Below are 114,323 nucleotides of genomic sequence, written 5' to 3'. Positions count from 1 at the left end.
ACAGCTATGGCACCGCCGCATCCTCCCTCCCTCCTTCTGGCTTCTCCCCACCCTGCCTAGAGGAGGAAGGGGGCTAGGCTTTGTTGGTGCCAGCAGCAGCAGCAGAACTCAAGCGACCGCCATTTTAAGCAGCCCCTCTCCAGAGCTCTTTTGGCATTGCCAGCCCCTGCCGCTCATAAGACACAGGTAAGCAGCCACTGGGGTTTGTGGTGCTCTTGCATCATTTCCCCCCAAAATATAGTCCAGCCCCCCACAAGTTCTGAGGGACAGTGTACCGACCTGCTGAAAAAGTTTGCTGACCCCTGGCCTACACAGTTTTAGCCCTGAAGAGGCCTCCCATCATATGTGGTCTTCTAAATGTTCCACAAATCACCAACAGAAAACACACTTGTTTAAAGATCTAAGAGAATGGATACACAGCCAGAATGTGTACACAGTCACACCAGTCAAGATCTCAAGGACAATGATAGTTGGGAATGAATTTAAAGAGCCTTTCTCCTATGTAGCAATGAGTATCATGTTTTGAATGAAAATTAAAAGAGCCTAGATGTCAATATCAACAACTGCATCAACAACCGACTGGAACACATTGTTTTCAAAACGGACAAATTTGTTGCTGGAAAGGGCACCTGTTTTGTACAGTTGCCTGACCTTTCGGGTGTGTAGGCTTCCTTCCAGAGTACAGACATGTGGTGTGGCTGGAAAGGTTCATGTTGGCTTTTGTAGGTTTTGATTGGAGGCATGTGAAAACATTCACTTCTCCATAACTCTGATTCCTGTGAACCCAATAAATCTGCTTTGAAAACTTCCTGAGACTCAGGGATTGCTAGATTCCCAAAATACCAACCCAGACATAATTACATTTATTAGTAATGTTACAGGTGATACAGTTTCTTATTTAAAAGCTTTTATTTTAAAAGGAGAAGCAAATGAATTTAATAAATCTGTGCACTCAGCTAAGGTGTATGGACGTTGCCTTAAGCCAGAGTTTAAATTAGCCTTCATTCAGTTGCCAAACTGGAAGCCGCGCCTTGGTTCCCGAACATTTTGGAAGTCAAAGGACTTCTGGAATGGATTCCATTCTACTTCCAAGGTACATCTGTACAGCTATTGAAGTTCTGGCTCCGGTTGTTAGGAGAAGCCTGTTGCAAGGCTTCCCCACACAGCAAGAACTCTTTCCAAACCCCCAGGATATGGTGCACCGGGCCATTTATCAACAAGGTGCCACTTCTCAAAGGCCTACTAGAGCAGAAATCATAACCCCCCCAAAAAAAAACCATCTGAAATTAAAGTGGGTGGCATCTCTGTAGAAGGAGATGCATATTTGGAATTCAAAAACGGGATCTGCTCAAGTGACTCGTGTGTGGCAGGGAGGAGGGTTTTCATACAGGAGGAGACATTGTCTTAAGGCAGGGGTGAACAGAACAGTGCAAATAATTTTTGATCTTGAAATAGCTCTCTCTTGCTATTCAAAGCTGTAAACTTCAAAATCCAGATGCACCCCATAACACATGCAACTGCAAAATGCCTGGATGCTTTCTTGCATATTTGCAACTGTGATGGCCTGCGACTCGGGCTCAGGCTCGGAACCAGAGGAGTCCGCACCAGATCCTTTGCCGCAGGCGGCAGCTGAACCTAGTCTGGGGTCTGATTCTGAAAAGCCCCAGTCTGCACAGGTTCCCCTGCAACAAGCACCAGCTGGGCCGAGTCAGGGGCTCCAGATGCGGGGATTACCTCGTTGCCTCCAGCTGGGCAATCACTTACAGCTGCTCCACTACCAGTTGGGTCAGGAGAGGCTGAGGCGGCCTCTGGGTTTGGTAACCCACCGACAACTCCCGAGCTGTAGCAACTAAGGTCTGAGAGAAGGAGAGACCTGAGTACTCGCAGGAGGAGTGCTCACCTTTGGGTGAGACAGGGAGGTGAGTCACCGGGGGATCAGGACCAGCCGTTACCCTGATAAAGATAAAAGGCTGTTGGACCCCACCCCAGGTAGCAGGAGCAACATTGCTGTTTGCCAGAACTTGCCTGAGACCCTGTGCCTAACCTTGCCTGGTTTCCTGCCTCGTGTCCTGCCTTGGCCCTGTCGGACTAACTCCTTGCATTGCTCAGGTTACCCCGGCACAGCAATGAATCTATTAAGGCGTTTCTCCCTCCACTTGGAGCAAATCTTCTTGCAGAGGAAAGAGCTGAAATGGCATTCTTTGCCATTCCCTCTCATCTGCCATTTCCTCTCATCTGCTTTCCACTGAAGAGCTGATGGGTGGAGACACAGAGTGAGTGGCCCTTGGACCAGAAGCTTACTCTCTTAAGATGAGCTGGGCCAAGGCTACATAAGTACTTTAAAGGTTTAAACCTGCACTTTGAAAATAGAGCATAGACATACTCTGGATGCTTGCTGACTGCAACAGGTTTCTGTTATAAATCCAGGAAGTAAAATGCACCTGAGGAGCACAGACTAGCTTTGGGGGCAAAGGACAGGCTGTGTGACACACATAGCTCTGCCTAGTTTCTGCCCCATAGTCTTTGCCACCTGAGGCAACTACCTCTCTCTGCCTGATGATATGGGGTGGCACTTGTCTTGATTTGTATTCATTTGCTGTTCTTGATAGCTCTGGTGTTTTGCTGAGTTGCTGTTATTTCTTTTTTAAGACTAATTATTCCAATCTTCCCCCTTGAAGACAGGAACCACTGTGGGATGTTCAATATTGCTTTAAGCTGTTTTATAATGCTACATGAAGGGCTGCATCTAGGAATGAGTCAACATAATAAAGTCCATTTTGAGGCATTTCTATTTAAATATGTTTTTGTTTCAAATTACATTGATTTTACATGTTGAAGTTTGGCTTCACATGTTGAAATGCAAGATAGAAATAAGAAATAAAAATTAACAAGTACAGGCAAAACAATCACAACAAGTAGAAAAGCTATCATAACACACACACACACACACACACACACACACACACACACACACACAATTCTTGGAGACATTTGATGAGCCAATCTGTTTCCCACACACAACTGAGGCATTCCCAGAAAAAAAAAATAATGCTGAGCATTCATCACTTTATCACCTGCCATTCTGTGGAAGCTCTTCCTTCCTTTTTCCTTCAGCGGTGAAATTAGCTTAGAGAAGCAAAGTCTGAACGGTGAATTCCTGTTATTTCACAATGCCCTGTGTGGCAGGGCATTTCCTTATCATTAGGCAACCAGAATGCACTCCCTCAACTATAAGTTCTCAGAAATGAACACGGCTTTCCTCCTTGCTGGCTTCAACAAGATCTGCTACAAAAGGGAAACCTTGTATGGCGCATTCTGGCGGAAGGGAAGACAGTAGTAAACTTGCGTAAAATGCCTGTTTCTTTGTTTCTGGTTTTCCTTTCCTTACAACATTGCGTTTTTTCGCTAGTAGGTAAGTTCCAATCAGTTCTTTGCCAAGAATGGGGCTTTGCCAAAAAATGGGGCAAGAATGGGGCTTGCAAATCTGATTTCTATTTTGGATCATTAAAACAAGTATACAAATACTGTATATATTTAGTATAGTGACTGGAACTGCATGCTGAGTGTTACGAGAGAGTTGTAATCTGGTTCGGCATGTGCAAACAGCCCAACTGGGTTTTTCCTGCTGCTTGGTGTTTTGACTTTCCAAATTAGGTTTATTGAGGCTAACTGCAGCTGTCAGTTTTGATGTGCAAGTTTCGTACCTGAATTAACAATTGCAAGGTTGAAATAGTCAGTTGTTGTTGCTGCTGTGAGTGCAGAATATATTGAATGCTTCTCCATGTTGCATAATATTCAGATGCAAAGTTGAAAATAAAATTAGCTCATGGTTTTACCTAATTGTTGTAAATCAATACTCATAAAAATGCAATAAATAAATTAGCACTGAGGATGTAATTTTGGGCACCTGGCAATGTACTGGTTTTACATACAAGTCTGTCTCTTTGCGGGGGGGGGGGGGGTTAGCTTTGAAGGCAAGAATAGTTCATTTTTCATGTGACTAGCTGCTTAGTACATCAGATGCCCTGGCCTATTCACACATTTAGTTGCATGCAGCACACTAACGTGCAGCAGGAGCTGTGGGCTATACTTCTGACCCTTATACTATTTTTTTGCGTTGATCATGAATTCCTGAAAAGAGAATCTCTGCATTGATTGAGTGATTATTTAATTTCTGTACAGCTTAATATATTAAAAATACCTATGAGCAGTGTACAGAAAACTGAAGCAACAGACAACTTTTTTAAAAAAACAACTACAAAAATACACAGATACATATTAAAATGTTACATTAATAGCATGTTACTAATATATAAAAATCAGTATCAGTTCATTTTCCTTCTGGCACACCCTCCGGGTTCTCACCCAGGATCCAAACAAACTCTCAGCTCATCCACAAAAGCCTTACAAAGAGTAGGGTTCCTGGAAAGAGCAAGCATCTTCCTAGCCTTTCACCCTAGGCTTGCTTTTTATGGGCAGGCCCAAAGTGGATGGTACTTCCTCAGGCTGTCCATTCAGCTGTAGTCTCCACACCCAGTTTCAGGTACAGCAGGTTTGTTGAGTTTCCCAGGGGGTCCAAATGAGGGAAAAAGGACACCCTCCACTCACAGCTCTCAGACCCTCCAAGTGTCCCTATTTTCCAGGGACATCCTTGATTTAGTGAAGCCACCCCAGTTTCTGATTTGATTGAATGTCCCACTTTTCCTTAGGATGTCCCTATTTTCATTAGAAAAATGTTGGAAGGTATGGAGTTATCCGACCCCTGAGCCGTCTGAAGGCAATCCTGTATAGCAGTGATGGCCAAACTTGGCCCTCCAGCCATTTTGGGACTACAGTTCCCATCAACCCTGACCACTGGTCCTGTTATCTAGGGATGATGGGAGTTGTAGTTCAAAAACAGCTGGAGGGCCAAGTTTGGCCATCACTGCTGTATGGGGAAGTTTTTAAAATGTTTAATTTTTAAAATGTTTTTATATATGTTGGAAGCTGCCCAGAGTGGCTGGGGCAACCCAATAAGATGTGTGGGGTTTAAATAGTAAAATTATCATTATGGAATGGGGCGTCCCTATTTTCATCGAAGAAATGTTGGAGGGTATGAGCTCTTTCTTCACCCTCCAGCCAGTATGGTGTAGTGGTTAAGAGCGGTAGACTCGTAATCTGGTGAATTGGGTTCGCGTCCCCGCTCCTCCACATCCAGCTGCTGGGTGACCTTGGGCTAGTCACGCTTCTTTGAAGTCTCTCAGCCCCAGAGTGTTTGTTGTGGGGGAGGAAGGGAGAATGTTAGCCACTTTGAGACTCCTTAGGATAGTGATAAAGCAGGATATCAAATCCAAACTACTCCTCCTCCTCCTCCTCCTCCTCCTCCTCCTGCTCTTCCTCCTCCTTCTCCAACTGCTCCAGATAGAACCCAAAGGATGAGAAAAGTTGCATGGGCAGCCACTCTATGCAAGCAGGACACCTGGCCAACCAAGTGTTTTACTTGTATGGAGCCCCTAGGCGTGAGCAGATCCTTGCAAGAAGGATCCCTTCCTTGGAGCTCCATGCTCAACACAGGAAGCCCCATGCGCAACAGGGGTGCCATATCAGGGATGGAGCTTGAGCTTGTGACTCTATTCTGGCTGCTATACTACCCTACCTGCCTTAAATTTGTAGGGTTTTCAAACTATGGCTCAGTCCTGCTGCTGTGTTGGGATTGGTAGTTTGCTGTTTTGTATCCTTTAGAATGGGCTCTCCAGATGTTGTTGGACTCCAACGCCCATCACCCCCAGCCAGCATGGCTAAGGAACTGGAATTATAGGAGCTGTAGTTCAGAAACATTGGTAGGCCTGCCAGTTCCCCATCCCTGCTTTATATGCTACTGCTCATTCCTGTCCAGAGTTGTTTCCTTTCTCTGGGCTTCTCATTATTTCTGTTTTCCAGCTTGTGATTCTTTTTTACAAGAAGTCTTCATGAAAGTCCAACATTTTAGTGCTTATTTCCTCTAATAACTTGTCTGTGCAGTTTTGTCTAGTGTACATATTTTAGCAAAGCATATTTCCCTAACATTTATATTTTTCCCAATATAACACATTTTTAATGTTGCTTTCACTAATACTTGCATTTTATGCAGTTTACATACATTTTCGTAAACATTAGATGGCCAAAGAACTGCATTGCAACATTCAGAGAGATTTGTGAATTTCAAAGCATGGCTGTTTCAATTCACATATTATTTATTTCATAAAATTTGACTGTAAAATATATCTGAAAGAGCATCTCCACCCCCATCGTCCAACTCGGACACTGAGGTCTAGCTCTGAGGGCCTCCTGATGGTTCCCTCACTGTGAGAAGTGAAGCTACAGGAAACCAGGCAGAGGGCCTTCTCGGTAATGGTGCCCACCCTGTGGAACAGCCCCCCATTAGATGTTGAGGAGATAAACAGCTACGTGATTTTTAAAAAGCAAGCATCTGAAGGCAGCCTTGTTCAGCATTTGGTGTTTAGTGTTTGATGTTGTATTGCGCTTTTACTATTTTTTGTTGGGAGCTGCCCAGAGTGGCAACCCAGTCAGATGGGCGGCATACAAATAATAAATTATCATCATAATCATTTTTACAAAATAATAAAAAGTGATTTACAAAGATTATTTCAAAAATATTTCAAGAATTAGGTAGATTCACCTTTAAATGTGAACTGAATTGAATTCCCCATTCAATTTGCTTCTTATTTTTCCTCACATCTCTAGTTCCAGTTCCTTCAACAGATGAAGCACAGAGTTAAGCAAAATAAAGGGACAGAACAGAGATGGGGAAGTTATGACTCCCCCCAAAGTGTTGAATTCCAACTCCCGTCAGCCCTAGTCAGCATGGCCAATGGACAGGGATTGTGGGAGCTGTCATTCAACAACAGCAGGAGGGCCACAGGTCCTTCTACCCCTGGAATATGGCATGCAGCAGGCAGAGCAGGGAAAGGAACCTGTTGCCCCTGCCCCTGTTGTTGGATTATAGCTCCCATCAGAAAAAAAGAGAAGCCTATGCTCACTGGGACAATCTTAAACATAGCTTGTTTTGTTGAGGAATACAAATGATCCTTCTTTGGAAGCTATAAACAATGGACAACATAAACACATTAAAAAATGGCATTAGTTACATTCATACTTCAATGCACATGCATGATAAGTCCAAAAATCTCAAAACCACCTTTGAATCTTATGCTTAAAAATTTCTTCACATATTTGTGTTGTGACCATAGGAAACGTCTAATATCTGTTTCAACAATATAAAAAAAATACAACTGCAGGTATGCAGTCTAGATACAAATGTATAAATATGTTTTTTTAAGCACGTGGTTCAAATATTCTGTCTTAGTTCCAGCAACTGTGGAAAGGTTTTACCCCCCCCCTTTTTTTTAAAAAAAGACAATGTTTCAATTAGTAGTAGCCTTTTCTTTTTTTCCACTTTGTGCTTGACTTCCCCTAAAAGTATTTAGGAAGAATTTGCAAGCATTGCACATACTAGTTTACAAAAACGCAGAGCAATTGTTAGCACAACAATATAGTAAAAGACTTTATCACCGTTGGTGATAATTGTACATTTCCTTGTATTGTCTGTAAGGAAAACTGACTGATAAACTGCAAGGGTTTGTGTCTCCAGTACTCATCAACTTTATGCTGCTTCCTAATGGGTTGGAAGCCAAGGAGGACAAGAGGAAGAAACCAGCTTCTAGATAAGTGTAGGTCAGCTTTTTCACTGAAACAAAAAAAAAACATTCATTTCCAGTTTGCAGAAGAGCTAGCCATTGCATCTTAAAACAATCGTGGAGCCATCTATTTGGCATGTGTGTGTGTGTGTGTGTATGTGTATATGTGTGTGTGTGTGTGTGTGTGTGTGTGTGTGTGTAACAAATTTATTTATTTGATTTTACATATTAAAGTTTACAATCATACCACAACACCTTCCATAAATACAAGATTCCCACGAATCTCTGGACTTCCCTCCTCCCCTCTGTGGGTCCCGTTATTAAACATTTCCTGCTGCATCTTTATAGAAATCCAGATCTTTTCATATCTCCATTGTATCAACAGTTCTCATTACATTACAAGTGTTATTGCAGTCCCGCTAACGATTTTATTTGTTTACAGTGGTCTCCAAGGTAAATTATAAATTTACCCCATTCCTTATTAAAATCTTGGTCTCCCTGATTTCTCCAGTCATTTTTGCCATTTTGCCATAGTCCAGCAACTTGACCTGTCATTCTTCTCTGGTAGGGACTTCGTCTTCTTTCCACCTCTGGGCTAGCAGCATCTGCACAGCTGCTGTTGCATACATAAATAATCTCTTCTGTTCCCTTAAGATTTCCCTAGAATTCCTAATAGAAAAGCTTCTGGGTTTTTTGTAAAAGTTATTTTGAACTTTCCCCCCAGTTCATTATATATCATTTCCCAGAATGCTCTCTCTCTCCTTTAAACACTTTCATAGAGCTTTGACATCTGTTGGAGAGATCACACTGAGCCCTAATAGCTGTGTTTTGTATTCACTCCATATTAATGTGCAAATCTGGTTCAAGGGCTTCTTGAACCAGATTTCTGCTTGTGATACACATGACTAGTTGGTTATCTGTGCCATAGAACTTACATTTTTTGTTTTTGGTTACAGATACCAGCAAATTTTTAATATATAACGAAAACCACAACCTTTGTGTTCATGTACAGTCTGCAAGCTATGTCACTACCAGTACTTGCAACCATGAAAGCAATGAACAAAAATTTAGATGGATTTCCAGCCACCAGCTGATGAGCGTGTCTTTGAAGTTATGTTTTGGAGTATCTTCAAAGGTTGACTGGACACCAGTTACTCTGTACCCATGTGACTCAACAAGCGATCTCCAGCGATGGGAATGCAAAAATGACACACTTTTCGCCATCCAAGGAGCAGATCTGCATTTCAACTATGGCAACAGAAATGAAAAAAGAATTATGCTGTACCGGGGATCTGGCGAATGGAGTCGGTGGAAGGTCTATGGAACCAGCGACGATTTGTGCTCCCGGGGCTATGAAGGTAAATTTTCCTGGTTGTTGTTTCATTTTCCTTCTGAGTTGGCTACTTGAATCTTTAGTCATGTTGTTATATAAGCCAACAACCCAGCCAGATGGCTGGGGTATAAATAATAAATTATTATTATAATGCACAGAACTAAGAGGCCATACAAATAAAGAGCCCATACAAATAACTTGCCCCTTTAGAGGTTTGTCATCCTAGGACAGGGCTGCTATACATCAAGTCAATCAAAAAGTGGCTTCCTTAAAAAAGCTCAACAACTAGGATAGCATAATTATCCGAATTGTCCCAATAGGCAAGGTGAATTTAGCCACACATCGAATGCCTAAGTATAATGAAATGCCAAGCTGTAAGATCATTTCTGTCAGAATAGGCAACAAATGGTCACAGCAAGGGTAGCCAACATGGTGACCTCCAAATATCGCTAGACTACAACTCCCATCTGCCACAGTCAACCCAATTGGTTGATGGCCAGTGGCCAGCTAGGATGAGAGTTGGGGTCGAGCAACACCTGAAGTGTGGGTACCCCTGAGTTAGAGCATGACTCAATTGCCGTGTCCATTTATATGAACAATAGATAACTTCTAGGGTAAGGCAGAACCAACGTGCAAATATCCAGTTGTGGAGATGTTCAAAATGTTATTAATTCCCTTTTTAAAAAGACAAGCAAAGCACAGATGGATAGCTGTCTGTCATGGATGCTTTAGCTGAGGTCCCTGCTTTGGACTAGATGACCCTTGGGATCCCTTCCCCTCCACAATTCTATGAAACCTCTACCCAATTTAACCTCTACCCAGGTTTGCAGTTGGATGTGTCATTGAGGGGAAGTGCTCAGACAGTTCCTCTACTTTGTGACATCTCGGTGTCAACCTCAGGTTTATGAACCAGGGCATCCCAGCCAGTAACCATGACAACACGGAGACAGGAAGAGCATCCAAGCCATATTCAGTCATCCTCTCTCTTCCCTGCCTCGCCACACCCTCTTCATGTGATTATGAACTGTAGCCTAGCTCCCTCCCACACATCCCCGTCAATAATAATAATAATAATAATAATAATAATAATAATAATAATTTATTTATACCCCGCCCATCTGGCTGGGCTTCCCCAGCCACTTTGGGTGGCTTCCAACAAAATATTAAAATACAGTAATCCATCAAACATTAAAAGCTTCCTTAAACAGGGCTGCCTTCAGATGTCTTCTAAAAGTCCAGCCCTAGGGGAGAAGATTATTTCCCTCTCAGATTATTCACTTCTATACCTTTTTCCAGAATGTGGAATAAAGTGAAGGGATATAAGCATAAATAAAGAGCAAGCAAGCAAACAAACAAACAAGCAAGCAAGCAAGCAAGCAAACAAACAAACGAAATGAAATGTCTCCCTCTAGCCTGCCTGTCTCTGGTTTTGAACTAGGGCAAGGAGGCATGTTTGAAATAATAAAAAACCTCTAAAAATAAAAGAAATAAGAATATTGAACACAGATAGGATATTCAGGCCTATAACGGTATGATTGTTTGCTAGCTGGGTTGCATAGGCATCTGTAGACTGCCTTCCTACATATGAGCTTTGCACACTTTGTTCTAAACCATTTCTGGCACTATCCCATTTTTGTGGAATAGCTTTTTACATTTGCCAAAGTGCTTTAGTCTTTTTATCCCTGTGAAAATGCTGTAAAGTAGACCGCGATACAATGTGAGCCAAACAACAAAGAGAGCAGTGCTTGTATCAAAGACTAAGTAAGGTATTAAAGATGAACAAATTTATTATGGCATTAGTGGGGGGTTTTAGGTTAAAGTCTTCTTCATCAGGTGCAGCATTTTGATAATCCACCAAAGCTTATGGAATAATGCACCTGCTAGCTTCTAAAGTATTACACAATTATTGTTCCGTGTCTGCTGTAAGCCATGGCTAGTTGGCTAACACTTTGTCTTAAAGTATCGCAGAGTAATGGTATACTTGATTACTTTATTACTGGTTCTTTTATTGCTTTTACACTTTTCTCTTCCTCTTTCTTTCCAGACACGTTCACTCTGAACGGCAATGCCAATGGAGCACCATGTGTATTCCCTTTCCAGTTTGATGGTAACTGGTATGCAGAGTGTACAAATGCTGGCAGGTCCGATGGCTGGCTGTGGTGTTCAACTACTAGAAACTATGATACAGACAGGAAATATGGCTTTTGCCCACAGAAATGTAAGTTCTGTAGTTGTTTCTTAAGCCTGGATCATGAAATGTCACTATCTAAGGCCGTTTACACACCATATATTTAAAGTACAGTTGCACCTTGGTTGTCAAACGGAAGTCGCTTCAGCTTCCGAAAAGGTTCAACAACCAAGGCGCGGCTTCAAATTGGCTTCAGGAGCTTCCTGCACTCAAGAGGAAGCCACAGAAGTCGTGCCAGACATTCGGCTTCCAAAGAACGTTTGCAAACCAGAACAATTATTTCCAGGTTTGCTGCGTTCGGGAGCCAAAACATTCGAGTCGCCAAGTCGTTTGGGATCCAAGGTACGACTGTACATTGCTTCTCCCAAAGAACCTTGAGAACTGCGATTCCCAGCGCCGTTAACAAACTCTAGTTCCATGATTCCTTGGTGGAAGTTTTGTGCCTTAAATATATGGCTAAATGTGGATGGCTAAAACCACTATTTTAATTGATCATTTAGTCAATAAAACATACATAAATGTGCATATTATTGAACTGTGAAGATAGGCAACTTTTCTGAAAAGGGCAGGATGTAATGATTTAACAAACCTTTTTTTGAGTTTTATTTATTAACATTCTTATGTTACATAGGTAAACATTATCATATTACATCACAAGGCTTATTATAATATAATTTTCAGCATGTATACAAAGCTTATATACAAAATTTATATACCTAAAGAAAAGAAACAAGGACAAAAAACTATTCCAAAATCATATATGTGCCAACACTTTGGACTTCCTGTCTATCCCATTGTATATTCCTTTTTTACAAATGAATATGATTTAACAAATATTAACTGCTTGTTCCTGCCAGGGTCCTGACTGGAGCTAGGATGTCCTTGTGCCTGTTATCTGCAATTGGAGAAAAGCTTCCATTGTGGATAGCAAGGGTGGGGGGAATGTGACAATTTCTATCAGGACCATGGTGTGGGCAAAGGGTTAAAAGTCAATGCCTTTAACAAAAAGAAAAGAAACACATAAAGGGAAAATCAAAGAAGATCACATGTCTGTCCCAATGTCAAAACTCTGTATTTTTCTACAGAGCCATAGAACAACTCAGGAGGAATTTTCCTATGAATTTTAGCACTATATTATTACAGTCCCACCGCTTGGAGTCGCATTGTAGCTTGTCATTGCATTTAAATATATATATATCTTTATTGATGTTTAAAGCAGAAAGATAACAGCTAAAACTAACAGGAATGGCCAAACCTATAGATCCGGCCAGCTCAGAAAGCAGTCTGTGTCACTGAGTAGAAGTGGTTCACAAACTGTCTGGCTCAGTAGACACCACAGGAGGTGAAGATTTGACAGAACCATCCAGACAGAAACAGGAAAATATTATTATATACTTTAGATATCCATTGTTTGAGAGGGCATGTCCAAGCTACCTTAGAAAAAACAAAGCAGAAGTCACCTACCACAAATGGGGTGTTTCTGAAGTCCCTTAGTTCAGTTCTGAAAATAGTTATAAGTCTATGTTAATTTCAGGGCTATGGATTCAGACTTTATAAGTAAATAATGCTTCTTTCATTTTGTCGTAATGAAGATTGGAAGCCTGTCTTTATTTCCCCCTATAGCTGACGGAATGGACAAGCTGTGGAATACAGACCATTTGACCAATGTTCAGTACCAGATAAACTCAAACGCTGCTCTAACATGGTACCAAGCGAGTAAAAGTTGTCAGCAACAAGGTGCACGTTTGTTGGGAATTACTGAGTTACATGAACAAATGTACCTAACAGGTAAGTTATCCATGTGCATGGATATTTTGTAGCATGTCATATATTATATCCCAAATAAATTAAAGTGAAAGACTTGAAAGCTGCACAACAGAACTTGCATTATCCCCATTCCTGATCTCTCTGCATTAACAGGTGCATAGATCTTATGCTTCTACTATGCCTGTCCGTTTGTCTTTACGACTGAGAACTCTGAAAAAGCAGGATTCCCAATCGCACAGAAAGAAGTGTAGCTATATAGTTCGGCTGGTTAGTGTGTGGTGCTGATAACGCCAAGGTTGCCGGTTTGATCCCCATATGGGACAGCTGCCTATTCCTGCATTGCAGGGGGTTGGACTAGATGATCCTCAGGGTCCCTTCCAACCAGGGGCGCCGACTTATAAAAAATATTGGGGGGGCCCATACCGGGGTCCTGCCCCGGGAAGTTTTCTAAGAGCCGCTCCCGGCCCGTTGCTGCTGCTGCCGCCCGCCTCGTGGCCCCCTCGCCAGCTGAGGGAGGGAGAGAGACCGAGAAGGAGAGAGATGCGTGGTGGGCAAGGCAAGTGCCCGCCGTGCCTCGCCTCCCACCGCCCCTCGTGTCGGCCGCCCCCTCCCCTCCCTTCCCCGCGCGTGCGCGCTCGCTCGCCCTCCTCACCCCAGCTCTTGGCCGTTCGCCCCAGGAACTCGCCGCTGTTGGGGTTGTAGATGAACCTCCGCCACTCGGCCATAGACTGGCTGAAGGGCTTCTCCTCCTCCTTGGCCATAGCGAGAGAGAGAGAGAGAGAGAGAGAGAGAGAGAGAGAGAGAGAGAGGCTGGAAAGAGAGAGGGAGCTCGGCGGTTCGCGGGCGGCGGTTTTTCCCCTGCCGAAACAACAGCGGCTCCTCAGAACCGCTAAGTAACTCTCCCTCAGGCACCTGGCGGGAGAGCAGAAGAGAGGAAAAGGAAAGGGGGACTGGGCCAGTCGCACGCACCAAGCAAAACTACTCGCGCCGCCTCTTTTACTACCATAATAATTATTTGTTTTAACTCATTACTGAATGTATTTTAAAAGGTAACTATCATCAAACAAGGAAAATAAAAAATACCAACATAATTTAGTGATTTTACAAAGCATAATATAACCAATAATTTTCTTAAATTATTGGGGGGGAGGACCCCCCCAAATGAATTTTTGAGGGGCTCGGGCCCCCTCAGGCCCCATGGAGTCGGTGCCTATGCTTCCAACTCTGCAATTCTATGATTCTATATAATATCTAGACATGAACACAATAAGCTGAATGTGTGAAGGCTGAGAGTGGCGATGGCACTCCTAAGTTTTCTGCCTCCTCTGTGTGCAAGGTAACATTTGAAAAGTGATCTTGTAGCTTTGCTTCATAAATGTCAAAAGCAAGCTCTCCTGCTTAAGAATCCTACTTTTGCACTGCCTTATCACAGCAATGAAGAAATTTAAACTCATGCACCCAAACTGTAGAGTCTTGTTTGTTGCTTTCCCCCCCCAAAAATTATAACACAAATAAACACAAACAGAAAAACAAACAACACAAACAAATTCTTGTCTTATTCTTATTTTTTCTAAACCTTGTTAGGTGGGCTTGTTTGTTGCTTGACTGTCTTGCACATACTGAGCAACCGATTTGCATTCACAAGGAACTATTTGCTCAAGCGTCTTTTCACATTTTCAATTTCAATGTGAAACGATCAGATTTATTGCTTAATCTGTGAAAACAGATGCCCCAGGCAAACTGCCAATGTTTCATACTCTCTGCTGTGGGAGTCACACTTCCTGACACCAGATATGTAGGAACAGGTTGTGGAGATTTAGTGGTGAGCCAAAAGTACTTTGCACATTTTAAATTTTACTTCATGTATTTGATCACCACGATCCAGGAGAGTGGGTGCATGAGACTGATCGCAAATGCTTATTTTCTGCAAGAACTTGGCTCCATCTTGTCTGGTTCTTCTTGTCGTAACCATGAAAGGCAGGTCTAGAAGCAGACTTACCAAATTCAGTAAGGTGTTGTTGTGCCCACAAAGTAAACTTTTGGCAGATGGTGCTTCTCCCTTCTTAATGCTGCAGTGGTAAAATAAGTTTTCGATTGCTGAAATTCTCCTTCGCTCTGCAACTTTGATGCTCATCCTTACCCACTTACCAGTACCTGCAATTACTACTGCCTGTTGTGCAGTCCGCATTCCTGAGACTGATGCCTTGCTGTGTTTTGCATGCTCATTTAGGGTTAACTTCCACTTTGACTACTGAACTCTGGTTTGGTCTTAACAGTTTGGACTCCAACCGTGGATGGCAATGGAGTGGTGGCCATCCTTTCAGATACCTAAACTGGGCACCAGGTAATCACTGTTGTTTGGGTGTTTATATATTCTAAATGCACTTGTCTTTTCAATTTTCCTCATATCTGTTAGTTTCCCCTCTTTTTTTGCAGTAGAGAACAACATCAACAGCAAAAAACCACACAATTTCAAATGTCCCTTCCCCACTAAGAGTGCAATTCATGACGCCCCATTTCATCTTCTCATCCTGAAATTTTTGTTTAGATATCCAAAACATGTGTTCTTGGGTCCAATATGCTATGGCCTTCCAGATATGTTTAGCTATACGTACCATCATCCATGATGACTTGTGAGGAATCATTCATATATTCATTACAAATATAGGTTGAAGGCCTGAAATCTTGAGGCGAAACACTGAACCGAGCACTTTTGCCGTGAGCAAAATTGCAGCCTGGATCAATTAAATGTGCTGATCTGATTACTGAGCTGACTTCGTGTAGTAAATGCCTCTTACATGCCCGTTGGCTACAATGGAATTTTGTAACGAAGACCTTGAACTCTGTAAAGTGAATATCCTTCTTATTTGTGCCCATTTCTTAAAGGGAGTCCTTCTCCAGAGCCTGGAAAAACCTGTGGAACATTTAATCCCAGTAAAAATGGCAAATGGGAAACTCTAGAATGCAGTCAGAAACTTGGTTACATTTGTAAAAAAGAGAATTCCAGTCTGAACTCCATCACTATTTCTTCAGGTAGGTTGATGAATAGAAGTTGGCAGTAGGCTGATGAAAAAAGGGAAAGGTTCAGATGTATTTTGGAGCTCTTTCAAAAAGCTCTGTGAAGAGGAGTCTTCAAAACTCCCAGTTCTTGAAGAGGATAGTATTGTTTTCTGTTGTTTCAAAAGGGTCTATTGGCTGCGTAACACAGGCGTCTACACAGTCAGGATCCCTAGTATGTGCAAGCATCTCAGCTATAGCTTTGACAGCTCCTGAAGCCATCCATGAGGAACCTTCTTCTGCCCTTTCAGCAGTAGCAGCTGCTTCCACTTTCAATAATCCATCCTCTTCCTTCAGTAGTGCCTCCATCTCTGTGCTGGCAGCCAAGGGCTTCTGCATGATCAAAGTCTTCCTTATAAACTGGCCCATGGCTTCAGGTTTATTTATTGCTGTATTCTCCAAAGAGAACATGAGAGGAAACAGAATGCAAAGTATTTTTTTTTAAAGGAGTCTGCGGTTGACGAGACAATTCTGGGTCCCTTTATGGTAGAGCCCACCTGAAATGTAAGAACGTGTATGTCCTCGGCATCAGAAGTTTGAATTTAAAACATTGTATTTACATTTCAGTGTGAGAAGGAAGCATCCAGATTCTAGACAGCTATGGCAGCAAATTCCATTATCTGTAACAGAGACGCTGACAGTGAGAGACAGGAAAACACCACTTTGCTCTTAAAAGCACATTCTGATAAATATCCCTGTGTGCTACGCCAAAGCGTTGTCACAGTTTCCTTCCACTCCCTTTCAGCATTCTACGCAAACATGCCCAGGTGTTTCCTAAATGCATTTCTACGTTATTTAAAAGATTTCCCCGCTCCTTTTAGCGACACAATCATTATATTTATGAATTAAAGTGGGGAGCTTGTTTAGCAGAGTTTCCCTGCTGATGCACCTGTTTATCAATAGTGTGAGAAACAGACTTAATTTACGATGGTTTGCAAACTTGTGAAGGAGGCTTAGATCGCCAATATCGTGTGTGTGCTGGATTGGGAACTAAAAGGAAATCTTTGAAGGAAGATGGGGCTTAAGTGATGAGGAAAAGGTGTGTGTATGTAAGGTAAAAGAAGGTAAATGACTCCTGGATGGTTAAGTTCAATCAAAGGCAACTATGGGGTGCGGTGCTCATCTCACTTTAGGCCAAGGAAGACAGCATTTGTCCACAGACAGCTTTCTGGGTCATATGGCCAGCATGACTAAACTACCTCTTATGCAACGGAACACTGTGATGGAACACACAGAGACGCCATTTGTCTTCCCGCCACGGTGGTACCTATTTATCTACTTGCACTGGCGTGCTTTCAAACTGCTAGGTTGGCAGAAGCTGGGACAGAGCAATGGGAGCTCACCCTGTCACGGGGATTCGAACTGCTGACCTTCTGATGTGCATGCCCCTAACATTATGTGGAATCTATACAGCATTGTGTGCATAGGTGCCTACTTGATCATTGTTTGTGGCTGTTGTTTTCCCAGAAACAAATGTGAATATTAAGTGTCCTGAGGGATGGATATCATATGCAGGCCACTGTTACAAGATTCACAGAACACCGGCCTTGTGGAATGATGCCTTAGCATCATGCAGAAAGGAAGGTGGAGATCTGGCGAGTATACACAACGTTGAAGAGTACAGCTTTACAATTTCCCAGCTTGGGTACAGTGAGTATTTGTACATGGTATCTTAACAATTAGCATGTTTTGTGTAGCAACAGTAGTTTACATAACTGGCACCTGCTTTCATCCCATCTAGGATTAATAAATATTACAATGGTATCAAGAATTTTAGTGGCTATTTCGCAGCATTTTTCAACTCGGTAAAGCTTTCTTCTCTAGTGTGCCTCCTTTTGTCTTTGATTTCATATGTGTCAGCCTAGCAATTTCTCAGGCTTGTGGGAATTAAGATGCATCTGTGGAGAGGTTGTTTTGCTTGAGGTACGACAATAGATGTAAAGCACTAAATGGCCTCGGCCCAGTATATCTGAAGGAACGTCTCCACCCGCACCGTTCAGCCCGGACAATGAGGTCCAGCACCGAGGGCCTTCTGGCAGTTCCCTGTGAGAAGTGAGGTTACAGGGAACCAGGCAGAGGGCCTTTCGGTGGTGGCACCCTCCCTGTGAAACATGCTCTCTTCAGATGTCAAGGAAATAAACAACTACCTGACTTTTAGAAAACATCTGAAGGGAGCCCTGTTTAGGGAAGTTTTTAATGTTTGATATTTTATTGTGTTTTTAATATTCTGTTGGGAGCTGCCCAGATGGGCAGGGTATAAATTATTATTATTATTATTATTATTATTATTATTATTATTATTATTATTATTATCATCATCATCATCATCATCATTATCATTATCTGTAGTGACCTAATGAAATGTCAATGCTAAGCCAGTGGGAAAAAGATAAGGCATTGGCTCAGAAGGCTCCAAGGACTAATGCAGGGGTAGTCAACCTTTTTATACCTACCGCCCACTAATGCATCTTTCATGACGGTAAAATTTCCTTCCTGCCCACCAGTGCTTGATGGAAGGAGGATTCAGCTTGTGCCATAAAACTCCCTACCGCCCACCTAGAATCCTGAAACGCCCACTAGTGGGCACTAGGGACCAGGTTGACAACCCCTGGACTAACGGCTTTGACTGGTCTGTGCCAATGCTATGATTTGGTACAAGGGCAGAAAATGCACAGCAGGCAGTACAGCTGGGAGAGAAGGCTTGGCAGTGAAGGGCCCTCACGCTGTGGCAGAGTCCATGCTTTGCATGCAAATCTTTCCAGGCTTAATCTCAGCATCTCCAAGTATGGAGATGTCCAATGTCTTCTGTCTGAAACCATGCAGAGCTGCTATAATCCTCCAGATGTTGTTGGACTCCAACTCCCATCAGCCCCAGCCAGCATGACTGATGGGAGTTGTAGTCCAGCAACATCTGGAGAACCACAAGTTCCTCACTCCTGATGCAGATAATACAGAGCCAGGTAGACCAGTGGTGTGACTCAATATGAGGAAGCTTTTCTATCTAGCTCAGCTGTAGAGAAAACACTTTGCTTGAAAAAGGTGCCAGATTCAAAGCTTGGTATTGTCATCAACAAAAATAAGGTAGCAGGTGCTGAGGAAGACAACTTCATTTGATCCAGGAGAGCTGCTACAAGTCAGTGGGGATAATACTGGGCTAGATAGGCCAGCAGTCTGACCTGGTATAAAGTACGTTGTCAGGACTGCCGCTAGGTCCCAGCTCACAGAGGACCAACGCCCAGTGGATATTATATACAAAAGTCTTTATTGAAGTTTAGTTTCCATTTCCAAGCTCTGGGCGCGCAGACCCACGTCTTAACGCTAGACCGGCTAAGTCCCCTCTGACTCACTGCTCCACCCACACCAGTTCAAGATTCTAGCCCGGCTCCACCTCTTGCGCTGCTCTTTCCTGCGTTGGGTCCTTCTGCCCTCTGGGGTTCCCTCCTTCCTGGACTCCTCTGACGCGGAGCCTCCTGAGTCTTGCCCCTCCCTCCGGCGGGCTTTAGGACCTGGCTCCCTTCCCGGGCTCCCCGCTGTGCCGCGCTCCTGTACATTTGAACTTGGCGCGCGCGCCCAGCCGGTGACTTTCCTTCTGACCGTTTCCCCGCTTCCTGATGTGGGTGTTGCCAAACCTGACTCCTCTCCTCCCTCTGGTGGTGAGTACACTGGTCCCGACTCCTGGGACTCCCCTTCCCCACTGCGCTCTGGTGGAGACGCTGGTCCTGATCTCCAGCTGCTGCTCAGGGACTCCCCGCTGGCCCCTCCCTCTTGAGGTTTCTCCCTTGGAATCTCCCTTGCTCTGGCCACCGGCGCTCCCTTCTGTGAGTCCTCCGATTCGCTAGAGAGGCTTGTGGAATAACTCTGGCCACTGTCACTGCCTGCGCCCCCCTCGTACTCCTCCTCCTCACTCTCCATTTGCTCCCCCTCCTGTGTCTCTCCTTCTGAACCCCTGACATACGTAGATACTAGTCAATACTGTATGTACAGTGGTACCTTGGTTCTCGAACTTAATCCATTCCAGGAGCCCATTCGACTTCTGAAACCATTCAGAAACCAAGATGCACTCAAGCGGAAGCCGCGTCAGACTTTCGGCTTCAAAAAAAACATTCGCAAACCGGAACACTTACTTCTGGGTTTGTGGCATTCAAGAGCTGATTTGTTCAGCAACTAAACCATTTGAGAACCAGTCTAGAAAGGTGTTTCAGTGAGAGATGATGTTTTGAGGATTCTGCCATAACTTTCTGTGCTAGCTGGCTGGATCCTGTGTCTTGCAGCGTAATGCAGATGTGCTGTAGTGGAAAAATAAGGCAGAAGACCTTGTTGCGGGAACAAACAGGGGGAAAAAACATTATGTAAGTGTCAGGAATGCAGGACCAGGAGCAATGGAAAATCTCATTTAAAAGCAATATCTCTGTCATGAAGCAGAGGTTATAATGACAGTAGGTGCCAGAAAAACCAAACAGTGTACTACATTCTGCTTGAATGTTGAATTAGTCAGAGGAAGTCCTGTGTACACATCTTGGCAGCACCATCTTGTTCTTAGTGATTCAGGTCAGTGGAAAGGAAACACCTGTTATGTTTGGGCTCGGGTTCAGGATTCAGCCTCAGTGGTGACATCTCTTACAGTTAAGGGCAAGAAACTCCATGAACACACTTTTAGCTATTAACTTGCCGCTGGTTCTTAAAAAAAAATAATATGGTGACAATTGAATATTGCTGGATGTAGCCTTTTTTAAAAAAAAATATTGGGAAACTATCATTGAAGAGCAATCCATCCAGCCCTATGACTGATGTGCTAGTGCCCATGAGTGGAAGATTCCTACCAGTTCCATCGTTTCCCGCTTCATCTCTGCTCCTCTATCTATGGGTATGCATGGATATATGCACAGAGAAGGTGAGAGATCATTGCAGGAAATCAGCGGTCTCTGCATGTCTCTCATCCAGCCCATTCAGTGTCCCTTCATCCCTCTGTGCAAATTCTCATGTCCCAGAGCATTGTCTCCCCTTCCTTATAATTTCCCTTTCCTTGTTGCTACTGCTCAGTGGCGTGCGGTGAAATCTTTCATAGGGGAACAGTTAGGGCCAGAGACACAAGCTTGCAAGGGTGATTGGGGTGTGTGTGCTGATGTCATGCCCGTGAGAATCGTGCCCCCTTCCTTAAGTTGGGCAGAAGCTTCCTGGGCTCTGGCAGTATGCTGGAGCCCTGCTGCCTCCTTCTTAAAGCTAGGCAGGCTTTGGGAAGGTGGCGGGAGGGCTCTTGGGCCTATTGGAGCATCACACCTCTCTACCTAAGCTGGGCTTTGGGAGGGAGGTGCCAGGGGAACATTTAGGGGACTAGCCTAGTCCCCCTAGTCCAATGCCTGCATGCCACTGCTACTGCTTTTGAAATCTATATTCTGATTTATTCATTAACCCAAGGCAGATTTCAGAGTTAAAGAACGATGCCACCACACTAAAGTACTATCAGTAATAGGTTTGAGATACAGCAGACACTTTGTCTAGTGTCCCCAAAGTTAGCTCAGTTGGTTACAGTGTGGTGCTGATAAGGCCAAGGTTGTGGGTTCGATTCCCCATATGGGTCACCTGCATGTAACCCTTAGGTCCCTTTCAACTCTACAATTTTATGTGCAGCTGTTCTTCAAAATTTATTTGAGAGCTGCACTGGCTCAGAAGGCGGGTTCTGCTTTCGTTGCTGGCACTTCTGGCCATACAAAGCAATTCTTGCCCACTTCCATTGGATTCCCATCCAAGCACAAATCCTTGAAGATCTAAATGAGGTCAGGCATATGTCTCTGAGTACAAGAAGTAGTGTGCTACTTAGTACCAAGTGCTGGAAATGACATTGGATAGTTGAGCTACTACAGGACCATTGTGGCAAATGGGATGCATTGCTGTCATGCCCTGTTTGTGGGCTTCCCAGAGGTATCTGATTTGACCACTGTGGGGAACAGGATACTGAACTGAACTGATCTGCTTTTGCATGCTTATGTACTTAACATGCCCAGATGTTAAAGTCTGTAAGAGAGGCTCTGCTTCACATCCCATGGGATGTTCATAGGAAGCTTGGTCCAAAGAGAACAAATAATTCAAAGGATAAGAACAGTAATACGGTAATTACCAAATCCAAATTGCATTTCTTCTCAGTTTGCTTGGTTTCCCAATGCCCATCAGCCCCAGCCAGCACATCAAGTTAGTGAAAGCTGGCATAAAGGACATTTCATTTTTTCATCCCCCCACTTTGGTTAATTAAAGAAGAGGCTTAATGTCCCTTTTCACTATTAAAGAAACCTTTTCCTTTTTGGGGAGAGCTGGAGTAGTTTAGAACAGCAAGCTAAAAATAATGGGCAGATTTTAATTCATGTGTGGGTAGAGGAAACTGAGATCCCATTATTGAATTTCAGAGTAACATTTATTGCCAACAGGTTGACCTTGGAGAAAATAGTTCTTAGGCATGCAATGGCTGACATGGTGCTGCTTCAATAGCAAAATGCCTGGACCTTAGACATTCTGTACAGAAATTACATTTCCCCTTGCTCATCTGCATCCAGCGGAGTGTCATTTTTGCCTATGCTCATCCTGTTAGGCTCATCTGATGAATTGTGGATTGGGCTGAATGACCGCAAGGTTCAAATGTACTTTGAATGGACGGATGGGACTCCTGTAACATACACGAACTGGCTGCGTGGAGAGCCAACACATGCTAACAACAGACAAGAAGACTGTGTGGTTATGAAAGGAAAGGTAAAGTAAAGTAAAGCAGATGGCTCATTCGATGTGCTTCTACTAGACCAAGTATATTCCTGTCTAAATATGTCACAAATCTTATCCAAGCAACTCCTTTTGTCCAATGCAGCAAGGGTTCTGGGCAGATCAACCTTGCGATGTGAATCATGGATACATTTGCAAAAGCAAACCACTAAAAGAAACTCCGGGAGATGCAGATGTAGTCGAAGAAGGCTGCCAGAAAGTAAGTAGATCAATACAGAATTCCCAGTGGCTCTTTGGCCCACTTCCCCCAAGTAGTTGTTGTGCTCACATTCAATGAGCAGCACCTACAATGCAACAAGGGATAAAACCTTGTTCCTGTGTCCTCTGCAGGTTGCAGTGGTCATCTGCTGTTGCCACCAGTCAGTGCTCATAATAACTAGTTATTCTGGAAACCATGTAGCTACTGTATATTGTGGTTTTTCATTTGAAAAAATCCCCCGGGCTCCCCCTTCTCTTCAGGTTCTCTTCCAACCACCTCCAAAATGCTCTGCAGAACCATAGCAAGTGAACAGCCTATCTTTAAAAAAGCGTATCACAACAAACATGCAACAAACATGCACAACATCCTCCTGTCTGAGGCTTGCTCAGGTCCATATTCCTGACCTCTAGCCTTACGGATATTTGTCAAGGGTAAAAATGGTTTTATTCATCCAGGCTTTTAATGTTTGGTCTATGGTGGTGGTTGTTCGGCTGAAGTTTTTGGAATCTGAGACCTTTAACTGTCTTGATGTTATCTGCCTGCTACCCCCCCTTTTTTTAGTTATGTGTCTTTAGTTATGTGTCTTTATGTGCCATTTTATCTTACTTGCTTTGTAACTGTAAGCCTTCTTTTTTTAAAAAAACAACAACCCCAAAACCATATCTATCGATGTGGTGGAATTAAACCAATCATCTCACTGTAAGTTTTGTATTTTGGCCATGGAAGCATTAATTTAGGAAAATGCAGATTGAATTAGTAGTATTTTGTAAACTTGTTTTATGCGCCAGGCATTTGTCAGGATCCTAACCTTTCCCCCTCCTTTTTTGGTCTTTTTCACTCTTGTACAGAGTTTTTTCTCTCAGCTATTTTATTGGAAGGGAAATAGTAAAACACAGGAATAAACAGTTGTTATTCGCTTGGCATAATTAAATAAAATCAAGTTCTCAACCCGGTTGCTATTTGCTCTGATTCAGGAGTAGAACATGGGCTTTCCCAGGGAAAGTGGTGGGGCAAAAAACCAAAACCCTCTCAGGCACAGACCAGGAAATCCCAGATGTGTGCCTAGAAATGCTGCACAGAAGGCAGTCTGGATGAACCCTTAATCTGGGAAAATAAAGTCTTGATTAGCTGGAACTGACCATCTTCCAACATCAACAGTAGACAATTGTCCGATCCACCAAAAAATCACTTCAACAGAATTCATGCTTAGAAAGTGAAAAAAACAAACAAACATAATTGCACAAGGGAGCAGAGCAAATACAATAGTAAGTTAAATTGGTTTAATATCCCTATAAAACAATAGACTCTTAATGAAACGGATATCCCTACAGGAAAGGGCCTTTTTACTGATTAAACATTCCTAATATCCTATTTCATTTAAGGAAGTATTTTAGCTGTATTACTTTCTGCACTCACCCAGTTTTTGTTCCTTTCATTCTGTTTTTGTCTCTTGCTCAACCTTCATCAGTCTTCAACAGAGTTTTTAAAAGGTTATAATATGCACACTTGACCTCACAGGCTGTCTGTAAAAGTACATTATTCTTCCTTCCAAACAGGGCTGGAAAAGACACGGTTTATACTGCTACATGATTGGAAATGTATATTCAACATTCGCAGAAGCAAATCAAACATGTATAAAGGACAATGCTCATTTAGCTTCTGTTGCAGACAGGTTATTATTATTATTATTATTATTAATTATAAAAATAATTGTCTGAAGTCAAAATATGACATTTTTGTTAAGCTAAGGCCTGGTGCCATCATGCAGAAATCTCAGGATTCTTTCTTCCCTAAAACGTCTTCTATTTAAGGCAGGATGAAAAACCTCTTTCAGGTGGAGCCATCGCTCCACGAAAATCCTTCAGTTGGACTTTGTAAATTTAAGCCTAGCCAGAAATGTGAAGAGCTGAATCCAGGTGGAGTCTTAGGGCTTTTGAAAAGAAAAAAGAAAATTTCAAAACACAATTGCATTGTAAAAATCGTATGCATGCACGCAACTGCAAAATTCATGGATGACTTTTTGGCGTATTTGCAGGGAACACCCGTCTCTGCTGAAATATTTTCTCCGTGCTCTGGTCTTCTTGAAGCAAGACCTTCTTGCAGAGGAAGGAGCTGCAGTTGTACCCTTTGCACAACACCACAGCTCTTTTCCCTCTCAGCTACTCTCCTCTGAAAAACTGATGGATGGGAGGGGACCAGGAGGGCTGTATGGGCAGGATGGGGTCCAGAGAGCTGTATCTAGCCCACATGCCAGAGGTTGCTCACCCTGCTATATCACAGATAAAAAATGGTAGTTGTGGTGTCTATTAACCACAGTTTAGAGCAGTAGCAGCATAAACCTTGGCTATTGTTAAGGCCAGGAAGAGAAGGATAGGTGGGAACATGCCAGGGAAGGGTTAGGAAGGTGGGAGCATGGAATTTAGGAGTGTTTAACTGCATCCACTCAAAGTGATATTGTTACGTTGTTTTACTTAGGAAGTTGATGATATACAACTTGCACATTTGATTTCAAACTTAGAGAATCCATACCTTGGATTGGGGAAACCCAGCCAGATGCGCAGGGTACAAATAATAAATTATGATGATGATGATGATGATTTAAAATTGCTCCTCCATTCTTGTAATTTCTGCCAGTTCCCTCTTCCATAGGACCCCTGCCCCCACAACACATTCAGTTCTGTTCCCTAACCCCCAGGAGAATATTTTTAAGGGGTATGGGGTGGGGGGCTTCAAAGGGAAAGGATATGTGGGAAAGGCCCATTCCATAAATCTGAAATCTTCAATTCACAAATGGAAATTTAGGATCCAAGCCCTGTAGGCTTAGATGGTTAGCATACAGAGGCTTAAGGCAGAGCATGCCCCCAGGATCCAGACTTATTTCTGAACATTAATTCTGCAATGTCTGAACATGTCCTCCTCTGGTCCCTTGAACCTTCTTGGGTGCTGTAATATTTCCTTCCTGAAAAAGACATTATTTTATTCCCATAGGGATGAATGTGCCATCCCAGTAGAGCCAACACTTTTATTTGTACAGTAGATGGATATACGAGCCCATGCTACTTCATGGCTACATTTGCAGGGGCTTCGTCACAAAACATTTCATAGAAATGAAATGCTACTTTTGCCTTTTATTCCTTTTCTGCAGATACGAACAAGCGTATTTTACTAGTCTGATTGGGCTCAGGCCAGAACAATATTTCTGGATTGGTCTTTCTGACATACAAGAAAGAGGAACATTCACATGGACCAGTGGGGAATCTGTTGAATATACCCACTGGAATGTGGAAATGCCTGGTATGTAGACCAATTCTATAGAGATACTGTGAAATCCTGGATTTTCCGCAGAAAGGCAAAATTTTGACTACTCTCCGTATTACACAGAATGTTCTGTCTGTTTTGTAGACAGAACTACTCACAGACATAAGAACAAATAAATATATGATTAAATATTTCTTCTTTGGCACTTACCTCGCCCCATTTAAACTTTCCATTCTGCTTGCTCAAGGTATAAGTAAGTTGCTTTGTTAAGTTTTTGCAGACCTGGTTAGATCTGAAAATGTATTACTTTTGAAACCCCCTTGCTTAAACCTCAGCTTTGTTGCAGTATAGAAAAAAAGGAATTTATTTTTTTCATAAATTTATTCCCTGTCCTTTGAGAATTTTTTCTCTACGAAGTAGCTTACAACTATATTTAAAATTACAGCATTACAAATTCTGAATTTTAAATAGTTGTAGCCTACCCTGGGATCAGCTCATGAATTGTGGCTAATGATAATAGTAATAATGAATAACAGCAATTGTAATAATAATAATTCTATATTTAATCTGTCAAAATAAAACAATGAAACCACATTAAAATTGAAATCCAAGAGGCTCATGCAAGACCCTCAATATACATCAAACACTTCTCAAAGATTGCAAGGAATGAGGCCTGCCAAACCTTTTAAAATGCAGGGTCCCACAACTGGAGCCACCAAACCAGGATCTCCACAGCTGGGCACCTCTGAGCAACCCCTCCAGCACAGATCTCAAGAAAAAAAGCTGTGTTGATTGTACAATTTGTTTGTTTGTTTTTTCAACCCTTGAGATTTTATGCTAAAACAAATCTAGGGGTTAAGTTGCTAATTGGCAGTGGATGTGTTTTTCCCTTTCCTTTTTTGTGTCAATTACATGGCCCTGTGTGTCTCTCTTCATGTCCCACAAAGGGAGAAAAGCAGGCTGTGTTGCCATGAGGACTGGAATCACAGGTGGCTTATGGGATCTTCTGAAATGTGAGACAAAGGCAAAATTCCTCTGCAAGCGCTTTGCTGATGGAGTGACTCCTCCGCCGATACCAACGACAACTGCTGCCCCCAGATGCGCTGACGGCTGGAGTCCAAGTGACAGTAGGAACTTGTGCTTCAAAGTATGTCATTCAACTGCAAGTTTTTTAAAAATGAATCTTACCAAATATGTACTGCCATTTGTTTACATCTATTTGTCTTTGTAGTTAGCACAGGAAACGTTTGTTAAAAATGTGTTGTGTTCCCTCATCCTTATGTTCTTCCCACTTTTCCAAGCAGTGGGAGAGTCCAGAGATACAACACTTAGGAAAGAGGTCACTGAAGGCTTATTGCCATTTTGTAACAATTGTGTTCATTTACGGATATACACAGCACCTGTAGTTTCCCTAACGAAATGTTGTGCCTGGCAACTTTGCCATGGGGTTATTAAAGAACGTATAGAGCAAAAGCTTGGATACAACTTGGAGGGAAAATACCTGAGAAATTGCAAGTGAAGTTTGGACTAGCTCAGTAACACAGGTGGTCCTCCTTTCTCACTCCAGATATAGCTGAAGTACCATAGATAACTTGATGATAGAGCATCTGTTCTGCATGCCCAAGGTTCTAGCTTCCATCCCCAGCCTCTCTGGTGAAAAAGTGTTAGAGGGAAAGAGACTTGTCTGAGGTCTTGGAAAGCAGCAGCCAGCTGGAATAGATAATAATAGGCTAGGTGAACCAATCATCTGACTTGGTTTAAGAGAGATGATGATAACAATACGTTAGCTGAACTCAGTGGTTCTTTTTCTGAGGATACTCAAGGGTACACAGTTCCATCACCATTTTTTTCCTATAAGAAAAGCACTGGCTGAGCTGAACTGAAAATATCTAAATTATATTACATTTATTTTGTTATAATGAACATAATTTATAACTTCCCTTATTATGAAGCAATGTTTCTTACTTTTGTCATGTGCAGATCTTATTGTGCCTAACTGTAAAATAACATATCATCATTAGGCTTTCATGAGGAGTGATGATAAAAAATCGTGGGCGGATTCTCAGAGTTTTTGTAGAGCCATGGGAGGTGAGCTGGCCTCCATTAGTAGCTCACAAGAGGAACGTTCACTGCAGCGCTATTTGTCGTGAGTAAATTGATTTATCCATGTTACCATAGCTATTTCACACCCACATTTAAAGCACTCTTGTACCACTTTAACAGTCGTGGCTCCCCCCCCCCCCAAGAATCCTGGGAAATGCAGTTTGCTAAGGATGCTGATGGTTGTAGTCCTGTGGGGAGTAAACTACTGTTCCCAGGATTCTTTGCGGGGAAGCCATGACTATTAAAGAGGCAGAAGAGTGCATCCATGGTGTGGATGTTACATATAAGAAGATGGAAATGGCCATTTAGTCCCTTGTGCAGTACCGTTTTGTGTGAATCCACAAGTCCTTCCAATCAGCTGATTTTGGGTGCCATTGGGTGAATTGTTAGTTATTCAATGTAACTATAACTGTAGATTTTAGTCAAGGAGGGGAGATTTGTGCTTGTGGGATTTTCTGCATCAAGGTGCCTAAACAACGTGACTCATCTTGGGCATTATGCACCTCGATTTGGGCAGAGAGCAGGCAAGGGGAAATATTTGTGGTTCTGCCTCAGATGGGAAATGTATTGATCTGACAGAAATAAGACCAGTAGACGACTTGACTATTGGAAAAATAGCAAACAACACACTCTGTGACAAATAACATATGTCGTAATAAGCAGATGGTCTTTGAGGCGGAATACTGAGCTGCATAAAGTGAATCTTATTTCAAAGACAAGCCAAGACGCTTAGTTGGAAACTAAGCATTACAATTACAAGTTAACATAGTTGGGTTAGTTTAAAAGTGATTTCATAAAGCAACATGTCTATTTATCCAAGTCTCCTTATGTTTGTGTGATATCTTAGGGACCAAGGATTCAGCTCTTCACATTTCTGGCTAGGCTTAAATTTACAAAGTCCAACTGAAGGATTTTCGTGGAGCGATGGCTCTCCAGTGAGTGACTTGCACTGTTTTTAAAATATTGTGGTTCCAATTTTACTACTTACGTGCCAAAAACCAAGAGAAGCAAATGAACATACAGAGCCTGAAAATTATGCTAAAAATGAAGTTTTGAAACCAAATACTGCAAAATGCTAAATGCCCAAAGGAGTGTCTCCATCCCCCACCAGCGCGGACAGAGATACAGCTCCAAGGGCTTTCTGGCAGTTCCATTAGGAGAAGTTTGCAAGGAGTTACAGGGAACTAGGCAGAGGGCCTTATTGGTAGGGGCACCCGCCCTGTAGAACGCCCTGCCATTAGATGTCAAGGGACTCGTCTATACTTGTGGTTTTTAAGGATAATTATGATAATCATATAGCCATACGATGTTATTTTAAGACATCAACAATGCATTATTAAGTTGATACACCAGAGGACACTGAGAGTTCTCCCCGTGTGAAATAAGTGGGTAGACCTTGTAGAAAAGGAAGAGTAGGATGTATTTATGTTTTAGAATGATATCAAAAACATCATTCTAGAATGCTTAAAGAGTGAGTATAAATCCAGCCAAGGAGATAAACAACTATACAACTTTTAGAAGACATCTGAAGGCAGCCCTTTATCGGAAAGTTTTTATTGTCTGATGTTTTTATGTGTTGGAAGATGCCCAGAGAGCTGGGGCAACTCAGCCAGATGGGTGGGGTAATAATAATAATAATAATAATAATAATAATAATAATAATATGCATTTTTACATGGCACTTTATTGCAGACTTAGTGTTGCTTATGTTGTGCAGGTTCTGCACAGTGTTTACATTGCATCATCTGTACAAAATGCCATCCCATATTAATTTCCTACTTCATCTGGATTTAACATTTCCATCTGTTGTGTAACCCCCTGCACTGTAAATACATATTAAAATGGGGGGAGATAATAATAATACCAATAACAACAACAACAATAAATAAATAAATAAATAAATAAATAAATAAATTTATATCCCACCCTCCCCTGCCAAAACCAGGCTCAGAGCAGCTAACATCAATTATGTAACACATCAAGATAAAATCAAGCAATCAATTAAAATACATCCTAGAATCCTAGACTTTCAGTGCTCACCAGGCCCTGCTGTTTGTGCTGAACTTATATGAGCTTGTGCGAAAAGTTGGGAGGCCACTTTCATGCAAGTTCTTATGGGGGAAAGGGGAGGGGAGTCAAACTGAACCCTGACCAAAGGCCCTGCGGAAAGATGTCAGATCCCACAGGGCCCTGGTCTCTTGTGACAGAGTGTTCCACCAGGCTGGGGCCACGGCTGAAAAGTCCTTGACCCTGGTGGAGGCCAGTCTAATCTCCTTGAGGCCCGGAACCTTCAAGATGTTATTATTTGCAGACTGTAAGGTCCTCTGTGGGGCATACCAGGAGAGGCGGTCCCATAGGTACAAGAGTCCTAGGCTGTAGATGGCATTTTGATGAGGACAATGCAGTGTGGACACTGCAAAAGAATTTGCATGCCTGATCAGTGCTGAGTATGCAATAACCTGCTGTGTGAAGGCACCCTTCATTAAAATGAAACCACCTTATTTCCAGACAAGCAATGTAACGGACTTATTTCTCCTCAGCTTGGATATACAAACTGGGAGTATGGAGAGCCCAATAACTACAATGAAATTGAGCACTGTGGAGAGCTGAATGCAAATTATCGGATGCGCTGGAATGATATACACTGTGAGGACTTGTACAACTGGATTTGTCAGATTAAAAAAGGTAAGATTTCTTGCCTTATTAAGCTGTAACGTCACCAGAAGATTGCTTGTGATACTATGGTATTTAAAAATAAATAAATACTAAAAATCTTTTTAAAACAAATCAGCATTCTGATTAATTCAACACACACACACACACACATCTCAAAGATGTGGACAATAATAAATCTGTGGCTGTTTATGGTGTGAAAGCTGCCATAAATACTTCATACCAGGCGTCAGCAGAGTTGAAATACAGTTGGCAGCAAAGCGAGTGGAATCAGCCCTGAGTCTTGATTGATCAGAGACAAAAGAAATATTGGTTACATTGCTAGTGAATAACCTTTGGATAATTTTTCTCCAAGGAATGCCCTAATTGTACTGAAATCCTTTAAAAAAAAAAAAGGTATTGGTCATGTTGCATATCTGGTGGTAATCCTGCTCAGCTGAGCTAGTCAAAAGTTTCTTTCCCCCTTTTGTTGGAATCCTCTTGAATTTCGGAGTTAGAAGCCAAACTCTAAATTCAAAATTTTGATTGAAATTCTATCAACTTTCGCAGACTTCCATTTTAGCTCTAGCAAGATGACTTGCTTTTTGCTTCTGTTGGTTAAGGTTGCTTTGATGCAACCTTAACCAACAAATAAATGCTCATGAAATAGCAAATGCCATCCAACGTACCTTTCAAACAAATCTCAATAAACAGACCACCTTGAAGCATCCTCAGACCACTGTTCCAAACTAGAGGAAGGTGAATGCATTAGGGAGGAATTAAGTGTAAGCGGATGTGCTAAAAAAAGTTGCAAAAGAATAAAACCCAATAGTTTGACCACTACCTTAGAATATGATCACCAGTTTTCACATTTTCAGTTATTGTATGCAATCTATCAAACCTATCAAATTCCCCACTCTGCCTGAACATATTATGTAGCCACCTTCACAGGGATCCCTGTGAGCTTCAATTTTTTATACAAAAAAGTTATGCCATTTTTTTCTTTTGCACCATTTGTCAAATTCAAAATCCATTGTGAAGAGTCATTCTATTATTATTTTTGTTACAAAATGAGATCCTTTTGAAATATGAGTGACACAGAAATCCAAATTCAACTTAATAATATTAAAATACCACTTGGAAATAATGTGGGAATTGGGCAGTTCAACATGCTGGATGATATTGTTGAACTTCCCAATTGGCCAAAATATACAAAACAAATTCAAATGTATGCTGGGGGTATAAGCAAGTGGAAGGAACAATGTACCATATGTGGTGGGGTTGTGATAAAATTTTAAAAGGGGGGGGTATTGTCTACGATGAATTAAAAAAAAATGTTCAGACAAACATTTGTGGAAAAACCGTAAGCCTTTCTTCTGAGCATTCTGAAAATTGATATCTCAATTGATAAGAGGAGGGTGTTATTATATGCTACAACAGCAGCGAGAATGCTGGTTGCTAAAAATTGGAAGGGGGATAGAACACCAACGAAGGAAGAACGGCAAATTAAATTGTGCGAATATTTGGAATTAGCAAAAAATGACAGAGGTGGTCAGGAATCAACCAAACCAAAGGTTTAAAAAGGAGTGGGACTGCTTCAAAGAGTACTTGGAAAAACATTGTTCTCAAACAAAATCTTTGATGTGTTTTGACTAAATTTTGCAAAGTAAATAATAGAAAGATAATGTATACTTTATGTAAGAGAAGTGAACTAAGGAAAAAAACCACAGTTAAAAGATAAGGAAGAAGTAAGGAGTCTCAAGGAGGTGGAGGGAACTCACATGTGAAGAAATACTGATTTATTTTGGTTTGCATTTGTGAATAAGATAACATGTTTTGAACAAATGGAATATGTGTACAAATAGTTAAATTAAAAACTAAGAATATTTTTTTAAAAAAAGATATTGTTGAACTTCCTCTTCACCAAACTCCACCAGCACAGGGGCTCCTGCTGCCTTGATCACCCCGAGGCATTGCTTAATTATTGGTTTTAATAGGATAATGCATGTGTGGATCACATTTTTCCCCCCAGGAGAAGAACCAAAGCCTGAACCAACAGAACCACCTCTACCAAGTAAGTTTGCATTGCTTCCTTTGAAGAAATCATGTCATGTCAATAACTAGGGATTGAAGCTAAGTGAGTGTTGCCGTTCCCACCCAGGCAGATGGAGGTTTCCAATTTCTTTGAGAGCTGCACTTCAGGAATAAGGTTATCAAGCACAGCTTCTCCCACATCAGTTGCTCAGAGTCCAAAACTAGACGTGATGGGGCAGGCATCTATGGATCTGAACTACTCAGATAATTTTTACACACCCCTTCATTGCTCTACCCTACTGTGCCCTATTGCTTTAAGAAGTTTATTCAAAGCCCAGATCTGATGCAGGAAGTGACCCAGGTAGGGGTGGTTAGCCATGCACGCCCCCCCCCCTAATCCATACCACCTCTCTCGCAGAATTTCAATATAGCAGTGATGGATGGCTCATCAATGGAGACAAGCAGTATTATTTCAGCACTTACACTGCTCCTATGGAAACAGGACGTGAGTTTTGCAAGAAGAACTTTGGAGATCTTGCAGTCATTGAAAGCTTCACTGAGAGAAGATTCTTAACAAAATATGTAAGGCGCTAGTTTATTATTTCCTCAAATAAATACTTCAGAGTAGTAAGCATTCTTTGTTATAAAAGACTATGCCTTTTCAGAAATTTCATTTCGTGAAACACTTGCTCTAGAAATTTGGCTCTAGAAATTTGGCATACCTTTTGTTCCCTTTCATGTTGTTATCCCCGAGTAACAGCAATTTGCCATTTAAATTACACACCTTTATTTTATTTTATGTATTTATTTATTTTGTAAGATTCATGCACCGCTTGATTTGTAAGAAACCTCAAAACAGTTTATGAAAGATAAAACAGTAAAATCAAGAAAAATTCACAACTGTACTTTCAAACATACAAAAGTTTAAATACTTAAAACAGATTGAAATTTCCTCAGCTTTCTAAGTATTTGGGTAGGCTTGTCTAAACAAGAATGTTTTTAGCACGCACTGAAAAGAGAACAGTGAAGGTGCTTGCTTGATTTCTCCCTAAAAAACAAAAACATATTAGGAGATACTTTACAACCCCGAGGTTTCGACTGCCTAGGGGCCTTCACAGGGTTTAATTCAGTAATAGAAAGAGACCTGGAATAACAAATTTCTTTTCTTTTCAGTGTTTTAAATAAGTTTCAGAAGGCCCAGTTAACTGGATAGCTAGGGACTTTAGTTATTCTCAATGTGTTTTTAAAGGGATTACATTTACAATGGTCATTTGTTGTATAAAAACTTAATGCTTGCCTCAGACATAGCATTTTCATCTTCATGCTTTAGATCTCAAAAAACGACTGGACCAACGCTTACTACATTGGCTTAAAACTGAGCCTTGATAAAGACGTCAGGTAAGTAAACAGAAAACATTGGAGCTTATTACACGACTCAATTTATTAATACTAGACAAATATGCATAGTACTATATAGAGAATCAAGTCCAATGCAGTATATTGTGTAACTTATCTGTGTGTGTACACGCATATTGCAGAGCTGGAAAAAGGCTGCAGCAATTTAGTGGGGATGTATATAATGTGTATGCTGTATACATTTAAAGTAACCCTCTCCCCAATTCCCATCCTGGGGAACTGTAGCTGTGCAAGTGGTAAACTGAAAGTTTTGTGTTTAGGGGTATATGCTTTGCATGTGCTTTAAATGTATGGTGCAAACACAGATACAACATGCAGGGCTTTCTAATTTTGAAAAGGGCATGGAATTGAGGGGTGCAAGATCAAGGTTTATAAAATGATGTATGATGCAGAAAAAAAGTAGAGGGAAGTCCTTCTCCCTCTCTTTTTAGAATACTAGAATTAAGGTTCTAGTTCCAGCCAGAGGCAGATTTAGGGGAGCATGATCAAGCGGAGAGGGTGTTGCAGGGGGTGCAGCAAAAATTATGAACAATGGAGGGGTGGTGAATTTTGGCATTGCACAAGGCACCGCTGAAATATTAAAGTCCAAAGTCTGCCACTGATCCAGTGAAGCTGACTCATGGGCAGGTTAAAGGAAGTTAACATGGAATTCACATCCTAATGACACCCAGCCTCAAACTCCAAACCAGGTCATATTTGGGCTGTTTAGTGGAACTGAAATACAAATTATGATAGACGCAGATAGGGAAGTTGTTGCAGGCAGAGAAGGGATTCACATCCACACCAACCCCTGAGCATCCTTCACAGGACTTCGTAATCCTGCTTTATATTTCTTTGACAAGGAATCTTCATCAAACACAGTGTTTTTCCTTCGTATCTAGTTCAGCTCTCAGAGCCACAGCTTGGATTTTTAAGATGCAGTCATCATTGCGAAGCTGCTATTGGTTCCCCGCTCCCTAAAGATTACCCTTAAATTTCCCTTGCACCTTAAGCCATGTTGAAAACAAATCAAGATAACAGAATAATTTGTCTTTAAGCTGGATGGACGGAACCCCCGTGCAGTATTTAGCCTGGGCACCACATGAACCCAACTTTGCAAACAACGATGAAAACTGTGTGGTCATTTACAGAAGGACAGGTGGGTAGTCTGCCGATTGTCGTCATTTTATTTTTGTGGCAACACATTGTGCACATGAAATTTCCAGGAAAAATAATAAGGCATCTTATTTGTACAGGGTGAATGGTATTCCTAAATGCAATGCACAGTTTAACTTTTATGGCAGATCACTTATTCTTTCTTGTTTAGGACTTTGGAATGATATAAACTGTGGCCACCCCAATCCTTTCATATGTGAAAGACACAACAGTTCAATCAATGCAACAGTTGCTCCTACAGCCCCTTCTGTTCCGGGAGGATGTCCAGAATCATGGCTTTCATTTGAAAACAAGGTACCATTATAATGTTCTTGTTTCAAAGGAACACTGGGAAACAGCTATAAATATGTGCATTACTGTCCCACGTGGCTTTGTCTGTTTTTATTTTTTGTATATTCAAAATGTGTATTGGCAGACCCCCATCATAATGGAGCTCTGCTTATGCAGATGGTCACGATCAAAATGAGCATGGATCTCATTTATCTGGTACTTTCCATTCTGCGCTGTGTATCATTTGTTTGGGGCACCTCCAGATTGGTGTTGTGGGTATGTGGTCCAACATGTTATGGACACTCTAATTGTGCACGAGTGGTGGCTTCATTCTGCTTCAGTTGTTTCTGTGGTGCTTCCCCAGCGCTACCACATTATTGTTGCCGGGAGTTGCAATAGAACAAGAGAAGTGGGACAGAAATGAAGCAGGACATTTGTGGTAAAAAACAAAAAGGGTATGGGATTTCAATAGGATGTGTGCTAATTGGAAACAAAGCAGTGTGAGTGCTGCAAAGGTTTGAAAGCAGCATCATGTGTCATAGTCCCTACAGCTTTATGAGCACAAATCATCTGGAATGCACAATAAAAAGAGGCCTTGTGTCTGTAATATTAATAATTCCCTCCCTCCTCTTATCTCTCTAATGGCAAAGTTTTTGTTTATATAAATTTACTGGGGAAGGGCTTTAGCTCAGTGGTATGCTTTGTGTGGAAGAGGTCCCAAGTTAAATTCCTAGTGTCCCCAAGGTTGGACTGAGAAAGAATCTTCCCAGAAACCTTGGAGAGTCACTGGTAGTCAGCAGCCACAAGACTGAGCTAGGCAGACCAGTGATTTGGCTTGTTATAAGGCAACTTCCTATGGGACGTGGGTGGTGCTGTGGTCTAAACCACTGAGCCTCTTGGGCTTGCTAATCAGAAGGCTGATGGTTCGAATCCCCACGAAGGGGTGAGCTCCCGTTGCTCGGTACCAGCTCCTGCCAACCTAGCAGTTCAAAAGCACGTAAAAGTGCAAGTAGATAAATAGGTACCGCTCTGGTGGGAAGGTATATGGCACTTCCGTGTGCTGCTCTGGTTTCAGTGTTCTGTTGCGCCAGAAGCGGCTTAGTCATGCTGGCCATATGACCCGGAAAAACTATCTGCAGACAAACGCCGGCTCCCTTGGCCTGTAAAGTGAGATGAGCACCACAACCCAAGAGTCGTCTGCGACTGGACTTATCTGTCCGGGGTCCTTTACCTTTACCTTTTAAGGCAACTTCCTACGTTCTGTGTTAATAGAGAAGCATGTGAGAAGGTTGTGCCTTTCACAGCACAAGGTTGGCAACAGATTGGCTCTGCATGAAATTTTGCTTTTGACAATCCTGCACTGAAAGTGATGTCACCTGTGAATCGTCGTTTCCATCTTCACCCCAATTTGACAATGTCTAAAGTTTGAGTTGTAATAGCTACAGTGTACAAAAGAAATCAGAGGTTAATTTGCTGACTTATTGTGTCCAGGAAAACAGCCTAGCAGAGAAAAAGCTGGGATTCTTAAATATCTGAAGCTGACATAGTATTTGCATGCTTGAGCTAAGATGAGTCTATATATATGAGGTTCAATAACTTATCACAAATAGTTTAAGGTAACCACAATTGTGGTACAATGAACTTAATTTCACCAATTATTTTGAAAAAGAAAATGCTTAATAAAAAAAACAAATTCCATATTGAGTTTGGGGAAGGTTCTTCTTACAAATATTTCTGGATGTTTTCAGATCTTACTTCTCTACCAGTAATGTAAACATACCCTTAATTCAGATGTAACAGAAAGCCATAGTTTGATTCTAATGCTGGTTTGTTGGGGCCAGTTGGCTGATTTGGAAGTAATGGCAAACTATGGTTGGCTGAGACCAGAAAGTTACAAATGGAAGGATGGAGCATGTGAACAGAGGGCCTATTCATGTGCCAGGCAGTGGCTTAGCATGACATCTGAACCAACTCTATGTTTGGTTCACTAGCTTGAGGGGTAGGGGAGGAAAGCAACTGAAAGCATTTCGAAATGTTCATATTTCAAGTGCAAAAAAGGACACAGCTTTAAAGTAAAGGGAGAATTAAAGGCCAATGTCTGTTTTCTGGGTTCGAAGATGACAATCCTACCTAGACCTGGATTATACTCAGATTTCTTTCTTTTTTAATCATTCTCTCTTCAATTTTTTTAGTGCTACAAAGTATTTGGGTTGGCAGATGAAGACCGAAATAATTGGGATTCTGCACGAACAGTTTGCAAAGGCTTACGAGGAAACCTGGCTACCATATCTAGTGAAAGGGTTCAAGGTACTCCACATTTGCATCTATATATGCAAACACAAGTAATACTTTCAAAATATTACTTCAGTTTTATATTTTCTGGAACTAATGTGCCATCAGTCTGCACACCCATCTCTTTCACTATGCAATGAAAGGCTGTAATAGTAGTATTGTCGTATACTGATACTCATCTTCTATTGATTACAAAACAAAATGTGAATTGTATAAAACAACAATGATACAATAAAGCCTACAAAAACGTTTTTGGCAGATGGGCACCTGTCCATTACTTCATTTAGACATAATGGCAAACCATACTTTGCCTGTGAGCTTGGATCCCAAATCACCACTTGATCCTGCTTTAAGATCCTGAGGCAAATATTGTTTGCACAAACATTGTAAACACTATTGTTTGCAGGGACCTGGGAGTGGAAAGCAACAATACCAACAAGCCAAAAATGGAAACTCCAAAGCTCTTTTCTTCATGTAGGGATGGGGACACTTGGGAAGGGGAGAAGGAGTGGGGGAACCATGAGTTTTCTCCAGGTGTGTTTGGGGGGAGGACACTTCCCCCATTTGTTTCTGAAATGTTGAAAAACCAAAAACGGGAGGATGGGGTTTCCCACAATTTTTCCATTTTGTGGGGAGTGGAAGGACCTTCACATCTTTAGATGTGCAAACCAAATATGTAGGCTTGAGTCTGCCTGTGTTCAAAATACCATCTGAATACAATTGATGCCCAAGTGTGTAATAATGCTCAATATTTGAAGTTATGAAACACTGAAATTCTCTCTACACTCTCAAGCAGAATCCAAAACTTACAGTTGTGGTTTTAACATTTCTCATAGTCCTCTGTGTTTTCTAATAATAATAATAATAATAATAATAATAATAATAATAATAGCATATATATGTAATTTCCAAGGCATTCCCCTTTCCTTTCATTCATTCCAAAACTCAGTGTTTTTCAAGGCTGTTTGGTTTTGAATAGTGTCTCAGTTTTTGGAGATGTCAGCTTTTCCTTCCACTTTTCCTTTCCCTTCCTTAGCTTTCCTTACTTCCCAGTTGAACAATTTCCCAACGGATGCATGGATAGGATTCAATGATATCAATTCAGAAGAGATGTACCTCTGGACAGATGGAAGCAGAGTCAGTTACACCAACTGGGCAAAAGGCTTCCCATCATCTAATTACGATGCAGAGAGGGTAGGTATTTGATGAATGCACAATATGTCAAATGTTAATTGGAAGACTGCTCCATATCATCCCCACAACACTTCCTTTCCCACAAGCTTCTCCTGTACATACATGGCCTCAAGTCAGAACTATACTGTGAGGAGAAAAGAGGCAGTGTGGAGGAGCAAAAAGTAAGTTAATTGTTAATAGGAACAGCAAAATTGCCAGCAATACTGAACTGGAAAAATATAATACTGAAAATCAGTATTTTTCAGATACTTTTTGGCATAAAACCAGGCCCTACACATCACAGACTGCAAGTTGTATTTTGAGGCAGGAGTTCCAAGAAGGAATTGTGGCAGAGGGAAATCTAGTAGGTAGGGAAACAAGATCCTATGGTAGCTGCTAGGAAGGCAAGGGCAATTCTGACATCTGGCCAGCCAAAGCCCAAGCCTGACCCAGAAGCCCGATGATATTAAGGAAAATGAATAGGTTGCTGGGTTAGTGGAATCACCCTGGAGCATGGGAATAAATAAGAGATTTCATAAGGGGCAACAGCGTACAGATCTGAAATGTCCCGATTCTACTCCTGGTGGCTCTCTGCAATTAAATTTATATAGCTCGGGAAGAAATCAAAGATGCTCTGAATATCCCACTACTATTTCTAGGATTTGTTTCTCCTTCTTCTTCTTTCATAGGAAGATTGTGTCGCAATGAAAAACAGGCCTCTTCAAGAATCGGGGAAATGGAGACATTTTCACTGTTCTGAGAAAAAGGGCTACATTTGCCAGACAGATACAGGTGGGTACTTCTGCTAATCTGTTTCCCCTGCTTACATTAGAAGAAACTCTCATGCAAGCTCTGATTAAGCTTTCATGGTTTCCTCTGTGCTTCAGTAAAGGGCATTGCAGAAGGTAATCTACAACTCTACAATTCGATGATTTTAAAGTGGCCCAGATAGCAAGGTGGCCTTTGGACACATGGAACAGTTTTAGAGCACTTTTTGCCACATCGAGTTTGGATCTTGGAGGTTGCCAAGGTATAGCTCAAGGCATGGCGATGGTCATTGTCTGCACCTCTGGCCCAGTGATATAGTATACTGAATAATATGCATACAGAAAAATATTATGGGCATCCTATTTCAAGGTCACAGGTGGTGGTTTTTCTTGTAGTGCTCAGCTGCCTGAGATCCTTTAACTGGAGGTGCCAGGGACTGAACCTGGGACCTTCTGTGTTTGAGTCATATTTACCAGTGAGCTGTGGCCTTTCTTTACGTACATTTCTGCATACAATATCCTAGGTCAAAGCAGTGGCCGCTGCATTCCATTCCATTCCATTCCATCCCATTACCTCCATGCAATGACGTATCCAATCTACATTTCATCACAAGCTTATGGGCAGCATCCAACTGACTTACTCTGTCAGCGCATGTATTTCCATTTGCGCAGTGGATTCTGTCCCCTCCCCTCTCTCCACATGTACCTCACATGCTCCCCAAATTTGCACTGGAGGGTTGGTGGAACCCCCAGAATAGGTTTAGAGGCTGCATGGGGGAAGAGAAATTCTGTGGCACAAGTGGAAAACTGCATTGATGGAGCAAGTTAGTTGGATAGTGCCCCATGTCTGTAAAGTTATTTTTCTCCTTTATATATTTTTCTTTAAATTAAAGTAACACTGCATTGGATTTAATTTTCCTTTCCCTTTTGCAGACCCCAAAACTCCTGTTCTTCCAACACCCACAACAGCATATCGTATCCGTTACAATAACAATACCTACTTCTTCTTTGAAAGCAAAATGGCATGGAAAGATGCTCAGAAAAGTTGTGAACAACAAAGCTTTAACCTTGCTAGCATTTTAGACCCTTTCACCCACTCATTCCTCTGGTTGCAGCTGCTGAAGTATAAAAGCCCAGTGTGGATTGGCCTCAATACTAATGTGGTAAGTACATCACATATTTATCTAAAAGGGGCCTTAATATGGATGCTTCTATTTGTTTCTAGTTATTTGTTTATCTCAGGTCATTCAATCAGCATGCAATTAAAATAGGACAATAGGTTACAATACACATTCAGTTCAATCCAGCCAACATTTCAGGTCTGCTTTCTAACTTACTTAAGGACTTTTATAAACCCAGATGGTTCCAACTCTTACATAGCAAAATGTATTGGTATTGACTTGCTAAAGTGAGCAATATATGTATTGTAATATTCAAATAAATACATATATTGCTCACTTTAGCAAGTCAATACCAATACATTTTGCTATGTAAGAGTTGGAACCATGTATTGTAATATTCAAATCAGGGACGCAGGTGGCGCTGTGGGTAAAAGCCTCAGCGCCTAGGGCTTGCCGATCGAAAGGTCGGCGGTTCGAATCCCTGCGGCGGGGTGCGCTCCCGTTGTTCGGTCCCAGCGCCTGCCAACCTAGCAGTTCGAAAGCACCCCTGGGTGCAAGTAGATAAATAGGGACCGCTTACTAGCGGGAAGGTAAACGGCGTTTCCGTGTGCGGCTCTGGCTCTGGCTCTGGCCAGAGCAGCGATGTCACGCTGGCCACGTGACCCGGAAGTGTCTCCGGACAGCGCTGGCCCCCGGCCTCTTGAGTGAGATGGGCGCACAACCCCAGAGTCTGTCAAGACTGGCCCGTACGGGCAGGGGTACCTTTACCTTTACCTAATATTCAAATCAGATTAAGGGACATTGAAAAACAAAACGATTCAGCTGTAAATAAAATTTGCTCCCCCAAGTTTTATGATTCAAACACAACAGATAACATTGTCCCATATTTCAAAATTAATAATTCCAGTCCAACACAGGGCCTTTATGTTAGCCCGACTGAACCTTTTCCCCTCAGCTTTTGTTAAGGACAGATATTTAAATATCCCCAGAAAAGATAGGCATTGTAGATGTTTTCTGAATGTGCCGGACACAGTAGATCATATTCTTTTCTACTGTCCATTGTACAACAAGCTACACAAACACATGCCATCCCCTTTCCTGAATAGTCTAACATCATGGCACAATGAAAATATCAGATTCTATCTTTCTGATATTAACCTGGAAGCTGACTTTTTATCAATAGTATCTCTTAGGGTGATGAATGGCACTATTTAGCAGGAAGAAACTCCAATGAAAATCATTAGTTACATATTTTTACATGGCTGTTTATTTGTATATATATTGAAATTGTATATATGGATGTTTTATGATGGCCTATATTTGCAATGCTTAATATAGGTTTGGCAAAGTAAGTTCAATCCAAAAGAAGCCTAGGTGAAGGAGATTAATATTAAATTCACTTTCCAATATACTGAGTCAGTTAGATTTTCCTGTCCTATGCTACAAGCACAAAAGCCCTGTTCAGAATATCACATGCAGTGAGAATCACATGCAGAGAACAGGGTTTGTTGACACCAAACTGTCTGTTATGTTCCACTGAATTGCAATACATCAAGATATATAATGCTATCAGTTGTGGGATGAATTGACACAATGGATTTATATCATACTACATGTGTAAAGTGGCTTACCAATGCCAGGAGTTCTATATTATCAGTCACTGGGGATTTTTTTGAGAACAGTCATTGTTAAAAAGGTCGTTATCACTGCCTGTACCTTTGCATTTCCTGTCCTCTGACCTCTGACCTCTCATCTTCTCCTTCTATATATAGAATGTACAACCAGAACAAACCTAGAGACTGTACTTCGGATGGCAGTGACTCTTGACACCATTGTAATGGTCTGCGTCTCAACCTGTATACTCAATGCATTTTGCTAATATGCTATTTTTTTCAGACCGATGGACAATATACATGGATTGACAAGTTCAAAATGAAGTTCACAAAATGGGCTCCAGGGGAACCAAAACAAAATTTTGGTTGTGTTTATCTGGATTTGGATGGAAGCTGGAAGACAGGATCATGCAATGAACATTATTTCCCACTCTGCAAACACTCTGACGGTAAGCAACTACTTGTCTTTCAGGTTGAAGCATCGCCTCACAGGCAAAATAATTTAGCCTTTTTGCAGTGAACAGCATGACTTTTGCATTTCACAGAGGTTTCAAAATACGCTTATATAAACAAAAATATTTTGAAAGGTCCACCCCTGTGTAACTTGCGCCATTTTCCAAAGCACTCAATTTGTAGCATTTTTCTACCTGCTAATTCCTTAAGATTATCCCACTTACCCATTTGGGACCTCCTGAGCCCTTATATCCCAGCTTGATCACTGAGATCCATCTGCAGGAGCATCACATGCCATTCCCTAAATTGGCAAGGCTTATTTGACAACAACAAGTAATGGCACCTTAAGTGTCATCAGCCCAGTATGGTGGAACACTCCACCAACAGAGATTCAGCAGGCGCCTTCCGTTTCAACTTTTAAACACTTGCTGAAAACTTTTTTTATTCCGCCAGGCCTAAATAGGAGATTAAGAATACATCTTTCCTCAATAGTTAACTGATGCATGTTTTTAAGCTTCTTATATAGTTTTAATTGCATGGTTTTAAGTACTGTCATTGTAATCCACTTCGATAATTTGTTATGAATGGTGTTATATAAATACTTTTACAAATTAATTCTGCCCTCCCACCTCACTCAGTGGGGCAGAACCCACCACCTCCATAAAACCTTGGTCCAATCTAGGCCTGGTACAGGAAAAATTCCTGCATGGTTCAACATCAGTCTGGTGGCCAGGAAGTTCCCACATTAAACCAAGGGTGAAGGTTGGCTAAATGTGGTTAGACAGGGTAGGGGAAGCGAGTGCCCAGTCTTTCCTGCTCACGTCACATGGTGGAAAGCAGCCTGTCATATCTTGGCTCATTACCATGAGCCAGAGGGGGAAATATCACGACTCATTCAAAGAGAACATGGAAAGGAGCTGAGTTAGTGACTTTTCCATTCTTACTCTGAATGTTTCCATACTGGGTTGGGATTGGGGTTTTTTGTTTTTAGCATTGCCCAGTAATTGGTCTCCCACTGTAAGGTGCGAAGGGATGCGGGTGGCGCTGTGGTCTAAACCACTGAGCCTCTTGGACTTGCCAATCAGGAGGTTTGAATCCCTGTGAAGGGGTGAGCTCCCATTGCTCTGTCCCAGCTCCTGCCAACCTAGCGGTTTGAAAGCATGCCAGTGCAAGTAGATAAACAGGTACCGCTGTGGCAGGAAGGTAAACGGCACTTCTGTGCGCTCTGGTTTCCATCAAAGTGTTCTGTTGTGCCAGAAACGGTTTAGTCATGCTGGCCACATGACCTGGAAAGCTGTCGCCTGAAAGCGAGATGAGCGCCGCAACCCCATAGTCGCCTTAGTCTAGACTTAACCGTCCAGGGGTCCTTTACCTTTACCTTACTGTAAGCTGCATTGTTTTCTACACTTCAGCAAGTACATCCCCTATTCAATATCATGCCAATCTCTCCTCACTTTTTACGAGGCAAAGAGTGATAATTCCACATTAAAACACAGTGTGTGGAAGTACCCTTAGTTTATTTTGGGGGGAGGGAGTTTGTCAGGTAACCAATTTCTCTTTTCAGAATCTATTTACAGCTATCTTTAAGTCTACTATCCCAAACAGAGTATAGATATTGAAATAAAATGTTAGTTGCCTCTATTTTTGAATCATTTTGGATTTTCCATTCACTGAATTACTAGTAATTCCTTGGTACCTGTGCACTATGAACGGTTTAATTTAAAAATGGCATTTTGATAACCAGTTATAGGACTGTCTCAATTGCGCCAGCAGACTTTCTATTAAGTTCCTCATGCAAGAAACCTATCTTTGATGTAGCATAGAGAATCTGATGTAAAATTAATTGAATTACAAGTTGCTGCTTCCCCCTCCCCCCCCCCCAAATAGTGAAGGCACCTACTGAGCCACCTCAACTACCTGGAAAGTGCCCAGAATCACTGGAGACACCATGGATTCCTTTCCGTGGCCACTGCTACCACTTTGAGACGTCATCTAAAAAATCTTGGCCTCAGGCTTCTTTAGCTTGTTTACAATTAGGTAAGTACCTTTCCATATAGATGCAAGATGCAAGACGTTACATCTTGTTTAGTTACACGATACTCTCCCCCTTTCCATTAGGAGTGAGTTGGCTTTTAGCAACAAAAGGCACATACAAAATGCAAGATTAGTAGCAAATCATACACTAAACTGTAGCATCTTAGAAAGCTTCGTTCTGTTGTTCAGAGAGAGAAGGAGAGCGAGATCTAGTACATACAGAAACTTCAACCTAAGGTGGGACTTGGTATATCTTGACCTGAGAAATATGAACCTGAGTATCCAAAAACCTTGGATTAATAGCAATCAGTGGAATAGGGGGACTAGGCTAGTCCCCTAAATGTTCCCAGTAGAGTATTAAAGCTTGGCATCTCCTTCCCAAAGCCCAGGAAGCTTCTGCCTGGTTTAGGGAGGGAGGCACAATGCTCATGTTTGTGACATTCCCCCCCCCCCCAGCTCCAATTGCCCTCACAAGCTGGCACCTCTGGCCCTAACTGTTCTCTAACAGCTGTCTAAGTCCTATTCCTTAATTCCAAAGACCATTGTAAAGGCTGAGTCCCAACAAACAGCAGTAGTGATAAGTAGAGAGAAAAACAACAGAGGAAGGCTGGGATAGCTGAAATATGATGAATGCAGACTCTAAACCTGAAATGCTTTGTGCAGGTGCTGGGTGAACATTTTAGTGTATATATGGCATCTTTCAAAGCTTTGTGATTAATTTGCCAACTTTCCCAACCTTACATTTATGATTGTTTCCCCCAGAGACAAGTGATGGAGGTATTGCAACCCTCAGCTTAGTGAAAGAGAGTATGTCTTGCATAAAATAGATTAGAATATGAAAAAGTAGTTTGTGAATACACGTAACTCCATAGAAAACACAGTGAGTGGGTTAATAAAAATACTTCAGTGGTGTGGAATCTGCCATGGTCAGTGTGTGGAATCTGCCATGGTCAACCCATCTGGATGTCAGCAAGTGTTTGAAAAATAAATAGTATCAAACATAGGGAAGGAGATGATCTTTTTCCCTTAAATGTCAAAATATTGTCTAGCGTTCTGAATTGCAAAAATTCATTTTGCCCGAGTAACAGTCCCACCCAGGAGTTAGCCTTCAGAGCATGAGAATTAGAAATTAGCCATTCTAATCACCTAAATTCTTACTCTTGTTTTGCAGGTGGTGGTCTGGTTTCAGTAGTTGATGCAGTTGAATCACATTTTCTGGCAGAAAATGTGGAACCTCTTGAAAGTAAAGTGCGAACGTTTTGGACAGGAATGTTCAGAAATATACATGGTACATTTTTTGTTTAATCTTTAGTGTATGCTTATGTAATCAGTGAATGTTTCTATTATACAGTGGTACCTCGGGTTACAGATGCTTCTGGTTACAGACGCTTCAGGTTACAGACTCCGCTAACCCAGAAACAGTGCTTCAGGTTAAGAACTTTGCTTCAGGATGAGAACAGAAATTGTGCTCTGGCAGCAGGAGGCCCCATTAGCTAAAGTGGTGCTTCAGGTTAAAAACAGTTTCAGGTTAAGAACAGACCTCCGGAATAAATTAAGTACTTAACCCAAGGTACCACTGTATACACTTAAATAATCTAAATGTTAATCATATCTGGCCAAATTCAAAAGACAGAAATTTAACTCTACCGTCTTAAAAACTCCATTTTTTCACCAGCACGTCATCCTTTGTAAGTGAAAGATGAGGAAACCAGGGTAGATGACCTGGTATTTGCATTCATCCTGGTCACAGCCCAAAATGTAAGCTTTTCTTTAGAAAATCAGATTCTACAAATTGCATTGATTTAATGCTGAACCTGTTAAAAAATTCAAGTCTGAAGTATATCCTGCTTAGCTAACTGACAATTTAACAGATAGGAAGTTATTAAGGAAGACGAACAAGTAGACATTTGGGTTTACAATTTAAATAAGTCTTTTATTGACTGTACCACCAATTATGCTAGGCTCTCTGAAGGCCTGTACCAGGTGGGAGAACCTCCAGGCTGTGGGCCTAATGAGCCTCCATATGCCTCCCCATTTGGCCCATGAGGCCATTTTAGAAAGGGCGCGCCCATCTGCCCTATACCTGATGCCATATATGTCACCAGATACGGAGCAGGTAAAAACCTGGCTCAGCTGAAAGGATGTGTACAGACATCCTGGAAAGGGCTATATACCATCAGCTGATCTTCTGGAGCCGCTTTCAAAGCGCTGCACAAAATAATGCTTTGAAAAGATCACCTAACGTGATTGTGACATCAGGAGATTGGCAGGTGGGTGGCTTACTGTGCAAGATATGGAAAAGATAATCTCACCTGCTGAGCCAAAAATGTTCCCCACCCCTACCCTATGCCAATGAGATCATGACCATCTTGTCCCAACATCTTTACTGGCAAGTAATTCAGCTGAGAGAAGAAGCAAATCAATATTGTGCACAATTTCATTTTGTATTTGCTTAGTTGTCTGCTGAGGAATTCTGTAGGAAGAGGCTCCAAAGTGATCGGGGGTGGGGGGACAAGCTGAATTTGCCACAGTGATATAAAAATCTGCAAAATCTGGTGGCCAGCCCAAGCACTGCATCATGCATGATGTCCTCCAGGCACAGATATGTACAAGGCCAGGAAATCACCTGCTCCCGCGTTTTGGTCTCATAATTGAAAATCACACACCCATTTAGTGTATTGACATCATTAAGAATCAAGTTCTCAGTGAGCATGCCCAGCAGTTCCGATATATTATACACAGTGAAAATTCCACATCCTTGTTCAGAAAACCCTGTTCAACATATACTAGAAGCAGACCTGCTAGAGCTCTTTCTCTCATTTATTTTCTAACTTAACCGTAGGCAATTGGTTATGGCTCGACAACAGCGTAGTGGATTTTGTTAACTGGAACGAAGGAGAGCCCTCTCCTCAAACTAATGAAGACTGTGTGGAAATGTATTCTTCATCTGGGACTTGGAATAATTTTTACTGCAGTTCCTACAGGGCGTATATTTGCAAAAGACCTAAAAGTATGTAATACAGTTATTATACTTTACTTTGTTTAGTAGTTCCTGGGGAATATTCATTACATTGCAAAAAGTGGTGCCAGTGAACCTTAGCCTTGGCCCAAATTCTTTTTGATCTTGAATGAAATCCAATCTTGCCCCCCACCCACAACCCAGTTGCCATCTCTTAAAAACCAAGTGGAGGTGGCAAGCACCCACAGGGAAAAGTGAGGGGAGTTCACTGCATGCCTGAAACTCTATAATGAAGCTGAAGTGTCTGGCTTCCTCAGAGACCTTGTACATCAAGGGGTTGCTTGGTTGGAGTTGAGATTTGCCTTCTGTTGTTGTTTAGTCATTTAGTCGTGTCCGACTCTTCGTGACCAGAGCACGCCAGGCACACCTGTCTTCCACTGCCTCCCGCAGTTTGGTCAAACTCATGCTGGTAGCTTCAAGAACACTGTCCAACCATCTCGTCCTCTGTCATCCCCTTCTCCTTGTGCCCTCCATCTTTCCCAACATCAGGGTCTTTTCCAGGGAGTCTTCTCTTCTCATGAGGTGGCCAAAGTATTGGAGCCTCAGCTTCACGGTCTGTCCTGCCAGTGAGCACTCAGGGCTGATTTCCTTAAGAATGGATAGGTTTGATCTTCTTGCAGTCCATGAGACTCTCAAGAGTCTCCTCCAGCACCATAATTCAAAAGCATCAATTATTGCCTTTTACTGGAGGTCTTTTCCTGACCACAGTGCAATCTAAAGGAGTGCCATCTCCATTGCTATAGGCCTTGGGGAAATTCCATTTCCCAAGGACTGCTGGGACCTTTCTCCTTGGGGAACAGGGGGTGGGCTTTCCTCCTTCCCTATCTTTACAGAGGGGCTAGTGCTGCTGCCCCCACTGCCCCCATAGCTTGCTCAGCCAGTTTGTAGAGCCAATATCTAAGCGTTTTAAAGAAGGAGGAGGAAGCTCCAGACCACAGACCAATCTTGGTCTACCAGCATTCTCAGTTTGGCCCACAAGGCGTTTTCGCCAAACATGTCCACTCACCCCACACCTATTGTCATATATTACATCAGTGGTGGGGTATGTACTGGTGTGGCATTAAAGGAACAACCAGGAGCCTGCAGCGAGCTTCCTGTCATTTCTTTGCTGGAACAAGTCATGCTCCCCCACCCATCATGATGGTTGTACCTTGCTCCAGGAGAGGAAAATGGTTTCCATTGAAACTGTTGCTGAAATGGGAGAATATTTCCTCCCATTTTAACTCTAGTTTCAGTAGAAAGCACTTACCCGCTCCTGGAACAAGGTTCAAAGAGTAGTGTGGAGCTGGTTGACAGCCTTGTAGTGCTCTTTTAACCTCTGGCTTTCAACGTTTAAAGAGCAGCATGGGGCACTTTGCAAAAGCGCCTTCAAACAGCCCCACACTGTTCCCTTAACCCCGGGAAACCAAAGGCTCAAACAGTAGTGCCAGGAGATTGACAGGTGGGAAACTCTACCATCTCTCTGATTTGGCCAGAAGAGGTTCCCCATCACTAGTTTAAAGGGAAGGGAAAGGGGGTTGTGGAAATGTTGGGGGCTTTCTGAGGTGAGAGAGAGTGGTGGGAGTTAACAGGCAATTTCTGAAGTTAAGAGTGATTCCAGAAATGAACTATACCAAACTTGGATGATAATTTTTTAATGCTTTGAACCAATGCTTTAAATCCAGAGGGAGTCTCCCATACCCTTACAAAACATTGCCCAAGATCATTTCAAACCCTGCTGAATAATTCAGTTGAATCAGAATATGCAATAAAAAGGCTTTTGCCACATGGTCATTTGGTTTTTCTCTTCCAATTTTTAGTTATTGAAATTGTGTCTACTGAGAAGGTTCCAGAAAATAAAGGTAAGGTTTTGAAATAAAATCCAAATAAAGAAAAATAAAATGAGAAATTAAGGATATACCGTGGTGGAATTTATCTTTTGAGTATCTTATATAAAAAGCCAATATATTTCCTGCAGAATAGAACATTTTCATTTCAGCCTCCCTTCATCCACTTCTACTTGTTGTCTAAAATTTAAATATCTTTCAGTCGATAATTAGATTGGCATTTGATATTGGTTGTTGTTTTGAGTTTTTTGTCTCAAAATAAAAATAAAAATGAAATGCCAAAAATGTATGGTGATCCTTTATACCACCTTATATTCTAAAATGACCTAAGTAAATAATATTTGGTCCCCTACTGTTTCCTACACCGAATTGACTCCCTTATTGTTCTCCTACTGCAGAGGTGGGGGAGCTGTGCTTTATAAATGTTGTTGAGCTAACTTACCAGAAGAATAAGAAAACAAGATAACAAACTTTTTTTTAATAAAAGAATGGAAATGGTTGATTGAATATCTACAAACAAATTGTAAACAGATGAAGGCATTGGCAGGATTACTGTAATAAATGGCAGTTTCAAAAGAATATATAATCAAAATAGATGAATAAAATAATAAGTTAAATTAGAATATGCAGGGAATGATAAATTTTTCATCATCCCTGAGCATTAGCCATTCTGACAGGGGTTGATGGTAGTTCAACATTTTGAGGGCCACAGATTAGCCAGCCCTGCCCTAATGATTCCTATGCCTGAGTGACTCTTAGTCTCTTAGTGCTGCATAGTGGTTAAAGTGGACTTTCCCAACCTAGTGCCGCCCAGAGGTTTTTGACTACAGTTCCCATCATCCCCAGCCAACATGGTCAAGGTCAGGGATGATAAGAGCTGAAGACCAAAACACTGAGCAAATGCCAGGCTGGGGGAGGTTGTGTTAGTGCCATACAAGAACTGAGGAGAACCAATGTTAAGATGCTTCCTCAGCCATGATGTGGTGCAGAGTAATGATATTTATACAGCCCTCTCTCACAGCAGTATTTATAACATCTTACTGACTCACAGCCAACTTCCTATGCTCCCTGTGTTCATCACAGGGAACTCAAGCACACAAAAGGAGTTTGTGACCAAAGTTAACCAACCACATGAGAGCTTACTAGAGAACATACTGGTATCAGCTATTTAACCAATCAAAACTCAAATGGGCGGGTTCAAAATACAATAGTAATAATAATTTCCACCATTCTGTTGTTGTAACTGCTGTGCATTAATTACAGAACCGAGAAAGACAGACGACACTCCTGTGCCTTCCAATAGGAGAGTTACCGCTGCGATTGTCGTGACTCTCCTGGTTGTGATGGTAGCGGCCATTGCATGTTACTATTTCTACAAGAAAAGGAGCCGGCTCGTCCTCACAGATGACAACTTCGAGAACTCTCTCTATTTCAATAGCAGCTCCACCCCTGAAACGAGCGACATAAAGGACTTGGTGATGAACATGGAGTGCAATGAGCACGCTGCCATTTAGTCCAGGATAATACAAACTGTCCTTCATTCGGGAAAACAACACCAACACCGCATATGGAAATCCACAAGCATTCTATCCAAACCTGGTCTTTCCTTTACAAAATAGTTGCCCAAATCCCACCTGATTCAGAACTTTTGTTTGCATGCTAGAAGCAGCAATAGTTTTCGCTGGGTATTTGTGGCAGTTCAGCAGCTTTGTATTCCAAATTGGCAAAGCTAGTATTTTGCCCAATGGCCGCCCTGAGTTGACGACTGAGCTGATGAATAGAGCAAATAAATGCTGAATTAATAATAATGGAGAAATGGCTATGCTTATTTGTGTATCTGCATATTCACAAATGGGGAGAAGTCATGACTGTTTAAAATGGTATAGCACTGCTTTACATGTATCGTGCAGATGGACCCTAAGTGCCTGTGTTCTCATGGCACAGGAATATTCTTTCAGTGCATGGAGGTTTGAAAAGTTTCAACTAGCTGGAGAAATTTCTTTCACGGGTGTGTGGTTGATTTTGCAGCATTCAGGAGGTATGTTACCATTAGCAGTGTTCTTGGTGCTGTGGGTTAAACCACAGAGCCTAGGACTTGCCAATCAGAAGATTGGTGGTTCGAATCCCCACGATGGGGTAAGCTCCCATTGCTCGGCCCCTGCCAACCTAGCAGTTCGAAAGCACATCAAAGTGCAAGTAGATAAATAGGTACCGCTCCAGCGGGAAGGTAAACGGCATTTCTGTGCGCTGCTCTGGTTCGCCAGAAGCGGCTTAGTCATGCTGGCCACATGACCTGGAAGCTGTATGCCAGCTCCCTCGGCCAATAAAACAAGATGAGCACCGCAACCCCAGAGTCGGCCACGACTGGACCTAATGGTCAGGGGTCCCTTTACCTTTACCTTTTCTCCTCTGTTCACAGGATACTTAGCAAGTATCTCTAGCCCAACACTCAGGTTCCAGTCCAGGTACTTAGCAATAAAAAGTTCTTGGCTCTGTACAGTACTGCATTTTCTTTGTTGTTTAGGTGCACAGCATCCTCTTTTAGCTCTTTTTTTTTAGCTCTTTCCACATTTTCACCACTGCCTCTTCTGGTCCAAGTGCTGAGTGAAATGAAGGAGAAGACTCAGGTGGAATTTACACACGTTTAAAATGTTGTGAAAATGCTTTTTTCTTTTAAATGGTTTTGAAAATTGCATTGAATTTGCTATAGCTCACATTCGCCTTCTAGTATCACAATTGTATATTGCACTTTACAACACATTCAAAATGTTATATAGCTGAGTCTCAACTTCTTTCTGTGAATCTCAGGTCTTCCTGCCTTCAGCCACTAGAGGGAAACCAAACCCCATTTGATGATCTTCATATACCCAAAGAGAAATACAGTACAGTACTCCTCAGATAAGAACAATTGTTCTATTTCATTACTGGCCTGAGGACTTACAGCTGACAGTGGTGTGTGTGTGTGTGTGTTACAGGTAGCAGGTTGATCTCAGCAGACTCAATTCCAAAGTGACAATCTAAAGGTGAAGCACTCACTTTGAAGGAGCAGGTATGCAATCTGGAGATATTCCTGGATCCACGTTTGCCACTGGAGATCCCAGGTAGCTTGGCACTTATTGCCAGCCTTGGTTGGGATGGCTTGGCCACAGCACTTCAGGCATTAGATTACTGCGATGCACTATTTGTGGGTCTTCCCTTGAAAGCAGTCTGGAAGCTATCCTTAGTACAGAATGTTGCAGCACAATTGCTAACAGGGGGTAAGATTCTGGCAGAATAGTACCCCTGCAAAGATCTGCTCTGGCTGCTGATTTGTTACTGGGCCTTATTCAGCAATTTACTACAGTGGTACCTCAGGTTAAGTACTTAATTCGTTCCAGAGGTCCGTTCTTAACCTGAAACTGTTCTTAACCTGAAGCACCACTTTAGCTAATGGGGCCTCCTGCTGCCGCCGTGCCGCTAGAGCACGATTTCTGTTCTCATCCTGAAGCAAAGTTCTTAACCTGAAGCACTATTTCTGGGTTAGCGGAGTCTGTAACCTGAAGCGTATGTAACCCGAGGTACCACTGTGTTGATATATAAAGCCCCTTAACAGCTTCGGACCAGTTTTCTTTCCACATCTACAAGCAGTCCATCTTTTAATGTGGCAGCATATATGTCTTAGAACTCCCTGACTATTGGCATTAGGTGGGTATTCTTGATGTATATTTTTAGACACTTTCTAAAAACTTTATTTTAGCAAGCCTACAGAGACAGATAATTTAGTTATGTGATTGCGTACTGACTTTAAATTTTTTTGCTGATTTTATCTTTGTCTTATTGTTTAATACTGCTGGGGAACATATTTACCCTGAGGGCCATGTTGGTCGTGCTCTCGAAGTCTTCCTGGCAGTGCTTGGTGGGGTCAAAGCCCAAAGTGGGTGGGGCCAAAGCATCCATACACAATTTACACACAGAGACCCCACTTATGTACACATGCAATGTATTGAGAGGGGCTTACTCCAACGTAAGTGTGTTTAGCACTGTAGTTTTATTATATATTTTTGAAACCCACTTGATGACAGTTCTAAAAAACTGCTACTGGGTGGTTTATATAACATTTTTCTGAATTATCTGGCAATAGTCTGACAAGACAGTTGACACTAGGGATTGGAATAAAAAAGTCCACTTGAATAATGGCTCCAAAATCTTCAGGAAGCTTCTTAACACCAGATATTGCTTTCATTTCTCTCTCTCTCTCTCTCTCTCTCTCTCTCTCTCTCTCTGTGTGTGTGTGTGTGTGTGTGTGTGTTTCCGTTTGATTCACATTATCCAGATATTGTCAAGAGAGGAACTTTGGCATTAAAATGAAGACGACTGTTGCCCAACACAGGTGCTCCATATCCCCTCACTCCCCTCTGAACATGTTCTCCTGGATATTTGAATTCATTTAAAGTAGCTAGGTGTTCCCCTACTGCCTCTTTTTCTATCTGGAATGGATCCCAATAAACAGTCTCATCCAGGATTGTATGTCTCCAGTTGTTCCACCTGAAATTGCTTCCTTAGATAGTGGGTATTTGCAAGTATGCAATAGTTGTGGCAATCAATTTGGTCAAGCACTGGCTTTTTAAAATACTAGTGGCAGTCCTATTACCTCCTTTAAGATGGCAAACACCATTCCCTCACACAGTGAAGCATTAACCGCTCCCTGTTGTAGATTATTTTTACATCGAAATACACCCACCCACACCCCTTATGGCACATCTGGAAATTACTAGCATGTTTTCCCCCCCCCCCATAGCATTTCAACATCTGTTGAGTTAGTTCTTCTGAATTAGCTGGTAGTCACCTAACCAAAACAATCACAGGGGCCACCAGAATGAAGACGTTACTTGAATAATTGTTCCAAAATTTTTACGGAACTTCTTAAGATCAGTTTACTTTCACTTCACTTTTTTGTCTCATTTTGTTTTGCGTTTGTTTCTTATTTTCCAGCTAACACTCAGGGTGGAACAAGGCACTACTTCAAGCGCACACGAGAGAACAGCAGCCCCATTTCCCCCTCATTCTCCCTATAACACGTGGTTCTTTAAATCTCATAACCTGGCGTTGTTTCTTGCCCCTGCCCCACATTGGTGGCTACTAGTGAGGACAAGAAAAACACCAAAACACTCAGTGTAATGATGCCCAGAGGAAACAGAGCCTAATGAATTAGATGCTGGGGGGGGGGCATCAATGGAGAAGAAGGCTGTCAGTGTCTTCTAGTCATGATGGCAATATTACCTACAGTATCAGATGCAGTTTCTGAGGATCACAAGTGGAAGAATACTGTTGCACTTGTGGACTTCCTGCTTGTGGACTTCCATGGGCATGAGATTGGCCCCTCCGACAGCCAAATATTGGACTAGACAGACCTTTGGTTGCCTTCTTATGGGAAAGGCAACTTGATACACAGCTGCTCTCCCTCCCTCGCTCCAAGTCTGGTTTTTTGTGTTGTTGCTTTTTTGGTAATGTGAAGAAGATATTGGGAGCACCTCAAATGGCAGATGTTTGGGGAGGTGGCATCAGTCCTCTGCCTAATCATCCTAAGGCCATGACCAATCCCAGTGCTTGGAAGTCGGTTAGCTGGTCAAACTAACCTGCTGCGCCGTGTGCAGTGCAGGATGCCACCCGATTGCCAGTGTTGAAGTAAGGTTCAACTGCCAGACCAATCAGCTTCTTTATATAGATTGGAGAAGGGCAGAGGTACAGCTTGGTAATTTTAGACCCTGCAGTCAATGGTCTTGCAGGCTGCTCCTTTTAGACGGCAATATCAGGCTCAACATATTTGCCCCACCCACCCACAAAAAATGTCCTACCTAAAAATGTGGCAGTCCCACCTAACAAGGAAGCCTGGCTATGGAGCGGCCATGAGATAGTCACTGTACTTCCATGTAACCCACCTCACAGGGTTCTTAGGTTGAAACTGGAAGTTAGAAAACCACGGACGCCATCTTGAATTCCATAGAGGAAAGGCAGGATACAACGAAAATAAGTCGGAGATTTTCAGTTGCAAGAATGATGCCATGCTTTCACACACAGCTGATGGATAAGCTGAATGTGTGTTGACTTTGCCATTTACATTTTTTGGGGGGGAGGAGGAGGAATTGTTCTGGCAGCCTAATCCTGAATATATTTGCTCAGAAGGAAACTCCACTGAGTTCAAAAGCACTTACTTCCAGGGAAGAATACTTAAGCTTGCAGGCAGCCCGATATAAATTTAATAGGAAAAAAAATAGCCCCTTAAATTTCTTTGCTGTAGTGCCTTTTAATAATTTAACTCTAAATTCTTCTTTTTTTTGAACTTACTTCACCTTAGACACAGCTGCAAAGGAAATATCATTTGCTTGTTGGTTGCAATTTACTCCTGGGGAGTTGGAAACGGGTTTCTTAACATCCTGTTGTGAAACAAATTTCCTGAGAACAGTTCCTTTGACTTAAATATAACTTTAAATTACTATAACTGCAGTCCTAAGAATATTTACTAGGAAATAAGGGGCTAACTACTTCTTACCTATGAATTGTATATAACAGTGGCCAAATCAGATTTGCCAGCCGTAAGTGACTTCCTCTCACCCACCCATCCTAGGGTTTCACATGCATGTCTGTCGTTGCAAAAAAAAACCAGGTTTTGATTTGATTTGACTTGGAGGTAGGCTGTGGTGGAGGAATAATGGAGAGAAAGAGAGTGTTGTGACCTCACCTTCTCATGCCAGCTTTTCATTCTAGATTCCTGAATTATGGAGCATCTTTGCTTTTTAACAGGGCATTGGAGGCACTCCCCAGTGTTACACAAGTTACAGTTGGTTCCTAAGACGTTTCATTTGTTGTTTGAGATAAGTTTAGTATGGAGCTAAGCGTGCAATCCTAAAACAGGTGGTGGGGAATCTGAAGACATTTTAAACTGTTCATCCAACAGTCTGCTGGGCTTGCACTAGGCTAAGTGAAGGGAAATGGCCTCAATAACCCATGTTTTTTCTGTCTTTTCCATGGAAGCTGATTAACAGATTATGGTGTGTGTGTGTGTGTGTGTGTGTGTGTGTGTGTGTTTGCCATGTTATGGTGCATTTCCTAATGTCAAAAACAGAAGTGAAATTTTCATTCTGCCTGACTCATTTATCAAGGAATTCTTGAAAGGCAGCAAACTCTGATTTGTCTTATTTCCATGGGAGCGGTGTGGTAGGTTTGGTTGTGGCCAATGTCTTCCTTTTTGCTCCTAAATCTCTTGCTTCTCATCCAGCCGGCTTTTCAGGTATCAGGTAAGCTCTTTTTCACTTCCATCACCATTGTGAACTTAGCACTAGGTGCATTTTTAACTGTTTACTTTTAAAGCATCTTATGGAAGTTAAAGTTGTACTGTTAAAGCTAAATCAATGAAATTTCAGCTGCAAGGATAATTGTTGAAAAGAACAAAATGCATTTTAAACATGACAACAATACTATGGACCACTGATAAATACGGCACAGTGTTGGATAGTTTAAAATAAACTACAGAATTAGCACGAGAGGCATTTCTCTGTTCTCCATCAATCTTATTGCCTCTTATTCTGAATCCTTGTATTATCATTTTACCAGCAGTTGTCATATTGGAAGGTATGTGAAACATTCTCTCCATGTTCCTGTTATTTTTCTTAATTTTACAGACAGTGACAGCTTTCTGATACATAATGAAAACCTCAAGCTTTGTATACAACCTCAGAAATCTGGTTCCATCATCGTGGACAACTGTGATGAGGATAATGAGGGGCAACATTTCAAGTGGGTTTCCAATGACCAGATTTTGAACATGGCAGTGAAGTTATGCCTGGCAGTGCCGTCCAAGTCAAACCTGGTTGCACTCACCCTCTCCCCCTGCAATGAGACGAGTGAACTTCAGAAATGGGAGTGCAGAAATGACAGCCTCCTTGCTCTCAAACAGGAAGACTTATTTTTAAATCCTGAAAGTGGCCCCCAAAGCCATGTTACGCTGTCTAAAGCAGCCACCAGTACCTGGAAGATCTATGGAACAAAAGACAGTTTGTGTTCCAAGGGCTATGAAGGTAAAATTCAGACAATCTGTTCTAGATTATCAGCTTGTATATGCAGTTCAAGCATGTTACATCTGGGGTGGAAATAGACATGATGCTACTTGCATAATTTCAAATCATGTCGATAAACAACCCAAATTGGATAGCATTTGGATTTCAGACACAACCTTTCCCCAACCCCACCTGGAGATATCAGGTGTTGGTTCACTTCAGTTAAAGTGGAAGGTGCATCCATGTATTCCTCCAAGCATGCAAAGGAATGGATGCTGAAAACTCCATGGATGGTGGAAACTGACAGACACAAAAAGTGCCTGTGTGTATCTGAGCATTCATGGAGCTCTTGTATTGAGGACTTTGTCTTAATCATTTCCGCTTTGCCTAATTCTGTTCTCACCAGTATCTATCCAGTTTTCTCACCGTATCTATCCAATTTCTTTCAGCTCTGTATACCTTAAGAGGCAATGGTTTTGGAGCCCCCTGTGTGTTTCCATTCAAGTATCGGAATAAATGGCATGCTGAGTGCATAAGAGAGGATGATGAACATGGACAACTTTGGTGTGGAACAACTGCAGATGTGGATAGAGACTCTTTACGAGGATACTGTCCAAGGAAAGGTAAACACTTAACAAGGTTTTATTTCAGGCCTTACTTTCCCACCATGTGATTGCTGCTTAGAGGAAAATTTCTCCTACAAAGAGAAAAGGGAAACTGGGGCCATTGCCAAATTGTGCAACTACAGCAGAAATGGGTGGGGGACACTTCCCCCCTGTGAGTCAAAGCAAAATCAATCGTCCGTAATGTCAGGGCTCCCCAACAGAATCAGACCCGCAGTTGCTCATTTGGCAGGATGAAGTTCCATTCAGATCAAAATTGAGTTCCGGAGCTGTGGTGGAGAGTCACTGAATAAAGGAAGCAGACAGATTACATCCCAAAAATTAGGTGTTTGCTGGGGAGCATCTGAGAGAGGGAAAGATTTTGATATTGTACCAAACATGCAATGGCAGTTTCCTTCCTTGAAGCAAGGAAATCAAAGCAGAGGGGAAATGTCTCAGAAGATTTGTGCATTTTGAAATTGCTTGTGTGCAGTTTTCAGGATGTGCTTACACACTGACATTTAAGCCTGTAACGCAGGGCTCTCCATTCATCCATACATTGACTCTATATGCCTTTATATGCATTAGGTGTCTATGTTTACAAGCAGAAAGCCAATTCACAAAAACTAGCCTAGGATCTAAAACGCTGATTGCATGTGGGGTTCCAGGTTATTTATATGTGTATGTGTTACACATATGTTATATGTGTTGATTTCTTCCTTGGATGCAACACGAAATGGAGGAACACTTGTAGGATTAAGGGACAATGCCAGTGGTTCTCCCCATGATCACATAAGCACCTCTATTTCTGCATACTGTTTTGGGTATTCTTCTGAAAAGTGGCATCGAGATTAATAAATATTCAAATATCCATCACTGGAAGATTTAGAAGAAGAAGAAGAAGAGTTTGGATTTGATATCCCGCTTTATCACTACCCGAAGGAGTCTCAAAGCGGCTAACATTCTCCTTTCCCTTCCTCCCCCACAACAAACACTCTGTGAGGTGAGTGGGGCTGAGAGACTTCAGAGAAGTGTGACTAGCCCAAGGTCACCCAGCAGCTGCATGTGGAGGAGTGGGGAATCGAACCCGGTTCACCAGATTACGAGTCCACCACTCTAACCACTACACCACACTGGCTCATCTTCAAATGAGCATCTTCAAATTTAGCTTCATCACTGATAATTTGATGATTTGACACTCACGTTTACAGATGACCGTGATGAATTATTCTGGGCCAGAAACCAATGGACAGGGGATCTCTACCAGATCAATTACCTCTCAGTTCTAACATGGTACCAAGCAAGAAAAAGTTGTCAGCAACAGAATGCAGAATTACTGACTATCACAGATCTGCAGGAACAAGCGTACCTGACAGGTAGGACATAACAAGGCATGCCTGAAGAAGTGATTGGTATAATTTGATTTCTGCTAGTTAGAAAATGCTGTCTAAACTGTAAGCAAACATTACATGGCATAATACTGAAGTATCCTCCCACACATTACAAGGCGATTTAATTTAGATCCAGCATGCCGGCTGAAAGCATTCATCTGATTAATTTCTTCTTGGCACAAGAAGGAAAGCTGGGAACCCTAGTAATGTTGGAATGAGTTTTTTGTTTCACCCCACCCCATCCCCACATCATAAATATACCCCCCCCCCCGGCAACAAAATGCAATTCAACCAATTTTTCTTTTCCATAAATAGGATTAATAAATGATATATCTACTTACTACTGGATTGGTCTGAACGCTTTGGATCTTGACAATGGATGGCAGTGGATTGGCAACCATCCATTTAGATATTTAAATTGGTCTCCAGGTGAGTGAGCATCTACAATGAGATCGACACTGAAAGCCACCCCCATTTAATAGTCAGTCACCAATGTAAAGCACTTTCAAAGATTTATTGGTGGTTTAAAACCCAGTGGATAGTGCTTAAAGTAATTCCTTTTAAATAGTCCAGGTGGCATTTGGAAATAACTCTTTGTGGTCCAGAATGCAATTCCTGCTGGGATTAGGCAGAACCCATCTCTCACATTGTTAACGAAGGCTTTTCAAACTGTTGTACATGTACATTTATTTATTTCATAACATTTATATAATGCTTGATTGTAGAGAACAATAAAAAGTGGTTTACAAAACCTACGAATGACCATAGTTAAGTGGCTAACTTACTGTTGTGCTATGCTAGTGACTTTAAATTATATTGTTTTGACTATGTGTGTAAAAAGGCTTTTATTAAAGGCGGATGATGATATCTTCTAAAGGTGGAGTCTTCAAATAAATCATAAATAAAATTAGCAGAGGGCATAAACAATGATCATTTATATCCCTCTTGCTTAAAGGCAGCCCATCCCCAGAAACAGAAAAAATCTGTGGATCAATGCAGTCTACAAATGGCAAATGGCAGAATGAAAAGTGTCAACAGAAACTTGGATACATTTGCAAAAAAGGAAACTCTTCACTGGATGTTTCTCTTATTCCCACAGGTAGGAGATTAAACCGAGAATGCTATTCATTTACCGAACCAAATTTCAAAAACTTATTTCTAGTAATGGAGGTTTTTGCTATTTGTAGCATTGGGGCAATCCTTTGTCTTGGATGGAGGGGAGGTTGTAGTCTCCGCCTGCCCCTCCAAACACTGGGGCATCCCGTTAAAGGAATCGGGGGGGGGGGGAGTGGCCATATCCACGGGACCAGGCGGGACCAGGGCCATAGCCACTCCCCCAGATGGCGGTCCCTGCAGGGGACACCCTATTTGATGTAAGTCTTAGGAACCCCTGTCTGGATTGACCTACGCATCACTTCCAGGCAGGCCAGAAGTATTTCGATTGCCCCATGCCCAAGCCAAACCTCTTTCATTTGTATTCAATAAGGTTGTGGCCTGTTTTGACCAAAAACCCAGTCTTATTGGTCTCTTATTATACAGGTTGGGGTATGGGAAATCTGATGCCCAGTGCTGCAATGCTATTCATTTACCAAACTAAATTTCAAAAACTTATTTCTAGTAATGGAGGTTTTTGCTATTTGTAGCAGTGTATGCAATGCCAAATGTTTCATTGGATTGAGATGCTAGAGGGTATTTTATCAGTAGCCAAAAATAAGTTATCTATCAGGAAAGATCTCAAGCATGGTCTAAAGGTATATGTTGCAGAAACCTTGCTAAAGCTATATTTTTATGTAAACTACCGTGATATTGGTGAAAGAGGGTGTGTTCTCAAGTTGTTGTCAGGGTAAACAAGATGATAGATCCTATGACATGTTTCCTCATGCTTCTAATGGCTCATTATCTTCCGCAAGTGGAATGATGCTTTCAGGTTTAATTTCACCATTTAATTCAGTAGAGGAGGGGATCTTCAAACTGGTTGCCTCTCCCACTTGCTGCACTATGCAAAACTACGCAAATTCAGTGTGAGTGACCCCAAGGACTGTTGATTACCACATTGGCAATAATATATTCACAGGATGAAACAGATCACTCTGTCGTGTTAATACAGATGTCTTGATTTGCCTCTGCTGAATTCTGTATATTTTAATTAAGGATGTGAGTCAATAACATTGTAACAGCAGATAATTCCTATTTTTTAAATCCATTAAATCATGCTGCCTTAAATATTATTATTCTCTTTTTAGATGGCTTAAAGCCTATTAAATGTCCAGATGGCTGGGCTGCATATGCTGGCCATTGTTACCACCTTAACAGACACCCCAAGACATGGAAAGGGGCATTGCTGTCCTGTCGAAGGGAACGTGGAGATTTATTAAGTATACACAACACTATGGAACACAGCTTTGTCATTTCACAGCTAGGCTACCGTACGTACATCCAGCAAGTTCTGCATTCCTGTTATTTGATGTTTGTGTGAGTATGAGAGTGGGAGCAAGATGTTTACATTTTTTTGCTACCACATGTGAGTATGGAATGTTATTGAGACCTTGCCCCGATGAAGAACACAATGGAGGGATATTCTTTTGGAAGCACAACAAGGCACAAGCCAGTTAAATGTGAGACATGGCACTGGCTTCTACAGCCTTCCCCAATTAGGTTTTCTCTATATGTTTTGAACCAAAACTCCCATCAACCCCAGCCAGTGTAACCAATGATCAGGAATGATGATTGGACTTTGAAGTCCAAAATATACCAGAAGGCACCAGGTTGGAGGAAAGCTGGGCATTAGATGCTGTCTAGTTGTAGTGTAGTCATGGGACGCGGGTGGCGCTGTGGGTTAAAGCCTCAGCGCCTAGGACTTGCCGATTAAAAGCTCGGCGGTTCGAATCCCCGCGGCGGGGTGCGCTCCCGTCCCAGCGCCTGCCAACCTAGCAGTTCGAAAGCACCCTCGGGTACAAATAAATAAATAGGGACCGCTTCCTAGCGGGAAGGTAAACGGGAAGGTAAACGGCATCCGTGTGCTGCGCTGGCTTGCCAGATGCAGCTTGTCACGCTGGCCACCTGACCCGGAAGTGTCTGCGGACAGCGCTGGCTCCCGGCCAATAGAGTGAGATGAGCACACAACCCTAGAGTCTGTCAAGACTGGCCCATACGGGCAGGGGTACCTTTACCTTTACCTAGTTGTAGTGCTGCATTTCAGGACTGATGGTCCCCGTGTAGTTTGCTATACTCAAACATGCGTAATTGGAAAGGAGTGGTGAATACTTTCTTCTGCCGCACTTATACACCACAAAGCTGTGTGTGGTAGGATCCTGTTCAACACCTTCGAAAATAAAATCTGGAAGCAAACAAATAAGATACATTTGTGTTTTTAGAGCCAACGGATCTTCTATGGATTGGACTAAATGACCAGAAGACTCCGATGTATTACGAATGGAGCGATGGCTCTACAGTGAGATTCACCAAGTGGCAAAAAGGAAAACCCACACAAATCAATGGTGTGCAAAGCGACTGTATCATCATGAATGGAGAGGTAAAAAATATGGAACCTCTAATCAGGCGTACGTCAGCAATGAAACAATAAAGCACCCGATGTCAGTGAAGTTCACTTTGATTCAAAGAAGCAAAACCACTCAGTCCTAGTGGTCACAGCAACCCTTCCCAATAGGTCTTGCCCCAATGAACCAGTAGCGAGGGCTAAAGTTCCTTGCCTTCCCACTGCTTTCTAAGGCTCCCCTCCTGGTTCCTTCCCTGGCAACCTAAGACTCCATTACCATGTCTCTCGTTGCTCCTCCCTCTTCATTTCTCTCTGTGTTCTAGGACACCAGAGGAGAGGGGAGCTGGTGACAGAAGGAGGAGGGAGGCTCCCTGGATTCTTCAGCAGGCTACCTCATCTCTGTCTCCTGCCCCCTCTTTTCTCCTGCCTCTGAGTCTAGACTGCTCTCTGTCCTAGCCTCCTCCTGTTCACTAAAGCCTGTTGCCTCTTCAGCTTCTGAGATCTCTTCCTCCTGCTCCCTCTTCTTCCTCTGACCACGCATTGTTGCCCCACAACCAATTTCCTGGCTCTGAGCCTTCTTCCCTTGGAGCTTCCCCAGCTGGTGCCTCCCACCACTCCTCAGCATCCAGCCTATCCATGATGGCTATTTCCATTGGATTCATTTTTGTGTGAAAGACTGGACTAATAAAATACTGAGGATCTATCTTGCACTTCCACTGGTGTGCCCACACAGCCCCAACTTGCAACTATCCTGTGCTACCTTTGCATTGTCCAGGTAAGCGGTAGCACTGGTGTCAGGAGAGTGGCTCTGCAACACTGCCCCAACATGCCAACCACTTTTCTGGAGAGTGTATGTTAGAATTCTGTGAGAACAGAAAAATAGCATGTAGCGTGGTGCTAGAGGCACAATTTGTCTTGATAATCTCACATTTTTAAAAAGCGATTTCATAGCTTTGGTACCAGTGCTTGGGTGCAAATTGTCTGTTGAAATTTCGGAAGCCAAAAAAGTTGAAAAGCATCCTATTTTGGGTGGCAATGCTTCAATCCCCTGCATTTCTGATGTTCTTAACCATAACCAGAAAAAACCCCAAATGAATCATGCAATTAGTTAAAAAATAAATTGCAGAATACATTTTGCAAAGTTAAAGACAGCGTATAAAGAGAGTGGGATTCAACTGCTCTTATAGCAGAATTTGGATTACCTAGATAAATATTTTTTAATAGAACAAATGAATGCAGTCCTGAATTTTTGTGTTTTAAAATTTTTCATAAGTGTGAATTAGACCACATTAGCCTTAAGTTCTCAAGATAGAAATGTATTTTCAAATGCTACAAACTCCTGTTTGCCTGTCATTAACAACTTCTCATTATTTTTTCTTGGTAATTGTACTTCGTTGGTTTAGACTATAGATTTCATGTAATTGAGAAATGCAGTTTTCTAGCATGCACAACAATAAAGAGTTTTGCATTGACCAAAAATGCATCATATGTAAAAAATGAAAATGTTTAAGGCAGTGGGTCCTTCTTGATTGTGATTTATATTTCTTCACTTTTCTGTCTCCAGAGGGGCTACTGGGCAGATAATTATTGTGAAGAGGAACTTGGTTACATCTGCAAAAGAGAACCATTGGCATTTCTTTCTGAGGAAGCTGAAACTGCCAATCCGGATTGCCAGAAAGTAAGTCTAAAGTAAACTGTGTAAGGTAGAAAAAAAGAAAAAAGGTAAAGGACTCCAGGAAGGTTAAGTCCAGTCAAGGGCGACTATGAGGTGTGGCACTCATCTTGCTTTCAGGCTGAGAGAACCGGTGTTTGTCCACAGACAGCTTTCCAGGTCTTTCCAAGTAAATTAGGTGCCCTGAACTTAATATGGCAATAAAGTGTGTCTATTGACTTTTTGAATATTTTGACAGGGCTGGAAAAGGCATGGATCCTATTGTTACTTAATTGGACAAACATCTGCAACATTTTCAGAAGCACAGGCATTCTGTGAAACAAACAAGGGATCTCTGACTTCTGTGGAGAACAGGTATTATTCTCTCCCCCCACCCTGCCTGACATTGGTTGACATGCAAAGTAACATTTATGTCATGGGAATCAAGAAGTGAGGTAAGCTGAGGCTTGAACATGCTCAGTTTGAAACCTGCAGGTGCTGCCTTGTGATTGGCCAAAGATCTGCAGGATACAGAAACCTCTTTTGGAGCAGAGACCCTTTTTGGACCTGGAAAGGGTCACCAGGTGAGCCTGGGTCAATTTCCCTAGGAGGACTTCCGGTCGGCGCCAGCGATCAATGGCGGACTTCTCCCGGAGCTCCGAGAGAAGTCTGCTCCGCGGGTTCGGGTCCTGCCGCTACGGCAAAGCGGGGACCCTTAAAAATCGCAGGCAGTGAAGACTGCGAACAAGGAGGCTCGGCGGGTGCCTTAGGGGTCTCCCCAAACCAAGAAGGAGCCTTTTTAAAGGCTTCGGAACGGCGGGGGGGGGGGGGAGCGTGGCACTGAGAGCTGTCACCCAGTCCGTGGAGCGAAGCCGCATCGCCATTATCGGAGAGCGCTAATTTCTTCCGGCAAATTGGACTTAAAAAACAACTACTCGTGAGTAGGATTAAAAAGCTTAAATTGGACTCAAGAATTTTATAAATTCCGTCATGGGAAAAGGTACAAAAAGGAAGTCTGCCTTTCCCGATCTGTAGACATAGCAAAGCAAAGAGACTGCTAAACTGTAACCTTCGAAGACTATATCTGCCTAAGTGTAACCCATTGACAAAAAGCAAGATTTAAACCCCCCACTTAGCCGGCAGGAGCGGTGGGGGAGAATTCCTGCTGAAAGTCTATTACCTGCATGAAAGGAGAAGGGAAACAATATCCATTGTCTTTGCATCCTAAGGGAGGACTGCCTTGAAAGGGATAAAGACCTCTGAATTGTGGAACAACTTTGTGAACTTTATTGAACTTTGGGGAAAGATACTGTATTGGAGGACTGTCTTTTAAAAACTGTTACATATCTGCAACTATTTAGAAAAGAGCTGGGACTAGGGCTTCTCTCTCTGTAAGAAGAACCAGGGGGGGACTTGTAAAAAGTATCTTTATTTTAAAAGACTGTGAAACTAAGTTGGGAACTTCCCCCCCTAGAGGAGACTTTGTTACTTCTTGAAACAACTAAGCTACTAGAAGCCCAGGCAGTGGAAATTTCCTATTGAAAACAAATTCTCAAGTCTGAGACTGACCTTGACTGGGCATGATAGTGGCATGGCAAATGATAAAAGAAAAATAGAATCATTTCAGGAGAAAAGTCTTAGATCCGGCAGACAATACAGAGTTGATACCTCACAGCAACGAAGGGCCTCACTGACAGGAGCAGCTGCTGCCTCACAAACAAAATCTAAAACTATGTCATCAGAAGACGTTTTGACTAAAGCACTGGAAAAAATAAATCAATCTTTGGAACTTCTCACGAAACAAGGGAGTGACACAAGTAAACAAGTTGCAGAAACAAATAAAAATGTAGCTGAGATTTCAGCAAAACTTGATTTGAATACTTCAAGCATAAAAGAATTGGGAACACAAGTTAACGCAAATGCTCAAAATATAGAGAAACTTTTAGAAGAATCAGCAACTACTAGGAAAATTGCCGAGGAGGCAAAGGAGCTTGCAACTGCAACACAAGAGAGAATACCACCGGTTGTTAAGAAACTGGCGGACCATGATTTGTCATTTGCTATGTTGGACCTACAAAGGAAAGAACAGAACTTAAGATTGAGATTTGTACCAGAAAAAGAACAGGATAATTTGGTGGATTTTCTTACAAAAGAATTCCTTGACTTTTGGCAAGAGGGCCTAGAAGAGGATGAAGTAAAGATTGTGAGTGCATTTAGACTTGGAATAAGACAAAAAAGGAACAAGGCAAGAGACTGCTTGATTACTTTGAGATCAAAGGAAGAAAGAGATAAAATTCTGAATCTGCCCTACCAAAAATTACTGGAAATTGAAGATTCTTCTGTGGAGATTTTTAAAGATATTCCTAAGCCTATTCTAGATGCGAGAGGTGACTACAGAGAGTTAGTTATATTATTGAAGAAAAGCAGAATCTTCTTTAGATGGGAATTTCCTCAAGGCCTGTCTTTTAAATACAGAGGGGGAAAAATAAGAATTAAGACACCGAGCGACAAAGACAAATTTTTGAGAGAACACGAAGAAGACCTTGTGAAGGAGGCGGAAGCTGGAGAGGAACCAACACCATCGGGAAAAGGAATCTTGGACTTAGCAAACTTATCGCTTGGATTGCAGCCACCAACAGAAGAGGAACAACTAGGAGCTGTAGGAGGAGTAAGTAAATAACCCTATCATGGCTTTGCGACTTCTGAGCTGGAACTGTAATGGTTTGAACATTCCTCGGAAGAGGAAGAATGTATTTCATATACTAAACAAGCAACAACTGGATTTAATTTGCTTACAAGAGACACATGTGATGAGAGCACATAGAAGATTACTTATTAACAAAAAATTAGGACAAGAATTTGCCTCATCTGATAGAGTGAAAAAAAGAGGAGTTGTTTTATATGCAAAAGACAAACTGATGCTGAAATTGATATTTAAAGATGAACAAGGAAGATATCTGGCAATTGAAATTCAAATCCAAGGACAGAAATTTCTGATTGTAGGAGTCTATGCACCGAATGAAGGTAAATCTGAATTCTTTAAGAAGTTGCATGAGATCTTGTTGGACTTTTTAGAATGGAATGTAATTTTGATGGGAGATATGAATGGAGTTGTCTCCACAAACATGGACAAAGCGCAAAGACAAGTAATATCGAAGGATGGAAGACTACCAAAAACTTTTTTTGAATTGACTGACAATATGGATTTGGTTGACATCTGGAGAACAAAGAACCCCCTTGAAAGAGAGGGAACCTTCTTTTCTGAAGCCAAAATGACCTGGACTAGAATTGACCAAATATGGGTTACTAGAGGATTGGCACCAAAGATAAAAAAGTGGAAATCTGCCCAAAAACATGCTCTGACCATAACGCCGTGAAGATGGAAATGAACCAAACAACAGCTGGCACCTTCAGATGGAGAATGAATGACACCCTATTCAGAGACAAAGAATTCTGTAAAAAGGCCCAAAAAACATTGAGAGACTATTTTGAGATCAACCTGAAGACCAATGTTGAAAAAAGAGTAATCTGGGACGCAAGTAAAGCCGTTATGAGAGGGTTCTTGATGCAATAAAAAAGAGAAGCCAGAATGCGAAAAAGGATAAGATTTTGGAAAAGATAAAAGAAGGAGAAAAGAAATTAAGATCAAAACCAAAGTCTCAGGAGATCTTGAGAGAAATTAAATTATATCAGGTCCAGTATATGGAATTGATGAACCAAGAAATAGAATGGAAAATAAACAAATGAGACAGAAGACCTTTGAATCCGCCGATAAATGTGGTAAATTTCTGGCTTGGCAATTGAAGAAGAGACAAAAATTGAATACAGTGACAAATTTGGAAGTGGATGGAAAGAACATTTATAACCCAACTGAAATTAGAAGTTGTTTCCAGAGATACTTTAAACAATTGTATGCACAAGGGCCACAAAAAGACTCTGATATAGAACAATTTTTGGAGAAAAATGGATTGAAGGAAATTTCAAGTGAGGGTAAAGTACTTCTGAATCAGAAAATAACTGAACAAGAAATAGAGAGTGCCATTCAAAGTATGCAACTGGGCAAATCTCCGGGGCCTGATGGACTGACTTCCAAATATTATAAAGCTTTAAAGGAATGGATACTACAACCTTTGAAGGAAGTCTGCAACGAAATTCTTGAGGGGAAAAAGGCACCTGAAACGTGGAAAGAGGCCTACATCACGCTTATACCGAAGACAGAGACTGAGAAGACCCAACTTAAGAACTACCGCCCAATTTCTTTACTAAATGTGGATTACAAAATCTTTGCTGACATTTTAGCTAGAAGATTGAAAAAAGTATTGATGGGGGAGATTCATAGTGACCAAGCAGGCTTTCTCCCGAGAAGACATTTATCAGATAATGTAAGGAATATAATAGACATTTTGGAGATGATAGAAGTTAATATAAACACAAAAGCTGTTTTGATATTTGTGGACGCGGAGAAAGCCTTTGACAATATTTCTTGGACCTTTATGAAGAAGAATCTCCAGGGTATGGGGGTAGGCCAAGGGTTTGAAAACGGTATAGGCGCAATATATTCTGAACAAAAGGCTAAACTTATAGTGAACAATGTGATCATGGAAGAACTTAAAATTGAGAAAGGGACACGTCAGGGGTGCCCAATCTCCCCGTTACTCTTTATTTCGGTCCTGGAGGTTTTGTTAAACATGATAAGAAAGGACCAGCTGGTTAAAGGGGTTCAGGTCGGAGCGAAACAGTATAAATTGAGAGCTTTTGCAGATGATTTGGTACTTACATTACAAGAGCCAGAATCTAGTACTAAAAGAGTTTTGGAACTGATGCAAGAATTTGGTCAAATGGCAGGGTTTAAATTGAATAAGTTAAAAACGAAGGTATTAGAGAAAAACTTAACAGTTATTGAGAAAGAGAAGTTTCAGAATGAGACAGGTTTAACTGTGGTCAAAAGTGTAGAATATTAGGGGATCAATATGACAGCTAAAAATATGAATTTATTTAAAGATAACTATGAGAAATGTTGGAAACAAGTGAAAAAAGATTTAGAAATCTGGTCAAATTTGAAGCTTTCCTTGTCTGGTCGAATAGCAGTTATAAAGATGAATGTATTGCCTAGAATGTTGTTTTTGTTTCAAACTTTGCAAATTGTGGACAAGATGGACTGTTTCAAGGGTTGGCAGCAAGATATCTCTAAATTTATCTGGCAGGGCAAAAAGCCCAGGATAAAATTTAAGATTTTAACTGACGCAAAGGAAAGAGGGGGATTTGCCCTGCCAGATTCGAAACTTTATTATGAATCAGCAGCTTTCTGCTGGTTAAAGGACTGTCTGCTTCTCGAGAACACAGACATTTTGGATTTGGAAGGATTTAACAATTTCTTTGGGTGGCATGCATATTTGTGGTATGACAAGGTTAAGGTTCATAAAGGTTTTAAAAACCATACTGTCAGGAAAGCATTGTATAATGTCTGGATTAAATACAAAGACTTGCTGGAGAACAAAACTCCAAGGTGGCTGTCACCAATGGAGGCAAAAGCTTTGAAAAAAATTAATATGGAGGCTAAATGGCCAAAATATTGTGAAATTTTAGAACAGGAGGGCGATAAGTGGAAATTGCAGAGTTTTGAGAACTTAAAAGATAAAGTGCGAGACTGGCTTCATTATTATCAAATATTGGAGGTCTATAAGTTGGACAGGAAAATTGGCTTTCAGGTGGAAAAATCAAAACTGGAAACAGAGTTGCTAGAATCCAAAACTAAGAATTTGTCAAAAATGTATAACTTGCTGTTGAAATGGAATACACAGGACGAAACAGTTAAATCAGCTATGATTAAGTGGGCACAAGATATTGGTCATAACATTATGTTTGCTGACTGGGAAAGGTTGTGGACCACCGGTATGAAATTCACGGCATGTAATGCCTTGAGAGAGAATATTATGAAAATGATCTATAGGTGGTACATGACCCCAGTCAAGCTTGCAAAAATTTACCACTTATCAGATAACAAATGTTGGAAATGTAAAGAAAATGAAGGTACATTTTTTCACCTCTGGTGGACATGCCCAAGGATTAAAGCTTTCTGGGAAATGATATATAATGAAATGAAAAAGGTATTTAAATATACCTTCCTGAAGAAACCAGAGGCCTTTCTCCTGGGTATGGTAAGCCATGTGGTGTTAAAGAAGGACAGAACTTTTTTTATGTATGCTACTACAGCAGCAAGGATTCTTATCGCAAAGTATTGGAAGACACCAGATCTACCCACTCTGGAAGAATGGCAGATGAAGATGACAGAATACATGGGACTGGCAGAGATGACTGGCAGAATCCGAGACCAGGACAAAGAGACAGTGGAAGAAAATTGGATGAAGTTCAAAGACTATCTTAATAAACATTACAAAATTAATGAAGGCTAAAAAGATATGGGTTTAAAAATTAGTGGTTTGCAGGGGCGTTGATTAAGGAAAAAGAATAGAATTAACAAAAACTATGGGAAATATGGGAATGGATTTGCTGATAAGATAAATGAGATTAGAATACAGAAGGGGGAGGTGTGAGGAGGTCGGTGAAATTAGGTTTAGAAAATAAGGTTTGAATTTATACTTGTTTTTGATTTGTTTGTTTGTTGGTTTATGTTTTTATTGTTGTTTGTGTCTATATGTGTCTATTCAAAACTTTAATAAATATCATTTTTTTAAAAAAACAATTTCCCTAGGAGCAGCCCCTCTCCATCGACTTCTATTGTGATTTGTGATTAAATCACCCAGACCCTCCAAATGTCACTATTTTCCAGGGACGTCCCTAATTTAGAGAAGCTGTCCTGGTTTCTGATTTAATCGGGGAATGTCCCACTTTTCCTTAGGATGTCCCTATTTCCAATGGAGAAATGTTGGAGGGTATGGAGTTATCTGACCCTCTAAGTCATCTGAAGGCAATCCTGTATAGGGAAGTTTTGTTTAATGTTTAATGTTTTCTTATGTTTTTATATATGTTGGAAGCCGCCCAGAGTGGCTGAGGCAACCCAGTTAGAGGTGGGTGGCATAAATAGTAAAATTATCATTATGGAATGAGACGTTCCTATTTCCATTGGAGAAATGTTGGATGGTGTGGATCACCCTCTTTGCTGGCATCGGTCCCACCAGCTTCTCAGGTCACGTGACTGAGTGGAACAGTCCTAAGATCCAGTTTGAATCCTCCTCCCTCCTGCGCTGCCCATCCCATGTCCCTGTTTCAGGGCTTATGATGGTTTAAGGCCCTCTAGGCTAGGAGGAACCAGGAGGGTCCTGGGAGATGTGCTGGCATAGCCTGGCTGAGCTCCACTTGTAACCCAGGCAAGCTCAGCCCAACAAATTATGTTTCAGGATTCTAAACTGCCATTTTGAATTATCCGTTCTGCGTTTCTTGTGAATTTCCTATTTGAGCTGCCACCTGTGGCTTGACTTCCTACCCAGAGAGCCTTTAATTCCTTGTTATAGATTTACTGGTGGACCTGGACAATTAAGACTTTCAGCCTCCATGTGTTTCCACCTTAAATATGTACATCCTTTCTAGAATATCTTCTTAAAATCTTAATATTATGCTGTACAAATATGAGTTCCATACAGTGTTTTATTTCTAAAAAAAATGTTTAGGGGTACTCTCATTTTCCTACTCAGTTTGAAATATTGCCCCTCAATGAGGTCAAACTTTGATTCACAAAACGTTTAGGGGTATGTGTACCTTTGTGTACCCCCAGAAAAAAAGGACTGGTTCCATATATTACCTGAGGGTAGCTGAGGTTCACCCACTTTCAGCTACATGCTCAGGTTGCAATGTGTAAATGTATTGATCCGTGATGGTGGAGCTATAAGCGTAGCCACTCCCCCTTGGTCACTGTGATCCACCCCTTGCCCTTTGAATTGGTGAGAGCTGGCCCATCCATGGTAAGCCATTAATTTAATTTTAAAATCTGGAAATTAGAAATCACAAACACACAGAAACACAAATGTATTTTTTAATACAATTGTTATGTATTCTTCTCCACAGATATGAGCAGGCCTACCTGACTAGTCTAGTTGGCTTTCGTTCTGAAAAATATTTCTGGATCGGCCTTTCAGATGTAAAGCAACCAGGCACATTCCACTGGACCAATGGAGACAGTGTTCTGCTCACCCACTGGAATGCAGAAATGCCTGGTAGGTGCTGCCTGAAGCCTAACTGAGATTGTATTTCACAAAGGGTTTCAACTGAAGTGGCTCTTGTCTTGTGTCTCCAAAAGGGCAGCTTCCGGGCTGTGTTGCCATGAGAACTGGGACTGCAGCTGGATTGTGGGACGTTGTGAACTGTGAGGAGAAGGCACCTTTCATCTGCAAACAACAGGCAGAAATTGTGACAACTCCTGCCCCAACAACAATTCCCCCTCCCCCATGCCCAGAAGGATGGCATCCAAGCAATTCTAGAAGCGTGTGCTTTAAAGTAGGTATAGAACCTCTTGAGTCAAAGTTCTTGTATTTTTCAGTAGCAGAGCAAAGAGGGAAATAGTGGCTTTTGTCTGTCAGTGAACCTTTAAAGGTTTTTGGGAGTGCAACTTTTAGTTTCAGTTTAACCGCTCAGCACACATTATTGTTATTCTTTTTATTGTGCAGTTTCGTTAAGTTTATTTGAAGTTCAAGATTTAGAAGGTAGAGGGCAGAAGGTAGATTACTGGTTTGGAGAAGGCTGGGAAGGGTTTCTGCCTGCCAAATATTTTAACATTATCAGCAACAAAATGCTGATATTGTTCCTGCCAGTGCACAAGCAGCACAACGGGGTGCACTGCCCCGTCTCCCTTCTCAGCCTTGCCGCTGCAGAGATCCATCAGTCACCCTCCTCCAACGTGCGTCCGCAACTCATGCTACTGTACATGAGCACACATTACTCAGCAGCGTAAACACACAACAGTGCTGGCTTGAGGTGTGGATACTAGGCTACGTTTATTGAACATAAATCAGGACAAAGAAAACATGGCTTCTCTCCTTGTCATTCTTCTCGGAGAGAGAGAGACAAACAAAAGTACAGTGGTACCTCGGGTTACATACGCCTCAGGTTACATACGCTTCAGGTTACAGACTCCGCTAGCCCAGAAATAGTACCTCGGGTTAAGAACTTAGCTTCAGAATGAGAACAGAAATCGTGCTCCAGTGGCACGGCGGCAGCAGGAGGCCCCATTAGCTAAAGTGGTGCTTCAGGTTAAGAACAGTTTCAGGTTAAGAAAGGACCTCCAGAACGAATTAAGTACTTAACCTGAGGTACCACTGTAATACAGAGCAGATGTTCCGCTCACGGGACTCCAGCAATCTGTGCTGGAATGTAAACACAGACATGTGACATGTAACAATCCCACATATCTGCAGCAAGGGTAGAATGGAATTCCCAACACTCCACACAGACAGGACAGAGAATTAAAAGTGATATAACATGAAGGGCGTTTTTTTAAAAAATAAAAAAATCTAGAGCAACCTTGTCCATCATAAACTTTAGTAATCATCGATAATTAAGATAAGCTTTTTGCTTTGTTCTTCACCCTGTTAATTGATGCCTCTTCTTACATCAGCAGCTAATTTGTGTTCTGGATAAACCAATTGTCATTAGTTCCAGTCTCAAAAAAAGAAGGGAAGTTTTGCTGACCTGGTGCCCTAAGAGCTAACTTTATTATGGGCTATTGCGCAGTGTCTGGGGGGCCCAATGGAGGTTCTTCTCTCCAAAACACTCCTCCACTTCCGAAAACAACTCCTTCTCTCTGCAGAGGCATAGGAGGGGGGGGCGCCCTGGGTGTCATCACTGAGGAGGCTGACATTCGGTGCACCACCCACCGGCGACTCCCAAGCCTACCCTGAGCTGTCGATGTGGTGGTGGTGAGGTGACAAAAAAAAATATGCCACCTGGGTACCACCTGACTTTGCTGTGCCTCTGTGTCTCCGTGTGCAGCAAGTGAGGTGAACCCCAAATAATCTTCCTAAAAGCTGGTGTTTGTGACAAATATCTAATTGTATTCATATGCATCTAGGGCTATAACAAAGACCTTCGGGACAAGAAAACTTGGTTTGAAGCAGAAGATTTTTGTAGAACAATTGGGGGGAACCTCATGTCTGCTCACAATAAGGAAGAGCATCAGCTGCTAAGAAGGTTGGAAGTTCCATAAAATGTTTATTCACGTTGCCTCAGAATCAAAAGCAATTCTGGTTAGGGATGGGGAAGAAATTTGTTCTGTTTGCATCTTAATGTGAACTTCCCAATTTTATGTATTTACACCCCTAAACCAGTAGCTGGAGCAAAACTCATATCTTTTTTAAAAATTCACACTCTAAACCCCTCCATGTCTCTCATTCACACACTAACGACACAGCACCAGAGGGATCCCTCCAAAATGCTCTTTATTCCAAAGGGTGAATCCACATCCTAAACTGGCAGAATCAGAGATCACAAAAGCAGTGTCATCCCTCTCTTCACCTTGCCAGGCTTTCCTGAAAGCAGATGCTGACACTGGCACCTCCTAGCTTCCCTTTCATTCTGCCACTTCTTCTACACTCTTTCCAGTGGCCAATGGCTAGAAGCTGCCATGTTGTTTCTTAGAAGTCCTCCTCACAGAACAAGCTCTGTTCTTTGAAAGGTGAACCTCTGGGAATTTTGAAGTGGCAGCTCCCAGCCAGTAGCTCCTAGAAGGTGTACCACTGCTATTATACCATTAAATTGTTAGGTCATAAAATTGTGGGTTTGTGGGGTTGTTTTTTTTATAAAAAGTACACTGCAGCAAACGCTGAACAGGGAAAGCATTTCAACTCAGCCTTAGTAGCTTTAATCACCTTTAAGATTTGTGCCTCATTGTGGTAAAAGGTAAAGGTAAAGGTACCCCTGCCCATACAGTCCAGTCGTGTCCGACTCTGGGGTTGCGCGCCCATCTCGCTTAAGAGGCTGGGGGCCAGCGCTGTCCGAGGTCACTTCCAGGTCACATGGCCAGCGTGACGAAGCTGCTCTAGCAAGCCAGCACCAGTGCCACACACGGAAATGCCGTTTACCTTCCCGCTATAAAGTGGTACCTATTTATCTACTTGCACTTAGGGGTGCTTTCGAACTGCTAGGTGGGCAGGAGCTGGGACCGAACGATGGGAGCTCACCCCGCCGTGGGGATTCAAACCACCAACCATACGATCGGCAAGAGGAGGGCGACCAAAATGGTCAAAGGCCTGGAAACAATGCCTTATGAGGAACGGCTAAGGGAGCTGGGCATGTTTAGCCTGGAGAACATGATAGCCATATTCAAATATATAAAAGGATGTCACATAGAGGAGGGAGAAAGGTTGTTTTCTGCTGCTCCAGAGAAGCGGACACGGAGCAATGGTTCCAAACTACAAGAAAGAAGATTCCACCTAAACATTAGGAAGAACTTCCTGACAGTAAGAGCTGTTCGACAGTGGAATTTGCTGCCAAGGAGTGTGGTGGAGTCTCCTTCTTTGGAGGTCTTTAAGCAGAGGCTTGACAACCATATGTCAGGAGTGCTCTGATGGTGTTTCCTGCTTGGCAGGGGGTTGGACTCAATGGCCCTTGTGGTCTCTTCCAACTCTATGATTCTATGATTCTATGATTCTGAGTCCTAGGCGCTGAGGTTTTACCCACAGCGCCACCCGTGTCCCTTTTGCCTCATTGTGGAGAGCCACTCAATTCATCATTATCCTCTTCCGAGAAGGAACCACATAATCTGAAATGTGAATTGCCCCTTTCTCTTTCAGTTGTGTAACAGATATTGCAGATATTCGTATAGGCACGTGTGCTAGAATAGCAGAAAGAAGGCAGAGGAGAGAATGGCTGTGGTGCTGCCTCAGTACCTATTTTAACTGAGGATTAACAGTATAAGGATCAGGCACAGTCAAGAAACACCAAACAGTTTTTGTATATAATGAAGAAAGGACTGGGATGTCTATTGCGATTAGTCAGATATTTTGTTGGGTTGCTTGTGATATATTTTTTTTATCAAATTCCTAAATGTGCCCATGGGCCCAAAAGGACAGGGGCCTCAGGGTTTATAAAGTTGTCAGCTGTAAAGATCCAGACTCAGCATTAAATGTGGGTGTGCCTAAGAAATGTCCACATGTGATATGAACACACAGGGAGTTCCTGCTCTGAATGGCACACCTGTTCTAGAAACCTGATACTCTTTAAATAAATGAACTGATGACTGTTGCATTTATGCTGTTCTAGCAGTTCGAAAGCACATCAAAGTGCAAGTAGATAAATAGGTAAATGGCAGGAAGGTAAACGGCGTTTCTGTGCACTGCTCTGGTTCGCCAGAAGTGGCTTAGTCATGCTGGCCACATGATCCGGAAGCTGTACGCCGGCTCCCTCGGCCAATAAAGCGAGATGAGCGCTGCAACCCCAGAATCGGTCACGACTGGACCTAATGGTCAGGGGTCCCTTTACTTTTACTTAGAGAGTATTAATAGTCCTTATTTTGAAAGTTTCAAATCTCTGTATTGAAATTCATTCTTTGTTTCGAGTTTTCTGCACTCTATAATTATTTTTTATATATTTTAGAATTTGTGACCGCCTGTGTTGGATTGGTTTAAATGAGTTGGAGCCCGATAAAGGATTTTCTTGGACTGATGGATCTCCTGTAAGTAAATGATTAATGCTGATGTATTGATACCAAAATTATTATTAGTTTTAAGGTTCAAGCACTCCTGCCCTCATACTAAACTCTGACAGATCCCATAGCAGTATTTTAAATGTTTAGCCACTGACATATCCAGCATTAAAGTCTTTGAACATATGCTTTGTATGCTATAACATTTTTGGACCCAATATTTAACACCAGGTCCTGCAGAGTTGCTTCAAGTTGCTGCTTGCCCCATTGGATTTGTTTTATTTATTTTTTTAAAAAATAGTTTTATTATTACGATAAGTAAGGAATGGTGCTGGAGGAGACTCTTGAGAGTCTCATGGACTGCAAGAAGATCAAACCTATCCATTCTTAAGGAAATCAGCCCTGAGTGCTCACTGGAAGGACAGATCCTGAAGCTGAGGCTCCAATACTTTGGCCACCTCATGAGAAGAGAAGACTCCCTGGAAAAGACCCTGATGTTGGGAAGGATGGAGGGCACAAGAAGAAGGGGACGACAGAGGACAAGATGGTTGGACAGTGTTCTAAAAGCTACCAGCATGAGTTTGACCAAACTGCGGGAGGCAGTGGAAGACAGGAGTGCCTGGCGTGCTCTGGTCCATGGGGTCACGAAGAGTCGGAAACGACTAAAAGACTAAACAACAACAACAACAAGGAACACTACATAAAAATGAAGATTTGGTGCAGGAACATTATAACAGGAAAACACACACTGACAACCCAGTTTGCATGTAGTGCAAACCAAACTATGGCTGGATCTAGGCACATAAAAAAAGCATTCAGTTAAACACATTGCAATCTTTGTATGAGAAAGACTGTCTCACCAGAGTGGTGCATGCCCTAGTTATCTCCCGCTTGGACTATTGCAATGTGCTCTATATGGGGCTACCTTTGGAGGTGACAACTACAACTAAGGAGCAGAGGAGCTAGCTACTGCTGTGCACCCGGGCGCGGGGCAATGGGGGCGAGGGGAGCGTCCAAGGGGGGTGGATCGAGCTGCCCATGGCGGGCTGCTTCCTGGAGGGGGGGCTGCAATGCTTTGCCAGCAGCCTTTGTCCATTTGCTCTTCAATTTGACAGCTCGGGGCTTCCCCCTCCCAGGAAGCATACCGGTAGCGGTGGCAACAGCACATCACCTGCCTGCGACACCCAAGCCTCCCCTGAGCTGTCACAACTAAGGGGGAAGGTCGCCGGCAAGGCAGCACAGTTCGGGGCAGGCTTGGGAGTCACAGGCGGGCAGTGCGCCAAATGTCACCCCCCTCAGTGATGACACCCACCTCAGACTGCCCCCACCGCACCCCTCTTCCTCTGCCTCTGACTGGGAATGGCCACTGAGACCATATAACACCGGTCCTAAAGGATCTACACTGGCTCCCAGTATGTTTCCAAGCACAATTCAAAGTGTTGGTGCTGACCTTTAAAGCATTCAATGGCCACGGCCCTCTGACCTCTGAACGAGCATCTCCACCCTCATCATTCGGCCCAGACACTGAGGTCCAGCTCCAAGGTTCCCTCGCTGTGAGGTATAAATAATATATTATTATTATTATTGTTGTTATTATTATTATTATTATTCTGGTTAGCAAAAATGGAACTCCATATCGCCATCTGGTGTCAAAGCATGAGAATGCATAAGCAATGCATATAAAGCACTTTTTCTTTGCCAATGTAGCTGAGTCCTCTGCCTCCTTTTCTGTAAATCACTAATGAAATCTTTATTCCTATTGTAGCTTGACTTTCATGAAGGCTTTTCACCTAGACACAAAGACAAAGATTGCAGAGGAGTGATTCTACATTATTCATGGTGGGAACCTGTATGGTGTGAGAATTATCACAGCTGGGTTTGTCAAATAAGGAGAGGTAAGATTACTTTTATTTATTTATTTAAATAATGTTTCATTGGTTTTTACACATATTTTCCAGCATATCATCCTTTTAAACATCATTTCAAAATCTTTGGCTATCACAGCATAAGACTTGCTTCAACCTTGACCGATGTTTTTCTAAAATCTTTTCTAATTATGCATTTTGTTACTAGAGTTATTGCTATAAATTCAAATCTTAGTACCTATGCTTAATTCTTTTCACAATAACTTATATATTACTCTTACAAAACTTCTTTTAACCCTACAAGCGATGTCAATTGGTTACAGTTGCTTTCCAAATATGTCAAAAACTTCTTCCATTCCTTTAGGAAAGTCTGGTCCTGCTGGTTCCAAATTTTCCTGGTTAATCTTGCCATCTCAGCATAGTTCATCAATTTCTCTTGCCACTCTTCTTTAGCTGACAAAAACAAACCCCTGTGTTGCAATGAGAACCAATCACAGAAATATAGACACAACACATAGGCTAATAATTGTTAAATCATATATAATAGAATAATGATATCATTCAAAAGGTAGAAATAAATCTATTAGAGTTCATATATACAATGTAACAGACTAGTGGTGCAGAACGTTGAGCCATATGTTCAAAATAGGCGTCAAAGGTCAGTATTATGGGTAAATCAAAAGGAATTTGGTATTAGGCAAGATTTTGAATGGTGGTTACGTTGAAGGCCTTTGCAGATGACTTAGTCATAACAGTGGAAGAACCATTAACTAGTGCTAGAAAAGCACTAGAAAAAACAGAACAAATTGGACAAGTAGCAGGTTTCAAATTAAACAAGAAAAAAAATGTTAGTGAAAAATATGAACTGAGATTTGATTGATACATTGCAGCATCAGAGTGGAATAGAGGTTGTTAAAAAAGTTAAATATCTAGGAATCTGGTTAACATCGAAAAATATAAATTTATTTAAAGACAATTACACACTGTATGGAATGGTATTAAAAGGGACTTAGAAGTGTGGGGAAGAATGAAACTATCCTTAATTGGTAGGATTTCAGTTATTAAAACAAGTGTGCTACTGAAAATGTTGTTTTTATTTCAATCAATCCAGATAATTAACGGAGTTGGTATCTTTAGAGAGTGGCAAAAAGCAATTTCAAGATATATCTGGCAAGGGAAGAAGCCAAGAATTAAATTTAAATGGTTAACAGATATAAAAGAAAGGGGAAGCTTCTCCCTACCAGATTTGAAATTGTATTATGAAGCATCATGCCTTTGTTGGTTAAGGAACGGGATATTGTTGGAGAATACAGATATTTTAGATCTAGAAGGATTTGACAACAGATTTGGATGGCACGCATATCTATGGTATGACAAAGTAAAAGTTCATAAAGGATTTGGAAACCACATATTTCACAAGTGATTGTATGAGGTGTGGGATAGATATAAAAATCTATTAGAACGTAAGACACCATGGTGGCTCTCACCGCTTGAGGCAATGAATGTAAAAAAGAGAAATATGAGTAAAAATTGGGCCACCTATGAACAATTACTAATAGAGATGGAGAACCAATGGAAGCTAAAGCCATATGAAGATGTAAAATGTATGGCAAATGATTGGTTGCATTATCATCAAGTCAATGAGATGTTTAAAGAAGATAAAAACAAAAATGGATTTGGATATACAAAATCAAGGTTTGAATTGGAGTTGGTAAGATTACTTTTAAATTACAACGAGTTCGTGAAGCAAAGTGAAGAGGACTCTTTTCTGCACTGCTGAAACTGGCTTTTTATTTTTATTTTTTTAAAAAAACATGCTTGCTACTCACCTGGCCTTTTGTGACGAGGGAAAAAATAATGTGAAATTAATTTAGCTTTCATTATGAATGTTGCAGAGTCCAGAGTTTTGGCCGCCATTTTGATGAGAACAAGCTTGTTGTGAATACAGGAAGCTACTGATAGTTCTTTCACATAGGGTTATTAGCTGTGTCTCAGAAATGTAGAAATGTGAAATGCTAGAAATAACCCTTTACTTTCATTTTCATGGACTCCTGTTTCATTTTTCAGGTGTACCATTAAAACCGGAACCAAGCAATGATTTTGGTATGTTGGCTCATACTGTCTTCTCTCACGTCACATGGGTCTTCCTTAAGCAGCATCATGAAAGGTGGGGGTGGGTCTCTCAAGTCAAGGATGCTTCTGTCAGGAGCCAAAGATACTTGTGCTCCCTGACCCTGGGCACTCCAATTCCTGCCTTCCCTCAGAACAAGCAGATTTTAAGTAGCCCTAAGGAATGTTGGGGAGGAACTGCTCTAGCAGTTCTCTACAGCCATTGAAAGTTTGATGATGACGACGATGACAACAACAACAACAACAACAACAATTTATTTATGCCCCGTCCATCTGTCTGGGTTTCCCCAGCCACCCTGGGTGGCTACCAACATCATAATAATAATAATAATAATAATAATAATAATAATAATAATAAAGCGATAAAACATAAAACATTAAAAACTTCCCTAAACAGGGCTGCCTTCAGATATCTTCTAAAACTCAGCTAGTAGTTTATTTCCTTGACATCTGATGGGAGGGCATTCCACAGGGAGGGTGCCACTACCAAGAAGGCCCTCTGACTGTTTCCCTATAGCTTCACTTCTCGCAGTGAAGGAACCGTCAGAAGGCCATCGGAGCTGGACCTCAGTGTCTGGGCTGAGACACCTTTTCAGGTATACTGGGCCCAGGCTGAGGAGCCAGTGGTAGATCTCCCTGGTCTGGGCTTCCTCACTCCTCTGAAATGAGTTACACAAAAATGCAAAAGGACTGTAGCTCAGTGGTAGAACATCTGCTTTGCATGAAGGAGGTCCCAGGTCCACCATATGTCCAGGAAGCACTGGGAGAGATCCCTGACTGAAAACCTGGAGACCACTACCCAGCAGTGTTGACAGTATCCTCAACTAGATGGAGCAGTGGTCTGGCTTAGGCAGCTCCCTATGTTCCTACGTTTCAGGTATTCTTGGCTGCTCATTATCATATTCTCATATTAGTGAGCCTTGGGAGTGGTTCTCCAGCTGGGATCTTCAGAAAAACCACCTGACTATCTGAAGTTTAGTTGCACTAGGCAACTATTGAGTGTGATTGAGAGTTAAGAGAGAAATTATCTCATAGAATCATGGAATTGTTGGAAGGAGACCCTGAGAATCATCTAGCCCAAATCCTCTGCACGTCTACTTGGAAGTAAATTTCACTGATTTCTGTTAAAGAGGCATGATTCCATTCCTACCCTCCCTCTCGGACACAAACAATATCATCCACCAGGGATGAAGGCTAATCTGGTGCTTAGCCCAGACTGAAATAGGTCAAAACCATCAGTTCTCCTCAAGAGCATCTGAACCATGACCAACCTTTCATGCACCTTGCCCAAAAAGAAATATGGGTGGCTGACTAGCCACAATATGTGGAGACATAAGCTAGTACCTTTAAGCATGCACAGAGTGCTTTTTCTTCAATCTTACATACTTGCATTTCAGCCCCCACCCCAAATCATGCCATGATCACCACCACTGAACTAGTCAAGTTTTTCTTCAGAATCTGTTGTTCATGCCTCTAAGGTGCTCTTTCATTTTAAGTATATATTATTATGGCCACACAGCTGTTTTGTTGTTGGTTTACTCTAATGTAGCAGTGTTAAAGCATGCAGTTCCGGGGGCAGGAGGGTGGACATGTTCACGGTGTGCTTCAAAACTGAAATAACACACATCACTGTTGGGGTCACCCCAGTTAGGACTATTAAAATTGCATGGCTTGACCACTGGTTGTGTGAAGTAAATTTATTTGTACTCTTGTATTTCATTTTATAATATTTAAAGTATCTTAAATTAAATGGGGGGAAAACATTTCTTCTTCTTTTGCAGGATATCCATTTCAAGTAACTGAAGACGGCTGGATTACATTCAATGGCACTGAGTACTATTTCAGTAACACAACTTTAACTGCAGGAAGAGCCCGGAGATTCTGCAAAAAGCACGCTGGCAATCTTGCTGTTATTGAAAGTGGAAGTGAAAACAAGTTTTTGTGGAGATATGTAAGAAATATATGAGATAGATTTTCCCTTCTGATCACATATCACTAGGCTTTTTGTTTTTGTTTTTTTTAAAAAAGCCAGATGAATTGTTTGATCGTGACCATTTTGTTGCCTGCTAAACCCTTTCTTCAGGATGGTGTCACCAGAAGCTTGCAGAGATTAACAATGCAATCCTATGCGAGTTATACTGCACACATCTTACACTCTGTGCAGCTTCCAACATATATAAAAACATAATAAAACATTAAACATTAAAAAAAAATCCCCATGCAGGATTACCTTCAGGCACCCTGGGGGGTCCATACCTACTAACATTTCTCCGTTGAAAATAGGGACAGCCTAAGGAAAAGTGGGACATTCTGGGATCAAATCAGAAACTAGGATGGCTCCTCTAAATCAGGGGCATCCCTGAAAAATAGGGACACTTGGAGTTACTTCACTCAGCACTGAAATCAAAGCTCTGTTTTCCCTACAGCCTCCATTGTAGCCTGAGGCTCTGTCCATGGAGAGAATCATTTGCCCATCCTTTCTTCTCTGGTGCTTGAGAAAGAGAGAGCAAAGACCGACCCACACAAAAAACGGAGATTTGTAACTGAATACCTCTTTCATGTGAGAGTCAGCAGAGATACATTCTAAGTAAATTATCAACTGTCAGGCACTCTACTGCTCTAGCGTTAAGCTTCAGTGGAAGTTTTCATGCTACGCTTTCAGCAGAACACATACAGAGAACACAGTTATTTTCTATTTCAATGTACAATTAAACACTTATACTTAACAATCAGGGCACTTGGGAAATTCATGGGAGTTTGGAATCAGCAGATTCTGCTGACTACTGCTAGTGTGGGGACGGGGGAACGGGAAAACGACGACTACCAATGGTACCTTCCCACTCTGCTGGGCAAAGCTGGGATCTCTGCCACAGCAGAGACATCTCAACCAGCAGCATTCCTCTCTGGGCAAGCATTGAGGTGACCATATGCCACCCTAACGCACACACACACGCGCGCACACACACACACACACACACACACACACTGTCCAGGTATGAATTGAGAGAGGAGCCAGGAGTGCTCTCTAACTTAGTCTGGATTCCAGTTGTTGAAGAAAAGAAATGAGTTTCATGCCCTGCTTTTAAACTCAGTTGAAGAGCACAATCACTGTTGCTCTTGTTTATCATTACTAGCTTCTTTCCATATGGCCTGATTTGTAAACTCTGAACTTCATGTGGAATAACTGACATATTTTCAATTGGAGAACACCAGTACTTTATTGTGTTTCTTCCCCATCTTCCCCTGTGTATGTTGTAGGACATTACTTTCAGAACTGAAGGAAACATTTTCATTGGTTTAATTCTGGGTCCGGATAGAAGTTTTGGGTAAGCGAACAGAAAAATCAAAAATGGAAATCAGATTTTAAAATGGTAATTATGTATTAAGTTTCTCTTAGATAATAGCTAGATTGGCATTGAAATAATCTGGATAAAAGGATGTTCTGCCAACATTTTGACTGTTTTGAGCAGAAACACTGCGATGGTGCTACAGAGGCCATAGGAAGCTTGCATTTCTTGCTCTGGGAGTGTAGAGGGAGGTCTGATCTTGGAGAGAGAGATTCCATTCAACTACTTTGTCCCTATCTTGTCCCATTGCTATGAAAGCTCAATGTCAGTAAAGCTGGAAAGCGAGTGTGCCAGAAACAGGCTAGGGGGGGGGGGGGGAAGCCTGGCTCCAAAGGATCCAGCACCCACATGCCCCCAAACTGTGGAGAAATCTATGTTTCCAATGGAAATGAAATAATTTCATGGTCGGGGTGGGGTGGGGATTTATTTCCCTCTATCCATTCCCGTCCCTCTCTGGCTTGCCACTGGGATTGTATGGATTTACCCACACTTACCTTTGCACTCTGCTTTCCAGTCATGATCTATGCTTTAAAGTTCTGTGTCCATGTCTGAGCACCTTCCCAGCGCTTTTGCCATGAAAACCCACTCTTTACTGCTGAATCAGAGCTAAGGACAAACTCTGGAAATCCCCCCCTCCCCTCTGAATGTCTGTTTGCTCCAATTGAGCGCTAAAGAGGAGGTCTTTGTGCGGCTATATCTGGGCAAGGAAAACAACAATGCTCGGACACAGAGCTTTAAAGTGCGGAAGCATGCAGTGCAAGTAGATAAACAGGTACCACTCCGGCGGGAAGGTAAACGGCATTTCTGTGCGCTGCTCTGGTTTCGCCAGAAGCAGCTTAGTCATGCTGGCCACATGACCTGGAAAAACTCTGCGGAAGCGGACAAACGCCGGCTCCCTTGACCTTTAAAGCAAGATGAGCGCCGCAACCCCAGAGTCGTTCATGACAGGACTTAATTGTCAGGGGTCCTTTACCTTTACCTACCTGGAAAGAGCAGGGCAAAAGGTACCGTATTTTTCGCTCTATAGGATGCACTTTTTCCCCTCCCAAAATTAAGGGGAAATGTGTGTGTGTACTATGGAGCGAATGCAGGCTGCCTGGCTTCAGCGATAGCAAAGCGAAGCTAGGAGAGTCTGGTCTTTGAGGCTGGCGGTGGGGAAAAGCAGCGCTTCCCCCCACCGCCAGCCCCACAGGCTCGGGGGGCAGCGGGAAGGCGCATGATGCCTTTGCGCTGCTCCCTGACCTGGTTTTGAGGCTGGCGGTGGGGAAAAGCAGTGCTTCCCCCCACCTCCAGCCCCACGAGCTCGGTTGAAAAGCCCGCAGGAGCGGCACGCTCTTTAAAGGGTGCGCGGCTCCTGTGGGCTTTTGCGGAAGATGGGGGAATTCCCCCATCTCCTGCAAAAGCACGCAAAAGCCGTGCGCTCTTTAAAGGCTGCACGGCTTCTGTGGGTTTTCTGCGAGGTGGGGGAATTCCCCCACCTCGTAGAAAAGCCAGCAGGAGCTGCACAGCCTTTAAAGAGCGCACCACTCTTGGGGGCGTTTCCCCAAGGAGGGAGAAGGGACTGACTGGCCGAGTCAGTCCCTTCTCCCTCCTGTGGGCTTTTGCGGGAGATGGGCGAATTCCCCCACTTCCTGCAAAAGCACGCAAAAGCCGTGCGCTCTTTAAAGGCTGCATGGCTTCTGCAGGCTTTAAAGAATGCTCCTTGGGGGCTTTTCCCCAAGGAGGGAGAAGGGACTGACTGGCCGAGTCAGTCCCTTCTCCCTCCTGTGGGCTTTTGCAGGAGATGGGCGAATTCCCCCACCTCCTGCAATAGCAGAGAGAAGGTCTGGGAAAAGTGCACAGGCTGTGTTCAGCCTGTCCGCTGCTCCCAGAGCTGGGGGGGGGAATCATATTTTTTTCATCGATTTCCCCCTCTGAAAATTAGGTGCGCCCTATGGTCAGGTGTGCCCTATAGACCCCTGCTCTTTCCAGGTAGGTAAAGGTAAAGGACCCCTGACAAGCCCTAAGAATTATCTCTTTTATTAGGCTGTCAGCACTCCTTTGCCTCTCCTATTTGCATTAGGGCTAACGGTGCCAACCTCTTAATTACAATCATACAATGTTATATTTCCTCCAAGGCTGTCACACACATTTCTCCCTGTACTTTCTTTCTCCTCTGAGAAAGAGGGCACCACTCTCCTCTCTTCCTGAATCCTCCTGTTCTTGTACATAGCTTGGATGCCGTGCACCCCTAGTTTCTGTTGCCCTCTGCTCCCAACCACATTCTGAATGTGGTTCAGCAATGACGTTCAGCTTTTCGTGATGCTACAAGAAGAGGGTGAGAGTACTTTTCAGCTGGTCTTCCTATCACACTGCCCCACATTCAGACCCCATCCCTCACCATTACATTTTTCAATGTAATGCTTTTTTTAAAATCGCCATTATATCTATTAATCCTGCTCAGCATTCTTAGGGTTAGGGTTAGGGTTCTTAGTGCTGCCAGCTTTTCTTGAAGAGCCAAGTCTCAGGCTTGGAAATTCAACACCTAATGTCAGAGCCACCCGAGGTCCCAGCTCACAAGAGACCAAAATCCAGTCCAAGTTATATACAAAAGGTTTTATTGAAGAACATTGTTGTCGTTACATCCAAGCTCCGTGGCTCAGCATCTGTTACCCTTAGATGTTAGAAGTCCCCTCTGAGTCAGTCCCGCCCCTGCACCAGCTTAAGAGGCTTGTACTGCTCCACCTTTTCCTCTCTTTCCTTTTCCGCAGGGTCTTCCTGCCCCCCTGTGCTCCCTCCCTCCGGGACTCCCCCGAGGCTGAGTCTTCTGACGCCTGCTCCCCCCTCCTTCGTGCTTTGGGACCAGGCTCCTCCTCAGGGCTCTCCTCATTTCCGCGCGCCTCCACATTTGAACTTGGCGCGCGTACGTTGCCTCTGACCTTCCTTTCGACAGTTACGCTACTCTCGGTACTACACTCCTCCCCTTCCGGCAGGACGTTCTGCTCCGAACTCCTTCCCCTCTCTGCTTCCTGTTCTGCTCTTTCTGACACACTGACAACTCCACCCCCTTCACTCCGTTCCGACGGAGAGGCCGGTCCCGATCTCCAACCCCCACTGGGGATTCCCTCTTCGTTCCCCTGCTTCTGACTGCTTCCCTCTCTACTGCCCCTTGGCCTGACCAGGGGGGCTCCCTTTTGGGAATCCTCGGATTCACTTGACGGACTCACTGACAACCTCGGGTTGTCGTCGTCCTCTTCCTCGTCGCCCTGGGACCCCTCCCCCTCGCTCTCTGTCCCTGAAACCCTGACACCTAAATATTTCTTTTCTTAGCCTAACATTCTCTTTGTTAAAAACAAAACAAAAGTCATCGTAAACTTATGAAGTGCAAATGAAGGACTAAATACCGCATGTTATTTTCTATAGCTGGGTGGATAGAACTCCAGTGACCTATGTAGCCTGGGCACCCTGGCAACCCAACTTTGCAGACGAAGTCGAATTTTGTGTGATCATGTATCGTGAAACAGGTAATTAGAATAAAATGTTACTATTATAAGCAGTTATTGAGAATGTGCATGCTTAATGGTGAGGATTAATATGAATAGGCACCACACACTGAATCACAATCACTATTCCACCCAAAATTAAAACATTAAACCGAGGATAATCCATTATGTTAAACCTTTGGATAGGACAGGGTATTAAAGTGTTTTAAAGGATACTGAGGGATGGGGCCTCTTACTACTACTAGCTATTTTTGCTATTATACAAAAGAAAACTCTGCTACTTGAAGACATAGGGAAGTTAAACAGGAGAAGGATTTTATTTTACAACAAAACGGGTAAAACAAAAGATTTTGTCACGAGATAGAGTTCTTTCAAGAAACAACAACAACAACAACAACAATAATAGATGTCATGGAGGGGTCACAGAACTGCGCTGTGCTGCCCGCCTCCCTGTGTAGGGGGGAGCCCAGGTGGCCACTTGTCAGGCACACCCCCCCCCCCCGTGTTGGCCACGTGGCTATTCAGTGAGGGATTCGGCAGCAGACAGGGCAGGGTGGGAATCCCTGTGTAGGGCACTTGGTTCATGTTCCCCCTGCCCAAATTTCTGGGCCCAGGCCTATGGTCCTCCTGCCCACCAAGCTACGCCCCTGTCTGAAACAAGTTGGTACTTTCTGTCAGTTTCCCAACCTTCTGTAAATCAAATTACTGAGGCTCCTCTATTAGTATACTAGACCAGGGGATCACCCCACCCAACCTATCTTTTTGGGGATTATACTTCACTCACTGGAAGTTTTATTCCCTTCCTACTGAACTGAGACCCACGTAGAGTGTTCCCTCGCAACTCCACTTCTCCTGCCTCGAATTCAGCTACCTGGTTCTTATACTCTTGAAGGACACTCATCACTAGCTTTCAATCTAAGCTCAGAGACTTCTTTCTCTGGCTGTGGATATTTTCTTCAGGGCTCAGAGGCTATTTATAGTATCCAAATGAATGCCAGGAGCTCAACTCTCAACTGCTTTTCCTTTTTCCCTCCCAAAGTGGTGAGCCCACCCTGCTCTGGCTAGCTGCACCCGCAGCCAGTCAGAGTAAGGCTGCAACTTAGCTCTCTGCATCACCACACTCTGGCCTACCTGAGCTTTCCATCACAGATACCAATCAAATACAGTGGTACCTTGGGTTAAGTACTTAATTCGTTCCGGAGGTCCGTTCTTAACCTGAAACTGTTCTTAACCTGAAGGACCACTTTAGCTAATGTGGCCTCCCACTGCTGCTGCACCACCAGAGCACGATTTCTGTTCTCATCCTGAAGCAAAGTTCTTAACCCAAGGTACTATTTCTGGGTTAGCGGAGTCTGTAACCTGAAGCGTATGTAACCTGAAGCTTCTGTAACCCGAGGTACCACTGTACTTCTGACTAGACATTGTTAGGATTGGGTTGTAATTCAGCATTCTCTGAGCAAAGGAGTACAGCAAGATAGAGTTTAGGAAATACTACTCTGACTTATTGTTAATATGTTTTTTTAATAACCTGGAGGCTTTAATTAAGTCGTTTCTAACTGGAAGTACTCCATATATATATATTTATAAATCACCCCCTATATGAAACTGCATAGTACACTTGCAGTACAGCTGTTATTGTTGCATTTTATTTTTGTTGCTAAGCTTTCACTTGGAATACGTACCTGATGGGCTGTACTAGCGATTTGATCTTACCTGTTGACTCGTAACAACTTCTCTGTTCAGGCTTATGGAATGACATCAATTGTGAAATTGAGAATAGATTTATCTGTGAAAGGCGTAACAGTTCTGCCCCTTCAACTGCTGCTCCGACAATGCCTGAACCTCTTGGAGGCTGTCCTCAAGGCTGGCACTTCTTTGGTAACAAGGTAACTAATACAGCTATTACAAATATATTGGTATATCAGCCTTTTTCAGATACTATGGCACAGACAATGAATACTTTTCCAGAGTAGTTGAATATGCACAGATTGCCCTCCATGTCCATAGTTCTATTCTATAGATTCCACATCCTCCCTCAGCCTTCGGTACATGCTATGAAGACTGAAAAGGTCTGTTGAGCTGCAAAAAGGAAGTAACAGTGAAGGTGATAAATAATGTAAACTAAAACAAAACAAAACCTAATTGTCAAATAGGGGAATTTTAATAAACAATGGCATTTTAAAAGCTCAAGATATATGCAAGCTACAGAAAAGAGCATTGAAAGTGGCTTCAAACTAAGTGTTCAGCATTTTTTCATGCTTTAAAGTTAAATTAGCATTTATTAAATGACCATCTGAAAAAATACAGACTGTTTTGCTCCCTAACGCAGAGCCCAAATGCTGTTTATCCAGGCCTCCTAGAGCCAACACTTTGAAGAGCCTTGTTCCTCATTTCTGCCTTCCTCCATCCTTGTCTGATGGCATCATGTGATGTAGGCCCTCTCTCAATGGCATATCTGCACTTGCAGAGCTATCAGCAGAGATAACTGCCCTTTCTAGAGTACATGATTTATCCCCAACCCTGATCCCATGGGATTCCCCCTCCAGTTTGTGAATCGGGGGTGGGGTGGTTACAATGACTCTAGAACCCAGTTAAACTATCAGTTTCTGCTACTGCTATCCCAGCACCATTTCGTGACTTTTGACTGCATTAAACAATTCATGGGTGATGGAATTTTGAAGTTTCCCCTGTTGTAAACAAAAATTGCCCTTTTCCCTTATGGGGTATCCAAGAGCCCATATAGAATCGTTACATAGGTTCCCTATTGGTAGGAGAGAAATAACAGAGGCCAACCAGAGAATATTGAGAAGCAAAGCAGCTAGTAAGCTTGATCTTTATTGATCTGTTACAACAGGGTGCTCCCCTCACCAGCAGGAGAGAGGAGGAACCCAGAAAAATGGCGCGGAAGGCCTTATAAAGACTTTTGAAATTGCCACCCTGTAGATCAAGACCACCCCCAGAAACATCATACATACTTCACAGAAGGGGTGTAACCTAAGACCACCCCTCAGATACATCATACCTACATCACAGAAAAAGGCAGAAAAGGCGGTCTTAAAACAGAAATTTGAATGTTGTTTTTCTCCTGTCGTTGTTTATCTCCTGTCTGGCAGGTTACTTGATTAGATTGCCTGGGTAGCCTGGCCAGTCTTTTGTAGTGATAAATACTTAGTTCCTGGACCAAGTCACAGGGTCACACCCTATTCAAACAAAGACATACCCTTAAGACAGGATTTGTGAAGGAAAAGACAATGGGGAGGCTTTTCCATTTTCCTTTGACCTTGCAGAGAAAACATTTGGTCAGTTTAGGAATCAAAATGGTTCCAGGTTGGTCTTCTTGTGCTGATCTATGTATGTGCTTGGTTGGTGCACTTATGAACATGACCATATATCTAAGACCATAAAATTCCTATCACACCCTCTCCCTCACAGTGCTTCCAACTATTTGGCCTTCATGAAGAAGAAAGAAAAAACTGGTCTGATGCACAAGCTACTTGTGAAGATCTAGGAGGAAACCTGGCTAGTATTCCAAACAAAGTCGTTCAAGGTGCGGTCAGTTGTTTTAAAACACTCTAGGGGCTGCTGCCCCTAGTAGCCAACTCTGCCTACCCACCAGTTTCCATTCCATTGCCAACTTTTCTTTCTTTATGTAACCACCTCACCCCAGCCCCATGTTCCCCATCCCCTCACAGCTCCACAAACCCCCACCCCAATCCCTGTTCTCCACTACACCCAGCCAGTTATGACTGTGACTGCAGATGTGTGCAAATATTGTATAGGGAGCGGCCTCATATTTGAAAAGTCCTGGCACTCCTACTCAAGGTATCTTCCTGTCAGAGGAATTACTGGAATGTGATTCTAGCCATGACTAGTATCTAGTGATACTAACCATTTATTAGATAAAGGGCATTAGTTTAACAAATCTGTCATGTAAATATGTGTGTGTGTTTTTTTCATTCAGCATTCCTGACACTGCATTTACAAAGTGCTTCCACTGATCCTTGGATTGGACTGAGTAATACTTTCAGTCGAGGCACATTTGTATGGAAAGATAGAAGTGTTGTCTATTATACAAACTGGGCCAAAGGCTTCCCGCTTGGGAATTATGGTGTAAGTACTGCCTGTGAAGGCTTTCATTTCTTTCTTTTGGATCCATGAAGCTACTGTCATAGTGGATATCTAATCCCTCCCAGCAGATTGCAAAATTGCAAGTAAAACTGGTGTTGAAAAGGGGCAGGACGCAGAAATCCCCAACTACCTATAACAGAACCCCGGTGTAAGTGGCTTCCATAGGGGAGTCACAGAATGAATGTGGTTGGTCAAGGGAGCCATGGACTCAAAAAGGTTGAAAACCATTGCTATAGAAGAAATGGGATTCAAAATGACTGCAAAAGATTAGACAACGGCTTCAATGGGTCCAAGAAATCCCAATCAAAATGTAATCAACGTTACTCTCCACCTCCTGCCCCTTAAAACAAGAAATGTCCTCCGTAGTATTTATTTTATTTTTATTTATTTAATTTCTATACCGCTTTATATTTTTAAGAAAAATCTCAAAGGGGTTTACAGCATATTAAATCAATAAAACATAAATAAAACAATCTGAAGAAAGTCAAATATAGAGCATACAGTCAAAGCAACGTAGCAGAAAACTAAAATATCTTAAAGATTTCAAAATAAAACATTGCAAAGGAGGTCAACTACAGAATGCATATGGTATTTAACATAGTAGGGCTGGGTGAGTCTGGGCCCTGCCTCCTAGGCCAGGTGGAAAGGGCCTTGCGATACAAGGGCTGTATAACAAATTTGACCAAGTTTCAGACCAAAACAAAGACCAGAGGCATTTCTTCTTGGAATAATAGTCAGACATCCCCAAGGACACCACCCCAAAAAAGAGTATTTTTCTATGCAACAACTGCAGCTTGGATTTTATATGCTCAAAAATGGAGGGGGAGAGAGCAGTCCCAATGAGGGAGGAATGGCAGTTGAGGATGACAGAATATGCAGAACTGGCTAGTTTAACCAGCAGAATTAGAGAACAAGAGGAAAGCATATTTAAGGAGGGTTGGAAAATGTTTCTAGAGTACATGAGGAATCATTGCAAACAGATTAGAACATTAGTAGGTTTAAATTCAGCAGTCTAAGTTATGTTGAGATAAAATGAGAAAGAAAAGATAAGGAATGACTAGAATGTGCAGCTGCAATGGATGGTTGGCGGAAGCTGTGGAAAGGTGGAAGGGAAGTCAATGTTTAATTCTTTAATGTATGGTTATAATGAATGTAAAATAATTTGAATGATGAAAATCACAAAAAAATGGGGTGGGTGTGTTTCAAACCAAAACAGGCTGATTTGGGGAGATCCAGGCATCAGTTGAGTAAGGCTGATATAGCTCTGGATCACTGTGGGTTACACCTGGTTGGGTGGTCCAGAATAATCCATGGTTATCAGTGGGTGGAGCATTAAGTAGGGAAGAGAGGCAGACATCAGGTGTGCAAAGGCAAAGAGTAGATGGCTCTTGTTTGACTTGTTACTTTCTTACATTTTCGTTCCTTAGAAAACCGTCTGCGTTTTTATAACGAAGGAACCTGAAAGAGAGGCAGGAAATTGGAGAAGTGGAAATTGCTATTCAAAGAAAAGCTACATCTGCCAAAGAAACACTGGTACGTGTTTAGAAGAGAAGTAACAGAGAACATTGCTAATGACCGCTCCCCGCTTAAAACGGGGGGCACCCTTTGTGTGGACGCGCGCAGCCCTAGATCTGGAGCAGCCCCATCAGCATAGGCTTGGCTTTGCCTTCCCTCAAGTGGGATACCTGGAGGTCCCCGCCTACCTCAGTCAGTTGTCCAATCCCACCTGGGGGAAGCGTTGCCAAGGAGACCAGGCCAGGTAGGGGGAGGGATTACCTGCCCACACAATAGAGGGAGGATCTTACCTGGGAATCCTCACTTGGCTCCAGAGCTTCTCCCACCCTACCCACCCTCAGTTAATGTCTTCCTTTGCAGGTTAACTTTTCTTCATAGGTTTTGCAGGTTAACTTTTCTTCACAGGTATGCGGGCGCTGCTATGATAAGGTCGCTGTTAAAGGGCTGGAAAGGAATTTCCCTGCATTGGCAGATTTCGCCTTTCCCGTAGCAAAACGTCACAACATTGGCGGTATCAGGCCTTGGGTGGAATCCTTTAGTCCATCTTCCTCTTTGTGGCGGCGATACCAGGGCTCCCCGTTAAAGGGGTTTCTGAAGGGAGCCTTTGACCGTACGCCGAAAGGTCGTCATTGCTCTCCCCTGCGGCGGTGGCGTAACAGGGGCAGCTATCTCTGCTTGAACATATGTTTTCCAGAGCCGGCCCATCCCCCCCCCCACTGGATAACCCTGAAGCTCCCTAGGTCCCCGGCTGGGGACTGGGGAGGGAGAACGCCCAATGCCTGAGCCAAGGTCTACCCACATTTGAAATTTAATAAAGTTGTGGCCAATTTAATCCCATAGCACGTTGTCTTGAGTCGTTATTCCATATGACGGGGGGGGGGACTGCTCGGGGTCTGGGGACTCCGCCTGTCCACGCAAATTCATCTTAATGAGTCCCAACCTGTTTTCTGTGCCATTTCTTTTTGGCCAGAAAAAAAACCGGATTGTCAGCAATGTAGTAGAGATTCCATACTCCCTATTATACAGCAAAGAAAGCAGCAGTCATGACAGCGTAATTTTATACATGCACTGAAGTGAACCGTGATGCCAAAGAACCACAGTTACTATATGTGCCTATCGATATGCAACTTGATTTTTCTACAGCTGATTCTAAAAAATAGGACAGCATGAGGCTGCTGACATAGGTTTAGATCTCTTCTAGTGTAATAACATGGAGTCCAGTTCAGTTGATCAAATCACAGGCTTCTCCACTGACCTGTTCAATTTTTTTATTTATTAAAAAAGACCCAAACCCCATTTGTACAGCCACACTCCTTGGAGGGTGTTTATTGAACCCACCTTGAAAAACTGCATAGTCTTTGGAAACAATGAAGATGGGTTTCAAATAGGTCTGTGAATACTTATTAGGAATTTGATTGTAAAGAAAATGTATTCTGTGGTCTGATCCAGATCTGTCTTTAATTAAAACTTGGACTTGTCCACATTTAAAAGTACACAACAAGGTTTCTAAATGTTTCATTTCAGATTTGTATAAGATGTTGCAGGATGATTGTATTCAGAAATTTAACAGAATCATAGAATGGTAGAGCCATCAAGTCCAACCCTCTTCAATGCGGGAATCACAACTAAAGAATCACTGACAGGTGGCCTTCCAACCTCAGTTTAAAACAGAACTGTTTCAGTGTCAGGTGAAATGAAATTTAAGGATAGTGTAATGTGTAACATGAGCTTTTGCCTTTTCTCTTTATTGCTTTCCTATAGACCTTGCATTTTCACGCTCTGAAATGACGATTCCAGTCTCTGGCTATACCCTCTTTGGAAACAGCAGTTACTCTCTTGCTGGCCCCAAAATGACATGGGAAGAGGCCAGGAAAAAATGCAATTCCGAACAGGCAGAGCTTGCCAGCATTTGGAATCCCTACATTCAGTCATTCCTGTGGCTACAGGTGTTAAAATATAGGCAGCCCATGTGGATTGGCTTGAACAGCAAAATGGTGAGTATATGCAGTTAACATTAGTGAATTCACATCAAAGGTTTGTATTCAAAGGTGTGTAGTTAGAAAGTGCAGGGCTTTTATTAACTCATTTTATTGAGCATAACTTCCCCCAAACAGCTTTGGATATAACCAATTGATAATGTATATACACCCATAATAACCCAAAAGATTTTGCCAAGAGAGTCCCTCCAGCCAAAGGCAACTCAACCACTCTTCATTTCTTGTTTATCTCCCAGAGAGAAAATCCTTTTCTGTTTCTCATACACACACCCTCAGATGAATTGCCCATTCAGAAATAATATCCATTAAATAATATCATTTAAAGCACAGTAATACCTTTCATGAGCATTCTCAGAAGTACCAACTCCTGTACAGAATCCTGCTTGGGTGGCATGCATGTGAATAACAAAGGAAGAAGAAGAAGAAGAAGAAGAAGAAGAAGAAGAAGAAGAAGAAGAAGAAGAAGAAGAAGCGTTGCCTTCACTCTCATCTGTGGAAAGAAAAAGGTTCCTCATGCAGTAACTTACCGTATTTTTCGCCCTATAGGACGCACTTTTCCCCCTGCAAAAATGAAGGGGAAATGTGTGTGCGTCCTATGGGGCGAATGCAGGCTTTTGCTGAAGCCTGGAGAGCGAGAGGCGTCGGTGCGCACCAACCCCTCTTGCTCTCCAGGCTTCAGGAAGCTATCCACAAGCCTTGCAAGCCCCGCGGAAGTTCCCACGGGCTCGCAAGGCTTGCGGGCAGCAGCCTGCCGCCCGGAGCACTGAGCGCCCTCTAGAGGTCGCCCCGTGCTGCAGGTAAGTGTCTGCAAGCCTCGCAAGGTCCCGCCAGAGGGAGGTCCCGCCGGGCGCACAAGGCTTGGGGCGGTGGCCTGCAGCCCGAAGCATGGGGCACACTGCAGAGCACGCCCCATGCTTCGGGCAGATGTCCGCAAACCTCACGCGCCCGGCGGGAGGTCCCGCCGGGCTCGCAAGGCTTGCAGGCAGCAGCCTGTTTTGGGGGCTGGGGTCGGGGGAAGCTCGGGCTTCCCCCGTGCCAGCCCCGTGCCTGGGGGGGGAATAATTTTTTTTCTTTATTTCCCCCTCAAAAAATCTAGGTGCGTCCTATGGGGCGAAAAATACGGTAATTCTCCAACGCATAGGTCTTATGTCTTGTAAATCCTATACCTCCCAGAGCGGCTGGAGCAACCCAGTCAGATGGACGGGGTACAAATAATAAAATAATAATTATTATACATTATGTTTATAAGTCCTATATAAAGTTCAGTTGTCAGGCAAGAAGATAAGCAATTCAAGATGTTTTCTGCTGTGCAGCTGCATTTACATTCTCTCTTCTTCACGCTGCTTCTTTCTGCAGCAAATGCACACACAAGGGCTTGCAACCAGCATATATTAATGGAGGCAACTACCTTTCCATATGACTTCAGAGGTTATAAATATAACAATACCAGAATGACTTTCCTGAAAGATTATTAAGGGAGTGAATGTGTGCGGACATTAGAATGAAGGAGAAACCAAAGTAAATCACATGAAGTGCATCTTATGGGAAATGAACCCCAAAGGTTTTTTTCAAGTGTTGTTCCACTGTGCATTTGTATTTTAGACTGGTGAGCAATACAAGTGGATCAACAACCGGAGACTGACATATACTAATTGGGCTCCTGAAGAGCCAAAGCAGAAGATAGCCTGTGTCTACCTAGAGCTTGATGGTCACTGGAAAACAGGAACTTGCAACGAAACATTCTTCACGGTCTGTGAGCGACATCATGGTAATCAAAGAAAAATATCTGTTTTAATATGAGACATCTAACTCTAATTTCAGTAAGGTTCCCATTTGAGCACAGAGATGAGAAAAGTGTTCTTGGTACTTCTGCCTCTTTCATAGTAAATAAATGAAGAATATGGTACTATTCAAACTATCAAACGATAACAAATAGATCAGTGAAAATAGAGTGGAGTTTACAATAAAGAATCCAGTATCAGATAACTCCATTTAGGTCCCACTGGTTTTGACTGAAGAGACATAGGAGTGTTGTTGTTTATAAGAAAACATTCCCAACTTTCTAATTTTTATTTTCAGGCAATGTTGACTTTCTAAAGCTATTAATCCTTCCATGTCTCAGGAGGTTCACTGCACTGCTTTATCCACAAGAGCAGATGTTACAGTTTTGGGGTGCATAACATTATCCCACAATTCTTTGTAGACAAATTGGTATGAAAAATGCAAACATGAGAGAAGCGTATGTGGGTAAAAACACACACCCTGTCATCTGTCCAGGGGTCTTTGAGCTAGGGACCTTGAAAATTCATTGTGTGGTGAGAAAGAATGAAAGGATTTTCTTTCCACCTCTGATGCAAGTTTGACCTGTCAATCAAAACAAAGCTCTCCTTCCTTGCCCCCTCCCCACTGCGATGTCTGCTGTACCTTCCCCCGTCATGTGATGCTGGTGTTCTGGTACACTCATTTTCACATTCAGCAAGCTCTTGTCTGAAGCAGTTTGTTTCAATCGCTGCTCTACATGCCCTTGTGAGTGGAGCACATTTGTCCAGTGGCATGGCAGCTCCAGGACGGGGTGAGCATCAGCTTCCTGCTTCTCACAGGGCAATTTCAAGATCCAGTTGGAGGCTGAGAAGTCTCAAAGGATTTCACAAGGGGCTGGTGGGCCAAGGGCTTCAAAGCCGCAAAGACACATCTGCAGGACCATTTTCTTGACCATGCTTCCTGACCTGCCCCTCCCCTTGGTGTTAGTACTTCATCAAACTCTTTGGGTGTCTTCCTGTTTTACCTTCACAAGCTGCAAACCTGCAGCTGCTGCACAAATATCTGGATTGCCATCAAACACTTCCATGGTCCCTGCTTTATGCAAATAGTGCGAACAGATTCCATTTCACCTTGTACAAGCCCAAAATTCCTCTAAGGTACCCTGCTTCATCTCCTGATGCATGATTTGTCCAAATGTTTTTCACATCCCTAGTATTTATAGATTTTTCAGGTAACTATAATTTTTTTGAAAAAAAAGAAAAATATGTTTTTTCCATAACAGGTGACATCCCAGCGGAAGCACCACAGCGCCTAGAAGAATGCCCTTCATCAAAAGGATACCCAAAAGCTTGGGTTCCTTCTCGGACTCATTGCTATCAATTCTACCCTACGTCAGATACATGGGCAGAAGCATTCATAAGATGTACTCAGCTAGGTGGGTGCCATTTTGAATCAGATCAGTGGTAGTGGTGGTTAGTATCCAATACTATAGATAGAACAGTCCCTTTGAGTTCAGTGGGGCTTATAGTGGATACAGGATTCTGAACTTTGACCAGAGACAGAGGCTGAAATTCCTGCCAACAACAAATGTGTGTTATCTTTGAGGCAGTGAGGTTCTCTGAATGAAAACTGTGTTGTTTAAATCAGTAAGATTCATAAGGTTGGACAAACCAGGAGGAATGGAAGAAATAACCCTTCGCCCAGAAACTTATTTCTTATTTTCTGAATCCAACAACAGAAAGTTTTAGCATTCAAAGAATATTGAGAGAGACCAGTATACAGGTCGGACACCAGGAATCAACACCATTAGGCTGCTGTCCTGAGCCCTCTCCTCTGATGGACTCACCATCCAGTCTTTCTCCCCTTCACTTGCATTCTCTCCAAGCAGGCATGGTGTGGTCAGAAAGCTTGGTTTCTGTGGCCTGCCATTTTAATTCCCCCTAAATAAGTATGAGCCCAGACTGAGTATTTCTCCACTGTTGGGGGAATTACAATGGTATGTGCAAATGGCAGTGCCTTTTTCCTGGTGGTGATGTAGGTGCCTAATGCAAGACTTGGTGAATGAAGGCAAACATAGGGGAGATGAAGTGGGTAGAGTTGCCAGTGCCTTGAAAATGAGTTTCACTAACTCATGTCTTCATTACCCTAGAAAGGTGCTCTGTCACCCACCCCACTGTTGCTGCCATCTTGGTCTGCCAGCAAGTCTCCATTCAGTTTTCATTTCCTTCCCACCATATCCACCAGTCCAGAATACTTATACTATTATTTCTCCTTGTATCACTGCAGCTCATTAAATGAAACTTGTATCCTGCTTCAGACTGATGGATCACATTGCAACAATTTCTATTTGATTAAAAAAAATGAATTAATTAAATTGCTTCTGCTTTAGAGGTTGGCATAGCAGACATGACATCATGTACTTTTGCTTCTGTCTTCTGATGATCTTTTCCCCAACTCATCAATATAAAATATCTTGATAAGAGTGTTAGCTTTCTCTTGGATTGATGCTAGAAAGCTGTAGAAATGTTTTTAGTGTACTGTAACTTGAAGAACAGGGCAAATTATGGTGTGTGTTTTTTAAGTATTAAAACTCTATTTTTTTGTGTAGCATCTACCTTGCAAATTATTTTCTGTTGAAATTTGACTGAAGGACTTTCTTTTTCATTATGCACTTAATAAACGGACGAAGTTACAAAGGTTCTTCTCCACTAAAACATTAACCAATTGAACAGCAATCATAGAGATTTGAAAGACATGGATATTCAGTAGAGGCTGGTGCCCATTTGGACTCGGAGGGCAGAAGGCAGGGAAGCCAAGAGTAAGTTAAGCCAACACAAGTTGGCAGAGTTAAGCCAATGATAGGCAAAGCCCAACCAGCTCCAGTTTGTCCCCATCCTCCTCCCTGCTGACTTATACAAAGGCAACTCTGAGACAGACAGGAAGTGCAGCCCCTCAGTTATAAGCAAAAAAGTGGGGATGGTCGAGGACACATTGAGTTTGGTGGTGCAATGCCCTACCTGCTCTGAAAGGGTCAGCCTCCACTGGCCAGACACTTTCTCTTAGATCTCTATAACTTTATATTGTTGCCAGTACCAGTCTTAGCCTAATGGGCTGCTTCGTGTTTATTTTTAATGGGAAGACAAATTTTAATGAGTTGACTTTACCCATTTGATGTTTTCTAGGTAGCACTTTGACTTCAATAGAAGATTTAGCTGAGCTGGAATTTTTGGTGGAACACACTCAGCAATTCCGTCAACGAGAATTTTGGATAGGATTATTCAAAAATATAGATGGTGATTGCTGTACATTTAATATTTATTTTTAAGATAACAGATTTGTAATATTTATCCATGTATATAAGTATGTTAAAATATGGCACACATTTATTTCATTATGAAATGAAAGAGCTCAGCTGGAAATACTGTCAGTGTTAGCAAACAGAGCTAGCAAATTCACCCCCGTTTGCATTTATGAGTGCTCTTGGCAAACATTCAGGGGAAAAAACCCCACTCATGTTCAGAGTAATATCTCCTGGCATGTCCATTATCATTTTGCCTTCTGCCCCTCCAAGGGAATTGTCGTTTGCTTTCTTGTACCCTTTCCCCACATCCTAGTGCAAGCCATGGAAGACAATAATTAAATCCACAATAAAAAGTCATGAAAAAGAAGCAATATCAAACCATTGGAGAAACAACTTTAAGAAGAACATTTAAATTGGCTGCATGTTAAAACTTTTTTAAAAAATTAAATTACTGAAGAAAACAGAGAGTACTTCCAACCACATCATCTCAGTAGGCCAAAACTGTCTTTAGATCAAAAGCATGTAGTCCCTTCAGCGAGGGGGCAAAATGAGCCTTCCTTGGCAGGGAATTCCAAATCCTTGGAGCAGCTGTTGAGAAGGTCCATTATCAACTTCCTCTAAAATAGGCACCTGATGTAGGTGGGACAGATTAGAAGGGCATCTTTGGAAGATCTGCACACTTTTAAAATAGGTTAAGGTAGTCTTCAGGTTGCCTGATCCCAAGCCATTTATGACTTCTGCCTGAGTAAACATGCGTTGCATTTGACTGCCTGAAACTTCCATATTGTCAGACTTATTAATAAAATTAGGGGGGAGAGATAGTTTCCTCTTCTCATTCTACTACTTGATTGTTAATTCAGTTCATTATATGAAGATAGAAGAGCTAGTCATTTGCCACCAAAACAGAGTTGTTGGGATTTGCTACTGATTTAGCAAAACAGTTTTCAAGTATGAAAAACATGTAATTCCTAGTTTAGAGAAAGGAGAACAAGAGGTTTAGCAAATGACAATGTTAATTATGGCTTTGAACTGAAGTGCCCCATCTTTCACAGGACACCCACATAACTTTATCAAAATGCTGTTTCTGAGAGCCAGCAGCCATTCGAAAATATATGGTTTGGGGACAAGGGGGGCAGTTATGGCAGAAATCAGAGATATCCTCACCATTTTTCACAAGCAGAAAAATGTAGGACATAAGCTTATATCAGCAATGTATTATACAATAATTGAGGTTGCATGCATATGTTTCAGACTGAAAAAGCTTCAGAAGAAGAACAGCAAGAATACTTTTAAAATGAATTTCCAATATAGAATGCATTGCAACGTATTGCTCTTCCCTTTATAGTCATTATAACAATCATGTACTTTTGTAATTAGGAGAATGGGTATGGGAAGATAACACTGCACTGGATTTTATTAACTGGAAAGGTGAATACCCCATATTTGATCCAGAATATGAATTTATGGGACCTGCTTCTGATCTTCCTGACTATTGGAACTATTGCATTTTCATGTATGGTGATAGTGGAGAGTGGATCAGGGGAGACTGTAAACATTCGCGTGGATTTATTTGTAAAACAAACAAAGGTAAGATTTCAATGTTTATTATAGTTGATTTAGTGATACCTATGATACAAAGCAGTATCTGAACGCTGAGAAGACTTGCAGGTCTTTTTTCAGCCAGAATTCACTGGAACTCATTTCCAGCACCTGTCAGGCGGGCGCCATTGCCATTATAAGAGAACAAGGGAGGTGTTCATGGTGAGTTCCGGCATCTCTTTTTCTAGAAAAATAGGACTGGCGACTTGTATAGAATCAATAATACACTCCTGTCTAACTGTTCTCTGGCTAGATTCATAGTACTAGAAGTATATCTTTATCTGTCCTCTTCTTAAATTTATCCATGAATTCACGTCTATGGTTCTGCTGCCCAGATGGGGTAGGTTTCCAGTTTCAAGCCTGAGTTCAAGGGACTGAGATGGCTTTTGTGGCCTTGGCACAGGATTGGACAGGAAGAGTGTGGCCCTGTTGGTTCTGCTGAACCTTTCAGCAGCTTTTGATACCACCAACCATGGTATCCTTTTGTGCTGCCTTGCTGGGATGGGACTTGGAGGCACAGTATTGGCTGTTGTCCTGTGTGTCCCTCAGGGTTCTGTTCTGCCCCGCATGCTATTTAATATTTATATGAAACTTCTGGGGGCGGTTGTCTGGGGTTTCAGGGTTCAGTGTTACCCATATGCTGATGACACCTACCTAGTTCTATTTCTCCTTTCCACCTAAATCCAAGGAAGCTGTCTCGGTTCTAAACCATGCCTGTCATCTGCTATGGACTGGATGAGGGCGAATGAACTGAAACTCAGTCCGGCAAGATAGAGGAGCTCTTGGTCAGCTGGAAGGCAGAACAGGGAATAAGGATTCAGCCTATGCCGGAACGGGTAACATGCCCCCTGAAGACATAGGTTCACAGTTTTGACATGCTTCTGGGCACAGATGCCTAGGTCTCTCTGGTGGCCAGGAGTGCATCTCCGCAGTTAAAGCTAGTGCATGAGCTGCTCACATTCCTTGAGATATCTCATTTGGCCACACACCTTAGTCAAATCCTGCTTGGATTATTTTCATGTGCACTAAGTGGGTCTGCCTTTGAAAAGTGCTCAGAAACCTCAACTAGCTCAAAGAGATGAAGCCAGACTCTTGACCATGGCTGATTATATAAGGGAGCATAGAAATCCCTTGTTACATTAGCTTCATTGTGTAATTTGCTATGGTATATTTTATTGCCCCTTAAGCATATCCTTTATTTTACAGTTTTTGAAGAGGCACGTGGAGAACCTACAAATAGTACAGGTAAGACTGTTTTATGAAAATAACCAAGTTATAAGTATAGGCATGTATGTTATCTGGAGCACTGGACTAAACATCCCCCCCAAAAAACCTTCCAATTCAAAATTAAAGAGACAAATGTCTGAGGGTCTTTTGAGAGGATTACCTTTGACAGGTAGTGGACATCCTTAAAATGACTGCTGGCAACCATTTACTCCCATCCCACCCCCAAAAAATTAATTATCCAGATGTAGCATTGTTCTAGGGCATTCTGGGAGGGAAACGGCAGCTGCCACACAGAAACAGAAGTGTCACTCCTCCTAGCTGCTTACTCACATAGGCTATGTTGAGGAATCGCTGCGCCAAACCCCTTCAGATTAGTAACTGTAAGTTGTCACAGACTCCAAAGGCAAGCTTGTACTCTGATTCACTTCCATGTGGGAGCTTAATATCACATATCACAAATAGGACATAGGATGCAGGTTTTGTTTGTTTTTATCTGATCAGATTTTTCACAGAAAGAGTATATCTGGATTAAATTGGGGTGGAGGGGAGATATAGGTACTTTGATGCGAATGTTGTCATGTAGATGCTGCAAAATAAAAAAGCACAGGAGGAGCACTTATCCCACCACAGACCAGCACAGTCCTTTTTGGGTCCCACTATTATAACGCATGTGACAAGAAATGAGAAGAAAGCCCAGACCACAAAGAAAAAAGAATTGCCGGAAGAAATATCAACAGCCTCAGATATGCTGATGACCCAACCTTGATGGCAGAAAGTGAGGAGGAATTAAAGAACCTTTTATTGCGGGTGAAAGAGGAGAGCACAAAATATGGTCTGAAGCTCAACATCAAAAAAACCAAGATCATGGCCACTGATCGCATCACCTCCTGGCAAATAGAAGGGGAAGAAATGGAGGCAGTGAGTTTACTTTCTTGGGCTCCATGATCACTGCAGATGGTTACAGCAGTCAAGAATTTTAAAGAAGAAATTTAAAAACGCCTGCTTCTTGGGAGAAAAGCAATGACAAATCTAGACAGCATCTTAAAAAGTAGAGATATCACCTTGCTGACAAAGGTCTGTATTGTTAAAGCTATGGTTTTCCCAGTAGTGATGTATGGAAGTGAGAGCTGGACCATAAAGAAAAAGAAGGCTGATCGCCAAAGAATTGATGCTTTTGAATTATGGTGCTGGAGGAGACTCTTGAGAGTCCCATGGACTGCAAGAAGATCAAACCTATCCATTCTTAAGGAAATCAGCCCTGAGTGCTCACTGGAAGGACAGATCCTGAAGCTGAGGCTCCAATACTTTGGCCACCTCATGAGAAGAGAAGACTCCCTGGAAAAGACCCTGATGTTGAGAAAGATTGAGGGCACAAGGAGAAGGGGAACGACAGAGGACGAGATGGTTGGACAGTGTTCTCGAAGCTACCAACATGCGTCTGACCAAACTGTGGGAGGCAGTGGAAGACAGGAGTGCCTGGCATGCTCTGGTCCATGGGGTCACGAAGAGTCGGACACAACTAAACGACTAAACAACAACAACAACAAGTTAAAGTCCAAAGCTAGTAATTAAATTAAATTAAATTTACATTGCACTCACCACAGGTGCCAACTCCCTGGGGCCCTGGATGCCCAAGCACCCACAAAGTTCCCCATGAAGGGGCCGGGCACCCACTAATTTCATTGCCAGAGCCATGCATGCTTCGTATCAAAGACCAGGCTGAGGAGTACAACCTGATGAAGAATGGTGGGAGCCTACCCCTCCCCCTGCTCATGGCCAGGATCCTGAAACTCCACAGGAGCAGTTGATTTGGAACAATGGTTCACTGAGGGGCACAGTTCGGAAGGCAATAGTTGGGCAGAACTGGGAGGTGAAAGCAAGAAGACCAGGAAGAGAGTGAGCTAGCAGACTCTCTTGCACTGGAAGATGTGCAGCCTCTCAGTCCCAAGGCTAGGAGATTAGAAAAGCTGGCTGTGCAAAAGGCTCAATGATTGAGAGGTCAGGTGGCCAGGAGACGAGAGGATGGAAGTGACTAGAGGGAAGTAGGAGGAACCTTAATTGGGAACACCTGCACTCTGAGAATGGTCGCTTGTTCCTTTGCTGCATTCATTAAACATTTCTATTACTGGTAAGAGACTGCTTACCAGTAATACCCTTTGGAGGGTTGCTGTCTTTCTGAAAGTGTTCATTTAGGGTTCCTATATGTCCAGAATTTCCCAGACATATATGGAATACTGCAGTCAGCAGCAGTGTCTGGGCGGAAATCGGGAAAATGTCCAGGGAAATCTGGGTGAATGGCAGCTCATGTTGGTAGTGCCATTTTTGCTGATTTCCCATAAAAATAGTTTTAAAATGGCTTTTTTGAGATTTTGCAAAACAACTTTTCTGTCCGGATTTTCACCGTTTGAATATGGCAACCCTATGTCTTTAGTAGTGACATGGCAGGCAGAATCAACAGCTCAACCTTCTGTATGGGTCTGTATGGTTGTTCTGCTGGGGAAAGTATTTGATGCTCTCTCTGTGCGTCTTACATATATATATTCCCCCCCCCCCAGTAGAGCAAGATGATGTTCCAGAATTACCACAAGGCAAACTGATGATGGTGGTTCTCCCGGCTCTCCTCATCGTTATTGCTGTGGGTGTTGCAGTCTATATTTTCTACAAAAGAAGACACAGACAGCCACAAACTTTACTAGCGGGTGTCGAGACCCTTTCGCATCAGGACAGCACAATAGTTTCTCAGAATCAGTACTCAGAATTTATTGTGGAGAAGCAAGAGGGGGATTAATGCATTCAGGCTCAAATGATATGCACATTTACATAGGAGTAAGTGCCACTGAACTCAATAGGACTTACTTCTGAATGAGCAGGTTTAGGATTATACTGATAATTCATTTATTTCAAAGAAGTAACCATTGTTGGGAATTGTCCCAATATGCAGGGGCACTTTCTACAAATGGAGTCAAGATGTAGAATGCTCTGAATGTGTAATGTTTATTCAATAAAATATATTCTATGCAGAGTATTTTCTACTGGAAGATTTTTTTTTTCAAGCTAAGGATCATGTCGTTGGTATCCTTCAGTTTTGCCACAAAACAGTGAACCATTCACACATAAAGCCCTTTAAGAAAGCTAAGAACCCACTCATCAGGTAGGGGAGAAAAGAGCCAAGGATGGCGAACCTACTTCCTCCCCCAGGAGGACCCCCACTCTTCTTCTGAAGAGCCAGTTGCAGGTCCAGGCATCATGCTCCCCAATCCCCAACTCAGATAAATAAGAGACCAACAAGGCTGGTTTGGATGAAAACAGGCCACACCTATATTGAATACAAATGAAAGAGGTTTGGCTTGGGCATGGGGCATTCAAAATCCTTCTGGCCTGCCCGCTGGAAGTGACGCATAGGTCAATCTAGACGGGGGTTCCTAAGACTTGCATCAAATAGGGTGACCCCCGCAGGGACCGCCGTTTGGGGGAGTGCCTCCCTGGGCATGTGGACATGACCATTCCCCCTAGATCCCTTTAACAGGCTCCTCCAGCTTTTGGAGAGGCAGGCGGAGACTACAACTTCCCCTCCATCCAAGACCACGGATTTCCCCAATGCTCAAGTCCAGTTGTGACGGTTGCTATGAGGCAGGCAAAACCATCGGGTCAGAGGCACTTTGCCCAGTGGACAAATTCCTACCGGGCCCCGTAAAGAACAGCGACCACCGTAGCCACAGCAAAATCCTTGACTATCAGCCTAAACCAAAGGTGGGTGGGGAAACCCGATGAAGGGACAAACAGGTGCAGGCTGCTTAAATGGCCAAGGGGTGGACCCAATGGAAGCCTTCCCACTCTGTCAGCTCCACCCCCTGGCACAGCCCGCGCCTCAGCCTGCATCCCCATTCAACAAAGCAGGGTGCAGGCTAGGATCCGGCTCCTGATAGGAAGGGCACTGAAGCCATGGTTCCATCAACAGGACCCTTGTGGAACCTCTGCCACACCAAAAGGGGTGAGTGGACTTGTCAGGATTCACAAAGGACTCCATATGTGCAGCCAAGGTGCTGATTCAGAAAGAGCAACTACATGCAAAACAATTCCTTGTATATGCAGTTTGTTTCCATCTGGATTGTGCCTCAGCTGTTTTACTTGTTTGGATGCCTTTCTGATGAGAGCTTAAAGCTCTACACTTTTCTTTGCTTCCTTCAGTGTGATAGAGAAAGCTTTCTTTGCTTCCTCAACCCAGAAACTCACATTGGCTGCTGCTTTCAGCATAATGAGGCCAGGAGGACACAAAGTGCAATGAATTAGATGCTACTGGGCGGGGTGGAGAGGCTTTTAAAGGAGAAGGAAGTTTTCAGTGGCATCTAGTCGTGATGGCTATGTTACTTCCATTACTGGAGGCAGAATTCCTCCGATCACTCACCACAAGTGAAAGAAGACTGTTGGACTCATGTCTTGCTTGTGAGGTCCCCATCACAAGCACTGGAGGGCCACCCTGAGAATAGAATGCTAAATGGGCCTTTGGTTGATCAAGCAGGCCTCTTCTTATCGGTGGGGGAAACTTGATTCACAGTTACTCTCCCTGCCCACCACAAAGTCTGTGTATTTTGTAATATGAAGGCAAGAGTGGGAGCAGAGCTAGCAGAGGTACCAGGGAGGGTTACAGCACTTAAACACAATATTGAAAACAACTAACAATTATTAAAATGAGGTGGGCCCTCAAAAATACCTCAAAGGTCAAAAGCCAGGGGAAAGTGGTGTGTCTTCAGCATCCTCCAGAAGCAATATAATGAAGGTGCCATGTGCACCTCTGTGGGGAAGGAGTTCCACAGTTTAGCACTTGCCAGAGTGCGCCTTCTCCTGGCTACCTTCGCCTCTGAGGGTGGGGGAATTACCAAGAGCTGTTCTCTGCCGATTTCAGCAGCAAAGTGGTCTGTATGGAAGGAGGTGGTCATTGAGATATTTGGGGCATGAGCACTTTGAATTGGGCCCAGAAATGAACTGGCTGCCAGGGCAGCTGTTTTAAACGGGTTATATGTGATACAAATGGAACCCCAGCCAGCAATCTGCCTGCTTAATTTGGACCGACTGAATTCTCCAAGACATCTTCAAGGACAGCCCTATGAATGTCTCCTGAGAAGTAAGTCTCATTGATTTTAATGGGCCTCAAATGCATAGGTGATTGCAACCTAAAGGTTCTTTCTGGTTGTAAGCTTCCATTGTTGGCATCAGACACCGACAGGAAAGTAATTCTTGCTAAATAATAAATAATAAAAAGGTAGACTCCATTCGCCCCAGTTATCTGCACAGGTCCAGACTTGATTCACAATCACAGCAATGGGGTGAAAACTGCTTCTATGTTATCAGGGTTCCATGCTGCTCTGAAAATACAAATCTGATTCTTGGTTGAACTAATCTGATTGTGTGGTAGTTGCCAAATCTAGTAGTACACTTTTCCAGGTATTGCTACTGCTGGTGTTTATCATAATCTGCCTAGCTACATGGAAAAGAAGTTAACAGGAGGGAGGGTTCAATGTTTACCAATCGCTTTCTGATTATGATCCTCTTGTTAGACCTTATTATGTTATATTGCTGATTACCTGATGGAACTGGCTGCATTATTTTCTGTTGCTTACACTCCTTTCAAGTACATTGGATTATTTAAAAACATTAAACTACATATCTCAAGATGTATATTTGTGTCAAAGAATGTAGATTTAATAGCACCAAATAGCACAATTTTTCTAAGCAGCAGGATGTTGCTGGTAATACAAAAATGTTTGAGAAGAACAGTAACTTCTCAATAGATTCTTAGGGCATCCATTGCTATGAGCTCCTTTTATGACCCTCAGCTACTACAACAGCTGCAACTGTTCCTGTGCTGGGATAACTTTGCCTTACTAGTTCATACCCTCCAACATTTCTCCGATGGAAATAGGGACATCCCGTTCCATAATGATAATTTTACTATTTATACCCCACACATCTTACTGGGTTGCCAAAGCCACTCTGAGCCACTTCCAACATATATAAAAACATAATAAAACATTAAACATTGGGGGGGAACCCTTCCCTATACAGGATTGCTTTCAGACAGCTCAGGGGTCCGATAACTCCATACCCTCCAACATGTCTCCAATGAAAATAGGAACATCCTAAGGAAAAGCAGGACATTCTGGGATCAAATCAGAAACCAGGACAGCTTCTCTAAATCAGGGACGTCAGTGGAAAATAGGGACACTTGGAGGGTCTGCTAGTCTTCAAGATTGGATTACTGCAGTGGACTCTTTGTGGGTCTTTCTTTAAGTCTTGTCTGGAAACTACAAACATCTACGAAGTTAATGAATACATAACTACAAACTATGTGAAACATCAGTATGCACAACAATTTTACAGAACAGTCCTGCATCTCATGGGTGACGAACCATCTTTCCCAGAGAACCACATTTCTTCATGGTTTGCATACAAACATTTCCTTTTCTTTTAGAAATTCTTCTGAATTATCTGGTATTGGGCTAACCAGGCACCAACTCAGCAATTTGAATGAAAAAAAATCATTTGACCACTTTTTCAAAATATTCAGGAAACTTCATAACATTGCAGATGACTTTCACTTCTCAATTCTTTTGAACTCATTATACTTTGCGGTTGATCCACATTTTCCAGATGTGATTGAGGAAGGAACTAGGCAGTGCTTACCAAACAGAACAGCTGCCCCATGTCCCCCAATCACCTTTGAACATGTTGCTCTTTATTTGCTTCCTGGTGTTATTTCCTTCTCTAGAAATGCACATTGGTTGTTGCTGGTGAAGGCGAAAAACAAAAAAAAAAAACCCATACTGCTTCATGAAGCCAAGAGAACACAAAGTGTGCTGAATCAGATGCTACAGAGGGTGCTATGGGTGGAGGAGAAGGTGGTCAATGAGAAGCCATGATGATGATATTACCTGTAGTATCAGAAAGTGTATGTGTCTGATTAAGAGCTGCTGAGGACCACTGCAATTGCATCCTCCTTGTAGGCTTCTCACAGGATCTAGTTGGCCACTATACAAATAGGACTAAATAGGCCTTTGGTCTAACCAAGCAGGGCTCTTTTCCTAGGAAGGGGAATTTGCCTACACAGTTGTTCACCACCCTCCAATGTCTGTATTTCCTGTAATGTGAAGCAGACATTAGGATCAGAGCCAGCTCCACCATTGAACTAAGGTGACAGTTGTTCAGGGGGCAATGGCATCAAACTTCTGCCTCTGCATCTGAAGCCCCATGACCATTGTCCCTTATTGGAAGACAGAGGTGTGTGTGCTACATGGCCTGTCCTGGCCTCACTAAACTAGCCTGTTGTGTCAGGCACAGTGCAAGTTGCTGTTTCATTGCCAGTGTTGAAGGAAGATTTGACTGCCATTCCAGTTGGCCTCTGTATGTGGAATACAGAGAGGCAGTGGGGCAAGAGCTTGGTATTTTTAGACACTGAACTTAATGGTTTCCCAGGCTCCTCCATTCAGATAGCTATTTGTATTACTTCCGTTGTGAAGCACAGAATAAACCTTTCTCTCACCATTCCATTCTTTACCATTACTTCTACATTCCTGACTTCTTATAGCAAAACTACTACTGCTGCTACTACTGCTACTACAAAGCATTTTGTAAACCCTGGTGTGTGTGGGGGGGGGGATAATATGGTGAGAATGTGCAGTTTAGCCTTTTAAACTCACTTAAATCATAACAATATCATGAGTTAATGACCATAGGAATAAAATGGGGTCTCACATACATTGTCTCTCTTACACACTGTGCCAACAGATTCTCATTCTGTGACTTTTGAGCTACTTAACAACAAGCATCCACAGCAAGAACCATCCAACCTGTGATGGCCTGGGACTCAGGCTTGGGCTTGGAGCCAGAGGAGTCTCAGTCCGCACCGGATCCTTTGCCTCAGGCGGCAGCTGAACCTAGTCGGGGGCCTGATTCTGAAGAGCCTCAGTCTGCACAGGTTCCCCTGCAACAAGCACCAGCTGGGCCGAGTCAGGGGCCTGAGCCTGCCCTGGCTCTAGATGTGTGGATTACCTCGTTGCCTCCAGCTGGGCAATCACTTACAGCTGCTCCACTACCAGTTGGGTCAGGAGAGGCTGAGGCGGCCTCTGGGTCTAGTAACCTGCCGACATCTCACGAGCTGCAGAGACTGAGAGGTCTGAGAGAAGGAGAGACCTGAGTACTTGCAGGAGGAGTGCTCACCTTCGGGCGAGATAGGCTGGTGAGTCACCAGGGGATCAGGACTGGCCGTTACCCTGACAGAGATAAAAGGCTGCTGGACCCTGCCCCAGGTTGCGGGAGCAAGGTTGCTGTTTGCCAGAACCTGTCTGTCTGGCCTTGCCTGGTTTCCTGCCTCGTGTCCTGCCTTGGCCCTGTCGGACTGATTCCTCACGGAACCCTTGGATTCAGGACCGGACCAGGACTGCTTTACTCAGGTTACCTCCAGGCCCAGCACACAACCTTTGTCCATAGCAACAGAGCAAAAACAAAAACAAAAACTAAAGACAAAAGAGGGTGGTATTTCTCTCCTCTTCCCAGTCATGAGGGGAAACATCTGGGCCTCAAAGGGCTGCTGTTGGCTATCTGCTTATGATGGAAGTCCATGACAAGAGACGTTATTCCCAGCCACCACTTCAACTTGCTTGGCTTACATCTGACAACCAAGACTATAGGGATGGGGAACCTCAGGCCTAGGGACTGTGGTCCTCCAGAACCCCTAAGTGACCCTTGGATCTTTCCCCCAGCCACACACACTTCCCAGCCACTGGCCCTGTTTTGTACCCCCTCCCCCTTGAGTATTTTGCCTGTCTAGAATGTATCATTGAAGTGTAAAATTAACATTTGCTGCTCCACCCACTGGTATGTGGTCCTTTGAAAGTCTCGTAGAACAGAATATGGCTCTCATGGATCAAGACTAGATTACTTCTCTGGCAGGCTTCTTGGAATCAGATCCCCCCCCCCCGGTGGCAGTAATTAAGCAGATCAAAAGAAAGGAGTGTTCTTACCAGATAAGATCTTTAATAATCACAGCAAGACACAAAGGAAGTCATAGCATGCTAAAAAAATGTGTTGTTCCCAGTAAAGGTTTTCCCTCTGTCCCCATTAATCTACGTCATTCCTATGTCGGGTAATCTGATCTTGTTGCCGTTGCGCTTTCTGTTCTATCACTCTCAGAGCCCATCTAGTCTTAGGCAAAGGTGGAGTCAGGAATGCTTTCCAAGGACACTGAATCTGCCAGCTGTCTCTCTCTCCTGGTGTTTCCTCTTCTAGTTGCTTCTCACCCAATATTTCCCAGCTTTTCCACTCTGGCCTATGACCTTCTGCAAACAACTGTTCTAAATCAATACTGTCCTCCTGCCCTTGGAAAGGTTCAGAAAAGCGGGGTACTCCCACCATTCCTCCTCATCCACTCCCTGACAGTCTCCTTCCACAGTGTTTCCTCTACAGGAGGAAGTGAGCACTGGACCAATATAATTATTTAATATGAACCATTAACAGTGGTTTTTATCTAAATTGCAAATGCAAGGATTTTCCATATACAGTGGTACCTCGGGTTACATACGCTTCAGGTTACATACACTTCAGGTTACAGACTCCGCTAAACCCGAAATAGTACCTCAGGTTAAGAACTTTGCTTCTGGATGAGAACAGAAATTGCACGGCAGCAGCGGGAGGCCCCATTAGCTAAAGTGATGCTTCAGGTTAAGAACAGTTTCAGGTTAACAACGGACCTCCAGAATGAATTAAGTACGTAACCAGAGGTACCACTGTATAAGCTGATTTACATCACTGACACAAAATTGAAAGGACTCCAGTAAACACATGAGCATTGTCTACAATCACTGTAAGGTCTTCACTGTAGCCACACAGTTGCTCCCTCTCAATCAAGGATCCAACTCATTTAGGAGCTCAGAGAGCACTTAGAATACTCCAGTGGAATTTCCCCATGTTAAACCTTTTCAGCAATACACACAGACATTCTCCATTTCAGCGTAAATTAAACAATCATACTTAACATAGTGT

At 42.5% G+C, this 114,323-nt stretch overlaps 2 protein-coding genes across 2 annotated transcripts; both read left to right on the top strand.

Moving 5' to 3' along the window:
• The first annotated feature begins 3,153 nt into the window (after positions 1-3,153).
• On the top strand, positions 3,154-51,979 carry LOC310827936 (macrophage mannose receptor 1-like). Its single transcript, XM_083704612.1, has 30 exons — positions 3,154-3,412; positions 8,633-9,034; positions 11,054-11,227; positions 12,821-12,985; positions 15,195-15,308; positions 15,851-15,997; positions 17,489-17,671; positions 22,602-22,759; positions 22,872-22,985; positions 24,542-24,657; positions 26,131-26,279; positions 27,191-27,390; positions 28,265-28,389; positions 29,194-29,281; positions 30,887-31,031; positions 33,031-33,072; positions 33,451-33,614; positions 34,363-34,430; positions 35,486-35,586; positions 35,755-35,897; positions 38,066-38,180; positions 39,202-39,359; positions 40,028-40,130; positions 41,039-41,268; positions 43,123-43,288; positions 45,180-45,329; positions 46,498-46,614; positions 48,169-48,336; positions 50,145-50,186; positions 51,435-51,979. The coding sequence occupies exons 1-30, from the start codon at positions 3,352-3,354 to the stop codon at positions 51,683-51,685; spliced, it is 4,359 nt and encodes a 1,452-aa protein (XP_083560738.1). The 5' UTR covers positions 3,154-3,351; the 3' UTR covers positions 51,686-51,979.
• Positions 51,980-57,265: 5,286 nt separating this feature from the next.
• On the top strand, positions 57,266-107,313 carry LOC310827938 (macrophage mannose receptor 1-like). The gene is made up of 30 exons (XM_083704616.1): positions 57,266-57,445; positions 57,830-58,225; positions 58,654-58,827; positions 60,018-60,182; positions 60,513-60,626; positions 61,153-61,296; positions 62,441-62,623; positions 63,572-63,729; positions 65,258-65,371; positions 65,604-65,719; positions 73,367-73,515; positions 73,599-73,795; positions 75,366-75,484; positions 77,888-77,966; positions 79,702-79,831; positions 81,869-81,904; positions 83,713-83,882; positions 85,190-85,257; positions 88,681-88,781; positions 90,504-90,646; positions 92,193-92,307; positions 92,722-92,870; positions 94,316-94,421; positions 96,165-96,397; positions 98,003-98,168; positions 99,444-99,596; positions 101,344-101,454; positions 102,840-103,049; positions 104,268-104,306; positions 106,847-107,313. The coding sequence occupies exons 1-30, from the start codon at positions 57,385-57,387 to the stop codon at positions 107,074-107,076; spliced, it is 4,329 nt and encodes a 1,442-aa protein (XP_083560742.1). The 5' UTR covers positions 57,266-57,384; the 3' UTR covers positions 107,077-107,313.
• The last annotated feature ends 7,010 nt before the right edge of the window (positions 107,314-114,323 follow it).

This window comes from Podarcis gaigeae (genome assembly GCF_964106915.1).
Source record: "Podarcis gaigeae genome assembly, chromosome: 12".
In the NCBI taxonomy this organism is placed as follows: Eukaryota; Metazoa; Chordata; class Lepidosauria; order Squamata; family Lacertidae; genus Podarcis; species Podarcis gaigeae.
Note: the sequence above shows the minus strand (reverse complement) of the source record. Positions and strands in the feature narration are given on the sequence as shown.

Bases quoted from the DNA above. Each gene is read 5' to 3' on its own strand.
- LOC310827936 (XM_083704612.1), top strand. From the start codon at position 3,352: ATGCCTGTTTCTTTGTTTCTGGTTTTCCTTTCCTTACAACATTGCGTT. The intron at 31,032-33,030 runs GTAAGATTTCTT...TTTTCCCCCCAG, and splicing joins GATTTGTCAGATTAAAAAAG to GAGAAGAACCAAAGCCTGAA. The intron at 45,330-46,497 runs GTAAGTACCTTT...CTTGTTTTGCAG, and splicing joins TTTAGCTTGTTTACAATTAG to GTGGTGGTCTGGTTTCAGTA.
- LOC310827938 (XM_083704616.1), top strand. From the start codon at position 57,385: ATGTCTTCCTTTTTGCTCCTAAATCTCTTGCTTCTCATCCAGCCGGCT. The intron at 62,624-63,571 runs GTACGTACATCC...TTGTGTTTTTAG, and splicing joins CATTTCACAGCTAGGCTACC to AGCCAACGGATCTTCTATGG. The intron at 73,796-75,365 runs GTAGGTATAGAA...ATATGCATCTAG, and splicing joins CTAGAAGCGTGTGCTTTAAA to GGCTATAACAAAGACCTTCG.